This window comes from Pteronotus mesoamericanus, unplaced genomic scaffold, assembly GCF_021234165.1.
Source record: "Pteronotus mesoamericanus isolate MK-2021 breed Mesoamerican mustached bat unplaced genomic scaffold, CSHL_Meso_final contig_50, whole genome shotgun sequence".
NCBI lineage: Eukaryota > Metazoa > Chordata > Mammalia > Chiroptera > Mormoopidae > Pteronotus > Pteronotus mesoamericanus.
The window spans coordinates 43,805,042-43,949,220 of NW_026555186.1; the positions used below are offsets into that span (position 1 = coordinate 43,805,042).

Below are 144,179 nucleotides of genomic sequence, written 5' to 3' on the forward strand. Positions count from 1 at the left end.
GATCTACACCTAGTTTTTTTCTCATACTTAAGAATAAATATCCATTTTGGAAACACCTATAAAGAAATGAAATGCCACAGACAGACCATTTGTTGGGCACTAACTCAGGGAGGGAGGCCAGAATGTCCCCAATTTACAGATGCTCAGAGGCATTAGGTGATTCTCCATTATCACACAGCTGCTGAGAAGAAATGAGGTAAAAACCAGATCTGTCTGACTCAAAAATGTACTGCTGTTAGGCATAGTCCATGCTGCTAATACCTATATATCATCCTTGTATATTTAAATAGAGCAGAGCCTCTACTGAGATGCATTTATCACTTTGCTTCTATTTATTTTTTAAAAATAACAATAAAGCACCATTTGTATTAAATCAGATGACTTTTTTATTCAATTAAATCAAACTATATGTTTAAATATGTTCTATTCTTTTGGAAAAGGAAAATTAAAATTAAATATAAATAGGGAAAATGGCAATTGTAACATATATAACAACAGGCCAAAATCCTCACTTCTTATGAAATTCATAAGTAAATATATAAACATGTCAAAGGGAAAAAGACAGACAAAACAAAGGATTCCTCCATTTATTTAATGGATATTTTCTGAATTCCTTCCATATACCCTGCACTGTGCTACGTGTTAGGGATAGAATGAACAAGAGTTTCTTGATTTTATTCCTTATTTCTAAAGTGATTTATTTAGGATAATTCCATTTTGCAAAAATATTCGTGTGTGTGTGTGTGTCTGTATGTATATAAAATATCTGGAAGTGTATATATCAAGTGATTATCAATCGGTGGTTAGATTTATTTGATGTATAAAATAATGAACATGCATTTCACTTGAAATAAAGTTTTATTTTAAAAGCTTTAAACTTATAGACATAAAATTATTCAATCATTTCACCTACTGTTCAGTGGGGTTTTTTTGTAATAAAAATACACTCTCCTTTCTTATCCAATGGAAGATGGATTCCAGTAGAAATGGATTCAGTCCTTTCTCTTATACCACTATGTTTCCACCTCCTGGATCCTGACCCCAAGACACAACAGATACACAAACACTGACAGACATGCACACACAAACACAAATTCATAGACACAAGATAGTCCCCCACATTGTAGACACACACACACACACACAGAAACTCACACAGAGATGCACAGTCACATTAAACTTATTTTGGTATAATTGAAAGTTTGGCAGAGATATGCTGGTTTTAATCATGGAAATAGCTTTCATTATTCTCTACATTTTCTTTTCTTTTTTTTCATTTGTAACCCGTGAATGCAATGTTTTTCATGCTTGTATATTATAAAATGTATAACTTCTTTTAGTGGAAAGATAGATCTCTGATGGATGCCTTTTTGGGTTTTTGTTTTTATCCGTTTGTTCTATTTGTCCTGGGAACTAGACCACTTGGGAACATGTGACAGATGCATGGCTGTAGCAGCTGCTAGTCTAATGAGATGACAAACAGCTCTGGGGAATAAAATGGACTAATATGGGATATCTGGCAGGAAACAGTAATTTTTTTCACTTTAAAATATGTATTTGTTTAGACTCATATGTACAGAATTATGTTGCTAATTATAAGAAATAGTTTTAAATAAAATATGGGTATCCATTCATTAATTAATCAAAGAATGCAGTAGAGAGATAAAACCAGCCCCCATAATATATTCCATATAAATATGTTACTAGATATTTCATTCATGAAATTCAATAATTCCATGTTAGTAGCATGTCAATGACTATTTTTAAAATATATATTAATGGTTTATTAACAATAAAAAACTATCTGATTCTCAACTTTTTCACTTTTACAATTATGTACAGAGCTAATGATTAACATTTTCTTTAAAAGTAAAATAAAAGTCAGCAGGTAGCCTTGACTAGTGTGGCTAAAGTGGGCTGCGCATCATCTGCAAACTGAAAGGTCACCGATTTGATTCCCAATAGGGGCACATGCCTGAGTTGTGGGCAAGGTCCCTGGCTGGGGGTGTGTGAGAGGCAACCAATTGATGTTTCTTTCCCTCTCCCTCTCCTTCTCTGACCCCTTGCCCTCTTTAAATAAATAAAGGTCAGCAGGTAATACTGTTTATGAAGTATGTTTCCCTAATACAATGTTGTAAAAAGAAAATTGAGTATTTATGGAAAGCCTACTTTAAACCCAACTCTACATTTATTTGAATGATGATAGACTAGGTTGAATTTCACTATAATCTAATATTTATCCAATTTTTACTACTGTATAAAAAGCCTTTTCATTTTAAATATTTTTATAGCTAATAACTGTCAAGAAACACACAAACATTCACTGAAATCTAAAACAACACAAGAGTTAGTCAAAACTTATTTCAAGAGTACTATATTTCCAGTGTTTGTCCATGGTTTCCATTCAAACATAAATAGTCCAAGGTTTCTATTACTCAGAAACCTTCCTAGATTTTTTTTAACATTCCAGAAAGATTCCTCTACCTCCTCATTTTTCTATCTCTGTAAAGAAAATAAAGGAGGCACAGAGGGAGAAAAGGAGGAAAGACAAAGTGTTTCCTTATAATGTTTAGGGGGTCACCAATTCCTGAAGTACTTCCATTTGACCTCCCACCCCTCAAAAAACAATCCATTCTCCAGGCTCTCTTTTATCTTGATTAGTAATAAATTCCTTGATGACCCATTGATTCCTTTAGAATATGAAATCTTCCAGAATCGAGAGGATTCAATTTTTTCCTATAGGAATTGCTCAACTGGTAAATTTCAGATAGGTCTCAGGCAGATCATCTGCTTTACAACAGAACGGTAAATTAAATTCTTCCTTTCCTGCTCATTCCTTTAATCATTTAAATACTTTTTAAAATTCTAATATTTCTTTTAGTAAATAGAAAAGAGGGCAATTTCTCCCTTTCTTAATCTCACCTAAGCAGGAACTCTGAGTACATCAACAAAACTTTCAACAATACTTAGTTTGTTTGATATACGGGGTCTGTTCAGAAAAAGGTCCAACCACTCATTGTTAATATAACAAGAACAGTTTGCGCAACATTGATATAACCTGGCAGTCAAGGAGAGTGGACTGGAATGTGCATATGTGAACACTGACGACTTCACTGTACTTGTCAGTGGGGGTGGTAGATGTCATTGAGTGAGCAGGTGTACTGTGCAGTCCTCACATTCAAAATGACTGAGCAAGTAGAGCAACAAATCTACATCAAATTTTGTGTTAGCTTGAACATTCCTCCATAGACATTGTTCTGAGGATTGAGAAAGCTGCAGCTATGGGCAACTGGTGATTGGCAGCTTCATCATGACAATGAGCCTGCTCATACATCATGCATCATGTCTCATGCAGAGTTTTGAAATTTAACACCAAATCACCCAGGTGACTCAGCCCCCCTGCAGCCCAGATTGGCACTCTGTGACTTCTGGCTTTTCCCAAAACATCACCTGTGAAAGTGAAGAGATTTCAGACCATCAGTGAGATTCAGGAAGATATGACACGGCAGCTCATGGCAACTGGGGAAACTGTGTGAGGCCTCAAGCTGCCTACTTTCAAGGGGACTGAGGTGTCATTGTCCTACGTACAATGTTTCTTGTATCTTCTTCAATAAATGTGTCTATTTTTCATAGTAAGTGGCTGGATACTCTCTGGATAGACCTCATGTATCATATAAAATACATAATTTAATAATTTGTATGTAAAGTATATACTTTATACTCAACAATAATAAAGTATACTATTCATTTTTGTTTACTATTTCTGCTTTACAGTTAAAGAGACAATAACTCCTTACTAGCAGGAACATGTCTTATCAAGTTGCTTATGCAATATAATGGGGAAATGGAGGATTTGATCTTGCCATTTGCCTCCACTGTTTTTGAACCTGAGGGCATTTTGACACAAAAGCATTTTCAGTAAAAATATTTAACATCAAAAACAAACATTAATTAATCTTAGAATTCTACAGTTAGAACTATCATTCTAGAATAAAAGTAAAATAAAGGGTTTTTTTAAGACAAAAATCAGAAAAATTTACTATAGCTACAGCCTATTCACTTTGATTCTTGAATGACAATTTAGCTGAAGGAAAGATGGGTACATGATAAGTGAATTTAATAAAAGAGATTTATTAACGCATGCACAAATCTAACCAAACATGGACTCTTAAAATAATAATAAGGACTAAGTCTAAGAGCATAAAATACAATTTTTTCCCAAAACATTTACATGTAAGGGCAACAATTACATGTTAAGGTTGGAGTGCAGACATTCCATACATTAAACTTACACATTAACTGATAAAAGAATTGACATTCACATTGTATTAAATTGTTCTAAGAACATGTATGCCAAAATACATTTTCCAAGGATGCTGCAACAGTATCTCCCATCCCACACGCTCTTCTGCAGTGTGACCTTGGCACTCCTCTCATCAAGAAATAGGTCTATGTCCTCTTCCCTCTAATCTAAGCAGCCTTGTCATTCACTTGTAACAGAGAATGCAGTTGGAGTGATGTTGTGTGCATTCTAAGATTACGTTATAAAAGGTGATATAGCTTCCTCTTTGATCAGTGGGACAGTCACTTCTGTATCCCTAAACCATAATGCAAGAACTCCAACTACCCTGAGACTTCTATGTTGTGAAGAAGGCACAAGGAGAGGACATATGTAGGTGATCAAGTTGTCCCCAGCCGAAATCCCAGCCAAATGCAAGCATTATCTGTCATACATTTAAGTGAAGATGCTTCCAGATGATTCCAGCCCCAAGGCATTGGGACACTTAAAGCTGTTGCTTCACCACAAGTGATTAGAATCTACTCTCTCATATTTATTTATACATTCATCAGGGTTAGCCAGAGAAGCACTGTGGTTCCATTTCTCTGGCTAACCCTGATGAATATGGTTGGTGACAAAACCAGCCCAGCTAGCCCTTGGAGAGATTTAGTAGGGGAGACACCAGGAGATGGAAATATTTTGTCTCATTTTGCTCCCTCTTATCTCCCCACTAAATGCAACTAGAAGCTAGAAAGGAGAAGGAACCTATTGATAGAGTTCATACAGCCTAGCTCCCCATTATACAGAGCAGGGTAGAGGAGAGAAAAGAGTGGGCCTGGATTGGCAAAGAAAGAGTTAAACTCATAAAGAAAAGCTGGGAAATTACTACCATAAAATTGAGAATCATGCTCACCTCTAGAAGGGTGAGAAGGTAATGATCCCGAAGGGACACGTGGGTGGAGGGTCATTTTCTTAAATAGAGTGGTGGTTCATTAAATGAATGTTTGTCACACAATTATTCATTAAATTATACATTTATGTTTTGTACTTTTTGTATATTTCATAAGTTTAAAGAAAACACTGCTGACCAATAAGAACTTATGTATTAGAATTCTCAAAGTCACAATAAATTTTCAGATGAGCACATTTATAGCCCTTAAAACAAGTGTGTTTAAAACTCAAGAAAATTTTATAGACAAGCATACAAGTCCTGACAAGCAAAAGAATTAAATAACTCATAACTCAAAGATCTTTTCTTTTAAAAAAAAAAAGTTGCTTTGAGCCAGATGGGGAAGAATAGTAGCTAGAGTCTTGGACATGTTTGGATGCTGATAGTAAAGAACAATAGAGAGATCAATGTTGAAGACACAGGAGAAGAAAGGGGAACTAGACGGAGTGCAGTTCCTCCAATGTCAACAGGGATGCACACAGCACTGCCAGAGGGATACAAGGAATATTTATTGTAGTATGGCTGCAGGAAAAGAAAAGCATGCATGTGCCTGCATATAAATTTGTTGGCTTAGTAGAGGGAAACTGAGGGGAGTTCCCTATTTGATGCTTCCGTTTTCTCTGAGACAGAAAACGTGAGGGAAGAGATGTCAAAGCCAGAGATGGAGGACAGTGAGAAGGCTTGAAGCACTCAGACATCATGGAGGACCACGGACTTACTGGGGTGGAGAGAAAAACAGTGAACAGAGTTCCCTGTGAGGCGGGTGTATGTGAGGGGGGCAGACTGGGAGGTTGCTAAGTGACAGCAACCAGACAGAGAAGGGAGTGTAGCCACTCTTGGATCTCAGAAGTTCTTCAGGAGGATGGAGGAGTGATGGTCTGGCTCTCACTCTTCACTCCAGTCGGAATGCCAGAAGGTAAAGTAGAAAGTTTTGATAGGAAGCAAAGCATAGGCAAACCTAAATGACTAGGGTACGTTATAGCTGAGCCTGTAGTAAGAATATCAGGAAACAGGACATGTTATGTTAAACTGGCTATAAGGTTTTAAAGAAGAATTTGTCCTAGAAATGTCCTGATGTTGGTAAGTGGGTGGTACTGTGGCCTAGATGCTCAGGCTGACTCTGGAAAACTCCAAGTTTTTAGGTTACTCCCTGACATGGAAATCTAGCGGTAAAAACCACATGCTCATTATACACAAGGATTTGCATACCTGTTCAGCAGGTTATCATATTCCTTTGAAGTTCTGGGTTAAGAACCATATTTAGAAAGTAGCTTTGTATTGAATGTGGCTATTGGGTGATCTTCACGGCTAATTCCATCACGTAGATAGATATTATTCTCTCCTAAAAGGCTGAACCTGCCAATCAGAAGAGAATGCCTTAGAAAATTGGTAAAAGCATAACTTGGCTTCATGTAGTTTGTTTTGGAAAATAATCTCTCTATGACAATTTGGTGTTCCCATAATTCTAATTAAAGTGTTTATATATCCAAAACATCCTTGGGATCAAAATAACCTGTACCTTCCGTGACTGGTGTGGCTCAGTTGGTTGGACGTTGTCCCGCAAAGTGAAAGGTCACTGGTTCTATCCTGGTCAGGACACATGCCTGGATTGCAGGTTCGGTCCCTGATCAGGGCATGTACAAGAGGCAACTGATAGATATTTCTCTCTTAATCAGTGTTTCTCTCCCTCTCCTTCTCCCTTCCTTCCCCTCTGTCTAAATAAATAAATAAAATCTTTTTAAAAAGTGACTTGTACCTTGGGTGCTTAATAAAAATTTGTTGACCTGAAAAGACAGTAACAGTCTTCTCATGCAGCTTTCCTACAGAGAAACGAAGGTGTTGGCCACATATCATATGTTTTTAGGCCTTTTGATAGCTCCTTTTCTCATTATAAATGAGCAAATTAGTATTCTAGTTTATGCACTGGCCTCTTGTGCATTGGGCTAGCACAAGCCTTGTCCCTTGAGTATGATCGACTTTGGGCACGCTGACAAAATAAAGTTTCTGGACTTGAAACACCAAGAAATGAGCCCTGGAAAATGTGACTTGAATGAGGCAATGTCATCCTGAGGCCAGCCTAAGCAGCCCAGCTGGCCTCTCCCTAAGACATTTCTAGCTTGGTTTAGAACAGTGACTCTATTTAAATCAATCTGACCTCCTGCAAAAATCCTTGAGACCATGATGGAGTTGTTACCAAAACATTGTTGTAATCACAGTTAATGGAAGAAGACTGAGTAATTTATTAGAAATCATAGTGAGTTAATAAAATACACTGGCTGAAAATGCCTCCTAATTCCAGAGTCTAGAAAGGGGGGTTACTAACAGTGTACAATTTGTGACTGTTCATGGGTAGCGACCTAGAAACAGACTGTTCCATTTTAAGGCTACAGCTATGCTTGTAGCAAAACAAAACAAAGCAATGTAAACTCTGCCTTTTTGTCTCTTTTGTTTGTTATTATATTATACTTTATTGCTTCTTGTTACACCAGAGTTGCACATTTCCGAGTGTCTCATTCTTTTTGTTCATAGAAATCAGACTCTTTTCACAATTCTGAAGAGGTAGACATAATGACCAGTAAAAACAACTTTTTTTCCCAATATGACAAACATTCCAATAACAATTACTAAGTATTCTTTATTTTTGTTCTCCTACAAAAAGACAGTTTATAAGTAACCAGTTCTACAAAGTGTCATTTCTTGCCATATTTCACTGTCAGAGTTTTCTCACCGTCAGAATTTCATAAATTCCCTTTAAGATTTACTGATTTCCATAGTCATAAACCAAGGTATAGGAAAGAAAAATTGCAGTATAAACAAGACCTATCCTTTAATTTTACCTATTGTCAAATAATTTAATTCTTATTTTTATACTAAATCCACAAGGATATACTATGGCTTAAAGGCAAAACTTTGGAAGACTTTAAAAAAAAAGCTGGGCTTGTAGTGGGCAACTTACGCTGCCACCTAGATGGGGCGTTAAGGGATGGGAATGTTGGGGGGTTTGTTTGGGGGGATATTTCAGAGGAAAGTTTGAGAAGCTCTGCTTGCCGTTGGCATTAGTCCAGAAGCTTCTTTGCTTTGCTTTCCCTTATTACTTCACTGAGAAAATGATGAATGCCTTTTAGTGTGGATTGAACTGCCCTGTCCTACCCTGTCCTAACACTGGAAGGAATTTGTAACAGGAGAACATCTGGGGAAGCACATGGTACAAGCCGCTTCACTAGTAGAAACTGTATCAGCCCTGGATGAGAGGGGCAGTATTGGCTGAGAAAGAAAAGGGTTTGGATTTTGCTAGAGTGCAAAAAGAAACTGGTAGTGTAGCTGAAGAGAAGGTAATAATTACACAAGCCCAGGTGTTTTAATTTGAGGGTGAGATGAGAGAATATCAATCAAATATGATACTCAAGTCCCAGATTAAGATTTTAAAAATAGAATGTATTCTAAAGAGGAACCTGGAGATCAGTGTTGGTAGTTATGTGCCCAAGGGGATCTCTAGATAAAGTGAGAAATAGGAAAAAAAGGAAGAGGAAAAAAATGTCTTCAGATAAGCCAAAAAATGTAAATGCCTCAGCTAGATGATTTGTTAGAATGCCAAGAGGACTATTCACCAAGAATATAAGCTGCCAACTTCATATTGAATGGTAGCAGTTGGACTTTGCTCAGAGAAAAAAAATCTGTAAGAAAATTTCAATTCCTGCTCACTGTAAAATAGAGCTTTAAACTGCAGACAGGGTTATAGACTTGGAAGTGTAAAGTAAAAAGCAAGCAGAGAAAAATCAAGATCAGAAGCACTGCATGAGGGCAGAAGTCAGATTAAGTGGCTTGTGATAGCTGTTGAATGAAAGAGCAGAACATTTCAAAGCATGCTTCTGAAATGCCCCAGTTGGGATAATATTCAGCTGATGACATAGCAGAGATGCATGTACAAACACAGTAAGTGAAAGGGTACAAAGGATCATGAGGAAGACTTCAGAGAAATTTACCATTGTAAATGGCATAACGTTTAGTAAAGTTAAAACTAGAGCCAGATTATAATAATGTTAAAAGAAATCTATTGTTAATGCATTGGAGTTCTTCAAAAAGAAGATCTATCCGCAAAGTATTACAGCATTCAAATCTAATATCCTATATTTCTATACGGCTACAAATGGAAAATTTCACAAAATATTCTACATGAATAAACGACAATCAATAGTGCTTGATTAGATACTTGTATATATTTTTTTTCCCACGGGCTAAATAACACAGCAGGTGGGTAAAAGGCCAAACAACCAGATTTCTTTGAAGTTCAATCCTTTGGAAAATGCTGGTAGAAACAGTCCTAGTTCAAAGAAACATACATGTACTTGGTATTTTAAAGTGACATTTTAACTGAAAAAACAGAAGAGTTGTTTTAAAAACACAAGTGAACACAATGATAGAGGTGGGGAGGTAACATAAATTCAAACAAATAAATGAACATTTTAGACCTTTTCTGAAAGACCATAGTTGTTGCGTATAAATAATACTCTGAATTTCCACTTTAGCTTCTCTGAAGAGAACTGAGGATAATGCAGCCTTGCAATTTAGAAGAAATCCACAATTTACAAGAAAACTGTTGGCTACTTCTCTGAGAAAAATTACCCAGGTAGTAAACCGAGTAAAGTCAACTTTTCTTATGATTAACTATGGTTACCAACCCTGGTATGTGACTTTGCTTAGGTTACCTTATAAGAAAGTACGTGCAAGCTCTTATAAAAAGAAAGAAGTCTAATCTTGAATTTTATGATTTCTGTGTAAATTTGTAAACTTTATCGCTCATTTGATTAGTTAATACAATACAAATACATTTTTCACCTGGCTGATTTCTAGGCAAGTAGGCCTGCAAGTTATCTGTGTTGCCTTCTCCTATCTCCTCCTACTTCCTTTCTCACAGCCTCCCTCACCCCCAGCAGCCAGGCCACAGTCTCTGTTCTACTTCCTGGTGGCCCAGGACTCCCCCACAGTGTCCTTCTAGGCTTGCCCTCTGGAACACAGTCCTAGGCACCAGACTGCTAGGAACCAGACTGGAAACCTTATTTAAAATTTTTTAATTTTCGATTACAGCTGACATTCAATATTACACTAGTTTCAGGTATACAGCATAGCGATTAGACATTTATATAACTTATGAAGTGATGCGCAAACTTTTTTTGACTGAACACTCTGCCAGAAAGAATTTTGAGTATACCCTCAGTATCTTTATAAATGACATGCATATATTAATGTCAATATATTATAACAAAACATACTGAAATAGAAAATTTTCAATAAGATAAATAAATCATAGTTTAAACCATTTAAAAATGTATTAACAATAATACAAAACACATTTTTCTCTAAAATGTTATTTTTAACAAAGCTTTTGGGGGAAACAATAATTGAATATGCCTCATTATTTTTAAAATTTTGGTTTAACATTTTGTGAGACAGCAATACAGATGTATGCTTTTATGCTCAGTTTATTTAAAGGCTCTCTGAGAAGAGCTCAGAAAGATAAGTGGATTTAAATGGAAGAACTGCTTCATTGGCTAAGTTACTAAATCATGATACTTATTTTTCAGTCCCATCACTTATTGTGAAAAGATTTTGATTGAAATCTGATGAATACTTTTCCATCCTGCCCACTGTTACTCATTTGTTCCAGCTACCTAATTAGAAGGTGGTGTACATTTTTATATTTTTGACAAGTGGCTTCAAAATCCACAGGATTTTATGTGGAAAATGTTTAGGTTGGTTAAAAAATCCTTAAGATATGAGTTTTTACAAACTAAATACATTATTTTCAATCACAAAACAATTATATAGAAAATATTATTAAAATCAACATAGCATAGTGGGTAAGGGCACAGACCCTGAATCCAGTTGCCTAAGTTGGAATCCCAGCGCCTCTACTTGCTACTTATGTAGCTGTGGGCAAATTACTGAGCATCCTCATGCCTCAATTTTCTCTCCTGTAAATTAGAATAGCAATAGAGCATCTTCAATAGGGTCATTATGAGAATTAAATAAGTCAGTATTTGCAAAGTACTTACCATATTTTGCCACATACAATGCGCTCCCATGTGTAATGCGCACCCACATTTTTGGCCCAAACTTTCAGGAAAAAAATCTTTCACTTTAATTTTTTAATTCAATTATTTATTTATTTATTTATTTATTTTTAGAAACAAAACTGATTATCGTATTCCAGGGCATTGTTTTGCATATGGATAGCATTATTCATTCCTAGAGTTACACTTTTAATGCATAAGCATAAATAAAAGAATTAAAAACATTTATATATATGGAATTAGTACTACCCATGCATAACATGCATCCTTATATTTTCCTCAAAAATTTGGGCAAAAAAGTGCCCATTATACATAGCAAAATATGGTAATATCAATATAATACCTAGCATATATTAAGTATATTTAAGTATGTAAAAGACTATGGGTAGATTTCTTGTGCCCAACTATTAGAAGTATAATCATTAAAACCACTTTGAAATCAGTTGGGTATTATTTACCAAAGTAGGACATACACACACCCTATGATAGCATGCTCATCAAGAAACTGTATTTTAAAACAAGAATAGTCCTATCAGCTTTGTAATATGCACAAACTAGAAATAACCCACACGTGCATCTACAAAGAAATGGATAAATGAATGGTCATATCAAATGCTATTCAGCCACAAAAAAGAAATGGAAGGAACAAATCACAGCTACATCAACATGGATAAATCTTACAAATGATGATTAGCGTAAGAGCCAAGATGCAAAAGAGTATACATTGTTATGCCTTTTATATAAAATTCAAAGAGAAGAACAACCAAAATATTAGTTTAGGAATGCACATATAGGTAGTAAAACTATAAAAAATAAATAATCATCAAAAAAAGTCAGGCTCATGATTATCTCTGAGAAAAGAAGAGGACTGTGACTGAGGAAGGGCAATGGGGTGGGGGGTGCACATCCTTGCATGGGTGCTGATAACGCTCTATTTTTCTGACCTCAGAGTTTAGAAATGTTTATTTTATAATTACATTAACTTACATACATAGGTATTAAGCACTTTTCTTTATGTGTGTGATATTTCACAAAAAAAGAAATTTATTTTTAAAAAGCCCTGCCTTAGAAATCTCATTTTCACAAAATTAGTTACACTGATAACATCCTATATTGTGTGTGTCCTGGCTTCAGCTCCTTTGCTGGAATAACTGCCTATGAAATATACTGTGAATTTAATGTCGTTGCTCTCACTGTAACCTTAGCTTAGACTTCTTCCTTTATGCAAAAAAAAAAAAAAATTTTTTTTTTAGTCTAAACAACTAATCCATCAGTGGTTACACCTACATAAATTTTGCATACATCAGTTTTTATTTTTTAGAAGTCAATTATTATTTAAAATGTCATTAAAAGATGTAATAGAGAAAGAATACTATAGCTTTCCTTTAATGGCTCACCAAAAGTGCCATTTTAAAATATATTTTACTACAATATATTGAAACACAATCTAGTAGAAACCACACTGAAACAGAATCTATTAAATACAATAGCATGAGACATATTGAAAACATCTGTGCTTTCAGTTTAACTTTATCATAAACTTCCTACACTGTGTATCTTATTCCAATACTTGTGTCTTTGGATCTTGAGCAATATTTTATATCCATATTCTAAAAGGTATTCACTGGCAAAAGAATGCTGTTGTTTTTTCCTATTTGTGTTCCATGTATATTTCAGCCATTTTTATCTTGGCAAGCAGAAAACAATATTTTCAATTGTATGTTGCTTTTTGACTTTCATTTTTAAAAGAAAGTTTAGAGGAAGTTTTTTTCTTTTTTTAAATAATTGGAGAGTTTTCTTTAAAGTATCAGCTTGAATAGTACTTTAATTTAATATCCTGGAAATATTGTTGAGTTTTATCTTCATGTTTGGATGTCTAGTTTTTAAATAGCTAGCTAATTGTGATCAGTTTAGAATACTGTTATCTATTAACTTCACTTAGAGTGAAGTTGATGTTAGCAAAAGTAGATGTAAATTCATACTTAAACCAGTGTTCTTTATCATTTTAATTATTATGGCCAACTTACTGTCAGAACTGATTAGTCATTAGTTTTTCACCTTCCAATGTGGCTCCCAAAGGGTGTCGGAAATATCAGCTTAGCCAACTGTGTTTGCCTATCATTGCATTATTAACACTATCTCCACTGTTCCATGCTATAACAGTTAGTTTACTTAAATAGCATCCATAAATCCACTTAGACGCAGAAACTGCAACATGTGGCAATATCTTCAAAGTGAACAAAGGAGAGAGCCCTCTCCTCCCCAACCCTGCACTGTGCTCCCACACACTCCCAAGGACACCAGGCGCTTGCCTTCCTACTGACCAAGCAGGGGTGCCAGTGCCAGTCCTCATAATAAACATTAGTAAAGCTTACTTTCTTCCCTTCTTTTTGGTTAAAAAAAAAAACACATATGCTTTTAAATAGAAGTTCAAATACCTAATTCTGGAATTTCAGGGGTCATTTCCTGCACCCCAGTTTGGAGATGCTTGCTCTAGATGAGTAGTCTTAAAATAATGTAAGAAAGTCCCCTTTTAATGAAAGTGAACATGAAATTCTAATGTTTAAAAAAATAATAAATGACAATAGACTGCTCTGATTGACTTTGAGATGGGAGGAGTAGGGGCTCAGACCTCGCTAGGTATTTTTCTCCACCATCTCTTCAGATGGACTTCAAGATTCTCTGTGGAAACCTAGTTTCCTTGAAACACAGTTGAAAAAAATCTTATGCCAGGCCCAGCTCCCCTTACTAACACTTGCTTCCTCTTTAGTTATTAAGGAATCAACATATTTTATAAAGGCTGCCATATTAATATTCACAAAAGGGGGACCAATAATAGCTCACTGAGTTACTGCCCATGTACCTTACACTTGCAAGTGGCTACATTTTATCTGAGGATACGAACATTCAAAATGAATATAAAATAATGGCCTTTGAGCCAAGAAAATAGGAAAACATGTTGTTTGGACTGGAGACCCTTCCTGGTGTGTTCCCCAGTGACACTATGGTTGGAGAACATATGATAATCCAATTTGTTACAGCCTGGTTAAAATAAAATGCTGCTAATGAAGGAAACTACAAATGTATAAAGCAAATAGAAATTGTAAATAAAAAGGAAATAATTATAAAAATGTCTTCAGGTAATTATGAAAAAATCATTAAGATATCAGGAAATGGACTGCCTGTGATATTGTATTAACAAGATAAGTACCACTAACCGCTGTAATAACTGATCCCAAAATGTCTCTCTTAACTCAGTAAAGGTCTGTTTTCTCATTCACCTCACAGTACAATGCATGCTATGAGGAAACTATGCTGTTCCTACTCATTTAGAGGCCCAAGCTTCTTCCACAGTGTGGACCAACAAATTCAAGCATGTGGTGTCAGGGTTGATCTGGTTTCATCTAGTTGGTAGATGGAAAGATAAAAGAGAGCAGAGAAGGCATGCCTTCTCTGAACTGCGGGCATTCTATTCCTCTGATAAGGACTAATCATATGGCCCTACCTACATGCAAAAACTTTGGTACATATGGTTTAGCTATGGGTCCTGGAAGAGAAATGAGTTTTGGTCAGCATCTAGGCAGGCTTTGTCACATATACAGAGCTTGGTCTAGGGATTTCCAATGTATAACATGAATATAACCAGGTCTGCCTTTGAAAACTTCTTGAGAAGTCCCTACTGCTCTCTTTTCAACCTGCTGTAATAAAGGACTCCGCTTGCCTGCACTAATTTCAGCTCTTGTTCCCAGAACAAGCCATGATCTCCCATGTCTGTATACCTTTGCATGTGATTTGCCTATGGTGTCCGTCCATTCTTTCCAGTACTACTTGCCTTCCGACCACCTCTTCATCTAATAATACCTAAGATGATGCTTAATTTCTCTATGAACTTCTCTCTAATGAGACAGAAGGCACAAATCTCTACTTAATGTTCACTGGACTTTATTGAGTAGTTTGTACCTACCTCTATTACTAGATCATTAGCCTGTATTATAATTATTTAAGGAACTAGTATGTTTTCAAAAGGATCAGATGCATTAATGTTTACAATATAGTGACCATTGGTGTAGACTTAGTCTCAGTGGTTAGGACTGCGTCTTATGTATCTTAGTATCTCCCACGTCTACTCAGCACAGGTCTGTCTTACATACTCAACAACTGAAGGGAAAATGCATCCTGCCTCCCTTTCTGCCCCTCCACAGTCTCTCCCCACCCCACCGCCACCCGTCCCTACCCCCCCACCCCGGTGTTGTGATAGAACACATAACACAAAATTTACCACCTTCACCACTTTTAACTGTACAGTAATGTTAACTACATGCCCCTTGTTTGTAACAGATCTCTAGAATTTGTTTCATCTTGCAAAACTGAAACAATACTCATTGAACAACCCCATTTCCCCCTCTCTCCAGCCCTTGGTAACCATCATTCTACTTTCTGTTTCTAAGAGTTTGACTAGCTTAGCTACCTCATATAAGCGGTAAAATGCAGTATTTGGGTTTTTGTGACTGGCTAATTTCACTTAGTAAAACGATTTATATATCCATTCATGTTGTAACACATGATAGGATTTCCTTCTCTCTTTTCTTTTTTTTGAGGCTGAATAATATTTCATTGTATGTATACATCACATTTTATCTATCCATTCATCCATTATGTGTCTCTGATGTTGACCTGTGGTCACTGGAGAGGACAATGAGAAGATATTTTTTCTACTGACTCAAGAGAAAAGGTAATCCTGTACTCAAATATTTCAGGATGGCTTAGGTTCTGGAGACTAAAAGACAAATTATATTGAGTGCAAAGGGAAAGTATATTTAAAAAAAAAAAATCAGTGACTACAAAAAGAATGCCTCCTATCATACTCTTTTGGAACATAAAAAACTATTACACAATTTTCATCTGAGCAAAAAGGACCCGTAATAAAAAGCTGTTCGCATTCCAAAGGCCTCTCCTACCCAATCTTTCACTGCCCTACTCAGTACCTCCTGTTTCATACCCTCAAAATAGCTCTGTTGAGAAAAGCAGCAGCAAAATTTTAAAGTTGGGGAAAATAAATGAATAAAGGGATAAACAAGAAGTCTTTTCACCAGGAACCTGTATGAATTCTCCTGTTTATGGAGAAGCTGAGCCCAGAGTAACCTCTGGCCCTTTTCGATATTAATGGATTCCAGTGTTCATTTGCACTGAGGTAGTTTGAGGCCCTTTAGAGACATTCATAACCTTTACTTCAGTGCATCATCATGATGGAATCTCAAGTACCTTTGCATTAGCACGTACATTATTTCTGCAGTTGGTCGGAGGGGCTATTTTGAAATACGTAGCGATAATGTGTATTTTTTTTTAATCTCAAAGTAAACTAGCATTCAGCTTGTAAACGCGTTGAACACCTCACGCATCGCAGTAAGAACCCCAGCACTTAAAATCCCGCAGATTTTAGTAAAATATGCCAAATATAGCTTGAAATTGTAAATAATTCCCCTGGAGCTGTACTAGCAAATTGGTGTGTGAACAAAGAGCCCTTTTTGCACCAGCATGAATGTTGCTTTTTTTTTTTTTCTCGCCCCCCTCACAAGAGTGATTTTAGAAAACAGCTGTAGTGCATGTTGACAAATGACAAAGCGGCGACGTGGTAAAACACTTTCAGTCAATGCCAAACAGGGGCTGCTGGAGAAGCCAACGAGCTTCAATCCCTAGCTTCACTAACCTCTTTTTTCCAGTCTTTAGGGCGCGGGGGCCTCACCGCCCCACCCCCCTTTCCCTGGCTCTGGTTACAGCCTTTCGAGTTGAACAAACTTGCTGCAGGCGGATTGGCGATCAGGAGCTTTTCGGCTTGGGCGTTGTATTTATTCATTTATATTCCGCGGCGTCCCGCCTGGGCCGCTCCTTTGTATCCGCCGCCTCCCGGGCTCCTGGGCCTCCATCCGCAGCGCTTTCCCCGCGTCCGCCCGACCCCCGAGGCCGGCACGTGCTGTGCCCGCCCGGCCCGCCGAAGGGGCGGAGGCCCAGCATTTCTCCTAACCCCTGTTTGGCCAGAGGGAGGAGCAGCAGCAGAAGGCGACAACTCACCGGCCGCGGGAGTGCGGCGGAAAGGGGCTGCACAGTCCGGGCGCCCAGCGACTCGCGGCGGCGGCGGCGGCGGCGGCGGCGGCAGGGAGGCGGGGAGCGGGCGGCCGCCCGGGATGTTCCCGGGCACTTCCTGACTGGCTGGCCCCGCGCTCTCCACCGGACGCGCACGCCCCGGGCCCCTTGCTCGCTGCCTGGCGGGGGCCCGCTCTGCGTCCGCCGCGCCGCGGTGGAGGCACTCGAGGGGGTCGCGGCGGGGGATGATTTGATTGCGGGTAAATACGCCGCGGACCGGCCGGAGAGGCCGTGGGAAGCCGCGTTTCTCGGAGTCGCCGCCTTGCCCTTGGATTCGAGATCATGTACGTACGCGTCGCGGTCCTGCTATTGTCTCTACCTCAGCGCTTTTGCTGCGCCCCAGGGCGAGGGGCTCGAGCCCACCCTCGCCGCGCGCTGCCCCCAACACTTCCTGTTCTGCCTGAAGGGCTGCTCGCGCTGACCACGCGCTTCTCCCCCCCCCCCCCGCCCCGCTTCCCCTCTGGGTCCTGTAGGTCCATTCACATCGTGGCGTTGGGGAACGAGGGGGACTCCTTTCACCAGGACAGCCGGCCGTCGGGGCTCATCCGCACGTACCTGGGGAGAAGCCCGCTGGTCTCTGGGGACGAAAGCACCTTGTTGCTGAACGCGACCAGCACCGTCGCGCGTCCTGTGTTCACCGAGTATCAGGCCAGCGCGTTTGGAAATGTCAAGCTGGTGGTCCACGACTGCCCCGTCTGGGTAAGGCGCGGCAGCTGCTCTGGGATGAGACTGACGCAGCTTTTCTTTCATTTTTTTCTCCCCTCCTCCCCCTTTGCCCTCTCTCGTGAAAGTGAAGTGTCCGGGTCCCCCAGGTGGAGTTTTCCAACACTTTTGGGAAAATATTTGGTCCTTTGTTTCGTCGGGCAGGGAGCAGCCTTAGGAGCACGCTTAGAAGGCAAAAAACCCCAGTGGGAGAGTAGAGCAGTCACACTTTATGTCTGTGTCTTGTCCCTTAGTAGACGCTGACAGTTGAATGTGCCATCCACAGGGGTCGGGGTTACTAAATTTCACCAGCAGAGAGCAATGTTTTTTTATGCCTACCATGTCAGTGATAGCGTAATACCTAGTGTTCTAAAAATAAAGCCCTCTGAAAACTCAACACAGGCAAAAATACATTTCACTGGGGCAGTTTAGAAATAGGACCCTGGAAGGGAGAAGGAAAGAGAGGCACTGAGAATTTATTTTAAAACACTCATTTACATAACTATCTACCTTTGAAATTTTTAATTAGTGTTTTTAATTGTAGATCCTCTTGATATATTAGGCATTCGTTTTTAGTGATTCATAAATCAAATGATATTACTAATACCACTTGGAATTTTAAAAAGCTTTAAATTTTGCAATAATTGACAGGAATTGTAATGAAGTTGATAAATTCTAATATAATTCTTGAGTGTTTGATAAAAGGAGAAGGAAATCTACTCCCTAACAGATATAAATGTTTTCACTACACAATAACATCATATTCTTTAATGTTTTCATTTCATCTTATTTGAAAGTGTCTGATTCTTTACTGGTATTTGAGTTATATTGCTACTAAATACTACATTTTGTAACAGAAGACAGTTTAGTGTGGGAAAAAGAAAATACAAATTATCATTATGAGATTTTTACATTTAAACAGCAATTTTAAAAAATTGAATTAGGGACTGTAGGGAACTAATATACTTTTCTAAAGAAATATATAGAATTTACCTATAAAATTTTCTTATGCAAGTTTCCATATTATGGAAGGAAAGGATCACTTGCCCAAGTAAATTTATGGTTAAAGGGAAATTTATATTAATAGGCTAAAATAAATGAAAAAAAAAACAGGCTTTTTCAATGACAGTGATGCTAGTAAACTCCTGGTTATGACAGCAATGATACTGATCATAAGAAGCATTGATAGGGAATTTATTGACTGGAGTCCATGCGAGCAACCGAAACACTTCTTTTAACTTGGTCATTTCACTGTGAAAGAAAGACCTTACAGTCTACAAACTTATTGGTTCTACACAAAGTTGAGCAAATGTTGACTGAATGGAGGAAATAAATGTAGGGAACATAAAGTTTTTTCTTTGAGATGTTAAGTCTTTCTGTTTATGTTGTTAATTTAACAAACAGCAAAACTTGTAATCCCAGGAATTGTGGTAAATGAAATCTTCCAAATGGATTAAAATAAGACCCAGTAGTCTGGATTTTTGCCATTTACTGATTGTTACGTTTTATCATGCTAATCACCTTTGTTTGGTTAGACTTTGGCCCTACTTAAGGCATTGAGTTTGTAAGCAGGTATAAGTTTCTAGGCTATTATGGTTTACGGACTTAGTAGAATACATTTGTAGAATTACTCTTTATAGGGTGATTTTCTTCTCTTGGTATTTAATAAAAGCATATCAGAGATATTAAAGTTGATTGTACTCATTGTACTCATCAGCTGATATTTGACATGTACTGAATCAGAAAATTAAATATAGCAGAGCAGATAGAGCACAGGTTTTGATATCAAAAGGACCTGATTTCAGATCCTCACATTGCTACTTAGTGGCTGTGTTCCTTGCTAAGTCACTTGTCCTCTCTCTGCCTTACTTTTCCTATGTATAAAGTAAATATAATAATCCCTACCTCCTAAAACTATGCCAAAGAGTAAATGAGAGAGTACATGTAAAGATTTTAGTATAGAAGCTGGCATGTAGTAGATACTCAATAAGTGGTAGCTACTACAATAATAGAGTATTTATTACAACTGGTACAGCCATGTATCACTAATGCTAAGCCAAAGTACAGTAGTTTTATCACACATCATTTAAGATTTAAACAAATATAGTACATTAAAGCAGAAATGTTAGTACTTAGTAAGTATTGTATTTGCAGCCCCACAATAAAGTGGAATAAAATTCTTGTTTTGCTGTAAAAATTCAGATTAGTTTTAAAAAGATGAGTTTTATTCTCCAAATGTGGCTCCAAGCCTTGTGTTGCATAACCCCATAAAGGAAGTCCTGGAACCGATTTATAAGGGGTGAGAAAATTTTATTTCCTTCATATTTCTAGAAACCAGTGGAGCATTTTTTTCTTTGACGTAGTTTGAGGAGAAATGTGTTGTTTCCTTGAACCTGGAATGAGATAGCTGTGTTTCTTTTTTCTAGTTTTCTTCTGTAGCTCTGTAGCCTTACTCTGGATCCTTGCCACATATACTTGGCATTTTAAAAATAAATGTGCTTCAAATTTATTTTATGTAGTTCATTTTTTAGTATGTCTCTCTCAAACCCACCCACCCCTTTTGTTGCAGTTATCATTTTATTTCTACATTTTTTTCCTTTTACCAAAAATAATTCCACAAGAAGCAATGAGATAATGCATGGCTTTCTTATGCAAGGTTTGAAACATTGATTTATATTTAAAATAAAAGACAAAGAAAATTATTTATATGTCTTTATAGTCTCAGTACCATAGTGTTAATGATGCCAAAACCCATTTTTATGACATTTTCTCTTAAATGTTTCTCCCCCCACTCGTCGCCCCCATACACCTCTCCAATAACTAGAATTTTGAACTATTTGGAATGCAGAGAGCAAGTTACTTTTGATTTGTTCTCTCAGAGTTAAATGGCCACTTAATATTGATCTGCTTCTGTTTAGTTTTTGTATACTGTTCTTATGATGTCCTTCTTCCTTGTCACCCTTGCACACTTTGAGCTCGCATACTATAACAGATACAGTTGGAACTGAATGGGTTTTGTGGTTTGGGATTTGGAAATTAGCACAGAGCTCTGCTGGGAAGCTTTCACATTTTCTCAATCTGTGTCCCACTTCACTTCTCCCCACTCTTATACCCTTTACTAAGTGCAAGACTTACACTGTATTTTCCTATAGTTTACTTTTGGGGTTTTTTTTTGTTTTTGTTTTTAATCTTCCTTTAAAAATGCTGTATCCATCCTACTTTCACTAGGGTATGCATAGCTAAAAATGGTGTAATCCTTGTTATTCTGAGTGTACTTGTAGGAAATGGATGGGTTGGGAAGGTGAAGGGAATTGACACAGGCTTTGCCAGGGCTGGGGAGGTATTGGTGAGAAGCAGCTTCCTGCCAAAGGGCATTGCTGTGTTAACACTTCTCCAGAATTTTCCATCATAGGATAAAAGCTCTGACACAGACATAGATCTTGACTGATTTATTCAAACCCTATTAATTCTGTTTTTGACTCATATTTCAAAGTGAAAACTTTCATAGTCCAACAGTTTTTGGACCACTTAGCCTCATCAAGCTATCTGTTTTCTTTCTTTGTGTGTTCCAATAAATCTTTATTCACCCACACACACAAATCCAGACATTGGACCAGACTTGCCTGCATAGCTGTCTGTTTTCCTAATCTAGCTTTATTACGTTCTAGAAATATATACTAAAGGCCACATGAAAGGACAAATAATAATTAATAGTTAACTAGAATACGAGGAGAAAACAACTTAGGCATATTTAGTAGTGGTATTAAGACGTAAAGATATTTTCTTTATACCTCTATTTACACAAAAAGTTTGAAAAATTATTTTTAAAATAGTAAAGAACTAAATTTTAAGGACTCGAGTCCACAATGAATTACGTTTGGCCCAAGTTCTAAATATAACTGTAGTCCGAAAGTAAAGATTTCAAAACTAGAAGGATTTATCCTAAATTTTTAATTTATATGAGCAAAATACATCTAAGTATATTCCTTACCATGTTAGCACCTTATAATACAGTTTCTTTTTATGGAGGTGTCCCCTGCCACCATGCACATGCGTGTACATACTTTATGTATGCAGTGCTGTCCAAAGGATGCATGAAGTTTAAAAATATAAATGAATTTTTAAAATATGGATAAAATATATGGAACTCCAAAGAATTTACACTGTATTACAATTCAAAACCCTGAACATCCTTCAGTGTCTAACTGGGTCACAGAAAATCCTTAGAAGCTTCCTTACTCATACAATGCTTTTGTATCTAATGTATAGCGTTATGTTTTTTAAATTATCAGTTGATAAAAATAAGGCATAATTTTTCAACAGTGCTTATTTTTAAATACAATTACTGAAAGAAGTTTCTTATTTCATTAGACTCTCAGGAATTCTCTAGATCATCTACCCCTACCTAGATGTCTAGGCTAAAAGAATAAATAAAACTTTTTTTTTTTAAAGAGGAATTGGTAGACTTCAAACATTTTTAAAAGTATGTAGTTATTTTGTAAAATAAAATTTTTTTATGAATTCCAAAAGTTAAAATATAGCAAGAAAATTAAACTACTATGTTACAGTTTATTTCATGATTGATTTGAAAATAAAGATAACTCTTTGCATTTTGGTTTAGGACATTTTTGACAGTGATTGGTACACCTCTCGAAATCTAATTGGAGGCGCGGACATCATTGTGATCAAATACAACGTAAATGACAAGTTTTCATTCCACGAAGTGAAGGATAATTATATTCCAGTGATTAAAAGAGCATTAAATTCAGTTCCAGTAATCATTGCTGCTGTTGGTACCAGACAAAATGGTAAGTATTTAATATTCCTTTTTTATAATGAAAGTGCAGGTACTGTATTAATTATTAATAGAGCTAAGTTTATTAATGATTAATGCAGTTTTTAATAAAAAACCCAAAGTGACTGTGGGTTCAAGTGCCAGCTGTTGTCTCATCTTTGGACATGATAATGAGATATCAAAGGAAAGGACGGAAAATCTCTGCTGTGTTTATGATGGGTCAGTTATTTCAGGGCCAGCTCAGAATTCACACTGATTTGGTGATATTTTATTGTTCTTTCCCTAGTGGTATTTTCTCAATAAAGCTGCTGACTTTAAATTTTTAGCTTTATTCTTTTATTTTTATTGTGGTATAGCAAAGTAAAGGACATAAAGTTCACTAATCTTTGGATGCAGCTTGATCCATTTTTATTTATGCAACCGTCTCGCTGATTGAGGTATAGAAACATCTGTGGTACTTAGCCTCTCTCCTGCCTCTTCCCAGTTAATAACCCCCCTCCCAGAGGGGACCGGTATTCTGACTTCTAAAAACAGAGATTAGTTTTACCTATTCTTGAACTTGATACAAATAGAATTATACAATATGTGATGTATAGTGTCTGACTAATTTCAGTTAGCATAATACTTTTGAGATTCGTCTATGTTGTGCTTATCTATCATTTTTCTTTTTATTGCTGCATATCATTCCATTGTATAAACATGCTGTAATTTATTTATCCATGCTCCTTTGGTTGATGCTTAGGATTTTATCTAGGAGTAGGGTCACTGGGTCATAGGGCAGACACATGTTTAACGTTAGGGAATACAAATAAAGTAGGTTTGACCCTTCCTTGACCCCATATCTCCTCTATTTCCCTACCTTTATTTTCATTGCTGGCCATGAATCTTGGAAGCATCATCCATACTTCCTGAGTTCACTTCCTGACTTCCCAATCATTCTTCAGTCAACTACAGTCTGATTTTGACTTTTATGATTACTCTGTGTTTGTCCTCGTCAGGATTGCCAGGTTATATGCTTATTGCCAAATTTAATACATTTCAGTAATTCTCTCTTTGACATTATTCTATCACACCTTTTCCTCCTGTTAATGTAGCTATTTGTTCTTTCCTAATTGTTCTGATTCTGCCTTCTTTACTTGTTCCCCAACCACCTCCCCATACATACACACCAGCACATCCTGTAGTTGTTGCCCGGAGTTCCATCCTTTGACTTCATCTCTTCTTGCTGTTTGACCGTGAACCTGCTCATGTCTTGCCTTATCCTTGTATAGACACTGATGATTACCCAATCTGTTTGTCTGGCTCCAGTCTCTGTTATCACCCAAAGCTCCACAGACATCTTCTTCTCTCTACTGAATTCCCTGCCTTCGTGAATAATGAACCTATCCATTCACCCAAACTAAAATCATCCAACCCAGATTTTTCTCATTCCCAATATCCAGTTGACTAAGAAACTCTTTAGATTTTACATTTTAAATAAATCTCCAACTCATTTTTTTTTTCTTAATCCTCATTGGAATTCAGATTGTAGTCATTTAGTTATCTGTCATTGTGGCCTTCTTTTTGATCTCCTAAAGGGCAATTCCAGAATTTTGTAAGACCTGAAACTTACAGTTTTAGAGGTTATTTGTTAGGGAAAAAAACCCCTACAAAATCACAGATATGTATGTGTATAAAAGTGAATATTTATATTGAAAGAAAAGAAACTGCAACATTACAAATCTAAACAAGCTGTCAAATACCACAAGTTGTTAAAAAATATTTCTGTTACTTAACACCTTGACACTTCTTTAACTTTTTTTATATTTTGGGGGCTGCATAGTCTTTGATCACCTCTTCATATGATGACCACTTTGTAATATATTTTTATAGAAAGAAGAAAATGATGTCAGGTTTTTTTCCCAGCGTATTTCTTCACTTTCTACACTGGTTCTGGCACTGTAATTTGTGTTGTGCTCATCTTTCAGTTTGGCAGCTCTGTATCATGACACCAAATAAGTCAGCCCAGGAAGGTGGCAAAAGCCTTCCTGAAGGCCATTCATATACTGGGACACGCAGCTGTGCAAGGAAGTGACTACAAACTACAAATAATATATCGCTAAACCTAAATTTAAATTCCTCTAGCATGATCTCCCAGATGCCTCTGGTTACTCTAGAGCTGCCTGATGCAAGGTGAAATGGGCTGGATTGGAAAGAGACAGCAGTCTTAACTAAATGTGGTTAAAATATCTTATTTTGAAAACTTTCAAAAGTATATGACCATGTGAAAGAATCTAATGCTCATGTTCCTCCCAGGACTTTCAGGAAGGACCCACAAGAAAAGAGCCTGAAGCTTGAGCTTTTTAAGCTGCCTGATAAGTTGATCTCTAGTCTCCAATTCCTACCCTGCCTCTTCCTGAAATACATCCTCATAGAATAATCATCCTAGAATACAAGTCGATCGTGACATCCAGTGCTTCAAATTATTCAGAAACTCCTTTCTTTTTCCCTAGCTTTTATTTGCAAAATTTTAAACCTAAGAAAATTGATAAAAATGAACCCCAGAAATTACACACACACACACACACACACACACTTTTCTCCTCTGAACTACTTGAGAGTAATTGTAAACATTATGGGATTTCTTCAATTCTAATTATTTAGGCCTGTATCATCTGAGAATAAAGCTACCTTCTACTAACTGGAATGCAACCATCACCCCTATTATACTGTTGCTTAAAATAGTCACATTTTCCCAATTGTTCCAAAGCTGTTTTGTTTTTAAATCCAGGATGAAATAAAGGACTACCCATTGGATTTAGCTGTCATGTGTCACTAGACTCTTTAAATCCAGAATAGTTCCCCAACCTTTAGTGGAGGGGGTGGGGAGAGAAGGTGGTATCTTTCATGGCATTGATATTTTTAAAGAATCCAAGCCCATTATTTTGCACAATTCCTTCAGGTCTGATAACTCTGGTTGCAAAATAGTGATGTTTTGTTTTGTTTTTTTGCAAAATAGTGATTTTTTTTTGCAAAAGCAATTTTTTAAATCATTCCTTCTATACTTTCTAGTTGGTATTCTTATTTAAATAGAGCTTTCCCTTCCTTCTTCTCCATTGTTCTTTTAGAATTATTATGACTCATGGGTTTGCTCTTTATATTCAGTATCTTATAATCTGTTCTTCTCATTATTCTTTCTGATGCCAAATTACCCCAAATTTTCCTAGAGGGAGTCTCTTCAAGCTAGCTCCAATTAATTTTTGAGTTCTTCCTTATTTTCTGACACAAGATATCACAGGCTCACCTTAGGCTTTGCCTGCCTCAGCCCCAGAATCAGTCCTTTCTTCAAGGAGCCCCGATTCCCTATAATGAGTAAAGTAGCGCGCGTGCATGTATACATGGCCCAGCACAAATAGCACCCATTTTTAATGACAAAATCTTTTATTACAAAATCATAAACGTGATTCTGTAACATAACAACATCACACTCAAGCACACCATATGACATTTTAGGTAAAATGTTCAAATTAAAACTATAATTTATTACACCCATGTTATTACCCTACTAACCACACTCGGGCAGGACTTACTTCTGCCTGAACCTGTGTGTGTGTGTGTGTGTGTGTGTGTGTGTGTGTGTGTGTGTGTGTACATATATAAAATCATGGGTTCTCATTGATACCCTTATTCCAATCCAATATTTTTATCTCATTTCAGTAATTTTCTATTGTAAAGTATTACCTAAAATACAAAATAGGTGTATATCCTCTATGCCACATGCCCATCATACTGAACTACTGGAAGAACTTAATGTCTCTCTTTAGATCTGGGAAAGTCTCAACTTTCTGACATCTTCAGATACCATCTTCCCTTCATTTTCTCTAGTCTCTTTTTTTTGAGACTCTTACTAATGTTGAAATTTCTGGATCTTTCCTCCATTTCTTTCTCTCTCTCTCTCTGTCTCTCTCTTTTTCTCTCTTTCCTAATCCTTTATTTCCCCTGTTGCATTATGGGAGAATTTCTTGGTGTTTTTTTCCCCCCAGCTCACAAATTAGTTCTTGGTCTATTCTGCTACTTTGCTTTATTAAATTTTATTTTTATTTCAACAGCTTTTCATATCCAAGATTTCTAATTGGTTCTCTTTCATTTTCTTATTTCTGTTTTTAGGATGTAAATACTTATTTTAAAAAACTGCTCTCAACTAATTATACTTACTTTAAGATTCTGTTTTAATTGCTGTATTAAGCGTGGTTTTGAGGAGCTGTGTTTTACAAGTCTTTCCATTTGATGAGATTTTATTTCATGGTATGGATGTTTCTCAAACATTTGATAATTCTTAATTTGCCTAGTTTTGCAGTTTGGATTCCCTGTTGGGTTGGCACCTTCCTCCTCCTCTGCACATCTGCTCTCTGGGACGGGGGTGGACTGGGAGCACTCACGGGACTCTCAGGCCGGGCTGCTTTCCCTGGGATACTCCAGCCAATCTCCACTGGGTCACCCTTGGGCCTCCTCCCCCGCCCTCATTCCCCCCAACCGCCCAATCTTTGAGCAGTGAGCATTCTTTTCTTTCTTTACTGTTATTATTACAGATGTCCCCTTTCCCCCGCTTTGCCCACCTCCCCATAGCTCCCTCCTTGATGTTGCCACAGTACAGAGCTTGATGTCCCACCTGTACAGTGAGCTTCAGCCTGCCCCTCTGGTCTTGTGCTGTCTGCTTTCAGCCTCTCAGGCACTGCTAGTTTCTGGGCTGATGAGAGTCTCCTCTGATTTTTGTGTTGCTATATATGCACATTGCCCTCCTTCCCTCTCTTCCTCTCTCTCTCATCCCTCCCTTTCTTTATTTCATCATTTTATGATTCAGCAGGAGAAGAGGGAGAAGAGATTACAATGTGGGCTTTGCCTGCCATCTTGAAACTGGAAGTGAATGCGTTCTCATTTTTCACTTACATCCAGGCCTCTGTATATGCCCTGTCTTCCAACTGGAGTGCCCCTCTGTATACCCCCACCATGCCTGCATAGCAAATTCATATTTATCTTTTAGATCATTACTTCTTCTGTGCACCTTCCATAGTCCCCCAGGCAGAGTTAATTTTCTTCCATTCCCATGGTGATTTTATATACCTTTATTTAGTATTTACATTGTAATTGTGGGCAGTCAGGTCTATCTTGGCTCCACTGACTATGAATTTCTTTTATTTGTGTGTCCTTGTAGCCCTAGTATTTGATGTGATAGGTGCTTAATAAATATTTGTTCAATGAATGGTTTAATAGTTTTATGAATGATATACCTAAGTGAAAAAAATAAATTTCACTGACAAGATGAAATTAATTTACCATATAAGATTTGATCACAAAGTAATTACAAAGCTAAACCTGTCTATTCAACTCAAGGACATTTATTGTCTCCCCTCCCCCCGCCAATCCCTTGTAATACATGAAACTCCTGGTAATTCCTCTCTTGATCTCTTTTTAGAATTAGTTCAGCAAACACAGTCAGTCTCATCTCTTTCCTTTGATATACATGTTTTGACAAGCTAGACTGCGTATATCTTCTTCATCATTCTTAGCTCTGAATAAATTTATGGCTTTTACTAAATATTGAATTTATCTTTAAAGTAGAAGAAAATTTTCCAACCATGCCCAGGGTGTATTCATAGCCTTCAGCTCCTAAAAATTGGCATACTGTCTTCTTTTCTTTTTGAAGCTCTAATAGAGCCTAGTGCATTGCTAGGCTAGTATTCTTACAAGGATTTCCAAAAGTTTCAGCATTGGCAGCATTCTAAGAATCACTGTACAGGTTCTCAAAGCCACTGCTTTGAAAGAGATGCCATTCATTTGAATATCAAAGGTACATCTTATTTACTTTAAAATAATACACATTTAGTGATAACTACAAAGACAACATATAAGAAAAAACCCTACAGTGTTAACTAGAAGCACAGCACTGTGACTCGCAGAGTCCCTCTTACCCTTTGAGGGTAGGTTCACAGGAGAGAGCTCCTGAAGAAAGTACCACAGTTGAAAATTTTTTGCGTCCTCTGTTCCTGGTGACATGTTCAGTGAAGGTTTATTTAATCCATAAATGGTTTGTTGATTGTCCTACCCTACACATAATGACTAAGCAGTTTTCCTTTTGTGTGTGTGAACAAAAAGAAATGCCTTTTGTGACATAGAGGCTGTATAAGGATTAGCTATAAGGAGGAGCTTCCTAGGCATGGGTGTCAGTGAGATCCATATGGCTACTCACAAAGGAAAACCCCCTTAGCTGGATTAAACCTGAAATTATTTAGTTTCCTTCAAATCAAGATTATTGGTTCAAAATTATATTAAATTATGTTCACTTAATATTTCACTTGAAACAGTACTGACTGTGCTTTATTTTTGTATAGAAATACAGTTTAATGCCTGCCCACCCCATTCCATCAACATAAGGAGAGCTTTGTAGACATAAGAAACCCTCTGTCTCCAGAAAATCAAAGACACTGCTTATGAAACCTTTGTAAAGAATGTGAAATACCAATTTCAAAATAGCCTGAATTCTGTATGAAAACTTTGTTTGCTCCAAACCTAAAATGACCTTAGAAAAAGTAAATGCAGAAACTCAGAGTAGAATTTATGGCATAATTTAGAAAACCCAAGCTTAACTTGTTAAATCACCATATGTTTGGAATCTGTAGTTCTTTACTCAGGCTAAATTTTTAGCTTATTTTTGGTGTCCCTTTATCAGGTGGAGCAAGTATCTGTTTTTTTATTGTTTCTCCATCTCTGACACAAGAAATCACTTCTCTGAGCCTCAGGTTCCTCCTCTATAAAATGAGGATGTGAGTATGTACATAGTTTCTGAGCTCTGAAATGCTTTCAGTGAAGCAAGAATTATCTAAACCATATGTGCACGCATGCATAACTACACACACAGTAGGAGCATGCACTAAATATCCGTGGCTTACACCCTATATATTCATATATGTGCTCCATCTCTTTGCATGTCACTGATAGAAAATCTGCTGTGTATACTGCAGGGAGTTTCCCGAGTGCCCTTTCAAGGCCACTGCTGATGCTACACCCTCTGTGATGGGGCTTGTTGGCTGCTGGTGCCATATAGATGTGTCCCTTTTCAGACCTTACCTTCTGCTGATAGAAGTTGCTTGCCTAAGGCTCTGCCCCCTCCACACAGTGGTCCTCCTCTAATCACTGGTGGATTTAGGAATACAAAGGTCCAGCTGCTTTCCCCCAAATGGGGAACCATTCTAAGGGCCGTCTAAGCTCCAGAATCCCCTGTAGGATCAGCTGGGGCTCTTGCAACTATATTGCAGTTCGAATTTTCCCTCTGCCCAGTCCCACTTCCTTCACTCCTGAGAAGAGTTGTTTTCCAAGGTCACCCCCCAATTAACCTCCTGTGCAACAGAGTCTGCTTCCCAGGGAAGCCAACCTACAAGCAGCATGCATTTCCAGAAACAGATTTATCCCCTTTTGACTTGGCTGTCTTTGAAGGGTGACAGATCTGTTTTGGCATGAAATGAAATGAAGCTGGCCGACAAACAGAGTTGAACATATATTTTGAGCCTTATTATGGAGTGCACTTACACATAGGTTGATCTAGCGCTTTCCCAGTCAGTTCTGTACGTGGCATAGCTATGAATCTTGGAACAATACACATTTTGATTAAATACTTTTTATTCCTTCAGTTTTTTATAGTTCAGTCCTGAAGAAAAAGATAAAGAGTGATTGAATTTGGTCTCTGCAGTTGAATGCTTTAGAGTATAATAATTGAAATGTGTGGTTTAATAAGAATGTATTTTTACATGAAATTTACAATGAGAGTAGCAGTTTCACAGCCTTGAAGATTCAGGTCAAATTGAGGATTCTATTAAAATAAAAGTATAAGGTCTATTCAAACTTGGTGAATGTAGTTCAAATTTAACAACCCACTGTTTTTCCATGGTTCCTGTGGGCAACCGAGTTGTTAAATTTGTATTGATACTGAGGATTCAAGATTGTGTAAAAGGAAGCAGGCCAGCCATTACTAGCTCATAGTACAGTCACTGTAGCAGCCTTGGTAATATTCAATCATCTATTTTTAAGTTCCTCTATTTTCTAAAATACTGTTTATCCTTCTTACAGTTAAGGTTTTGGGTTTTTTTTTTAATATTAGGAACTTTTCTATTGTCATCGACACTTTTTATTCAGAACCTTAGTGGATCATGGATATACTAAATGCCCTTGAACTGTGGTTCTGATGTGAGCTCTTGTTTAACGTTCAGATTGTCTACGTACATGGCTTTTTTATGTTTAAATTCAAAGCTCTTTGTTGTTCCCATTCATTTTCTCAGAAGAATTACCTTGCACATGCCCACTATGCACCTCAGACAGAGGGAGCTGTGTCAGTACGACTGAAGGGATCCAACTTGCTAAAGAACTAGGAGCTACCTATCTGGAGCTACACAGCCTTGATGACTTCTACATAGGGAAATATTTTGGAGGAGTGGTGAGTGGAAATTCCTATTACATACATTAAAGTCATTTGTCAGGTGGCTCTTTAGCTGTGTTTCAGAATCTCAGAACTTTAGTTTTAAAAGCATAATTAGTTTTAACTTTGAGAAATAATATGACTACGTAGAAAGAAAGGTTTTGCTAGAATAAAATTATAATTTTATTTTTCTCTTGAAATGAAACATTTTCTGTTGTCTGATATGATGTTTTAGAATTTTCCATCTGGTGCTACTTTATTAAAGTATGTTTACTTACACAGACCCGTAACGTCAGCTTTCCTAGTAAACTTTAAATAGCTCAACCAGCTTGGCAGCCTGAACCAGTGGGTCTTGAAAGTTCTCCTTCATTTCTACTAATTGAAAAAAATAATTATTCTTATCTGTGTGTCTCATCAAAATTCCATGTGCTTCTGCTCTTGATGTAGCTCAGAACTATCCAGAGGAACAATGTGTGAAATAGCTTCTTGCTGGCTATGTGAGGAGGGGTTTGTTGCTCCGCTGCAGAGGCGTTGCCTGGCCCTGCAGGAGTTTCTGAGGCCCGCCTTGGCACACAGCATCTGCCCTACAGCATGAGGACGGCCTGATCCTTGAAGAATACTGTAGAGCTGTTTCATTTAAGTATTAACTAACTTTGGAACTGTCTTCCCAACCCTCCAAGTAGTGACTTCTTTTAATAGACATATTTAGTAAACATTGGTAAGAGGTTTAAACCGAGTAAAGCCTACAGTCAGCAGGAGCACTTTGGACTTCCCCATCAGTTCCCTAGCTCCCAATCAGGTACCCTTTCCAATATGCCTGAATATTCACTGTGTAGGTTTATGTTGAAATGTTAAGATTCCCATAGATAGCTGTAGAAAACTCAGTTGTTCTGGAGTTACTAAACTCCAAATAAGAACCAAAGATAAAATAAGGACCAAACGTAAATGATTTTGATTTCTATCGTATATAACTGGCTATTATTCACCCAGTATTATAAAGAAACAATAATAAGTCATTAAGGGAGATATACTCATAATATTGATAGTGTCAATGATTGAGAAGCTTTTGTCTTATTTACCTATATTGATAAGCAGTGGGTAGAAAGAGAGGGGTGAAATCTAATTTTCCTGTCAAGCAGATTATATTATAGTGGCTTTTAAAAAATACTAATTTGGTTTAATACTCTTACATTTTCCTGAAATACCTAAGAAATTGGGGGCGAGGATCATAGGTTAGTTTTATTTGCTGGAGAAGAGGGGGCTGGTTCTCTTGGCAGGGGTCGAGGGCAGGGGAGTGCATAGTCCTCCTGTTTCCCATTCGGGTTCCTGAACCTGAAGTTCTCAGGATCACTGTTCCCACCTCCCAATTCCCGCTTTCTCTTCTCTCTTTCTCTCCTTTCCCCTCTTTGTTTCTCTTTGCTCCTAATACCTAGTGTTCCAGTTAGAGTTGGAGGCATGATGGCAAATGAAGATGTGGTCAGTGTTGGAAGAAAAACTTGGTACTTTACTTTCTCCTAAACTCAAGACTTAATGAGAATATGGAAATAAAATCAGAATAATCTCTTTTTAGACTCTTGAAAAGTAAAATACAACTGAGATCTTGAGTGTAAGAAATAATGATGTTTGTAAGAATATGCATAGAGGTAGTAATGTCAGAATGAAAGCAACATTTAAAATCTTGTGTTTAAAAGTCAGTGATGAAGAGCTGTGCAGTATTACCTTCAGATCTGGGCAAGAGAGGCATGTGCCCTCGAGCTTTAGAGAGTCCCATCGAGCTCTCTTCCAGTTGTACCCTCCCCACAGGGCACGGGACGCTGGAGCCAAGGGGATGTGCCCACTAGAGCTGGTAGCCCCTCTAGACCTGCAGCATCTAATGTGGTAGTCAACAGCCAGATGTGGCTACTTATATTTAAATTAATAAAAAAATTTCAGCTCCTCGAGTACATTAGTTGCCTTTCAGGTATACATTTTAAGCCACATGTGGCTACCAACTACTGCATCAAAGAGCACAAATACTACAGAGCATTTCCATCAACACAGAATAGAGAGTTGTACTGACCATGCTCCAAAACCCAGGACCCCAGGATTCCCTGGGTAGCTGGCCCAGAGTCTGTCCCCCAGGCCTGTGCAGGCTTCTCTCCTGGTCCCATCCTCCTGCAGGTGGACCACATGCTGGTGTGTGCCCTCCCAGCCCTGAGAGGTGGCCAGGGGATATTGTGTATGCAGACTGGGGGAAGGGACAGTGGATGGAGCTTGGTCATGCAGCCATGACGTCTGCATGTGTGCGCACACACCTCCTCAAGGCAGAGGATGGAGCAGGGGCTTGGGAGGGAAGAGGATCTGGGGCCCCGGAGTTAGAGACCAACTCCTCCTGTGCTGCCTGAGACTCAGAGGAGCCTGAGAATTTAAATCTGAACCTGGCCGTCCAGGCTTTTATGCTGATATGTTTGTCAAAGAAGGACAATAGAATATCTTTTACATAACAGTTTGTTTTCTTGATTTATATCATTTAAATATTTGGTTGTGTGATATGGGAACCTGCATTTGTACTTTTGCCCCAAGCCTCACAGCAAAGCACAGGCCTTTGAGGAGCTATGTGAATACATGTGGTTAAGATTTTAAATTTATAAAATAAAGGATGTATTTCAAAGTACTTTATTCAGGGAAAAAAATAGAGCACATGATAACTTTCCTAGCTGATACGAGCATATGCAACATAGCCAAATCTTTTCCTGCCTTGACTTTCTCTAATATTAACTGCCATGGTTACCGGAGAGACGGTTGTTGACGGTCACAGAGTTTTATTGCTTGGCTTTCTTGATTATTCAAGAGAATAAACAGTTCCTTCTTGATCAGATAGTTGATTTATGTTTAGACAAGGTACAATCTGATCTACCTGATACATTTTTTTTTTTAAATGAAGAAAATGTTTGAAAGTGTTTGCTAAAGCTTACGTGTAGATTGTACTGGCATTAAACACATTTGGCAAATGTGATATGGGTGCAGATAATCATGTCAGATATATAACTTGTTGGAGCTTTAATTAAAATTTGATTCATGTTTTAGTTGGAGTATTTTATGATTCAAGCCTTAAACCAGAAGACAAGTGAAAAAATGAAGAAGAGGAAAATGAGCAACTCATTTCATGGAATTAGACCACCTCAGCTTGAACAACCAGGTGCGTTTATTAGCCAATATCTAGATAGCCAATTTATATTTATTATAGATCATTTTACAAGTCTTAGAGCAATTGTTCTCAAATTTAATGTATTTAGGACTCGCCTGGCATTCTGATTCAGTAAATCTGGGATGGAGCCTATAATCTGCCTTTTAAATAAGATTCTGAGGCGATTTGGAAGCACGCAGTACCTGGACTACATTTTGAGGACCACTGTCTTAAAAACTTGAACGTACATAGATTCTTAAACATAGTGTGTGTTGTGGAGAGCTATTCTAGATTGTAGTCTAATGAGAAATGACAACCCAATGCAAGGCATGAACCTTGATTGGCTACTGGCTCAATAAAAACATCTGAAAGACATTCTTGGGGCGGTTGGATAAAACTTTAATGTGGACTAGAAATTATATGATATTATGGAATTATTGTTAATTTTCTTATGTATGATAATGCTGTTGTGATTAATAGAATGTTGTTATTCTTTTTTATTTATTTTTCATTGTTCAATTACAGTTGTCCCACATTTTTCCCCGTTGCTCTCCCCATCACTCCCCCACACACACCTCCTCCTCCCACAGCTCCATCCAGTTGTCTGTGGCCATGGGTCCTCTATACATGTTCCCTGACTTGCCCCTTCTGAGGAGATGAATTTGAAAGTATTTAAAGACAAAACATTTTGATGATTTTGCAGCTTACTTTTAAATGGGTCAGCAGTGTGAGAGTGTGAGTGTGTGAAAGAGAGAGAATCTAGAGATAAGGCAAAAAATTGCAGAATTTAAGGTAAAGATATATATGTGCTCATTGTATTAGTCTTTCAACTTTTAGAATGTTTGAAAATGTTCATAATACAAAGTTGAAAGAAAATGAAGTTAAAAATTAATAAAATCATATCAACTGTTATAATTTTTTGCATAATTTTGTGATAGAAGTAGTAGAATAGTACCCTATCCAGATTAATTTCTTATGGATATTGCTTTTTAAAAAATAGGTACTTGATATGTATTTGTTGAGTGAATGAATGAATGTAAATTAAAAATCAAGAAAATATAAATTAGTATGGAAAATCAATTCCAGGTTTAAAAAACAAATGCAGATATGGATACCATACGGCAGTGATTTTCAACTTTTTGTCATCTCATGGCACACATTAATTTATAAAATTCTGCGGCACACCAAAAAATATATTTTTTGCCAATCCGACAAAATTAATAGGTATAATTCTGATACATTCACACCAGATGGCTATTGTTGGGTTGGCTGTTGTCATTTTTTAATTTGACAATTTAAGGGAAAAGAGACAGTGCTCCTGGCTGAGTAGTCAGGTATTGAATGTTTTAAAGGTCCTTGGGGCATACCAGCTGAAAATCATTGCCATAAATGATACACACCTGGCTTTGAACTGCGTGCTGTACGGAGTGAAAGGACAGACATGTCTATTATGTAGGAAACACTGGGGCCATAAACACTTTCTGGATGGGAAGATGGGTAGGGAATAGCCAAATAAATAAGGCAGATAGATACCTTCTCAGTTCTCACTAATCAAGAAGAGAAAACACACCAATTCCTCAGAGAAAGCAAAGCATTTCATGTTATTTACCACTAAACGAAGTTTCTCCTGTGGGTCTTTGTCTAGGGACACTAGATAATATAGTGCACAGGGCTTTCAAAAGTGTCCCATCAGCAAATGCAGGCTCAACTTTCCCAAGGCTGTTTCTCTTCTGTTAGGAGAGCTGCGGATATCACACTGAACAAAATCCAGGAGTCCAGGACAATACAGATCTGGGTACACATCTGTTCTGGTTCTGAGTTGTTCCAAGGACAGATCCTGGATTCTGGGGCACGTGACTTGCAGGCTGTGCTCAGCCTTTAAGGGTCCATGAAAGTGCGTCAGGCAGTACAAAGGGGGAAGGGTGGGGGATCAGTGCAGAAAGCCTGGCCCCCAAGTTACCTTGTTATTGTTCATTTTATAGACTGGAGTTTTGCATTAAAATAAAGCATTTTCATTGCCAAAGAAGTATGAACTTCGCTGATTCAGGTGATTGCAAACCCTCCAAGAAACTCTTCACAGATAACACTTTCCTCAGCTCAGCTTTGGATGAAAGTTAGACAGCAGACAGTTTATAATCAGGGTCTACGATGAGAGCATATGGTGTGGTCTTCTCTGTGGATATTCTGAATTGATTACAGGCTAACCTGTTTTTGTTAGTAATCAAACTAGGAAACAGAAGGTTGCATCCTCTTTCAGAAATGAGGAAGCCTAGCTAACACTGCCTGAGATATGCTGAGGGGAAAAAGCTGATTCTGGGAAAGCATATTGTTTTACTAGAAAGAAAAAATACTAATTTTAGGATCAACATAAAATGGTCAAGGTGGTTTTAAACAGTGAAGTCCAAGACAATGAGCCCTGGCTTTGAGAAGCTGCAGTTTTAATAATTCATCTCCCCACTTTCAGTCCCAGGAGGAAAATGACTTCCAGTGTGAGATTGTATTCTATAATGTATTCAGGATGTATTCTATAATTTGTTTGAATTTTTGTCAGGTGTCAGTAAAAAATGATGACTACCAACATACTAAAATTCAGTATTTGGAGGGATGGTTTATTTTGGGCAACATACAAATAATGAGAGATGTTATTTTACTGCTCCTTATGGCATTAATAGGTTTTTTTTTGTTTGCACTATGAAAAGTAAATACAGCATTTCTGTGTGTCTGTGTTATTAAATCCTATAGTCCTTGGATAATTATTTTTATATGTTTTTAAGTAGGTTAAACTATATAAAATTGCTGTTTTTGTAGGTCAAAATGGCCAAATGTTGGCAATTTCATATGGTTCAATCTAATAGTATTTTTAAAATTTGTTTTCTTGTATTTAAGGTAAACTTGAAATGATTAGGTCTGTAGACCCAAAGAGTAATTTACTGTTTTCATTTTCTTTTTTGAAACAGAAAAAATGCCCGTTTTAAAGGCTGAAGCATCACATTATAACGCTGACTTAAATAACTTGCTGTTCTGCTGCCAGTGTGTGGATGTGGTATTTTACAACCCAGATTTGAAGGAGGTTGCAGAGGCCCACAAGATCGTGCTCTGTGCTGTAAGCCATGTTTTCATGCTGCTTTTCAACGTGAAGAGTCCCGCTGACATTCAGGATTCCAGTATCATCCGAACTACCCAGGATCTCTTTGCTATCAACAGAGATACTGGGTTTCCAGGTGCTAGCCAGGATTCTCCAGGCAACGCGCCACTGCGAGTCATTGTTAAAGACGCCCACTTCTGTTTGTGTTTATCGGACATTCTGCGCTTCATTTATTCAGGTATCTTGTCAAATGGTTCTGGTACATTCTCTTAAGCTTTTGAAATGGAGTGTACCTGTGGTCCTTGGGAGTGTTGGTTAGTTTTGCATTTATCTTCTTCCTATCATCTGAAGAAGATTATATATTAAATAGTATTTGTTTTATGCACAGGAATTGTTCCAAATTTTTCATGTTCCTTACAAGTTTACTTGCCCTGGTTTTAAAACTACTTGTAAAAACAGTAATCTCGTCTCATACTAAGCAAGAAATACCCCAAATGTGAAAGTATAAGAATTTATTGTCCAGTTTAACTTTAAGGACATAAAATTTTCCAGTTATATACCAAAATAAGTGTCGGTATCTTAAAACCCAACTATATATTCACCTTCCTTTTTGACACTTAGATTTTGGAAGGGAATGAGGAGAGAAATTAGCAGGGTCATTGCATTCGGTTTAGAAACTGGAAACAGGATCTGAAGGGCATTTAGGCTGAGACCTGGCCAACTTTGGCTAGGACTATTTTAGACTTAACTTTTCTTACTGTACTCTAACCTTTTTAGGATTCAGCTTATCCATTATTTTTCTCTTTGTTCTCTCAATAGCAATTTTATTTTAAGGAATAGAAGCTTTATCTGAGTCATTTTAGCAAATGAATTGAAGGTCTCACATCTAAGTGTCCCATATAGGAGTGGAAAAGAATAGGATATAAAATGACCTCTAAAGTGAGCATCTAAATATATTTTTTTTGAGAACTTCTTTCTTTTTTAATTTTCTTCTTTCACTTGGAATTATGCTGATAAAATATGAGGTTAAGGTCATTCCTTCTCTTGAATGTGTCTGGGAAAACATTTATAATCTGTTTTTAGACATCAGAATTGGGGACAGATATGACGTTAATAAAGGTTTGCAAATAAACAAGTAGCATTTCCTATAGGTAAAAAAGTTTTGAGTAGCCTTCAGTTGAAATGATTGATGCTAAAAATAAGATATTACTTTTTTCATTTGGGTTGTGGTTATATAATTCTATAAGTTGAAAATTAATGGTTGTGAAAAGTACAGTTGCAGCACAGATATAAGTAGGTTAAAAATATGTATATACATTGGAGTGGAATGTGGTGGTAGGTGTTAAATCCATTGTTCAGTGAACTCGAGGTTAGAAAGGCATAAATAATCACTCCTACAAGGCCCACTAGCACAGTGCCTTCTGCACAGCAGGTTCTCTGTTGGTGTCGGTTAAATTAATGAGTAGACTCGAGCAGCAGGGAATCCTCATATGAGTAAACCACATTAAAGACTTCTTTTAGCACTACAGATTTTTGTGTTTAAACCTAGAATCTCACAGTTCATAATTTAAGACTAATTTTTCAAAAACGAAATGTTTACATGTTAAAAGAAAAAAATGACTTTAATGATATGTTTAGAAAACTATGAAGGAAGTGTTTGGCTTTCCCTTTCAATGACTTTACTGTTACAATTATGAATTATTCACAAGTTACCCACAATATCCACTGAATACTTTCAAAGGCACGTGAACACTTTGAGGTCAGTTATAGCCTCTTTGATGTTGTAGCAGTAAAATTGCTAGATGTCTCTCCAGTGACCGAACCTACCTGTCTTTCTACTAGGGAGTGATTTTTTTTTTTTAAGTTGCAAAATTAATACAGGCAGATGGAAAGAAGGGGGGAAAGAAAAGTTCTCATCCTCTAGTTCCCTTCCCCAGAGTCAGTTACCTATAATCAGTTTTTCATATGTTCGCTGTGATGTTATTTGAAGGAAATTAACTCCTGGGAAATTTGCATTAATGAAAATGGAATCTCCAGTAACTGCTGTTTTCTGGGAACCGTGGGTAGTTCCCAGTGGCCGGAGGACAGAGTGGGAGGTGGCAACGGGAAAGAATGAGGCTGACAGAGTCGATGGGACCTGTTCCTGCTGTTCTCAGAAGCTGTTCTAGAATTTTAAGCATGATCAGACTGGGCTTTAGAAAACTCATCTCTGCTGATGGTGGGAAGGATGAATAGAGCAGTCAAGACAGGAGTCCAGTTAGGAGGCCCCCGCCACTCTGGCCATCACCCTCAGGAAGGCAGACATTCTGATGAAGGTGGTTGGTGTTGAGGTTTGTCCGTCATCTGGGCCAGTGCTTTTCAAACCTTAAAGTGCATACAAGTCACCTGTGGGTCTTGTTAATGTGCAGGCTGTGATTCAGTAGCCTCAGGGTGGGGCATGAGATTCTGCATTTCCAACAGTCTCCCAGGTGATGCTGTTGCTCTGGACCACAGCAGCTGCAATACCTGCTCCTGGAAGAACTGGCGAGCAGCCACAGTCGGGGGGTAAGGTCTAGAATTCACGCCAGAGGCCCAGGAGGGGAACCCAGTTCTCAATTTGAGGGCACAAAATCAAAATGGGGTCAGCTGCAAGGTTGGCTGATCCAGGGCTGTTTGGAGCCTGGGCTGTCAGTGCCCTATGGTCATCTCTTCCTAAAGCTGGGGAAAGTGAATGCTTAGTGGCAGGGTGGAAACTGAGTCGGGGAACGGCAATTAGAGGGCTGAGGGCTGTGAAGGCAAGGAGAGCCTGCTGATCCACAAGCCCCTGACCGGTTCAGAGCCCTGGCTTCTTAACCTCACACTGAGCTGTTGCATTTCTGCTCTGACCTCTCCTATGTCAGGGCGCAGCGAGGTGGGGTCAGGTGCGACCAGGGCCACAGGCCACTGACCTGGGACTGTAGGGAGTCCCTGCTGCTGGCTGAGGAGAAGGCAAAATAAATGCTTCAGCAGGCACCTGTGCATTATTCTTTAATTATTTACAGAGCATAACCTCAGACTCAAGCAAAAGTTACAATATCTAAGTTATGTTTAAGAAGATATTAAAGCCACATTGCACAGTAAAGACAATTTTTAAAAATATGAAAAATTTACTGAGAAAAAAATCAGCCAGATCTGCCCTCTCAAACACCTAAACATTTATTGACGTTTTGTTTTACTCTCTAGTCTGTGTTTGTGAATGGGTTACTGTTTTATTATTTTCCTCGGAGACTTCAATACAGAGGCCAGGGTTGTGAGATTTTTGTTGGCTTGTTTGTTTTTTTGTTTTTTTTTCTGTTGTTCTTAAACACTTAAAAACTTTTGAACAGAGCACAGGTTTTAAGACTCTGTTATGTAATGGTTTCCTCACAGAGGCCTACCCACGGGTTATGTTAGGGGCCTGCTATGTTAGAGGACAGGAGCTGTTTGCGCTCACGTCAGCTGCGTTGGCAAAGCAGAGGTAGAACTCCAGGACATGACACACTCTGGAATATTTACCCTGAGCAAACGTGGGCTGAAAAAATCATATAAAACCTAGCTCCTGCCTTTTAAAAAAAAATGAACCAAACTACAAAGAATATCTTAATTTTTTAATAACATACTTTTTTAATCTTTAGGAATTTGAAAATTTTGTATATAGAACAGTTGGGTCCTGTATTTAGGAAGGGCCTGTTTAATAGTCTGGCTAACACATTACACCTATAAGCTTTCAGTTTATATTTCTATCCAAATTTCTGGGTAGTCACCATAAAAGTATGTATATGTTAATATTCCATTGCATAGTAGCTAACACTGCATGATGTCTAGGTACTTAATGACTAATACTAAAGAAGGAACAATCTGAAAAGTGAGCGCAGTGGTTTCCTGGTCTTAGTGGAGTAATCCTTAAATGGTATACAGTCGTAACATTCTTAACACCCCTTGATGTGTCTTTATGCTTACACATTCCTGAGTCACATGATCTCAGATGGTTAGAGACAGAAATATTTGTAAGAGCCTCAGGAATTTAGGTTTGAGCTCTTCCTGCTATAGATGGCCCTTAGAATTTCACATCACTTATTGAAATGCCATCCCGGTAAGTGAATATGTGGAAGCACACTTGCACCCTCAGTTTGCATAATATTCTTCAGCTGTTAGAATCATTCTGTGGCATGCCCTTTTCTGCACTGCATAAAAGTGTAGCTTAGGACACACGTGTATTCCGTGCTCTATAAGAGTCTAAGTAAATAAATGCCAAATGCCCTGAGAAGTAAAGAAAATACCAGCCACTTGTGCAAGACAAATAACTTCTAGAGATCTGTACATGCAATATCATGCATATTGTTAACAGCATTGTATTGAACACTTAAACTTCTGGTGAGAGGATAGATTGCATGTTAAATGGTTTTATCACAGTGAAAAAAAGAAAAGAAAAAAAATCCCAGGCTAAGGATCATTGTTTTATTAGGACCTAAAAGTGTCAAAGATGATTAGTTAGCATTCCTAATTGTGAAAACAGCCCAATGATTGGACTGTTGAACTAGTCTTATGAACCTTTTGAACTAGTCTTACTTTCAGTTTTAGTTATTGGATCTTTCTGTGTCTATTCTTAAACAGATCCGTGGCCTGTAGGAATTCACCTGCTACTAATCTCATATATTTAGATTTGATGCTTGCTTTCTTTCACATAATCTTCTGAATGGAGGTATTGTATAGGTGTTTTTTAATTAATGCAATTTTACTTTGAAGAGACAGTGTCTGTGCTCCCCTTTAACATGCACAAGTGTAGACAAATCAAAAATCCCTACACATACTGTTTGCTGCATGCCACTGACCTAGGGTTTGATAATGGATGAAATATATAAGGGTAAAGCAGTGGTCATCAGTAGCCAGTGCACTTTAGATTAACCTGGGAGGCTTTTAAAATCAATGTCTGGGCCCCACACCAAAAATTTTAATTCAGTTGGTCTGAGGATGAGACCTTCTCCAGTGGTATTTTATAGAAGATATTTAAGTAAATGTAATGCATAGCTAGAGTTGAGAATCACAGGCGTAGAGTAAATTTTCTTGATCTTGCATCCCTTGACTTCTGAAGGGTTTTTCTATGCCTGACATTTTAATATAGATTTTGTTGTCTATATGTGCATGTGAAATTTTCTGGAATGACAATGCAAAGAATTTATCAGAATCATGAAAAGAATATCTTATCTTAAAGTTAAAAATCATTCGTGCAGAAAGAGAAAAACAAAAACTATAGTCTTGCTCTAGACTGCACACCTTTGGGAATTTGAGGTGGAAGGGGAGCGAACAGGGAAGTCAGAAAAAGTGATCAAAGGTAGGAAGAAGCATAGCGTGCTGGAACCAGCTGGCACCAGCTTGTGAGGACCAACTGTGTTTATTGCCAATTCCGTGTACTGCTCTGTCATGGTGGTAGCTGGAATATGGCCCTGGGGGGAGTATTTACATCAAAGAAAGAGCAAAGGCCTCAAATCAGGGCTCCTCCCATCCCTGCAGGATACACTGTAGTCATCACGAAGGTCAGCGGAGGAGTTTAAAGATCCAGGAAAAGTGCCGAGTGCAGCCGGGCTCCACTGTCAGGAGGCCTGAGAGCTGCTGGGCTGTCAGTCTGACTCCTCAGACCGACTTTGATCTCCTGGGTACAGGCTGGCTGCAACTGCCTGCTCTCCTTGGTTCAATGCCTGTTTATCATGTACCCTCTCTACTCCCCAGCATCCATGAAGGCATCTGGCAAAGTTCTGGGTACATACAGGGAAACATCAGAAGAGATAGATTGAGAGAAGATAGAAAAGGGCACCAAGGTACCCAGAGAGGGGAAGTGACTTGCTTAAAGTCACACCAGTAATTAATGGCAGAGATAGAGCTAGAAACTGGGTCCCCCAGCTATGCCCACTGATTCCACATCTTTTTGAATTATATTTTAGACATTAGGACTTTCTATAAGCCATGGGATGGATGAGGGTAATCTCTCAGAATATCATGATCGGAGTTGTACTTTTGGAAACATCAGCATAGGTCAGATGAGGAAAAGGCCACTAGGGAGCAGGGAGGCGGCTTTAGGCCATGTGAGGAGAGTGCTTGAGGAAAAGGTGAACTTTTGCTGACCATACGCAGTAGGAATTTCTTAAGATAGCAAGGAAAGGAGCTGAAAGAGTGTGAGGCACAAGTAAAGCGAGCCTAGGAAGGGACACCTTGGAAGTAGGTTGGGATAAAGACAGGGGAGGGAGGGACCAAGTGGGGCGATTCTGCTCCAGTGCCACGGTCATGTAGCTCATCGGAAAGTTACCTGCTCCCACTCTTCTGGTTGGCTTTCAGCGAGGCTGTGGAACGGGCCCTGCTGTGACCCTGCCCGTGCGTGAGACCTTCAGAGAGGTTTCTATTCCTGCTGCCTGCTCCTCTAGCTGGTGAGAGGCGCTGCTCTCCATGATTAGAACAATTTAATTCAACCTTAGAAAAGACCACAGGGCAAGTAAATAATTTGGCTGTTGGACCCCATGTTGGTTGTAACTCAGATTGTGACCATTGCTTGTATCACTAGCTGACCACCTTCTACAGAGAGGTGGCAGCTATCCAGGGAGGAAGACTGGCTTTTGAATAATTTAGGGGAAGACAAACTGATTTTTTTTTAAATGTGTAACTGTTTTCGGGTAATTACAAGGATATGTATTTGGTAAAGAAAAATTAGCCTATGAAAAAAGAGGGAACATTGGTATCTCATAAGGTATTTATTTTTCTTCCTGCATTAACAGAAAAAGTCAATATATATTCATTTGTTTACAGGTGCTTTCCAGTGGGAAGAATTGGAAGAAGATATCAGGAAGAAGCTGAAAGATTCGGGAGATGTTTCAAATGTAATCGAGAAAGTTAAATGCATTTTAAAAACACCAGGAAAAGTAAGTTACTTTACCTTGACTTTCTCTGAATTATAAGTGATATACTATAATGAATATAACATAGTCTAAAGACACAAAATGCAAATTATATTATTTTATATAATTATAATACATATACTAAAATATACTTGAGTCATAAAAAGACACAATAATATGCAAATTATATTTTAATATAATTTATATTATATTTATATATAATACATATACTAAAATATACTTAAGTATACAAAAGTATTTGCCATTTAAATATTTTCAGTGTGAACACACTATTTCTCACTAGCTCACATTTTAATTTATGTAAGAGAATTAAAGTATGTGTGAATCATGTCTTTAAAATGTTGACTTGTGGACTCCATCCTCTGAAACATTCCCCCAGTGCCCGGGGACGTTCAGGAGCAAGGCAGTTTCTGTGTGTGTCTTCTCGAGAATTCTGAGAAATCTCTTCGAGCAAGTGAATGGTTAAAGGTTTGTTTTTCATCTAATATAGGTTCAAAAGTATAAGTTAGACTCAAAGGTTATAAAAATACAGACTTTCTGTATGGTCATATACTTGTGCACATTAAAACTTTAGTCATTTAGATTGTATACTGTCTGTAAGGGTTTTAAAAATAAATTTGTTACATTTTAAAACAAGATTGCATAGTTTAGCCAGTGTAGTCTTATTTCAGATTCTGTGATAAACAAATTGGCTACAGTAGATGAAAAAGTAAGTTATTTGCAATGCAGATTGTAGGTTTATAATAAATGTAATAAAAATTATTTCTTTAATTTTTTATACAGATGACCGTCAATTCTACAACCTAAATTATTGACATTTTAAGTTAATATTTTAAAAATTTAAAACTGTACTAGTGTTTAATGAAGAGTCCTGACTATTCTTTGAGAGAATGGACACTTTTTTTAAACAAAGTTACATGGAATTAAGGGCAAGACCTTACTTTTCTTGTTCCAAATAACACATTGAAGCAGGTATGCAGAGGCTGCCCGGTTTCACAAGTGTGTGTCATGGTAGCTGTTCTCTTGCAGTCGAAATCAACTGAATAATGCTTTTGTTTAAATATGCACATAACCTGCATTCATTCTTCAAAAGCTCTCTAGATTAACTAGTTCATAGATCAGTGAAAATGTACATAATGTACATCTGTGTGCTCTCCAAACTTTTGCCCTTTCATTTAAGGCATAGGTGGTAAGAATACACACACACGCACACACACATGCACACACATATATCCATATACATACATGCATAATATACACCTACACAGTATTCATAATATACAGACTCATAACCTTTATATATGAATGGTTGGCAGAAGTGTTGCCTTTTGTTCTAAGCCAAGCTTTCCTTGGGTTGGATTCTGAACACGGTCATTCCTTTGAGTACTAAGAATAAAATGAATTCTCATTGGGGAAGGGAGCCATGAATCCATGATATTGAACCAAATTCCCTCCTCTGCATGGGAGGAAAGAAGAGTTCTTCTATGCCTTCTTCCTGTGATTCCCAGGGATAAGGGTCAGTATGACACAGGACTGTAACACAGAATTAGGAATCAGGAAGTGTACATTTAAATTGTGCTGCCACAAATGATATCTGTGGCTTTGCACTAGTCTTTTCTGGGCTTTCTGTAAAATGAGGGATAGCCCTGGGCAGGCGGCCCGTTTGGTTGGAGTGCTGTCCCGAACACCCAAAGGTAGTGGGTTCAATCCCAGGTCAAGGCACATATTTAGGTTGTGGGGTGAGTCCCCAGTTGGGGCACTAATGAGAGGCAATCAGTCAATGTTTCCATCTCACATCCACGCTTCTCTCTCCCCCCCGTCCGCCTCCCTCTCCTCCCCTCCCCTCTCCCTCGGTCCTCCCTCTCTCTCCCTTTCCCTCTGTCTCTCTCCTCCCTCCCTTCTTCTCTAAAATCAATAAACATATCCTTCGGTGAGGATTTTAAAAAAATGAGGGATAAACTGATTTCTAAGGTTCTTGCTAGCACTCAAATTTTGTGATGCTTTTGACTATTACTGTCTTTTACGTATGGCATTCAACTGAACCCTTTCCATCAATTTCTTCAGTGTGTGTTAATGAGTATAGTGTATAGAATCAGAATGTTCTCTATAGGAACAGAATTTGTATGGTCCTGTTTTGCTTCTTCTGTCTTGTCCACGAAGAGCATTCTGGGGTGTTTTCTTTTTCCTTGTGAGGAAGGGTCATATTTTTTCCCCTCACCAAATATTTTAACTTCCCACAATAGTAGATTAATCCAGAGTGGGAAGTAGGTGACATTTACTCATAATGCAAACGCTATACGTTTGATTTTGGCAGGGGGTGGGGGGGGTGGAATAAATCTGTATTTCCCAGCTAGGCAAGCAGAGGTCAGAGTTCACCACAGGCTGAAGTTGTGAGACTCCTCAGGGGAAATGAGTAGAAGAGGGTGAGGGAAGAAGGGCTGGCCCTTGACTCCTGGGGTGTCAGAAAGTTGACAGAAATGATAAACAAAGCACCAGATCCTGAGGAGCCGAGGAAGGCTGGAGACCACTAGGTCTGACAGAGGCACTGTTACTGAAGGCCCCTAGCTAGAGCGGGTGGGTGCGAGGGGACAGACAGGTATAGTCATGGAGGAGGTTCTCTGGGTTCCAGATCAGACACCCAGGCAAAACCCTTTCATAGATTTCAGCAGTCCCTGCTATGGGTAGGAATGATATTTAGAATTATAAAATTGTAAATTAAGGTGGAGGTGAATCAGTTCATCACTCTTGGGTATTTTAATAGTGATCTGGTAAGCAGTAGGACATGATGTGATGGGGAAAAATTGGTATTTTTTTTTAAATTACAAATTGAACTTTTGTGTATGTACTTTCTTAATTAGTGAAGAAACGAGCAGACTGTATTTGTTAACATATTTTTCCTAGGCATTCATAGGAGGTTGGACAGCTGTCATCTGTTTCCCAGGGAACAGAACCCCGGGGATTCAGGACCCCACAGGGTCTCAGTCATGGCGTCGAGTTTTCACTCAGCCAGTCCATTCACTGCCGTGAATGCTGCACAGTGCAGTGTTGCTCACTGACAGGCAGTAGGTGTAGTTCTTGAAGGTAAATTCCCATGAAAGCTATGATCGGAGATTCCGTACAGTAGGTAATCATTTAAACATTTAGCACCGTTTTCCAAATTCTCTAATCGGCCCGTATATATTATCAAAGATTTTTGTATAACATTTACCCTTGTGTTTTTGTTTTTACTTATAGATTAATTGCCTAAGAAATTGCAAAACCTATCAAGCCAGAAAACCTCTGTGGTTTTATAGTACTTCCCTCAAGTTTTTCCTTAATAAACCAATGCTTGCTGATGTTGTCTTCGAAATACAAGGTACCCTTCATTTTTACAAAGCTTATTATTCACTTTTGTTTCTTGTGTTCTTACCTAACTTTCTACTTCAGCTTTGACTATTTTGGGTGTAAGAATAATGGCATTTCTCTATTGCAGGATATAGGTTAACACTATCTGAATTTTAACAAAACCTTCTAAAGAAATGAAGTATTTTATTAAAATAGGAAAGTAAATTTATATTTCTCTTAGTTTTTCTTACCATATATTTCATTAATTTTTAGGGACCAGTAAGGGATGGGGTGATCTTTAATATAACCTCATTATAAATATTTTTGTTTATGTATTTCTTTAAGATCCTAATTTCTGAATCATCTGAAACCAGTCCCCTTAAAATTATATTACCTCTAGCTTATTCTCTCCCACTCTCTTTTTATTTGAGCAAAAGGAACTATCCATGGGCTGAGGCTCAGGCCTGGCCTACATCAGGCATCCGAGGGTCTTGCTGCGTTTGTTCCCCCCAGCACTCAGAATTATCACCAGGGCAACTGGGCGCTGCTTTTTATCTCCGTGGAAAAGTAATGCTCCCTAATTTTAATTACGATGAGCTAAAATAATGTCCATTATTGATGATTCACTTGGATAACTCTGTCACTTTAGTAGATTAAAAATATAATCCTAAAAATGAAATGTCCGATACCTTCAATTATGCAAGGATAGAAGGAGCTGTTTTTAAATGAAATAAGTAGGACTTCAAGTGGCTTCTTACTAAAAGGAATACGTAATTCTGTTTCATGGTCGAAATGTATGGTAGCTAACAGTCATTTACTTTTTAAAAAACTTTCCCCAGAAAGATCCATTTTATTTTTAATTTTGGCCACTTACCAAGACAAGCAGTGAATTGGAAACTATCCAAACCACCTTCTAATAAGCTACAGTCAGCACTGTCTGCAGTGTGAGCTTGGAACACTGAGAATGGGACAATAAGAGTGACCTTGAAGTACATAAAAATATTGTGGAACAAAGAAAGCCAACAAGAGACCGCGTCTGCTTATTTGCATGAGAGTCATTAACACCTGCTTTTAATTTGCATAGGAGGCATTGGCAACCAAACATCATGTTAGTGTAAACTACTGAAAAGATTTTCAAAGGGAATATGCAGCGCATTAAAATATGTTACACAAAAAGAAAAGGAATAAGCAGTGATGTGGAGGATCCTTTCTCCTCGTAATCTCTTGCTTTTCTTCCTTGGTTCCCCCTGTGGACCCCCACAGGCCCCTGCTCACGCCCCACCTGTGCAGAGGCGGCCTCGGAGGGCTGGGTGTGTGTACGCCTGTGCTGAAGCGAGCTGCAGTGGCGCTCTTTGTCGCCTCTCCAGCTTCAAAGCCAAGGCCTCCCAGGGAGTCAGGAGCAAAGAGACGCAGGATGGGTGGAAGCAAGGTCCAGCGACAGTTTGTCTGGCATCACCTAGAGGAGAGGCAAGCCTGGCTTGTGAAGAGTGTAGAAGGCAGTAGTGCCGTCTCCTCCTGAGAAGGCTGAGCCTTGTTCGGAAGCCCTAGCTCCAGCCTTGGCTTTGCGCTCCTTTGCAGCGTGTGTCTTGGGCAAGTCACTTAACACGTCTGGCCTTAAGTCTTCTCATTTGCAAAGTGAAGAAGGTAAACCATATAGATTCTAAAAAGGTCCTTTTTCTTGTTAAGCTTGATGAGGTGGTGGTGACAGGGACTAACAAGAAAGACCTGGTTTGGATCTTGCTTGGACGCTTGTCTATTACATGATAGGTTTGGCTGTGTTGCTTTACATTTCTGATCCCTTGTTTCCTCACCTGTAAAGTGGGGATACTCACTCCTACCTGGCTGAGTGGTCACAGGGACTGAGATGGCGCGTATAAAGGCGTAGGCAGAGGCCTGCGGTGGCAGCCGGCACAAGTGGGTTGATGCGCTATGTCCTCCTGCACCGAGGGCCTCGGCACCCTTCTTTTCAGTTGTTCCAGGCCATCGTCAACAGCTGGCCGGAGGTGACACAGGATATAAAACCTATTTCCTATCCCTGTAATAGATAGTCATCAAAAAATTACTGCCACCCCCAGTTTGTTGTTTGGGCTTGTATCTTTTTCCATGAAATAATTTCTAAAGAAGCTACTATAGCAGTTCTAAAACTAGTCTTGGTAAACAGTTAAGCCTGATGTAGAAAGACACAAATTTCCATTTGACATTTGAATCTGTGCCTCATGAAAAATACTTTTACATTCTGTCCCTGCTTACTTAAGTAGTACATATTCTAAATCTCTCTTGAACTAGGCAAGTTTTCTATTTTCAGAATAAAACAAAACATTTCTAAAAATTTTACTTTTAAAACTTCGCAGGAAGTGTGAAAAAGTAATGATAAATGTAGCCTTTTATTCTAGTGTATAATAAAAACAAAGATCTTGGATAATCAATGCAATATTACTGAAAAACTTAGGCTTTTAAATTTTGTTTCAGTCTTAAAACTCTTTTCCTTAAGAGAAGTTTCTTAAAGCTATAACAGCAATTTGATGCAACAAAGGAAAGACACTTTTGGCCTTGACATTTTCAAAGAATGTGTTTATCTTTTATCTAGAAAAATTGATGTCTTTTTTCCTCCCTGAGTAATTCTTCAGCTCTATCCTATTGCTGTTTAGTATATAAACCCTGCACTGTTTATTCAGTAAGTTTTATACAATGTTTGTATATTTATACAATTTATGTACAATGTTTAAAAATGTGGCCAAACTGAGGTATTGTATTACAGTTCCACAGTGCAACAGTTTATATAATACCAAAAGAGTAGTTTAAAAAGGTGAGAAACAGAAGTTGATGTTTTCTTAACTGGAGGCATAATGGTTTTTTAAACTAAATTCTAAGCTTGAAATTGACTTGAAAATGCTTTAAGGTATTGAGCCTTTTGTTGCTGATTTTGTAACCACATTATCAATGGAAATTTTCTATTAAAATTCCAAGGTTACTTATCAAATTCCTTTCCCATCTACTATTCACTTGGTATTTTTGACCAATCTCATATTCCTCTGTCTAACCCAAAGGAAAGGTTATCTAATGTATTTAAGCCATGCTTCTAATTTCCTTTTTATTTTCATGGTACCCAATTTAAGTTCTTGAAAACCTTAAAATTGCAAGTGAAATTGCATTACCTGTTTGAATTCTTTGTCAGTCGCTGTATACATATATATAGCATCCTCTGAGTGTGGAAACTGGCCAGTCTGTGGATGGATACTAATACCGAGGGCAGGCAGCCTACAGGCAAAGAGGCAGGGAGGGGGGAGGGGAAGCTATCCGCAAGCAGGTGTGTGCGGACCTGGTAGGATGCTCACTGCGGCCCCTTCGCCCTGCTCCTGTGGGAGGTGCGCCTGAGCAAATCACAGTGCCAAGCAGTGAGCTCAGACTGGCAGTGCTGGGGGCTGACTGGTTCTGGGGAAAGCTGCTGGGCTTAGATGGAACTCTTTTCTGAGCCAAAAGATGTTTTGCTTGGATTTAAAGAGAGTGAAGAAACCAATAATTATAAATATTTTAGAGAGGAGTATGAGATTTTAGGGATGCATAAGTGAAGACTCTTGGTCACGGTAGGGTGGCTTCACCCATAGAGTTACTTTCCGGAAGGTGACATCTTTGTCACTCACACTAGCTATGGTGTCTTCCATCAAGCTGAAAGCCTGGCTTCTCCTAAGCAGGGTAGCTTGTCTTTCTCATCTTCATGTCTTCAATACTTAACATGGTGATTGGCACGTGGTGGGTGCTGGATAATGACCTGCTGAACTGATCTAGACTAAACTGAGGGCTGGCTGTGGATTCGTGGTTTCCTCATATGGCGAGAGTAGTAAGAACTGCTTCTCCACCCTCGTGCCCCCAGGTGACACATGTCCCTTCTAGAGTTTGGTGAGGTGGCACAGTTTCCAGAGAAGTTTTTACTAGAAAGCTGCAGTGAGGGGTGTAGGCTGAGGGGCCTTTAACATTGATGGTAGCTCTGGCTCTCCCAGAAGCAGGCATTGTTCACTTAGGGGAGAGAGGGTCCCGAGAGATTCCCCTGGGAGGCAGCGCCGGGGAGGCAGCAGGAGGACTAGGCTACCCCCTTCCCAATTTTCCTAAGATCTGAAATGCTCCCTTTGGCTCCACAAAAAGACTGCTTGGGCTAAAGATGGTTTATTTCCTGTTTCTGATAAGGACCAGGACTGTCCTATGAGTTGGCCGAAAGGAGAATGTCATTGTTTTCTTGGGAGGCACACGGGCAGAGGTGGTATTTCAGGACAATTGGAAAGGATAAAAGGATAGATGTTTCATTATAAACACATGAAGCAAAAAAATGGTTCAGTGTTTTTATCATCAAGAAATATAAACTAGTAACACATAATTGCATGACTTGCAAATTGTAGGCTTCAAAGTCAACTTTTGAACTCTTTGTTTTATGAAAAACTAAAAATCTCTGAATTAATGCTGGTCAACACCCCAAATTTTGGTTTCCGTATATCAGCTTAGCTGTGCCTAATGCAGTAGCAGTCTAATCACGAAGAAACTTGCTAGAATAATAACTCTGCAAGCTTATCTCACTTGACTTAGTTTCCCTTTGGAACCATGCAGGTACGACGGTGCCAGCCCATAGGGCCATCCTGGTGGCGCGTTGTGAGGTGATGGCAGCGATGTTTAATGGGAATTACATGGAAGCAAAGAGTGTTCTGATTCCAGTTTATGGTGTTTCCAAAGAGACTTTCTTGTCATTCTTAGAGTACTTATACACAGACTCCTGTTGTCCAGGTGAGCAGTATAACTATTAGATAATATCGAACAACTCTTTCTCTCTTTGTCACCTGTTTTAATAAATTGCGTTGTGTGAAATCTGTTTTCACCTAAGGTTTATCAGAGTTGACATGGAATGCTGCTAAGCAGGTGGAGGTAGTGTTGGGACAATAATGAATTTTCAGTCAGTTCAAGTGGAAGAGCAGTGATGGGGCACCTCCTACGGGCACTCAGACTCCGACATAAGTTCACGTGTCCCAGGCGGCACCAGCAGCATGGCGGTCACTGTGGGTACCCTGGATATGGAAGTGTCCTGTGGGACCTAGTGGCTACTCCAGTTCTACAGACTGGGTCAGAAAGCTCCTTGGGGCACTGGCCCTTCCTTGAGATGAAGAGGGTTGGGCAGCTGCTTTTATAGCTCTGCATTTTGACAAAGGCACTTTTGAGGGCCTTCAGTATTCTGAGACCGCCTTGGTCATCTCTCTGGGCCAGAGGGTATGGGCTTTTTAAAAGAAGGCATTCTTTTGACTTCCAACGTCAGACTCTTTGAAAGCTGACTTCTTCAGAAATGTTTTCTAAGATGTTTAGAATGCCTGATGGACTGCAGGCGCTATTTCCCTATTCACTGACTGTCTTTGAATCAAGAATTTACCATCTGCGGCAGCTACAGGTTGGAACAGATCTTAACAGGTTTCCACTAGCTAGAGGCACCTTGGAGAAGCTGCAGAATCCTTTCAGCAGGCCTGCAGGGTTGTCCAGCCTTTTGGCGTCTCTGGGCCACACATTATATACACAAACACTAACGAAAACAGACAAGCGGAAAACAAGTTTTAAGTAAATTTATGATTTTGTGTTGGGCCGCATGCAGATTGGACACCCGTGAAAAGCCTTGGGATGCAGTCGATAGTCTTCCCCTTTTGGCCACCAGATGGCTCCCACCACAAACACAGCTAGAATAACGCCCTGGTGGCTTAGACGAGGCCTGAGACCTTGATTGCAGAATGAGGCCAGGCATCCCAGCAAATATAAAAAGAAAACATACATTTCAGACCATACCTCCCTTCAGGTTTACCCTTTTGATTTTTAGATTTGGAAGATATTCTGTGTTATTGAAAAGTTTAAAACAAGTCATGAGACCTCCAGTCAAAGGTATTAAAGCTCCAAAAAAGAAAACTCCCTTTTAAATTGAATTAATTCTGGTCTTGCCGCTAGCTGCAATATGTTGGAGCCAGTTACAGTTCTTACTGTCAGTGGAAAAGACTGGTGTATCGTTTTTGCATAATAAAAACAAAACTATACACAACAGAAAGAAAGAAGAAATTGCTACTTTTTGCGACAGCATGGAAGGGACTGGAGAGCATTATGCTAAGCAAAATAAGCCAGGCAGTGAAAGACAAATACCATATGATCTCACCTATAAGAGGAATCTAATGAACAAAATAAACTAATGAGCAAAATAGAATCAGAGGCATAGACTCGTGGAAGAGACTGACAGTGATAAGAGAGGAGGAGGAAGGTGAGGACTGATTGAAAGAAGGTGAAGAGATTAGTCAAAGCACGTTCATGAGGAACCCGTGGACATGGACGACAACGTGGGCATTGATTATGGAAGTGAGGGGGGCGGGCTGGGTGAAGAGGGATTAGGGAGAAAAATTTAGGACGACTGTAATACCATAAACAAATCATTATTAAAAACAGAAGTAAAAAAACAAAAGCATTGATTCTCATCAGTGTAAGTGATACTGTTTATTTTATTATTTCAATACTGGCAAATATGTATATTAAATTAAAAATTTGATTAGGTTTGAAATAATAAGAATATTTAGTTTCTCAGTCATACTCTCATTAGACTAACTTAAGCTTTAATTTTTAGGTTTTACCTTGCTAATTAGAAAAAAATGCTCATAAAAGCACTAATAAGTATAGGATGAAGCACTTTAAAAAAGTGTAAAAAGTGTGTGGAGAAAATGAGTGAAAATGAATAATCAAAAAGTTAAGCTGGATACTGCAATATTTGCATGGGGAAAATCACAGAAAGAAAGGTTATCTATTCATTATATTAAATACCATGCACAGCATTCTTGGTTCCTAACTACAAAAGAATGTAAGGAATTTAAGGAGGGATAAGAGAATTACGTCAAAAATCAGACTTATTCCACAGACAGATGATATTTAGACAGCATGGATGGACCTGGAGAACATTGTGCTGAGTGAAATAAGCTGGCCAGAGAAAGACAAATAACACATGATTTCACTCATATGTGAAATCTAATGAACAAACTGAACTAACAAGCGAAATAGAGACAGACTCATGGATAGAGAGCAGGCTGACAGCTGTGGGGCGGTGTGGGGGGCGGGGGGTAGGGGGTGGTTAGGGAATAGAGGGATCAAGCAAAAAGGTAAAAGAACTCACGGATATAGACAACAGTGTGGTGATGGTAGGGGGGAGGGTGGTCTAAGGGGAATCAATTGCAATGGAAAAAAATACAGTAAAAGAAAAACAGACTTACAGGGAATTGTTATAAAAAACAACCACCAAGGTGACCACCAGGGTTGGCAGGAGGGAGATCTGAGAAGTTATTGTTTATAGACACAGTTTTAGTTTGAAATGACGTAAGAGCTCTGGAGATGGATCGTGGTAACGGTTGCACAACAGTATGAACATACGTAATGCCAATGAACTGTGCACTTAAAAATGGTTAATGGTAGGGTGGGGGAGGGGAAATTGGAAGAAGGTGGTCAATAAATAAATACTAGAGATACAATGTACAACAGGACTGCATAGGACAATTGTTAAGATTGTAGATCCTAAGGTTTCTCATCACAAAGATAAATTTTTTTTTATCGTACCCATATGAAATAATAGATGTTAACTAAATCTGTTGTGGTCATCATTTCACAATATATGCCAATCAAACTATCATGCTGTACACCTTAAACTTATACAGTGATATATGTCAATTATTTTTCAATAAAACTGGAAAAAATGGTTAGTGGTAAATTTTATATTTATTTTACCACGATTACAATTTAACAAACAAATCTGGAACTAAAGTCAGAAGTAGAAAAATTACAAGGATTTAGTTGAGCTAGCAGAAGGAATTACCCAAAGCTCTGGGACTGATTATTAAGGGCCATTGTAGAATCTACCCCTCTGGAGAATTAAAAAACAAAAACAACACATAGATTCACTTCTGAGTGTGAAGGCTTAACTTCTTTTTCAAATAGAGTTTAGAATGCTCACTCCTTCAAGGTTTTTTCCTAGGCATTCTTCTCTATATTGCATGACACAATCATCATTTTTTGTGTGTTGTTTTCTTTTAGGTCTTAAAAGAAATTATTTTATTGTCCATTTTCTCTTATTTCCCTTTTTTGCATCAGCTGGCATTTTCCAGGCCATGTGTCTCCTGATCTGTGCTGAGATGTATCAGGTGTCCAGACTGCAGCACATCTGTGAGCTGTTCATCATTACACAGCTGCAGAGCATGCCAAGCAGAGAGCTGGCGTCCATGAACCTTGACATAGTCGACCTGCTCAAAAAAGCCAAGGTAATTGGCCCTATGTATCTGCTTATTTGATTTTTAAAAATCTTATAAAATTTATGCTTTTTTAAAATCTCTGCATATTAAGAGATATATTAGTAGCTGTCTTAGTTTGGTAGTTTGGCTAAATGAGGCTAAAGAGCACTCACAATAATTTCCATGGCTAGGTAAGTTTGAAGATAGGGTTTTGGAGTAATCCCTTTCTAAGGAGTTAGAATTTGCTGATATGGAATTTTTCAACTAAATGGTCACTATTATTAGAGTCATTTGGAGGTGGAGCTATCTGGTGTCATGTCAGTATTATAAGAAATAGAATTTACATTGAATTTCCCCCAAATAATCACACCTTAAAATTCCTGAAATGAAAATGAGAGGATTGGCCCATATATACTTATAGAAATGATTAGGCTGAACTCATTTATTTGTTCATTCATTCATTCACTTCATGAATATGTTTTGAAGTTTCATTTGTTTGTAGGAGGTATTGGTATACCTCATTAATCCTTTCAAACCACGTTTTGTTAATGTGTATCCGGAATATATTTAGTAAAAATGTTTGAGTTGAGAATCACTGCAGTACACCTTGCTTTCTGGCCTCTTCTAAGCTCAGGGCCTTTTGTTTTTAATAATAGTATTGCTGTACATTCTGGGAAACAGAGTTTATACATTCAACTAATTGCGATGTATTTACATTGCCCTTGGGATGAAGAGCTACCCTCTAGATTTAATTTAAAAATGCATTTTTATTCTGTCTAGCATTTTCACAACCTCAGTTCATTTTTGATGTATTATTGTCATACTTTTTAAAAAGGGATGCATACTTCTCTTTCCTTATCTTATAATACCCTTTTAGATAGTTCATGCATAAGAAAATTTCCTGTGTAGTTGCATTGATGTCTTTTAAGTGCTCCCTCCCCAACCAACACACACACACATGCACACACACACACGCACACATGCACACGCGGTTCCTCATTGGCATCATTTAGGACTGCATTGCCAGAAATTTTTCCTGACCTCTTTTCCCTGACTGTGTGGTTTCTGATTATGTGATTATCCTTACTTTTTCTCTTTAATTTAAAAATTCTAAGATAACTCTTTTTAAATTTTACTGTTTGTTTCTGATGACTTTTCTGTTTGCTAACACTAAGCCTACATTTACCGGTTTTCCTTTCTTCTATTGTTGGTGATCCCTAATCTGGAATTATGGCTCCTAGATATCAGAATAATCTGCCCCCAAGTTCTCTTCGAAGTTTCTAGTTTGAGGTTCCACTTCACTAGCCAGTTCATCTTCTGGTCAAAATTTAATTAACCTTTTCCTCCTTGTTTCTCTGACTTACTAGAAGGTAAAGTTGCCTTTTAGCAGGTTTAGACTCCTAGGAGCTCTCTGAGTAGCTGAAATTTCCAATCCTTCTATCATCTCTGTCGGTTTTGTATTTTGTATCAGGAAAACATCATTCATACCTTTGATACAGATGAGCAGTTTTGGTATTCTCTCACTTCTGCTTCCACTTCCCCCTAAATTCTCTCAATTCTTTTCCTTGATTCTACCTTTAGGTCCATATATTTCCATCAAGTTTAACTCTTAACATAAAACGGAGGCTTGTTTCCCTTAATCAGATCCTTCAGATTAAGGTAGAGATTTCCTTATCTCTACTCCCCTTTAAATACTATCTAGCCAAATTTTCTGACTCCTATGAAGTCCTGTTTACTTTCATATTAAAGTTTTAAACTCAACTTCTTTATAATCTGTGCACTAATATTTGGCTGCTTCAGGCTATCAGTTTTGTTTCTGATCTTTTCCTAGTGAGTTCTTGGTACTTTCTGCACCATTATTATTCTTTACAGAGCTGTTAAATGCTATAGCATTTGATTTATAGTTTTTTAATACCTGTTCTTTTTTATCCTGTTGTTTTTTTCAGTCTCAACCTATTTTCTCAGGTCAGCATGCATTGTTTCCCAAAAGTAGTATATAGTGAGATGCATTCCATCACTTACCAAGAGCCCACAATTATGATATCTTAAATTTTGGTCAGAAATAAAGTTCTGCATTTTAACTATGTTTTTGTAGGCAGCTATTCACTTCTATGATCTCCCTTGTCTTTCAAAGTCACAGCCATTAGACAATGCATTCAACATCGCCTCATGTTCTACAGAAGTTGGTAGATTATTTGCTCTGGGATAATCATCAAATAGTATTGGTGGCTTCTGTTAAAATAGCTACATGTTCTTGCTGTAGTCCCTTGAGATCATTAACAGTCATCTGCTAAAAGATAAAGTGAAAAAAGATTGTTAAAATGTGATGTGGAATGAGGTGAACTATAAAGTCTCACACAACTCAAAAATTCTGATTTCATGTAATAAAAATCAGAGGGACCTATGAATTTACATGTTAAAGTATTCCAAGATTGTAACTTTCTAAAAGAGGAATATTTGAGTTTCTTTATTAAGATTTGAGATTACAGCCCTGGCTGGTGTGGTTCAGTGGATTGAGCGCCAGCCTGTGAACTGAAGGGTCACCAGTTCAATTCCCAGTCAAGACACATGCCTGGGTTGCAGGCCAGGTCCCCAGCTGGGTGGTGCGAGAGGCAACCAATCAATATTTCTTTTGCTCACCAATGTTTCTGTCCCTATCTTTCTCCCTCCCTTCCCCTCTCTCTGAAAATAAATAAAATCTTTAAAAAAAAGACTTGAGGTTACAAATCTTTCTCAATTTAGCATTACTTATTTTTATATAATAATTTTGAGCTTCCTTAAAAGAGCTATATTTGGCCTAAAAGTGAAAACAATCTAAATGTTCATCAACAGATAAATGGGTAAACAAAATGTGTTTTACACATACAGTGGAATATTACCCTAAAAAAAAATTTTTAATACGTGTTGCAACATGGAGGAATCATGAGAACATGATGCTAAGTAAAATAAACCAGACATAAAACAAATACTGTATAATTCAACTTATATGAGGTTTCCAGAATAGTGAGACTCATAAAGGTAAAGTAAAATGGTTGTTACCAGGGACTGGGACTAAGGGAAAGGTGATTTTTTATTTAATGGGTAAAGAGTTTCAGTTTGGGATGGTAAAAAAAGTTCTGAAAATAGGTAAAGGTTATGGTTGCACAATAATATAAATGTACATAATGCAGTGAAACATATACTTAAACATTTTATGTGTATGCTAACCACAGTAATAATAAAAAGAATTACACTCATGTACCAGAGTTGCCTGCCAGCAAGTTATTGTAATCTGAACTGGGTGGTTAGATGGATCAGTGAGTATCACCGGATTGGCACCAAGGTGATGCTGTCACGGCCAAGTTGCTTTAAGTTCCTCCTCCATTAGCTATTGAAGCTCAGATTGAGAAATATGCTGGGAATCCTGCTCAGTATAACAGTACTTCTGCGTTAAAAGCAACTATTCAAACATAACATTCTCATAGAGATATTTACACGTTGCTACCCATAACCTTAGGTGGATGACATTTCCTCTTGAAAATAATTTTTGGCTTGCTCCTTCAGTGGATTTATTTAGATATGGCCAAGTGTATGGCTTTGCTAACCATAATCTTACTTCTCTGCTACAGAGATCCAGGTGCAGTTAGTGAGGGCCATGACCTTAGATGGAAAGCTTAAACTGCATCCTCCAGAACTTCAAATAGTCTTTGTGATCCATAGGTGCAATCATACATTTGTTTAATGATATTCAGCCACTGCAGCAACAGGAGCTTGTCATTCATTTGGTTCTGTTTATTCATTGTTGTAATTTTATTATTATGTGTTATTAATGCTCCATTTTCCTTTCTGTTGTCAGAGTAGGCTGAAGGCTGCATCAAATATAGACACATTAAACACGGATCTGGGCTCTCCATGAGTTCTCCCAGACCATTCTCTCTAATCTACTCATCGTGGTGATGGTCATTGTGTACGATGCTGTTTCACTTTCCATTTTTCTTGCAGTTTCACCACTCTGATTGCCTTTCAACTTGGCTACTTCATTTCATTGCCACTAACTACCTCATCTTCAGTCAAAAGCCTGAATTTCAGGATCTTTCAGGTAGATTGCCAATTACTGTGTTGAAAAAAAACTGTATGTTCTTTGTTCTTAGATTTGAGATGTAATTTGTAGGAATAGTAGTTTTTAAAAATTAAAAAGTCAATGCATATAGTCCTCTTAAATATGCAGAGTGGTATTTGAGGACACTTTAGTCACCTGTGCTATGTAAGTAGCTTTATCTGTATTACACAAGAGGTTTTCTAATGATTGTTTTATAGCTCCCATAATTATTAAATAAATTTTTCCCCTGAAGTGTAGAGATAAGGTGTCCTCAGGTGGCATTTGGAATTGATAAAAAATATCTTCGTTTTAACTACCCAAGTCAGAAACAAAATTTAAGCAGTGCAGATTGAAAAACATTTTTATTGTAAAGACATTGTAATTGTTGTGTATTATTTATAATAATAGTTCTGTTGTACTGTTACCTATATTTATTAAGTATATCTATATAGGAATTCACTGTATTACTAGGAATAACAATTTTTTATTGATCAAAGAGAGCTGCAAAATTTACTCGTTCTCACTGGGTGGTTCAGTTGGTTAGAGCGTCGTCCAGATACCCCAAAGTTGCAGGTTCAATCTCTGGTCAGGGCACATATAAGAATCAATCAATGAATGCATAAATAAGTGGAACAACAAATTGATGTTTCTCTCTCTCTCTTCCCCCTCTTTCCTTTCTCTAAAATCAATAAATTAAAAAAAAAAAAAAAACGGAGCAGAGTATGCATAGTGTGATTTTAAAGATAAATTATAAAGATTAAAACCAATCAAAGGTTGAGCTTCTCAGCTGTTGCATAAGAGGAAAGAAAATGAAAATAGACTAGTCATCAGGGTAATCATTTTCGATACAAAGATCCGCTCATGTTATTACCTTGAATAGACTCAAGGAATAATAAAATTAAGAGGAAATTAAAAGATCATCTAGTGAAGTAGTGTCAAACTCTAAACAGAAAACTCTCCTTGGAGATGCCTGAAGGTCTTCTGAGTAGGGGCACAGTGTGGGGAGGGGTGAAGGAAGGGGAGGGAGCGAAGAGAAATGAAAGGAAGAGAAGGCTACCCTTGTGCTTCTTGGAGTCATCCCTCCCACCTTCAACTAGAGTAGTTCCATTTTTATCCTATTGATGTCCTAGCTTTCAACATATATTTTACTTGGAAAAGAAATACGCTCCTTAAAAAAAAAGTGAAAGTCCCTGGTTTCATTCAGCTACTTGTTGTACAGTTAAGGAAACAAGAAATACACAGCTTTTGGCAGGCGTCTTGGCAGACATTCAGCTGGGCAGCAAACACTGAGTGCCTCTTCACATAGAATTCAACTCTTAGTGCCATAGAGGAACATAAGAAATCAAAGCAGAACAATAGATATTTACTGACCACTGACTTTGTGCAAGAAGTGAACAAAAAGTCCACTCATAAAGATAAGTCATGTTTCTACCTGCTTTTAGTTAGTAGGGACATTCTCGTTCAGTTATTTTTTTTTTTCCAAAATCAATTAAAATGACATGAATGAAATTTTTGATTTTAGAACCTCCATTATTATGCCATCTTACATTACCTCCATTTGTAAACAAAGAATATGATTATTTTCCACTCACTATAAAAATGTATGATATACATGGAGAGTGCTATTACAGCCTTGGTAGAGAGATGCTCTGTAAATCCTTTGAGTTATTAATTTTTACTTTATTTTATTGTTTACACAATTATTTATAAACCATGTATGACCACTAGGCATAGCGAGAAGCAGGTCCCCAAAGCGAATTTGCAAAAGCAGGGTAAGAGGATGAGGTTGCGTCAGTGGTTGCCTTGTATTCCTTTGATGGGAGTTAGAAGTTATCACGAGTGCTCTGAGCCAGTGGTACCTGCTCTGTCCAGGACCTGCTGTGATCGTCCTCATGCGCGGAGAAAGAAAAGACCCTGTGGGTACAGGAAAATTTAATAGTCTAAATAGGTGGTCACAAACTGGTAGTCTGCGGGTCAAATGTAGCCTGCCAGGGGGTTTTCTGTAGACCGCATTGTTTTTGTTTTTCAAACTTAGTGTCAGCATTTAAAAATTGGAACATGTTACATTTAAAAAATCCAATATTTTGGCTTCTTTTGTAAAGTTGGAAGCTCAGGCTACTCTGGACCCATCTTCCCACATGACAACTCCCTGGGACCAAGCAGCAGCTGCCCGTGTAATGGAGCATGTCCTTCAGGCTGTGACAGTCACCTCTCCTCGCTATTGCCCTACACTTGGCCTACTTCTCATGGTCGCATGAAGTTCCGAAGGGTTCTTGTCACAATCACTCTATAGCTTTCCTTAAAAACTACCCGTTTTCAGTTTCAAAAATTATCAAATTATTATTGGAATTGTCTCTTAATTGAGAATTTTTTCTTATTTAGAGGTGTTGAGAAATTCAAAGGTGAGACTAGAAATGATCTTTTGTCAATTCTGGCACTGATGCATCAGAACTCAGTTAAATAACTCTTTAAATAGTAGACATTTTCTATACTGGACTCATGAAAACAAACAGCACCACACAGGAATATACGTTACCTTTGCAGTTTATGGAGTCATTATTCTAGTTTAATTTAGCTGGACATTGTATTATGCATTTTATATTATGGAGGGTAATTTTTTTTTGTCTTGTTTTTTTGGTGGTGGTAGTGGTGTTGGCCAGAGCTCATCGGTGATAATTTTTTTCTTTTATTTTATCTTAGGGTGTAGTTTTGTATCACCTTTGCTTCCTAATGAAACAAATTGCTTTCCCTGAGCAGCTAGTTCATTTCCCTCTATTTGGGTCCCACAGCCTGGCTCAAGACCTTGTTAATCCAAATTAAGAGTAAGTGGAGAAGTGGAAACTGACTTAGCACAAGGAAACCTGAGTGCCCACAGAAGGGAATACTGGCGAGAAAAAAGCTGATTCACCCAGTGAAATACCAAAAACCTTAAACGTTCGAGTGTATTTTAGAAGGGTATTTTAGGGAGCAGAATGAGGCTTGTGGCCGAAAGCAGTAGAATGACTTAAATGTCGATTCAGGCACTTTTGCCACACGCCATACCACCCAGGCAGGGCGCTTCTCCATCCTCACTAGCGGTGGGAGGTTCATTCCTGAAGAAATGAAACTAAAAAAGTTATGAAATCATGAATTTTGAATACAGTTGAGATTGGGCAAGGGGCTGGACTGAAAACAGGGGGTTAGGCCAAAGTGTGCACATTTTATAGTAAATATCCAGCCTCCTTCCCCTATCCAGATCCTAGATTCCGGCAGCCATGTATTTCCTACCTCCATAGTCCGGGCATGAAACTGAAGCATCAGAGGGAAAAAAAAAAAAAGTACAGGTGCAATCATTTGGGAATTCTTTCCATGAACCCAACATTAATCTGCCCAGTTGTGCTTTAGTGTATTCATTCCACCAGTCAGCAAGTCCAGCCCATGCCCCAGACATTTCCATACAGCTTTCCAGTATCTCACTCTTCAATATAAAGAGATAACTGAGGATCAGCAGATATATGACGCAACGTCCAACCTGAAAGATAGATACCCTCTACTGTGTCTTTCCTCTGAGTCTTTCTTCTGTGTGTCTTCGTTGCCATTCACACAGAATGCTTCATTTCTGACACTTCTGTTCTCCCCATGTGGGGGGTTTTACCCCACACCAAGCAATTCTCCACACCTCCAGCTGCGTGCCCTACCACTTAATTCTGACACTCCACCTGGAAATTGTGAGTGTCAGATCCCACAGGTCAGAGGCTCCATCCCATAAGACCACCCCTGACCCCGCTTGAGACACCAGGTGCAAGTCCAGTATTTCCGACCCACTGGTTATAGATCAGAGGTTCCAATGATCCCCTCCTTGGGTTCAATTAATTGGCTAGGTTGGCTCACACACTTACTAAAGTTTGCCAGGTTATTAAAGGATGCGGGTGAGCAGCCAGATGAAGAGACCTATGGAGCGAGGTATGGGAGGGTCCCGAGTGCAGATGCTTCTGTCCCAGTGGAGTTGGGGGTGCATTATCCTCCCTGCACATCGTGGATATATTTATCAACCTGGAAGCTCTCTGAACTTTGTACTTTGGAATTTTATGGAGGCTTCACTATGTAGGCATGACTGATCATTAACTCCATTTTCAGTTCTTAAGAGAATGTTGGCGGCAGGGGCGGGGGAGGAGGTGGTGTCTGAAAAGTCCAAGCTTTTAGTCATGGCTTTTAGACAATCAGCCTCATCCAGGAACCTACCCATAGTTGCCTCATTAGAGTAAATGACACTACTGTCATCCAGGAAATTACAGGGGCTTCAGGAGCCTGGAAGCAGGGGTTAAAGACCACCTATTAGAAGGGAAGATGCTGCTAGTGCTCTCATTACTAGGAAATTACAAGGACTTCAGGAGTTCTAGGCCAGAAGCCAGGTGCAGAGACCAATACACATGCATAGTGTCTGTTATCTCACAAGAAGAAACTTAAAGGAATAAAGAGACACAAGGAGTAGAAGAAAACCTCGGGAAAAAATTATTTAAAGTTATCCTCAGAGAATAAGAGCTATACATCCATAAAAAGCAGGGATAGGATATTACTAAAAAGAAATAATAAGTGTAAAGACAGTAGAATGGTGGTTTCCAGGGCCTGGGGGTGGACAGAATTGGGAATTGTTTAATAGGTAGAGTTTTAGTTTTGTGATATGAAAAGAATTCTGGAGCTTGGTTACACAACAACAGGAGTGTGCTGAATGGTACTTATCATACACGGTGCACTTAAAGTAGCTAAGATGGTTTATTTTATTTCCTGCATATTTTACAATTTACAAAAGACAATAAAAGAACAAGAAGCCATTCTTGGAAATTAGAAATATGATAGCAAAACACTCAATGAAATAAAATAGTTGAAAGATAAAGATAATGAAATCTCCCAAAAAGCAGGACAAAAAGATAGACAGGAAAGAAAGTTAAAAAAAAAAAAAAAAGTTGGAGGCTCAATCCAATAGGTGAAGATCCTGAATAATATAAGTTAATCCAGAAAAAAACAGTGGAGAGAAAATTATCAAGAAAAAAATACAAGAGGTTATCCCAGTAGTGAAGGCCTCGAGTCAACAGAGTGAAAGGATCTGCTAAGTGCTCATCTTAAAGAGCAAGGTTCACCACTGAGACCTGTAAAAATGCCAACTATAAATAGAAAAAAATGAAAACATTACAGGATAAAAAAACAAAACATATACTTACCAAGAACTATGACTCTGAATGGTAGTGGAGTTGTTAGCAACACTGGAAACTAGAAAGCAGTGGACTACTGTCTCCTACATTCTGAGGAAAGTTTTTAACCTAGAATTTTATATCAAACCAAATTATGAATTGTGTGTGAGGATAGATGAAAGTCATTTCATCATAAGCAAAAATACTTCTGATGTACCCACCTTTTTCAGGAAGTTAATAAAGGTTCTGCTTCACGGAAACTAGAGAATAAGCAAAGTGAAGGCCTGGAGCCCAGAGTGGAGGGTCCAGCACAAAAGCATGAGGCAGGCCTGCAGAGCGGCAAGGTCCAGGCTCTGAAGAAAAGGTCCCCAGGGCGGCAGCGGCAGCGGCACCACTGCAGCGATACATAGACTATTTTGATAACTCTGGCTTGGTGGCAGATAAAATGGAGAGGACTTTAAAGAGTTTGGAAGGTTGCCCTAGCTGGTGTGGCTTAGTTGGTTGGAGCATCATCCCGTAGACAGAAAGGTTTCAGGTTTGATTTCCTGTTAGGGCACATTCACAGATTGTGGGTCTGATCCTGGTCAGTACGTGTGTAAGAAAGCAACCAATCGATGTCTCTCATGCATCAATGTTTCTGTCTTTCTCCCTGTACCTTCCTCTCTCTCTAAAAGCAAAGAAAAAAAAATGTCCTTGGGTGAGGAAAAAAAATTTTTTTAAAGAGTTTGGAAGGTTGAATTAACTACAAAGGAAAAAAACAAACAAACAAAAAATGAAGCAATGGACAAGATGTGTGTATCCTGGTGACTGATTTAACCAAAATTGTATTCAATGATTTTGGAAGGCTTCAGGAAAGTGTGGAGAGTATGTAACAGAGCTTGGATACCGTCCATTAAATAGGAAACTAATAATTAATGCCTAAACTTGATCCCAAATAAAATATATTCAATTAACTTTTTTTTCCTAAAAATTTTAGTGGAAGAACGCAGCTTTGTTGAAAAGCACAGATGGCCATCGAATTTGTACTTGAAGCAACTTGCAGAATACAGGAAGTATATTCACTCCCGGAAATGTCGTTGCTTAATAATGTAACCTGGCGCTTTTATATACATACACTTTTCAAAAATATTATTATGAAGAATGGGATACCTCTGGGTTCCAGTAACATTCTTGTGACTGAAACATGGGCGTTAAAAATATATACATATATGGGCGTCCCAAAAAAATTACCATACAGCTTAATGTGTTATTAGTTCTCTTTGAAAAAAAACTATTGTGATCTTAAAAGGGAACAAAATACACCATAGGCTAAATCTAAGGCTTTATCCTAGTGTATAAAGCTGTTGTACAGCTACTTATTCCCTTTAAGACAACCTATTGCTTTAGTGATATTAATACTCATCCCAGTTAAGAAATGTGTAACTTTTAAAAAAATATCATGTAGGATTAATACAAAAGTTTTATCATGTCTGATTAATTGCTCTGTTAAAATAAGTGGCATAAAGACCCAAACTGACTATTTCTGTAATGAAAAATCTAGGGGAAGATTGATCAATCTGAGACTTTAGGAATCAAAATTTGCCTGAGATTTGGAATGTAAAATGACACTTAGTTCCAAATCAGTAACAGTGTTTAGACGATCAGGAAAAAAATTCTGGTTTTTGTCTGAACAACCCAACTGAGCCACCTTGTCTCTTCCCAGGGATTCTGATTAGGCAGGAAATCTGAACAGGGATGACTCTGTGGCCAGGCCACCTGTGTAATTGTACGGGGCTATAGGCTTGAAAGGGCCCCTTTCAACACTCTGCTGTCACCATCTTGAAATTCATAATAATGTTTGAAGAAGGGCCCTGAATCTTGACTTCGTATGGGACCCCCAAAATCATGTCTGTCTTGTAGCAGGGTAGGTACTATGTTTTCTTGCTCAAGCATCATTGTCTCTGAAGGCAGAGAAGAGGCGCTGACTGACAGGGAAGAGCAGAAGGCTTTCTGATGGGAAGAGAGCATGTGAGATCCTGGGAGCTCTGGGGAAATCTATTCCACCCAGAGCCTCTGCTGCCACTTCAACTAGAAAGTAAGAAATGCCTTTTATTGTCTTATTTTTAAAACACTCACGGCTCTGGCTCTATCACAGATGAGCATTTCTTGATCATTCTGTAAGACCAGTATACTGGTAAAAGCAACTGACCAGTGTGACTTTAATACATATTTATAAAGATGTTCATGGGAAAAGATGCTTTTTTAGAGAACTCAGTATTGAAGGCTCAAATGTTTTTTATTTTAGTGTATTTCTAAGATTAGGATGTCAGTAGCTAGAAATGCTTCTGAGGACCCAAGGTTATTTGATGAGGAGTAGCATGAATTTTGTCCTTCAAGATTACCCAGTAAGTTAAAAGAAAGGCTGTAAATGAAAGACTTGTTAAAAGTAGAGAAAATGATACTAGGATAGAGGACAGAATTATAGATTCTCTTGTATTACGTGTCAACAGAAATAATTACCTAGAAGCTCACAAGCTGAGAGATGGAAAACCTGATTACTGTGCTATTGTTAGCATCATTTTCATCTGTAATGTAATTTAGTGTTGGATATATTTTTCTTTTAACTTCCAATTATTTTAGAATGCATGTAGTTTTCCAACTGCTTCAAGGTTTGATTAAACAGTTTTACAGTGTAGTATTGGAATCACAAACAGTTAGCCCTTGGATGTATACCAACACTGTCAGAGTGAAACAATGAAAAGTCCCTACATATTTCTTCCAAGAAACTTGATTTTAATTAAATTGTGTTGATGAAGATTGCTATAATGCATTTTATGTTTTTTGTATTTTAATCACTTAAGTTAATCAGCTATTGGAAAATCCCACTTGATATGGACTAGCATTGTAAAGAATAGATACTGTGGTGGATTTCTAGAAATTCATTCACATTTAAGACCTTTTAAAGTCAGTGGTAGCATTTTGGTTCTTCATAGGGGTTCTTACCCCTATGTTAATTATAGCACCTAAAATTCTAAATCAGTAACTTAAATCTAGGAAATTGAAAAATAAAATTTCAAAAGCAAAATATATTTTTGCAAATACTATTTAACATTTAAATAGACCACAGATAGTTTTTAGGTTGTTCGACTGGAGTTGAGTTTGCAAGGGGGGTTCTGTGGGTGTACAGCATGTAGTTTTCACTGTGAAAGGTCTTTACCATGTGTGTGAGTGACTCAGACACACAGATGTGACGGCTCTCCTGAGCTGGTCAGAGCCGTAATCAGATGAGTTTTTAAATCTAGATTAAAACTTCTGAATTAACTGAATTTAAAATAACGAGACATCAAAAAATACGCAAGCTGTCATGGAGAAATGAGTGCTCTTTTGATTTCATTTTTAACTGAAAGACTATTTCTAGATGAATGTATTCTCTGTGCTGAGCTCAGCTTCAATATATTTACTAATCATTTTACTTAGAGAAGATGCTGTATGGTAGAACTAAAGCCTTTTCTTTCTGGGCCAGGTTTCCACCTCATAGAACCCTTGCATCCTTCTGACTATTCTGTGTTCGTATTATAGGAGAATAGGCTTGTCATATAAAAATTTCAGTACCGTAACTGAAATTCATCCAGCCCAAGCCAGCATGGTGGCTTCATATTGGGCAGTAGCAAAAAACTGAAGAATTGGATAAATCTGACTTTTAAGACTGAGAAACTTTTCAACTATAATTTTAAAGACTACACTACATTGATACAGTTAGTTATATGAAAATATCCTCAAGAATATTTTATTTTATTTAAAGCATCTGTTTAATTCAATCTTTAATAATTTTGCAAAGAAGGGTATGTGTGTATTTTAATATAGCCTGATCTGAATTTATATGTTTTTAGCTTTAGTATTTAACATTTTGTAACAAATAAACCTTTTTTTAAAAAAACTTTACCACAGTGTTCTATAGTTTTTTTATCTTGGAGGTTGAAATGCTGGAATGAATTTGGGAACATTGCCTTTTGTTTATCAAGTAAAATTATGTTGCACAGGAAATTTCCATTGTGTGTAAAATTTTTAGAGTATTGCTGATATTGTAGATGATTCATATGCATGTGACGAGAGAAAGAAATTTATATTGTAGCTTATATAAAAAATATTATATTTAACAGGTGGTTCCAAAATTTCTTAACAAAATAATTGCCTTTATTTAGGAAAAAAATACTTTAATAATTATTTCGCATAGAGGTGAGTCCTCTGCAGGCTTGAGTGTTGGCTCTGCATAATAGAATTAAGAATCTGGAACTTTCCAGAGCTGAGGAGCCCATACAGGAGCAGAAGAGAGACCACGTAGCCATAACATGCGGATGGAGTGTGCACTGTGTGATGCAGCCTCTCCCCAGGAGGTGCCCAAATTGTCAGTAAAGGCTACTAAATCCATAAAGGCCTCCACAGTTCCATTGGAATTGTGTTCCTGACACATATCTGACCTGGGAACACACTCTCCTAGAAGACCCCTATTGCCCGTAGGAGAACCTCCGCAGTCCTCACTGCCCTTCGTAACCCATCTCATCCTTTCTGCTTTGGCGTTCAGCACTGTCTATATACTTGCATACTTCATATACTTCCTATGACTGGGTTTGGGTTCCCATTCCCTGTCTATTCTGCAAGCTCCTGCATATTCTGTAAAGCCCAACTTAATATCATCTCTCTTTTGTATGAACCTCCCAAGAAGGATTAGTTGCTTCTGCGTGTGTCTTTCTTAGCTCTTTATTCACTTAGCTCTTTGTGGCCCTTGCTGCACTTCTGGGATTTATGTACTGGTGGTCTCTTCTTGGCTATAACTTGAGGGCAGTGACCATGTCCTGACTGATCTTTGTGACCCCTTCTCCAACCTTCTACTAAGCACAGGGCCTGACACAGACTCTGTGTATAAAATAAGCGGCACTGAAAAGGCCAGACTGCCTCAGCTGGAACGAGGGCCAAAGCCTGCAAATGCACGTGGAAAGCAGGCTCGCCCTCGAAGCTCCGTCTGCCCTGTGTCAGTGGCATGGGCCCTGGGTGAGCAGGGTAGCTGACCGTCTGGGGAGTTAATGAGCATAGGATGGGAGAGTGAGTGGTTAAGTGTTGCACCATTGAGAGGGGTGCAGAACGTGCACAAAATGATCCTTGAGGACACCTCTGCCTGGGCTTCTTTATTGGAGACTGGGCAGCAAGATGCGTTTGGGGCACAGAAGAGGTCCTACTGGACATAATGAGGGGGAAATGGCTCACGGTGTTAAACACAGTGTTGACTTTGTGCAAACAATTCTTTAACTGGCAAACGATCCCCCTGGCATGCAGCTGGTTAGGTTCTCAATATCTTAGTTGTCTTGCCCTACCGTTAGGGATAAACATTGAACAATGAACAAATGATCAACATTAATATGCGAGGGCCAACATTTTCTCTCTTACATGTTCGGAGAGCTCTTTTATTAACTCTCGTTTAAGAAAATTGCATGCAGTTTAGTGAACACAATACAGGGTCTGGCACAAATAACACCCCTTGCTTATTACAAAATACTTTATTACGAAATCATAAGCATGTAATTCTGTATCAAACAATATCACTCTCAAGCACACCATATGACATTTTAGGTAAAATGTTCAGATTAAAACTATTACACCCATATTATTATCCTACTAACCACACTTAAGCACACATTACTTCCGCTGGACCCTGTATATTACTTATTTTTAAAAATTAAGTGGAAAGGAGATGGACTCTCAGTTTCTCATCCTTTGTTGGAAACTTGGGCTGGAAATATCCTTAGGAGAATACTTTAACTCAAAAACAAACTAACCAAAACAATAAATTTTCCTTAAAGCTGAGCTTAGTCCCTCATCTATGACTTAGTGAATATTTAGTGTACAATGACAGGTTTTGCTACTACTTCAGAATATACCTTTTTTGTCTGAAATGTGTCTACCTTTCTATTTTCTGATTTAAAAAAAAAAAATCAGCTTCCCTTAAGAATTGGAAGCAATGTTGAAGCACAATCATAAATAAATATTTTTTAAGTATTTTATTTGCTTTTAGAGAGAGGGGAAGGGAGGGAGAAAGCAGGAGAGAAACATCAATGCAAGAGAAACAGCGATCTGTTGCTTCTTATACATGACCCAACGTGGGATCAAACTGCAACCCGGGCATGTGCCCTGACCAGGAATTGAACCAGTGGCCTGCCCAATCAGCTGAGTCTCTCTGGTCAGGGCAATAAATAATTTTTTAAGCTAAAGGGCCTATGGGACAAAGTCTGGTTAAACCAGTTTTATGCGCCCCAGGAAGTCTTATCACAGACAGCAGGAAGTTACTAAGTAACCTCTTCCCCCTCATGGAGGCTGGCCTCAGACTTCTGAATGCTTCTCCCTTCCTCTTCCTCATTGCAAGTATCTTGTTTTTGCCTTCACTCTGAGTAACACTGAGGCTGTAGAAAAATAACTACAATTTCCTCAGTTCCAGTTTTCATTACATTTATCTGGATGATTTTTATTTTCCTGGAAATCTCATGTTTAATTCTCTCCGCGTAGTCAGAACCCATCATTGTTCTTGGGCCTTATGTCTCCTTGGTTGGAGGAGGAGCAGGGGTGGTTTTCTAAATTTACAGTGACTTCTGAAGAATGACTTGCATCAGAGTGAGTTGACATGAAAACCCCTGAGAGGCCATAAACAGAGCTACTGGTAACGGTTAGGAAGGCAGATTACAGTGTTGCAATGCACCAGGGAGGTTCAAATGCTTTCCCTGACTCAATGGAAAGTAAAAGAACATTTCCTTGGCAAGAATTAAAATGTAAATATGATTTAAATAAAGTAAATAGATAACTGTCAAGAATTGCGTGCACATTTTCCTAAGCTACACACCACCACTACCGCCACCACCACCACCAACAGCAAACTTCCTGTGTTATAACTCTCACGACCTTTATGGTAAGAAAGGGTGATCTGGGACGGGACCATAGGGTTGGTAGACGTCAGGGGTTGCTAAGCCGCTCTGGGGCACCAGTCTGGACATACTGATTGCTTACCTTCTTTTTTTGTATATCCTCTGGCACAAAACATAATAGCGGGTTAAGAGTTGTCTGTAGTCCCTGGCCCATGTGGCTCAGTTGATTGGACTGTTGTCCCGTAAACTGAAGTGTTGCGGGTTCAGTCCCTAGTCAGAGTGCTTGCAAGAGGCAACTGATCGATGTTTCTCTCTCACGTTGGTGTTTCTCTCCCTCTCTCTCTCCCTGCCTTCTCCTCTAACATCAATAAGCATGTCCTCTGGTGAGGATTTAAAAAAAAAAAAAAGAAAGATGTCTGCTGAATGTAACGGGACATGGGTGATGGACAGCCCAGCAGAGTTACTAGTCTCCAAGATGACACGTTGACTACTATGGCCCAGGTGCACCATTCCTGCTTAGGGACCAGGGAAGTGAGCCCTAGAAAGGGACACAGAGGACACTCACAACAGAGGTGGCTGAGGCCCCACCTTGAAGGGACTTCAATGGCAGGGCCTTAAGGGAGGGCACAGGTAGGAGAACAGGAGAGCCACGCGAGTCACCCCAGAAGTAACTTGGAGAAACTTAGAGACACATGTCATGTAGGCAGAGGTGTAATCGAGTGCACTTGCTGTTATTACTGTTTGGTGAACTCCATGGGCTGGTGAAGGCCTGGGGAAATTGAAGTAATATTTATTGTTTCAACATTACCATTTACTGCACTTTTACTAAGTTCCAGGCATTTTTAATGTATTATTTCTTTTAGAAGAGATAGTATAGCACAGGAAAGTAGGCTGGTAGGGTGATTAAATACAAGAGTAATGAAACCAGACGGCCCGGTTTGATTCAGGTCACAGCTCCGTGTCTCACTGTGTGACTTTGGACAGATGAAGCGGCCTCTCTCCGGACTTTCCTAATTTATAAAGTGGAGCTAATGCATATAGCAACCTCGTAGTTTCATTGGGAGGAACAGAACAGGTGATACATATAAAATGCTGAAACCAGTGTCTCGCAGAGAGTACACCGTAAGAACATGAGCATCATCATCATCATCACATTATTCCAGCAATCCCATGGGGCACGTGCTATCAGTATCTCCATTCTAACATGAGTACCGTGAGTAAAAGCCTAAGGCCACGTAGCTAATAAATGACAGAGCTGCAACCTGATTCCAAAGCCCACATGCTCTACCATCCAGCAAACAGCCTCCAAAAACCTTCTAAGAAAAATGTAAAGTAGCCCAGCTAAGGCCGGATTGAAACTCCCTTTGAAGGTGCTGCAGTACTGCTGGCTTTGCGAGAAGGGCAAACTGGACATGACCCTGGGAGCTTCCGTGCGAGGATAACTCCAAGGTCAAGGAGTCATCAAGGTCATCACTCCCACCCTACCTGCCTCCCCTTCCCTTGAATCTCCTCTTAGAAAACTATTCCAAGGTCTAATCCGATCATGATTCTTCAAATGTTATGACTGGTTAACACCAACTCTTGTTAATATTTGAAGTGAATAACCCAAGGCTGACGACTGGAAAACAAACAGCATATCCTGGTATAAAGTAGTCAGAGAGGAAGGTAACTGGTTGCAGAACCCATTCAACCCCAACAGCCAGGGGGTGAGAGTTCTCTGTTAATCCTATTCCATTTAAATTAATTTTAATTTAGTTAATTTCATTAATACCAATTCTCACAGTAAGAACTCAAACTGGATAAATTTCCATAGCCACGGGCACACACCTAGGAAATAGCCTAACCAGGATTTGAATTCAGTCCATGTTGCTTTTAAACCATAGAAATCTACTCTTGGAGCAGTGATTTCATGTTCTTGGGCCAGTTTCTGTAGCAACTGTGTAGCTTAAGTGAACATTCTCTCATGAATTGTACAACCGAAATGAGTGAATTATGTGAGCTATGGACTATGCCTAAATAAAGTTATTTAAAAAAAAAAAAAGTGAAAAGAAAAGAGGAAAAAGATCAAAGAAGGAAGGGCAGGAGAGAGGGAGGGAGGGAGGGAGAAAGGGAGGGAGAGAAGAAGGAAGGAAAACATGAGTAGCCAGAAAAATGTTTTCTTACTGGTTCAATCACTATAAGCCAGTAACATGAGTTCAGTGAAGGCCAGTAGAACTGGATAAAAACCAAAACACTTGGTTTCTAGGTAAATGCCTGGCATGCCCCCTTGCGACTTTCTTATTCAACCCTCCCATCCCCACGTCGCGCCCACAATACAGCCTTGTGGCCAAGGGGTTCCACACTCCATTAAGTACAATCACTCTTGGGTGTGTGTTTGCTTTGGGAATGGCATGCTTGGACTTTCTGAAAGAATTCAGCCTTAAGGATGTCATTTTAGGCAGTTACCAATGCTTAGGACTGTGTTGATAAATCAGTTCTAACAACTTTTGGCACAGACTTTAGATTACTCTAATGCTTGATCTGAACCAGCAGACAAAGACTTTGCTGGATTTTGTGTCATTTTGGGGAACCTCAGGACTTACGCCAGCTGTCAACTGAAAGTATAATAAATAAATTAGAAGACGGTGACATGGACAAAATGCCAAATGCTGACAGGAGGCGCCTGCTGAGCACCTCTTGCAGGCAGCGACGCTAGCCACGGAGAGCAAGGGAGGGTTGGCAAACTGAGGGGAGGGACATGAAAGGGCAATAAATCAGTGTTTTCTGTGCTTGCTGCTCTTAAAAGGAATTCTGAGACGTGCTTTTTGAAGAAACGACAGCTAGTTAAAAGCTTTGAGGAATAATGGGTACTTCATTACTACGTTGGAAATTAACATACTAGCATGTTAAGGGCTCTGAAAGCTCCCAGGTAAAGCTGGCCGCCTGAGGAACCCCAGCAGAGCCTCCACAAGCCTGTGTGCGTGTCTCTGGGCAAATTTGATGCACTCAGAGCCTGTCGGCTGCTGCTGCCACTGCTCTGCTGCTAACTCCCAGGACAAATCATTCACTTCTAACACATCGCAGATGCTGATTCAGTGCATCTGGAAGGTCCCATTACTTACTTAACAAGTAAGACTGGGTTCAGGGCCTGATGGAGCTTACCTGCTTAGGGACCTAGGTAACTCAGCCCAACATCATCGCTTCAAACTGGAGATGCCCCTTTGTGAAACTGTCTCCCCATCGTCCATCCTCTGTTGTCCCCCTCCTATGTCTCAGCAAGGGGAGAGAGGTGCAAGTTTGTATACATGTGGGGTTTGTTGAGGCCAAGAGCATAAGTTTTGTTTTGTTTAACAGACTTTATTTTTTGTAGAGCAACTTCGAGCTGAGTCCTCTAATTTGACATTCCCGGGAGTAATTGGTCCTCCATTCCCAGAGGGGATCCTCTGGTCCCCATTTGACACCTCTAGTTAGAACCCCAGGCAGGTTGTGTTAAAGAGCCTCCATACCCATTCCTCAGGGTGCCTTGGAAGATTAATAGGGACAGTGCAAAATCCCTACCTTAAAAACAACTTGCAATTTTATGTATGAAGTGTTGCAAGTTTCACAAGCACACAAAAGTGAGAAGGCAGTTGCTCTGCTGTCCCCTGAGAAAGCTCAGCTGTAGGTGCTGCCCAGAGGCTCCAGCCCTGCTGACTTGGAGGGAGAGCCCACTGGGAACAGAACCCCGGGTATACTAGGTGCACCCCAGAGAGGTTACGCAAGCTCTGCGCTTTCATTGGCTCTCCTAATACCCTTTATTCTGTCTTCAGCTCTGCACAGCTTGCCAGGAAAGTCACTTGGGGACAGGGATATAGAAATCTCTTTGTACATATAGACCCATGTTTAAATATCACTTGTGCTTAAAGGGACTATGTCAGAATTCTTTTTCACTAATTAGTAAGATTAAATTCTGCCCCTTCAAATGTTCAATGTGTTTAATAAGCAAATATCGCTTAAGAAAGGAATTACATTTAAAATGTTTCAGGAGTCCAGTTCTTTAACATAGTTCCAGGACCACTAATAATTGTTATGGTGCAGTGAATTAGGGAGCATGGCTTTCTCTTACGTCCAAATGTCAAGATAATGGCCTAAAAATCCTCACTGGGGATATGAATAGTGTCGTCTCAACCACACAGGCCCATTCATCACCCACGGCTGTTGTTTCCCCTTCAGGGCCATCTTTGGGCAGCCTTGAATTGGGCAGAATGACTGCCAGTTGTCCCATTCAGGGAGCCGCAGACCAAAGGCAGTTACTCAAATGAGACATGCATGGGGGACTGAATCACTAGCTTTTTAAAGTGAACAGAAGGAGTGAAGTTTTGGCTCTGCATTTTTTGCCTGGTTATTCTTGTTGCTTTTCCCTGTCAATGTCTCGTGCCAACCTCTCAGTGCTCTTTGGATTATGGTCTTGTCTATCCCTGCATTTCACACAGAATTACTCTGCAAGAAGCCAGCAGAAAGCAGGAGATGACGGGAGAGTCTGCACGCTGGCTGGAGGCTGCCAAGTCCCTTTCCCCCGCTTGGCAGCCAAAATCGGAGGTGAGACCCAGCCTCCACCCGAAGCCAAGGAACGGAAAAAACTGAACGGCTCAGAAGAAAAACTTCCAGGAAGTAACACTTGGGGCATCTGCACCTGATCATTCATTCATATTATCCATTCATTCAAATACCTAGCAGATAATTATCAAGCACCTACTACGTGCAGATAGTCTTCTCAATGCTGCAGACACAGCAGTAAAAAGACACAAATTCCTGGCCTCAAGGGGTTTACATTTGAGTGGTGAAGACACACAGTAAACAAAATAAGTAAAGTACCCAATGTATTAGGCAATAAATAAACTAGAAAAAAAATAAAGGAAGAAGCATGGGGAATTCCAGTGATATTTCTATTTATTTATTTATTTTTAAGGTATGTATTCCACAGTTTATTTTTTTTTAATTCTTATTTATTTATTTTTAGAGAGAAGGGAAGAGAGGTAGAAGGAGAGGGAAAGAAACAGCAATATGTGGTTGCCTCTCACACACCTACTGGGGACCTGGCCTGCAACCCAGGCATGTGCCCTGACGGGGAATCAAACCAGTGACTCTTTGGTTCACAGGCCAGCACTCAATCCACTGAGCCATGCCAGCCTGAGCCAGTGAGATTTTTAAATAGGGTGATGTGGAAGGCCTTGCTTAGAGGTAACATTACCACAAAACCTCTGTGGTAAAGCCCAATCTACACACATAGATCTCCCAACTAGTTTTTGGTGTGTCATTCTTAACTATTTACAGACAACCAAATCTCAAATGCTCAGTGCAGAACACTGGGAGGCCATTAAACATAAAAAGCAGAAACAGAAAATAGGGACTCGAAGAGGAAAGAGAGAACACAGGCATCCAAAGACAGCCTCAACTGCAATTAATATCTTTTGAGAGAGAAAAGAAGTGATTGCACCCACAAAAAAAGAACAAGAAAAAAGGAAACAATTGAGAACAAGAGAACCCTTGAAAATAAGAAAAAAAAATTATAATTGGAAGGAAAAAGATCAAAATAACATCAGAGAGATAAGAAACTGCACTTATGAAACAAACAATTGTATAAAAAAGGAACATTCAGATAATATTGAAGAGCTATTGGATATTACAAGCATGATACCAGAAATTAAAAAATCAATAGAAAAATAAGAAGGTAAAGAGTAAATCGCTCAATGGGAAAAAAAAATGTGATAGAAAATAGGAAAGTATATAACAAAAGTTAAAGGAGAAATCCAGGAAAGCCAGTATCTAATTACTAGGAGTTCCAGAAAGAGCACACACAGAAAGTGGAGGGGAGGAAAGTGTCCATAAAATAAATCAATAAAGTTTCCAATAGGCCCTCCAGCCCTCCAAGTAGCCCCATAATATATGAAAACAGACCCAGACGGAGGCCCATCACTGAGATATTTCAGAGCACAGGGCTCAAAGGGAAGATTTTGTAAGCTTCCAGAGTATAAAACAAAATAAACAAGATAACCAAATAGGTCATCCACAAAGGATCAAGAATCAGAATGGCTTCAGACTTCTTAACAGCAACGCCAAAAGCAAAAAGCAGTGAGCAGTGTCTTCAGACTTCTGGAGGAAAATAGTTTCCAACTAGGAGCTATATCCAGTCGTCAAATATGAGGACAAAATAACAATATTGTCAGACAAGCAAGGTTTCAAAAACGTTTACTTCCCATTCTCTTTCTTAAAACCTGTGGTGGATATATGGTCCTCTGAAATGAAAAAGACTGAGAACGAGAAAGACACGATCTGCTAGTTTTCCCCCAATCTCTCGGTGTAGACCTGCCTGTGTGTAACCCTGTTAGCCAGACAGGGGCTCCCAGCAGGGACCCTGCAGCCCCGCCTCCCCTGCAGCCCCGCGATGGCCCAGGCCGGGCAGCGGGCGGGGGCGAGGCAGGGGGGGGCCCCGGAGAGCAAGCGGTGCACACAGCCCCTGGGTTGATGGCGACGTCGTGGATCAAAGCCACCTGCCTGCCCCTGGACAGCTATGAGAAATAAGCTTCTAGCATAATTTTATGTTTTAGCTGTAATAAATATATATGGGGTATGGGAAACAGAAGATTGGACTCGGGAGAGAGGGAAACGGAGTCCCTAGGAAGACCGTGAAGGGAGTTAAGTCCCAGGAAGAGAGGGGCCCGCACAGAGAGCACCCAGGACAGACTGGAGCAGGGTCATCCTCCACGCCGGGGGCTCTCCTCTCACGTTTCCTTTTTTAAAACTGGAGGACAGAATGGCCAAATGAGCCTGAAGCAGACCCTTACCTGCCCTTTGCTTGTCTTGTGCTGACGGCGTTTCCGTGCTCCACACCACAAGCGCTAGCCAGCCGAGGGGGCGTGGAGCGCCCCCCGCCCCCCCCGGCAGAAGTGGTGTGTGCTGTGACCTGCTCCGGAAAGCTGCCGGGGGTGGGCCAACGAAGCGAAAATGCAGAGCAGCCCACTTTCGTCGACCTTATTTCTGGGGGCTGCCCATGAGCAGTCCGCACAATAGCCTCCCCAACTATGGGGGGCCGGTGTTTCCAGGGCTCACTGAGGACCACCCCTCTGTTCAAATCCCCGGGAAGCTGAGCCTCCGCTCCGCTCATCTCCTGGGGCCGTTCCTCTGATGGTCATAGTGTTGCCCTTTTCTTACACAGCTGGGTTGGTGTTTGGCATTGCTTTTCCGATATGTATTGCTTATGTATTGCTTTAGGGGTATTGTAGGGAGTAAAACTATGAAGAGAAGTATCAGAATGATTACAACAGATATGAGCTAGATTAATTTGTGGGAGGGAGGAAAGGATTCAATGGGGAAGGGTGCATGGGCCTCTGAGGTCGTTGATCAGTGCTTTAGAAACAGTTACATAGTTGCTTTATTTATTAACCTAGAAGGTATATATCCAGGTATTAATTTAAATAGAACTCTTACCTTATATGTGTTTACCTTATCTTATATGTACCTGCTTACCTTATATGTGCTTAACACATTTTACAATACTTTTAAATAGGCTTAAATATCCATGAAACTGATAAATAAGTAGTAAGGACTGGGGTTTGGGAGGGGTGGAAGAGGAAAGACATTTGGTATAGTTTGACATGTTAACCTGCATGCAGGTATTGCTTTGAAAAAAATCGAAGTTCCGTGCTAGGAACTGGGCATACAAAGATGTTAAAATCCAGGCACTTGCCTTTGAGAGTGGTGTTTTGGAATCTGGCAAGAGACCGGTACAGATGATTAACTACAGCTGGAAAGTGTTCAAATGCAGAATGCTTTAGGATGGCAGAAGAGGGAGCAATGGCTTTTTTAGTCAATAAGAAGTGAGAAGAGAAGATAGGTACAGCGTAAATAGTCTGTAAATCAGGCTGTGAAGGAGGAATTTGAAAGCAGAGCAAAGCAGAAGACAGACAATGAGCAACGACAGAGAAGCGTGGAAGAAAGTGCAGGTGAGAGGTCTGGAGTGGATCAGGGACCGAGCGGGTTGCACACGGCACAGCAGCGACAGGGGGCATTCACAGTGTTGCCCAGTGTATAACCTGAAAAGTATGCCCAGTCCACCAGCCTGGTTGCAGGGAGTGGCCTGGGCCCACAAGAGAAGAGAGAGAAGCCAAAAGTCCAAGGGTATGAGGTGAGAACTGGAAAAATGGAATGCAACCATGAAAAAAAAACACTTATTAAACTTTAAACATTATTCAGTAGCGTAGTGTTGACATATTACATTCAAATTATTTGTCATTTCAATATGAAATTTTAAAAAAATCACATCAACCATTTGTACTCAATGAAGGACAATAGTGTATGCCTTTATTTATAATGGCAGGGGACAAACATGAATAAAACTTCAAACTGATGTATCTCACATCAATATCATCCCTTAAGGTCTTGAGAACATAGTAAAGAATTGGACAAAAAAGAAAATCACTGTCATTTATGACTATTTTATTACACAGAAATTAACCTTTCATAGTAGAGACTGCAAAAGGAAATTAATCTTGTGATTCTAGAACACACATCTCAATGAGGGATTCTTAAGTTTTCATAGAGTGGGGAATGAAAAAGAGAGAAAATCATTTAGGACAGTATTTCCCAAATTCTGCTACCTTCACAGACATGTTCTTTGGGAACAGGTTTGCAAGTTTTATATGATAATGTTTTGAATATATGTTTTACTTTTGTTCGTAATGTATAAACAATTTAATACACACTTGTTCAGGAGTACCGGGACAATCATCTTACATAACAGTGTTGCCACATAATCACAGCATCTGCACATGTAGCTCTGATCCCTGTAGCACCAAGTGAAGACCCACTGTGCTTAACTCTTCATGTGTCATTTCTCAGATTGGATCCTCAGCCCTTCACAGAATTGCTGAGCATTTCCTGAGAGCTGTGTGTGTTGTCAAGGTTCAGAACACTAGTTCAGAGCAGTATTCTCAAGGCAGGATGGGCGGTGACAGGGAAGAACATATAGTTTTAAAAAACACATTAAAAATACCTATTTGATTTCATAGTACAAACTCTATCAAGTTAAACTCAAAATAATTTTGGGAGTGGTAGCATACAATTACCTTGTAGATTCACTCTAGTGGCCTGGGATAAACTTGGTTGAGAAACCCTGGCTTAGAGGTAGAGTCCTGACAGGTGAAGAATAGTTAGGAAGAGCCACTTGCAAAAAAGAAAGAACTTTTGGGGGGTCAGTGAGGGAATCCTAAGCTATAACTGCTCATGGTCCTTTGGAACCCAGGGGCCAATCTAGAAGAAATCGAAGATGTCTTTTAACCTTCCCAGACCAATGGTTTGTGGTAAGTGGATCCCCTTTTAATACTAAATCAATAGAAGCAAAGCCTGTTTTTGCGAAGAACCGCCCCCTGCCACTTTTTTTTGGTTTAGACATTTCAGAATTTTAAGTAAACAGCTGCTGTAGCTTTGTGAAGGGAGCCCCAGATCCCAGTCGGGAGGAAGCGTTGCCATCATTCATGAGGCCGTCAGCTCTCGAGGGACATGTCAGCCCGGGTTCCGCCCTGCCAAGAAAAGTATAAAAAGCTGCATTTCCTTGGAAAGCTGAATTCTTCTCACTTTCTTTTCATCACCAGAACACTTATTCTTGTTATTTAGATATAATCTGTTACAGATGGCCTTGAGAAGAAGTTGTCAGCAAAATACTGAGAGCCTATAATGCTGAAGGACAATGCAAATAAAGAGGCCTTGTGAATATGGGGACTCTAATAACTGGGGAAATGATATTGCCCGTATTCCCAGGAAAGTCATTAGTTTTCTTCCATTTTTAATTGAAGCCTAAGCTGGGTTTTGTTTTTTTTTTTAAAGTGTTCTAGAACAGAAAACATTTGGCACCATAATTGAGTTTTGAGTGATTACTCATGTGGTACTAGAAAGCTAACACAAACGTAGTGTTCACCTGCTGTGATGATGTTATAGAATTGTGATTAGAAGGTTTTTAATATTTTTATTTCAAAGGATTCAGTTGTATTTTTTCAGGGTTTTTTTTTTTTTTTTTTTTTTTTTTTTTTACTTCTGTTGCTATCCTAAGTAACCACTGCAAATTAGATACACTCATTGCTCAAGGGTAAGTTATTAATTAGTGGGCAACAAATACCCCTCAAGAACATTTGGGTTTAAGAACCAAAAATGTCTATTTTGACTAAAAAACAACCACGGACTCTCTCTGTGCATGAATCTGAGAAATTGGCCTCGTTAGAAGCAAGATAGCACAAGAAGAGCTGGGGGTGAGGGGAACTTATCAGACCCCAAAAGTATCCTGGTTCCTTTCTAAAGAGTTCATCACCCTCTGGTTTCCCGTTCAGTCAAGGATATCCATTGGGTTACAATTTTAGAAAACTCTGTTTTGAAGTTTGAGAACTCCATTAGATGATTGAAATTGAGTTGCAGTATGAACACAGGTGAAGCAGACTCACCTTGATCCCACACTGCACTTCTTATCTGAATTGCCGACCACGGCTCGTGAGCTCTGGCCCCGTCCACATTTGTCCCTCCTCCTCCCTCTCACTGCACTTCACTCAGACTGCATTCCCTTGTGTCTGATTCTTGAATTTTCTGTACTAGTTACCTCAAGGCCTTTGCACTTGCTATTTCCTCTGTCTGAAAAGCTCTTCTGCTTCATCTTTACTTGACTGTCACAAGATCTTTAGCTCAACTAGCCCCTCTGAGAAAGACCTCCCCTCACACCTTAGTGGACTCTGCTCCCCACCCCCTGCTGTGTTCTACCGCGTTAGTCTGTTCGTTTGTTTCAGGAATTATTTGCTTACTTTTCATCTGTCCACCTCTCTAGAATATAAATTTCATGTTATCTTTTTTTTTTTTTTTTCCCCATCACTATAGTCCCAGTGCCTCATACAGTGTCTGGCATATAGTGAATGCTCAATAAACATTTGTGAAATGAAGGTGAAGTGAAAGGCTCTCTCCCATTGACATGATTAATCCCTCTATAAAAAGGGGAGTTCATAAATGACATTACAGTTCCTCAGATCCACCAAACCGTTCTTGTCCTAGTCAGAGGGCCTTCCTAGGTTATGACAGAACATGGCTATAGCAGCCACAGTCTCCCGGCCCTCCCCGGGCGCCTGGCCCAGCGCCCCACCTGTCACTCACCTGCAATTACTGTAGAGCTCCAATCTGCTTTAGCTGCGTCACCAGTTCCCCACGTTGATACATACTTGTTAGATCAGTGCATCCACCTATACACTCTTTACCGATAAAGACTCGAGGTACCTAAAAAAAGCAAACAAGCCAGGACATCTAAGGAACTAAATTATTAACTTAGAATGACATTTTATCCTTCCTCTAAATACTTCCCATGATCCAAGCTTTTCCAGTCACTTTACAATCTCCTCATGTATATATATTCTTACAGGTCAAAACTTTGTCTTAGCATAAAAGTGTGCCGCTGGAGAGGAAAAGAGCCTCAGGACTGTGTTGCAGACAGAAAGCCCAATAACGTCTTCTCGAGTCACAGAAGGAGCTGCCTGCCCCGCGGGCACCACAGGCCTGTGGGGACCTTCGCAAAGGGCCCAGGGCTTTCGTGAGGCTGAAAGAATAGCCTGAGAAAGCTGGGGTCAGAAACCTAAGTTTTCCCCTCGGTCCTGGCCATTACTTTAGAGAACACAAAGCTTCCCCCACAGACTGTTGGGGTCTTTTGTCTTCTGTCTCCCCAGGAATGCTTTGCTAATGGAGTTCTGATGTAATTATATTGCAGAATGCCTATGGAAGGCAGTGCCTAATGAAATCAAAATCACCTGACTTTTACATCATACTATTTTTATGTTGTATAAGGAAGAAATGTAATCATTCTAGAATCTCTACGTTATCGAAAAGAATTGAGCAATTGTCATCACTCCTACAGCTTGCCTCTTGCCACAGCACCACCTTCAACGAGGGCGTTGGCCAAGAGGGTGCTCCTTAGTCACCAGGACAGAATGCCCTGAGAAACCAGGAGTCCTCTTTTTAGACTGTGGAACCTGCACCAGGACCGCCAAAGGGCTTGTTAAAACACAGATTTCCTCCTTGCCCCCACTCCCCACAAATTTCTGACATAGGAGGTCTAGGTTGGGGCCCAAGAATTTGCATTTTTGAGAAGTTCCCAGGTGATGCGTGATGCTGCTGTTGCAGGGGTCATGTTTGTAAATGCCTGGGTGACATTGAGCAGCCATTCACTCCTCCCAGGGTGACTGAGGCTTTAACTTTAACAACCACAGCCTACAGTAGCCCCCAGGTGCCTGAAACAGGCTCTGAAAGACAATCGGGCTCTCTCCAGGGCAGAATCTTGTGTCCACCATCTGGCAGGAAGCAGTTTGCAGGGAGCTGAAAGGCCTCTCTGAGCTTACACCCGCCCTCGAGTCCCTGCAGCCCCAAACCACCTCAAAGCTGCCAGTTACAGGCAGCTCCAAAAGGAGCTGAATTACAGGTTGCACCAGACACTGGGCGAGGACGGGGGGGGGGGGGGCGGGGGTGGCGGGGGGGCGCAGCGGCGCGGTGGTTGTGGTAGCAAACAGAAAACTTGATTCAGTTGAGGAAGAGGACTTGCACCTTCAGTGTCCGCCCCTCCTGGCCCCATCCCCCTTTGCTGATGAACTTCAGAGGTTGCTACTGACAAGGAGCTGAAAGAGAACTCCCACCACAAACAAGCTCGGTACTACGGGTGCCCTCACTCTGCTGGAGTGAGTTTCCCCAGTCCCCAGCCTCAGATAGGTGCATCATGTGTGCTCTAAGGTTGCTCGGATGCAGCAGCTACTCAAAGCTGCTTCCCAACGCTCCTCACCCCCGCCGTGGCCTGGAACAAGCCACCATCATTCCTCATCTGAAGCTGTGGTCTCCAGATGTCTCTCAGTTTCAGTCTTCAACCTGGCCCTCCTCCAGTCTCCTCCCCACAGCCTCCAGAGTGATGCTTTTTAAACTAAGGCAGACCAGCTCCCTGCTCTGCGTGTGGCACATCGCCAGCCACAGTCCTTATGGTAACTTGAGGGGCCTCCCAGCCTATGCCCTAAGATCTCCCAGACCTCAGCTCGGCCTGCTGTCTTACTGGCTTCCAATGCTCCAGGCACACAGGGCTCCATTTCTGGCCTAGCTAAGACCTTTGCACTTGCTATTCCTTGTGTCTGAAACACCCTTACGCCTATGTTTCTGCAAGCCTGGCTCCCTCACCTCCTTGAGAGACTAGTCAAATCAATGAGGCCCCAATGGCTCCATTTAAAACTGTACCTTGCTGCTTGCTGCCTACCTCCCTTTCCTACTTAGTTTTCTCCATAGCACATATTACTCATCACCTTCCGACATACTGTTTAGTGGATTTACTAGAATGCAAGTTCTACAAAGGCAGTTTTTGTTTGTTCTGTTCATGGAGGTAGTTTCAATGGCTGGAAAAGTGCCTACTATGTATTAGGTGCTTTAAAAATATTTGTTGTATCCAGTAAAATTATCCTTCAAAAGTGAAGAAATACTCTCTCTCTCTCTCTCTCTCACACACACACACACACAAAATTGAGGGAATTCGTTGCCATTAGACCTGCCTTGCAAGAAATGTTTGAAGAAGTTATTCAGAGAGAAGAAAAATAATAGAGGTCAGAAACTCGAATCTACCTGAAAAAAAGTGTTTTAGAGAAGGAATAAATGAAGGGCCTGATCCAGGAGAGGTGGCCACAGCAAAACCAAAACACGTTTCTCCAGGTATAGGGCCTGATTGAAGGCATAGGTATCTATAATCAATCAAACCCTGCTGGGCGGTTACTATACACACAGCACCATGTGTTATTACAGGATAAGGCGGCAAGTGCTTCCAAGTGTTCGATCTCTTCCAATATAAATGTATCACTGTTGGGGACCATAAAGCATACAGCTCTAAAGGATTTGTTCTTCCCCTTGGAGCAAGCTGTGAAAAAAATATTTTTTTTTAATTTAAAAACAAACTTAAAAGACCACTAGAAGAAAAATCACTGCATTACAAATAAATGAAAAAAAAAAAGATTATTGAACAAATGCACAAAGGGGTTTGTTTTTCCTGCTAGAGAATAGACAGTGCCCAGCTGAAGGCTGTAGCTCCCAAAACTTGTTGCAAATTGGAATTACCTGGGGAACTTTTTCTGGATAGAAAATAAACTCTTTTTCCCCAGCTTTACTGAAGTATAATTGACAAATAAACTTGTATATATTAAGGCATAAAATGTTAAGGTTTGGTATAAATTGTCAACTGATCACCACAATTGACTTAACACATGCATCCCTCGCGTGGTTATCATTCCTAGTGTGTGCAGTGAGAACACCCTCTCTTTGCAAATTCCAAGCATACAATACAGTGTTGTTAACTATAGTCTCCATGCTGTACACTAGATCCCTAGGCCTTACTCATGACTGAAAGTTTGCACCCTTTGACCTTGGAGGGATCTTTGAAATTACTGGGGCCTGGTTCCCTCCTCCGACACGGTGATTACATTGGGATGGGGGATGGCTCGGGCATCAGCACTTTTCTTTCTTCGAAGCTCCTCAAGTGATTTTAATGCACAGCATCATTTGGGAACCACTGGCCAAGAGGGACCCATCACAGTGGGGGCCGTGGGAATAGTTGCATGGCCCTTTCTCTCCCAGGGCTTAGCTGGTCGTCCAACTAAGAGGCAGGCGTGTCTTTCTTTGTCTTTCACCTTGAGTACTCTGCTCCAGGACCTCCCAAAGACAAGAGTCAGTCCTCTGCGCACAGCTGAAGTCCTGGAAGCAACAGGGTCACGTGGGTAGCCTCCCTCTGCACCAGAGTGTTGATCTCTCACTGGAGATGTGAGGAGAAAGCCTCCTGTGCTTTCAAACCAAGAACCCAGAGAGTACCCTGTAAGCCAAACTAATACTGAACTAGGATATGTGCGTCTTAAAAGAGAACTTGGGTGAGCTGGTAGGACACCAGTTACCCCAGCCAGCACCAAAACTGATACAGGCAATGTGGGTGGCTGGGCATCCCACAGGAAGCCATGGGTGCTGAAGAAGTCTTTTCAAAAAGAGGACAGCAGTCCTTCGACTGTCCCACGGTCTCTTCGTAGCAAAGGAAACTCTGGTCCAGTCTTGCAGCCAAGGAGGTCCTTTGGGATCACAGAGGAGGTGACTTGCCCAGGATCACACAGCAAACCACGGTGACAGCCAGGCCAGAACCCTGGCCTCGGGACTTCCTACTATGACAGGCCTAGAAACGCCCCATAATTTAGAACAAGGGGCAAATAATAAGCTGTTTTTTAAATTATATGAATAATAATTAATAATTTTCAATTTTCAGTATATTTTTTCTAGAATCCAGATACAGTTAACTGTACCTATAATAAGATTTTTCCAATTGGAGGAGTTAGGCAAGATTCGGAAGAATGAGCACAGTAGGTTAGGGTTAAAGAGAGACTACAGGAATGACTGAAGGACGGCAAGTCCCACGTGGCCAGGGGAAAACAGGGGAGTGCGCGCAGTTCCCCTGCTGGTAACAGAAACGCGCACATCACACCGGCCCCCTTCACCCACCCTCCAGCCCCGGCTCTGCAGGCTGAAAACTGTCACTTCCAGCTTGCTTAAAACAAAGACTCCAGCTGACTCCTCCCACTCCTGACAGCTGCTAGACCCACGGACCCTGACGCCTAGCACAATCAGCTGTGTCCCCTCCTCGGTTCTGAGAAGACCCTCGGCTGCAGTCCAGCTGCCCATTCAAGGGAGGAGTGTCTTCTCTCAGATGACCTCCCCCACCCCACATGCCCTCTCGGAGCCTTAAGTGACAGAGCCCTACCAGTGTCCCAGGGAAAAGCGCAGGCGATGCTTTCACAGCTCTAACAAGGAAAAGGAGTCGGGTAGCCTTTCCCTGGGCCGTTTAGAAGCAAACCCCAGACTCACCGTTCTGGCTCCAGTGAGCTGTTGCAAATAATCTTGAATCTCATCTGTGTCACAGGTGGCTGTGATATCGACAAATTCCAAAGCTCCTTGTTTGAAGGTGAATTGGCTGAGGAGCTCTTGGGTCCGTCTGCAGTAGGGGCAGGTGGGCTTGATGAACACCACCACCTTCCCAGGATGGATTTTGCTGTTCACAAACTCCTGAGCCATGCTGACAGGCTGCTGCCTCCTAGGTAGGAATCCTCCACTGCAAGTATCACTCCAGAGTAAAACAACGGAGGCCCAGCCAGCTGGCTCTCATTTAAAGGGACCTCCCTGGAGGAGGAGCTTGCCTGATAACATGCTCAATTTTTAAAGGGACAGCCCCAAAGTCACTCCACTCCAAGGTGACTCACCAGCTAGTGATTCCAAGAAATGCATATTTGCATTTAATCACCAACAGCTGTGCTCAGGGTGTCACTGTTTTCTTCAGATCTTTCAGGAGGACTTGCCCTTTGGCAGAAAACAGGGTCAGAACACGCTATAGGAAATCACAAAACACACATACCAGCCCCAGACTGGGCACTGAGCAGGAAGTGACCTCCTAGAGTAAAATCTTTGTTTGCCCTCTGGGAGACAGGGTTATAAAAAACATACATGCAAACAGAATCAGGTAAGAAATAGAGCACATTGAAACCCCTTCAGAGGAGGTGAAACTAAACTTGCGTCTTGTCTTGAGGTTGCTCTGAGCGCCTTTTACTTAACCTGCATAGGGGTTTTGTTACTGGAATTATTTTACAACACTTAAAAATCTGGAGATTTCACTGAAGAGTCTGCTCATGAACTTCTCTGCAAAGGCAAGGCTGCTGAAGCAGCCTGTATTCCTTCGTGGCAGCAGCTGGGGCCGAGTCGCTGTTGTCCACTTTGGACAAGACAGGGCGTGGCTCCGGTTTGCCAGAAAATCTGGTGCTCCTCTCGTAGGCGGACCGAAGTCTGTTCTAGGTCAGTTCTGATTCCCTCTGTGTTCAGGAAGTTAAATAAACAAATGAGGGAGAAGCCATCGGTTTTAAAAGTAAAGCACCCTTTTCCTCAGGGAGTTTTACACTGAAGCTAGAGGATCATCAGAGAGCTGTGGCTTGGGTCAGAGTTGGGTCCAAGCAGTGTGATTTCTCTAGAGAAGGGAAGTGACTTCCGGAAGCTGCTCTAAGTATTACTAAAGTTCAATGGTAAAATGAAAAACAGATTCCAAGTCATGGAGTGAGAGCTGCTAAGTGAGACCTCTGCCAACAAAAAGAATGCGTGGGGCCAGGAGGCCTGAGGTGCTTGTGCTGGTCAGGTCTTGTGACTGCTCAACCTCTAGCTTCTTTTCCCTCCTGAATAAGCTCAAGAGAGAGTCTTTGTCATCTCGCTTCTTTTTTTTTCTTCCTTTTGCTTGGACTCCTGTGGCCAATCCCTCCCCGAGGCCCACGATCTCCTCTGGGTCCTCGAAGCTGTGCCTCCTGCTCACCTGGCCCAAGGTTCATCAGCACGCCTGTATCTGGCTGTTCCCTCAGAGCCTTTCCCTCCTCAGGGCCTGGGGTTCACTTCTCCTCCTCTGTTGGGTCTTTTTCCTCAGCCTGTGACTGTTCAAGTCTCTCCCTGGTTAAAAACCACCACCACCACCGTCTATCTCATTTGGCCCTGCTTTCCTGTCTCTGCCGTTTTCTTATCAGACAAGTTTCAGGAAACTGGCTGTTATGTACTTGCCTCACCTCCCATTCTCTCCTCATCTCGATGACATGTGACCTCCTTTTCAACTTCTCTGCTGAAATTCCGTTGGTCAACATCAGTCATGACCTCTCTCTTGCTAAATCACTTTGTAGTCAAGTGTTCTGACCCAGACTAACTCATAAGTGTGGATGTGTTTTTGGTAAACTGGTGGAATGAACCTTCCAAAGAATGTTTGCATAGGGCCCCTGAGGGTTTGGGTTCCTGGAGCAGAGGCTGGGGTGTAGGGGGACTCAGTTGTCTACACTACAGCTCAGCTCCAGAAAATAGTGTCTAAAGCTTTTGGATCAATGGCCACAGGACACAAAGAAGGCATTTTCATGAGGGACTATGTGAGACATGGAACACAGACAGATGACAGAGGGGGAGCGTCTGCTCCATGTCTTAGAAAATGCTGTGACCTCCACTCAGTGAAGAATTCAGAGCATTGGCCACTCTGCTTCATTGGCATCGTGAGGGTTTATAGCTTTGGCTTATCAGGAGATGTGCTGGTCCATTGGGGTCCAGATCATGTGTTGACTCCTCTAGGAAGTGCCCCTGAATACACACCTGTGTTCCTCACTGGATTGGGTGACCCTCAGCTGAGCTCACACAGCATGCTGTGCCCGACTCATCCCATTTTAATGTACTTTTGTATTCATTTTCTATAATCTAGAGAGCTCCTGGAGGGCAGAGCAAGGGCTTTCATCCCTGTATTACCAGAGCCCAGATACACACTGGTCCTTATCTGCCCACCCACACACTTATTAATCAACTCCTCTGGGCCAGACACAAAGATCAATCATACACTGTCCAGTCATGAGGGGTGTATAGTCTAATAGGGGGTGCAGACGTGGACAATGGACACAGCAGAGTGAAGTATTCTAGGTGGTATAACAGAAGATGTATACCATTTGGGCACTGGGGTAACCAAAACAGAGTGGTTGTTTCTGTCTGGAAAGTGGCTAGGGAAAGGCTGACAAAGGTGAGCTAGACCGAATTTTGAGAGGTGATGTGTTTGAGTCTACAAGGCAGGGGAGGACACTGCAGGCTGAGGGGCAGAAAAAAAAAATGGCACTGCTACCAGACAGGGGCCTGGCCCTGAGTGGGTCTGCCGAGGGCCAGCTGTAGGGCGTGGGTTCTTGGCTTCCTGGAGGAAAGGTCTCACAACAACAGGTGCGGATGACTATGAGAGTATATTTATTAAAGGTGGGGACAGTAAAACAAGGATGGGCTTAGCATAGAAGCAACAGAACCTAGGCTGGGCTGCCTTAGCTCACTAGGAAGTCACAGAAAAGGGGGCTTTAGGGACAGGTTCAGGGGATTAGCCTGGTACAAGCTGCCAGCTGCCCGTAGCCTTAGAGTTTAGGAGACATGTGCTTGTAGAAAAAGGAAAGGAAGTGGCTGGCAAGGGCTGCTCCCCAGAGGGAGAGCATGAGCCAGGTCCTCTGTCTTGAGGCTTTCTCTCTTTTGCATCTGGGAGTCTTAGAGGAGGTCCCAGGGGAGAGTTTCAGTAGAATATGCCTCAGTTCTCCAGGTGGGCCCTTGCAGGGCCGTGGTCTCTACTCACTGGTCAGTCACAGGACAGGGGAGTCTTTAGTCACTGCAATTGGTCCTGGCGTGGGCCACCTGGTTTTGCTGCTCTTCTGGGCCTGAAGCTGAAATACAACTGAGGTCTAGGTGTTCTCTCCAGTGAGGAAAGGCCAGGGGAGGAGGGGTTTCCCTGGGGGTGAGGTCCTTGTTTTCCCAGTGTTGCCTTCTGCCTTGGCAGCCATCTGCACCTGGTTGTAAACTGCTCAGCCATTGTGTTCAGCTACCAGTCTCAGTTTCCCTATTCCACATGCCAAGGAATTTTCCTAGCTTCTTGCTATCCGGCCTCAATACGAACGGCTCTTCACGGCGACCGTAGCTGTGTGCAGCTGGAGCACTGGCGTTGGAGGTGGGGAGAGGGGCGAGAGACAGCTGGAGAGCAGGGGGCCCTTTGCCAGGCAGAAGGGTGAGGACTTCACACATAGGAGTGAGGAGCCATAACAGGTATATTGAAAGCATGAGCAGATTTACAGTTAAGTGTTTGATGAATTCAGGACTTTCTAGACTGATCACGGCCACATGGGCCCTTCGGATGGCCTGCTGTCGGTAAATGAGCTGTGTTGCCAGCAACCTTCAGGTGTATGTAGATGCTGGCTTGTGGCTGTGCCTGATTTCAGTCTGATCCTGTTTGGTGCTTTTCTCCAGACCTCTCCAGATGTGAGGACAGAGCAATCCAGCCCTAATGTAGATTCTAACTCCATATTTGACCAGAGGACTTCTGACCGTGACTCTAAGTGTATAGTCCCTTTGGCCAGGCTGTTTCCCCCTCTTGTACCTTTAAGTGGGAGAGCTCGATGCTGAACCCAATGGCGCTGACAGCTGCTATTCACTATGGACCTACTGTGCAAAGCTCAGTGCTAGGAGCTGTTTATACATTGTTTCTTATCCTTACAGCAACTTTGGGAGATAGATACTTTAGATCCCAAACTGACTAGAGGAATAAGGAGAGGATCCCTGACTTGGAAGGCCTGAAGGTCCAAGGTCAAAAGTGGAGGCTGCTTTCCAATGAGCTCCATTGTTATTTGGAATGTCTCTCTTGTTGCCACCTTTTCTAAGACCCAGGCTCAGTTTAGATATGGCATGTCATCTGCTAATCCTGGTAGCCTGAAAGTCCCTGTGTCCCACTGAGGTTTCTTGCTATCATTTAAGTTCAAGACTGTATCCATGAGCTTTCTAGGTGTTTCACCACACGTAGATCTTACTCTTGCTATTGGCTTCATGGGAGGGAATAAGCCCTATTCCTTTTCTCTCCTTAACCTAATCATGTCAGGAAAACCAAACTAAGCCCTTTATTTAGTTTGAATTTATTAGAAATCTCTTTATGAGGCGTCCTCTGAGGGGGTCCTAGAGTGTTTTGAGTGAAAGCACGTAGATTTACACTTCGGAGCATCATGTGAACAAGTGTAATATAATACCCCGGGTTCTGCGGCCCCAGCCCTCTAACCATTTTTATCCATTCCAATATTTTAGGTAGAAAGTAACAGGTTTCGATTAGACGGGCTTGTTTTTTCTTGGCTGTTGGGAAGTCAGAGGCAGGCAGCTGGCCCTGCAGCTCAGTGGTGCAGGGCTCTGGGCAGGTGCCCCTGAGGTTCTCCGGGTCCTTCCCTCATGGCCATAGGTCGGCCGCAACCAGTCAGAGCATCCGACCTCATGTGGCTCTGTTGTGAGGCAGCAGGCTGAGGCTGGCACCGGCAGGGCATTGCTCCGCCCATGCCTCCTCCCTGGCGACTTCCCTTCTATGTCCTGTGCTGGAAGTGGTTGGTCTGCTCACCCCCAAGGTCAGGGGCTCTCTTCCCTAAGCACATTGATCTGTGCTTGATACCTGAATTCTCTGGGCCAGCAAGAGGAGAGAGCACACTCATTATAATTGGTGAACCTTCACTGACACATTGCCACCCAACATCCATAGTTTACTTTAGGATTCTCTCTTGATGGTGTATCTTCTATGGGTTTGAAAAAGTGTGTGATGCCAGGAACCGCTTTACACAGTAGCTGCCCGAAGAATCCTCTGTGTTCTACTTATTCATGTCTCCCTCCCAGGAGGAGCTTTTAGTTTTCCATGTTATACCTTTTTCAGTGAATTTTTACCATACGCATGTGTTAGTTTTACATTTTCTTTCTTTCTTTCTTTCTTTCTTTCTTTCTTTCTTTCTCTCTCTCTCTTTCTCTCTCTCTTTCTCTCTCCCTTCCTTCCTTCCTTCCTTCCTTCCTTCCTTCCTTCCTTCCTTCCTTCCTTCCTTCCTTCCTTCCTTCCTTCCTTCCTTCCTTCCTTCCTTCCTTCCTTCCTTCCTTCCTTCCTTCCTTCCTTTCTTTTTACTTATTTAAAGCAGTGGTTGGGTGGTAAGAAGGTAGAGAAAACCCGTGCAAAGTAGCCTGTAAAGAATGTTGGCAGGAGAAGGGGACGTGACAGGGCAATCACTTAGGGAAAGAGCAGAGTTGAGAAAAAGTATCTGTGGTATGAGAGAGCTTGAGTACATGTTTTGTTTTGTTTTTGCAAAGGCAGCAACCAGGTGGAGGAAAATACAAGCGAGACAGAGGATGCTTGATGGAGCAAGGTCACAGAGAGCTGAGGATAGGGGACAGAGGGCCAGGCAATGGGGTTGACCTTGGTGAGAAGGAGGAGAACATCTTCAGAAGGAGTGCTGGGGTGGCAGGGATACATAGGGAGGGGCTTCTGGGGCTGAGGATGACAAGCCCAGTGGCTACAATGAGAGCCCAAGAAACAAGGGACGCCAGACTCTGACACATGGCTCAGACAGCCAGTTATGGGCTCCAGGCTGGGGAGGAGGCAGGGGAAGCCAGGGGAAGATGACGAAAGAGCAGGAGGGGGAGAGAGTTATGTCAAAATAAAGATGAAAAACTGGTTCACTGCCAGGGATTAAAAAAAATAATTTAAAAAAAATTATGCTCAGTGACAGGAAATTCAGGCTCATAAGCAAGTCCTTGGTGGCTGCTTGGCTGCATGACTAAATATGAGCAGCAATGTCAGAAATGCTGGGACAAAACACTAAGGTTTTTTTTTAGGACTTTCAAGATGACAGTGTAGACAGGCATGGCTTGCCTCCTCCCACAACTACATCAAAATTACAACTAAAATATAGAACAGCCATCACTCAGAATCATCAGAAATCAAGATGAATGGAAGTGCGACAACTACTGAATTAAAGAAACCACATCCATCTAGACTGGTAGGGGGGGCCCAGACATGGAACAAGCTGGCCCCTCACCCACATGTGGTGGATTCAACTGGGAAGGGATATTTCAGGAATGAGGAGTCCCAGCCCACACCAGGCCCCTCATCCCAGGGTTCCAGTGCCAGGAAGTTAAGTCCCCCACAACTCCTGGCTACAAAAACCAGTGGGGAATGAGTTAGTGGAAGAAACTTCTGGAGTCCCAAGCAGTTCTTCCTAAAGAATTCACACATGGTCTTACTTAGATTCACTCCCTCTGAGCTCCAGCACTGGGGCAGCGGCCTGAAAGGGCACCAGTGGCATGATGGGAGGAACCGAAGTGTTGGCATCAAGGAAAGCAGAGGCCATTGTCCCTTTGTGAACCCTCCCCTCACAGAGCCAGCAAGCCGGTGCCATATCTGAGACCATCAACCTGGCTAACATCCTTTGCCCCTCCCTGGAGATCCCGTGAGGCTCCACCCCCCCACCTTAAGGGCCTACTCAAGCTGCTTTTCCATATGAATGGCTGGTCTTAGCTCACGCTTTACAACTTCCTAACTCTTCTCTAACAAGCAACAGCCAGCCTCAGTGAGCCCTAAGCCAGGCACTAGCAGCAGCCAGCCTAGATTCATAGCTTGGCTTCACCTGGGAATCTTCAAGCCCAGGACAAGAAACAGCCATCTCAGATTGCTTTATAGCTCAGGCAGGGTGGCCCCGGGCTGACCTTGGTCTGCACCATCTGGGAAAATTCAGAGCCTGCACGCCCAGTGGGCAGGTACAGACCACATCAGAACACCTCTACCCTGACCCTGCACAGCTGATCCTCCACGGAAGGCAGAGGGTGATGGTCAGTAGTCACAGCCAGTCCTTGTAGCTGACCGACCTGGGTAAATCCCTCCCATTGACATACCAACAGCAACCAAGGGTCAACTATAAGAGAAGAGTGTACTCAGACCACATGAAAGGTGCACCATGAGTACCCAGCTTGGGCGATTGGGGAGGCTGTGCCACTGGACCCTATGAGACACCTAGTACATTAAGCAACACTACCAAGAGGCAGAGTCAAAAGCAACTCTACCTAATGCATAGAAACTAACACAGGGAGGCTGCCAAAACCAAGAGACAAAGAAACATGGCCTAAATGAAAGGACAGGTCAAAACTCCAGAAAAAGAACTAAACGAAATAGAGATAAGCAATCTATCAGATGTAGAGTTCAAAACACTGTTTATAAGGATGCTCGAGGAACTTAGTTAGGACCTCAACAGCATAAAAAAGATCCAGTCAGAAAAACGAAGTATATGAACAGTTTTTAAAATGACAAAATCATGTCCACATGTGAAATATCTCAGTGTCACCTATAAACATCATTTATGCAGCAGAAAGAAAAAAGAACTACTAAACTTTGCAACAGCATGGATGGAACTAGAGAGAATTATGCTAAGCAAAATAAGCCAGGGGGCAAAAGACAAATACCATATGATCTCACCTATAAGCGGAACCTAACCAACAATACAAAGATGCAAGGAAAATAAGACCAGCAACACTGAAAGGAAAGGAAACTAACAGAGACAAGAGGGAAGGGGGCGGGGCGGGGGTGGGCAGGGGAAAAGGAAGGGAAGGGGAAAGTCAAGGAACATATAGCAAGGACTCAGGGACAAAACCAAAGGCGAAAGATTGAGGGGACGGGGAGGGGTCAAGGGAAAGTGGTCGGGGGAAGGCAAAGACAAATGTATTTGGAAAAACAAATATAAATAAATAAATAAAAGAAAAAAGAAAAACGAAGTTTACACTAATTGAAATAAAGAACAATTTACAGGGAAACAACAGTACAGTGGATGAAACCAAGAATCAAATCAATGATTGGGAACATAAGGAAGCAAAAAACAACCTATCAGTACAACAAGAAAAAAAAATGAGGATAGTATAAGCAGCCTCTGCAACAACTTCAAGAGGTTGAACATGAGGCCCACCCCAAGATAAATCATAATTAAAATGCCAAAGTTTAAAGATAAAGAGAGAATCTTAAAAGCAGCAGGGAAAGAAGTTAGTTACCTACAGGGGAGTTCCCATTAGACGTCAGCTGATTTCTCAAAAGAAACTTTGCAGGCTAGAAGGGACTGGCAAGAAATATTCAAAATCATGAAAAGCAGGGGCCTACAGCCAAGGTCGCTCTACTCAGGAAAGCTATCATTTAGAATCAAAGGACAGATAAAGAGCTTTCCAGGCAAAAAACAAACAAACAAACAAACAAACAATTAAAAGGAGTTCATCATCACCAAGCCATTATTATACGAAGTGTTAAAGGAACTTATTTAAGAAAAAGATCAAAACTATGAACAATAAAATGGCAATAAATAATATCTATGAACATTTGAGCCTAAAAATCAAACTAAGCAAACAAGAACAGAGACAGAATCATGGATACAAAGAGCATTTTGGCAGTTGCAGGTGGGAAGGAAATGGGTAAAGAGGTGAGGGGATTAAGAATTACCAAGAGGTAGCCACAGAATAGCCATGGGGATGTAAAGTACAACATAAGAAACGGAGTAGCCAAAGAACTTACACGCATGACCCGTGGCCATGAACAATGGTGGGGCACTGCCTGAGGGAGTGGGGGTGCTGGGTGGAGGGGGGCAAAGGGGGAAAAATCAGGACCATTGTAATAGCATAATCAATAAACATAATTAAAATAAAAAAATTTTAAATAATAAAAAATAAAAGTAAAAAAAAAGCAGTTTCAAGCCTTTCTTGGGAAACAGTTTTACTTTGGCTAAAGTGACCCTACAACTAAACAAGGTCTGTGTAACCCAGGAGGCAGTACTAGAGAAAAGTGAATCACCTAGGCCGATTAGTTACCAATGCATCAAAACGTTAAACTGATGCTTTTGGATTATCAGGTGTACAGCACCTGCCTTATACAGAAGTGGATGCTACATTTATGCACAACTGGTTGTGAAAAACAATTCCTTACATATGAGCTGAGACGCTCAGAGGAAATGATTCACTTAGGGACGAAACATCTTTGATGGGAAAGGACAGCTTGTCCCACCTAGGGACAATCACTAGGCACATGTGTATGTAGCTGTCATTTGGAATGACTTGTTCTAAGTGCTTGAGGTAAAGCTGAAAGAAGCACAAACTGGGAAATAAAGATCCGAGCTGGCAGCTGTTACTCAACACCACCACAGCAGGCTTAAGCGATGAATTAACAGGAAACACCAGGCTCTTAGCCCTTCCTCACATGGGAATCTTCCCTCCGTTTCTTTCTGTCCAGCATTCTTTCCCTACATAACAACTCTCAGGTTTCATGATTCCTCCACAGAATATGAGGGTCAGCTATAGATGCCAAGTACATGTGTAACAAAAATGTTCTTCAGTGGGCTTTTGGTTAATTAATTTTGGATATCCAAATGATGAAAGAGGATGTAGTTGTTAACAATAACAAGGGGGATAAGAATGGGCTGATTTTTCCAGGGCCTAAAAAAAAAATCAAAGTGTAAAATCATGTATATAAAACAGTATTTTCCATGTGACTATAAAAAAGTAGGGTATGAGAATATTATATTGAGAATGTATATGTACCTTCTAATCTACTTTTATGACATATTTCTCTATAGCTCTCTATAAGAAATAGAGATAGTAGTAGAGATAGAAATGGAGTCCAAAGGGAAAGCCCTAAAATTCCATATTCTGCTGGAAATTGTGGAGATATTACTATCCAGCAACCTCAATAAGGCAGTAGTTGTTTTTTTTCTCCCATTGCCATGGAGCTGCTGAGGGGTTACTTCTTGAAATGAACTTTGCAGCTCAGTCTCTTCACAGTTCTCCGGGAGTCCCCAGATCTGCAGAAGTGAGGGCCTGGGGTCTGGCTTGGCCACCAATCTCCCCGTTCTTTCTCTTTTATGTCCCTCTCTCTTTCACATGGCTCAGCTCCCAGCATGGTTGTGATGAATAAACCTGGGATGGGGAGATATTTCTCTCTCTCTCTCTATATATATATGTTTATATATGAGATACATATAGAGGTATATGTATCTCATATAGATATCCCCAACATTAAAGATTTCCAAGTGAAAAATGTATCAATGTTTAAAAGTTGCAAAATAACTTTTTTTTTTACAGTCCCTGGTTTCAGGGACTGTAGCCTCGCCAATAGGCAAGTGTTGCCAAATAAATGGACCGGGGTGGGGGTGCCCAGATGCTATTACTGAAACAACACCACCCTTCCCCGGGGTCCCTCGGTTGTAGGTCCTTTGCCCGCCGCCCTTGGAATTATGGCTCTGAATGGCAGTTTGGTGAAAAGGAAAGGAACTATTTATTCAAAAGTTATACAGGTTTGATTAATGGCTAAATGTCACCCTTAAACCTCAAAATCCCTTTAAAACAACCACCAGCACACACACCGTCCTGCCTTCCCTGCTTTGCCCAGTCAGGCCAGTCAGGGTACCGACCTTCTGAAGAAAGAAAAGTCCGGGGCTCGGCTAGGCAGGCCTCTCGCGGGTCTCAGCACCATCCGCTGCGTCGTCACGATCTCCAGCTCTTGATCCATAACCATGTGGCACCTCCTCATGGCCCACTAGCAACAGTCCTTTCTCCCCTCTTTCTTCCTGCATGGTCTTCACACTGTTCCCCGGAGTCTGTGTCCCTTTGTCTCTCCCACATGCCCCAGTCCCTCCTTCTTCCTCCCCAGGTTACATTCTGTATTAAGTCTTTTAAACCTTCCTGATTAGCTTTCGTGATATGCAAAATAACCCTTTTTGCATGAGGAATGAAGCTGTCCTGTTATTGACATGCAAAATGACTTTCAAGGCTCCCATCCCCAGGGCAGCCTGCCCTGGGGTTGGGAGAATATATTTTTCTGGGACACCCCAATCTCTGGACACCGTCAAAAATACCCTTTGGAGACCCTGGCTGTGCCCCGTTACAAGAGGGCCCCAAGGCTAGAAATAATCAAGGAGGCCTTGGGAAAATAGGCCACTGAGGAGACCAAACCTGTCCCCCTGGCAGGGGCACAGCCCCTGCCTCCCTCACATCACCCTGCTTGGCCCTGTGATGGTTGGTTAGTCAAAGACAAGTAAGAGTCCTCAAGAGGAGGAACAACCTAAGCCAGACATGGCCGGTATGGGCGGCAGACAAGGACTTGGGGGACACGGAGAAAGGGCAGGAAGGCCCACACCCCTCTGGACAGGGCCAGAGTCCTCATTCCATCTGAAAGAAGTCTGCTTATCTCTTGGTGGCCCTGCCCCGCCCACCTGGCTCAGGCTTGAAACAATACTAAAGGCAGGTACAGCCCTAAACTGGATCTGGGTATTCCAGGGACAATCAGGCACAGAATTAAGTTCCTCTAAGCGTGCTTGTTCTTCCCTTAAAAGTGATGATAACTGGCTCAGACTGGGAAGGAGATTTACATTGTTTCATAGACCCTGACCTGAGGCAGATCTCTTGTGATCCTTCAATTGTCTGTCTATTTTCTGTAAACATAGCCTTTTGACATTGATAGATGAGCTTTGCTGTGTACCCCTGTGCATAAGGTTCTCAATAAAAGCCTTTGGACGTGGGGGTTTGGGGCTTCCTTCCCCACTAGAGGGGAAAAGCCATGCCCCCTCTCCTGGCAAACAGAGAAGTGTTTGTGACGACCTGTGTTTATTCTTTGCATCTGTGACAACCCCAGGACAGGCTCTGCGGGATTCAGAGCCCCGCTCCCTCCTCAGCTGGCCCTGGACAGTAACCTTCAGATCCAGGAGCGCCCGCACCCTGCGCTCCCTGCAACACGTCACCCCCTTGACAGATGGCACCCCAACAGGGACTCTCAGATACCTGGATCAGCCAGTGGCCATGAGCCACCGTCACGGACCACACACCCACTGGACTGGAGTCTCGGCGCACCATTCATCCCCGGTAAGAGACTCGGCAGCACCATCAGTTGGTGGTCAGGCTGCGGGTGTTTGAAGTTTCAAGGGGATGGGTATGTCTTGCAGGGCCATCTCTCTTGCCCATTCATTAGGGCCATCAGGTCCATTTCAATTTTCTGTCCTGTTTTTTCCCTCTTTCAGATAACATCTGACAGTTCAATTTGATTCCCAGAACTCCTTACAGTCTTGCTTTCTCTCCCTTGACAGTCTTGCCGCATCGCGGGCAGGTCAACCACGTAAACACCAATAGGGCGCTCGCAGCTAAAAGTCGCCCAGGAAAGGAAAAGCTGGACGTGGATTGGGGCAGAACACTAGGTGTCCCAACAGCTGGAAGCTAAAGTCCACGCAATGAGAGGAACACTGTAGAAGCATTCACAGTCCCATCCCTGTGGCACATTCCCACCTAGGTTTAGTTCTTGAGATGAGAAAGCAAGAATCTAGCTTGGAGCAAAAAAAGCAGTTTTTCCAGACCTTTTCTCACCAATCCCTCTGCTTTTTAAATGTAAGTAGGACTTCTCCAGCAATTAAGTAGTCAAGTAGTCAGGAAAGTGAATGAGAGCTCCGGTCTAGGCCGACCTGAGCTCCAGCAGGGCGCTCCGCGCTCCGGCGCTGTCACGGGAGTGTCTGGGGTTATTTCCTAAGACGTGGAGGAGCCTCTCAGGGAATTCCACTCACGGTAAAGTAAAATTGGTGGTAACCGAGGAGTGACACCCTTGGAAGCCTTTTCGCACAAGCCGTTCATTTTCTCAATCGTTAGCAATTAGTCGGAACGGGTTTATAGAATAAAACAGAGTGGAGACGAGAGAAAGCTGGAGCTGGGAAACGAGAACAAAAGACTTCCCAGCTGTGAAAACGGGTTTGGTTCTCTCTAAGGAGCAGCAGGTCTACCTCAAACTTCTCCAACAGCTTTTTAAAACTGTGGGTTGTTTGCAGACAGTAAAAAAAATAGTGTCCGTGGTTCCCTGACAAGGAATCACTAAATATTGAGGAATGGAATAAAGGTAAAAGAGAACTTAAATTGGTTTCAGGAAAATGGGATTAATTTTAACCATCCGAACCTTCTTAATTGGAGCTTGATAAGAACTGCATTCCCTCCTTTGCATATTAAAGCAACCTCAGTAGGGGACTTGCCAGAAAGCAACTGCTTCTAGCCCTGAATGAAAAGTGTTGGTTTTTTCAGGATTTTTTTCTCCTGACTATCCCTTTTCTTCACTCAAATTTGCTTCATTTATAAGTTTCCCCCTCTTCATTTCATAATATAATTCTTAGGTAAGATGATTGGCAACCTTGATCAGGCTTAAGTTTTAAGAGGTTTATACTTACTTTAGAATGTTGGCATGTATATTGCATGAGGTACACGTAAGTCGTAAATGGTCTGTGCAAATTAAAGGATTGTGTAGGGGGAAGGAAGGAAAAGGAAAGGAAGTAGAAAGAAGTAATTAAGAAGGTGAAGAATTATGAAGAAGGGTAAGAAGGAATAAAGGAGATATATGCCATACCCCTGTGTGGCAGGGGAAGGACATTAGAAGTAGAAAATGAATAAATGAAAAATAAGTGTGTAAGTCTTTGAAACATAAAACTTTAGACCTGGAAGTTACTAAATCCTGAGAACAATAGGGTAATTAACGTGCTAATCCTAACAGCAAGATACTTTTAAACTCAGGAGGTTCCTCAGATGTGCCTGAGGCCTGGGCCTGCTTCCAGCACTGATACTGGCCCAGGCTGCACAGCATGGTCTACGCAAGAATTTTAACACAGATAGGAATTCAACAGAAATTCAACCCATAGGAATTCCTATAATCCTATCGGTCAAATCATTGTGGAACGAGCTTATTATACCTTTAAGACTAACAAAAAAAGGGCGAGTCAGGAGTCCTCCCCTATAAAAATTCCCTAAAGGTTGCAAAAATTACATAATATATACCTATTATGTAAGCCATGTATACTTATAATTTTTTTTAATTGTGATAATTCATTTAATACTCCAATGGAAAAACATTTCCACCAGAGTGAGCCCAATGAAGGGCCTCATGCTTTGATGTTATATAGGGACCCTCTAGGAACTCGAACCTGGAAGGGACCGGTAGAATTACTAACCTGGGGGAAGAGGGTATGTTTGTGTTTAAGTCCCAACAGGAAGATTGTGTGCAACCCATCTGAAGAAATCAGATGGAAACACCACATCTAATCAGCTGTGACATGGCTGGGAGAACGCCAGGATGCCATTGTCACCTGCCAGCAGCTCACCTGTGATCCTGGCTTCTACAAGCTGTGCGTCACCCCACTGCAATGGAATTCCAGTCAACATTCTTGGGCAGAAGTGCAACACCGCCTTAGAGGGATCTTTTCATCCAATGTGAAAGGCCAGATCGACCAGCTCCAGCTGGAGCTGCGTCAACAACTCCACGACATTAAGAGACTTACTGAGCAGGAAGTTTTCCAAACTCTTCATAATAATTAGCAATGGCTCAATCCTAAGACTTGGTTTGAGGGTCTAAACCTCTGTGTATGGGTCATGGGTACTGCAGGATGTTTATTGATCATTATTGTCTTCTGTGCTTTGTGATGCATTTGTAAGCTATTCCATAGAGAAGAAGTGAGGGAAAAACAAGTAGTTGGTTTTGTTGGAATCACCCTAATGTCCGCTCTAACAAACAAAAAAGGGGGAGAGGTTGGGAAATGCCCCACCTGGTTTCAGGGACTGTAGCCTTGCCGACAGGTGAGAGGGCCCCAAGACTAGAAATAATCAAGGAGGCCTTGGGAAAATAGGCCACTGAGGAGACGAAACCTGTCCCCCTGGCAGGGGTGCAGTCCCGGCCTCCCTCATACCACCCTGCTTGGCCCTGGGATGGTTGGTTAGTCAAAGACAAGTAAGAGTCCTCAAGAGGAGGAACAACCTAAGCCAGACATGGCCGGTATGGGAGGCAGACAAGGACTTGGGGGACACGGAGAAAGGGCAGGAAGGCCCACACCCCTCTGGACAGGGCCAGAGTCCTCATTCCATCTGAAAGAAGTCTGCTTATCTCTTGGTGGCCCTGCCCCGCCCACCTGGCTCAGGCTTGAAACAATACTAAAGGCAGGTACAGCCCTAAACTGGATCTGGGTATTCCAGGGACGATCAGGTACAGAATTAAGTTCCTCTAAGCGTGCTTGTTCTTCCCTTGAAAGTGATGATAACTGGCTCAGACTGGGAAGGAAATTTACATTGTTCATAGACCCTGACCTGAGGCAGATCTCTTGTGATCCTTCAATTGTCTGTCTATTTTCTGTAAACATAGCCTTTTGACATTGATAGATGAGCTTTGCTGTGTACCCCTGTGCATAAGGTTCTCAATAAAAGCCTTTGGACGTGGGGGTTTGGGCCTTCCTTCCCCACTAGAGGGAAAAGCCATGCCCCCTCTCCTGGCAAACAGAGAAGTGTTTGCAATGACCCGTGTTTATTCCCCCATCCGTGACAACCCTGGGATGGGCTCTGCGGGATTCAGAGCCCCGCTCCCTCCTCAGCTGGCTCCGGGCAGTGACCCTCGGATCCAGGAGCGCCCCACGCTCCCCACAACGCGTCACTCCCCACGACAGTATATTTTTTTAAATGATAAATAAAGATCTATGTGCAGGGATCCATGTATTGTTCATGACTGAAATGCCAGCAAGTCAGCTGGAAGGTTACACAGCAAACTGGGCAAGTGTAGCCTCTGTGGGGAGAGCGTCCGTGGGATGGAGGACAGAGCTCCAGCTTCGCTCTGTTGACTTCAGTATTGTTTGAAACTTGTACAATAAGGACATACTCTTGTATTACATAAGAAAAACAACAGAGACCAACAATGAAAACTATGTGGTCAGTTCTTGACACCTTCCTGAGAATTTAGGGAACCAGAAAGGGGAATATAGACATGAGCTGACACACCCCAGGTTTATCAATCACAACCCTGCTGGGAGCTGAGACACGTGAAACAGAGAGACATAAAAGAGGAAACGGGGAGTTTGGTGGCCAAGCCAGGCCCCAGGCCCTTCTGCAGATCTGGGGACTCCCAGAGAACCGTGAAGAGACTGAGCTGCAAAGTTCGTTTCAAGAAGTTGTAACCCCTCAGCAGCTCCATGGCAATGGGAGAAAAAAACAACTACTGCCTTATTGAGGTTGCTGGATAGTAATATCTCCACAATTTCTAGCAGAATATGGAATTTTAGGCTCTCCCTTTGGACTCCAAATTACTAAAAAATTGAAGTCTTTCCGGAGAAGGCTCATTGCCCTGCTGCGGCCAGGGATGCTTGAGTGCCAGAGTGTGAGCTTGCCAGGCGCTTGGCAACGCAGGCTGCCTGGCGGGGACAGGCGGAAGCTGGGGCCCCTCTGCGTGTGATGGAAACACTAGGTGGTCAGAAACTGTCATCCCAGGCGGAAGGAACCTCTGAATCTTGGCTCACATTAAAATTCTGCAAGAATGGCTGGTCTGGGGGTGAACAACAGCCACGGATGGAAGGTCTTAGAGACCCAGCCTTCAGGGCCCAGGTGAGTGTTGCCCGACTCCCGCCGAATTCCTGAGGCCGCTCAGGCACAGGGCAGCTGAGGACTGGGGAGGGCTAAGTCAGTCTCCTAAACCCCCTACAAAATTTAAGGAAGAGATGTCTTTCTAAACACAAAGGTTAGAAATAATGGCACAGAGCATGCTCATTAGGGAAGGTTACTGCTCCAGGGGGAACCAGTCATATTGTCTCCATGGCAGGAAAGCAGGTGTTGAACTGGAGCTAGTGAGTCCAGGGAAGGAAGGGGAGAGAGATGAAGGGTTTGTCTCTCTCTACGGCTGATCGGGGTGCAGCACGGAAGTGGGGTCCAGGCCCTGCCAGCTAGGAGAGGAGTGTACCACGCAGCCATAGAAACCATGGATCACCAATGTGCTTTTCTGAAGCCTGATGTGCCTCTTCATCACCATGCTGCTCTCCTATGTCCCATCTGGCTGCCAAGGCCAAAGGGCCTCAGCCTTCCCTTCCCTGTGAGGCCTAAGGAGAGGGCCCTGAGGAGGGGGGCTCTCCTCCCAATCCCCCGCCCACCGCAGGGGACCCAGGAGGAGGAACAGCCCTGACCGGGGTGAGGCACATCAGCATTGAACCCTGTGCGCCGTGGACACTGTGTGGAGCGTGAAAACTCTGAGAACCCATAGAGGGTGTTTTTCTGAAGACACACGATGGGTGAGATGGGAGAGGAAGAAGCTAGGACAATTCCTGGGCAAGTGGAATGGGGAAGTGGAGGCAAGAGAATGAAACAAGGCCAAACAGTTGGAGCAATTTAATTTAGAGCCAGTTGGTGTGTTTCAAGACCGTATCTCTTCTAAGCAAGGACAGGAGAGCAAATGGTTCATACCTCTCCTCCCTAACCAGAGAACACATAGCCTCCCTGGCCATACACCACGGGTGTCCGAGGAAGAGAGGAATTCTACTGCAAACGGAGAGGTAACACCCAACACCGGGACTAACTGCATGGAACGAAGCTGCATGACCCCCCCATCAGCGCCCCCTCCCAAGAGAAAGAACATGTTTGCAGGTCTGCGCTCCCCCTAGGAATTTCCCCCTCCCAAACCTGCCTCCCCCTTTTTCCCCCATATAAACTTACTTCTGAAAGCTCAAGGTAAGGTGGATATTAGGGTTTTAACCTACCACCTTCTCAGACTGCTGGCCTCTGATATTAATCAAAGCACCATTATAATCCAACCCCTGTCTCTGCACTTTGGCTGAGCGGTGACAGGCAGCATGAGCCCCAGACCCGGCTGCCTTTCGGTTTCGATTCTGGCAACTCGGCCGGGACAGAAATCAGGACTCTTTGGTGAGACTGAGTATTCGACAGGGAGTCTGCCTGGCCGCCTGGCCTGGCAGGCTCCCTGGCAGCTGCCAAGTGACTTCCCTTGGGGAGTCTCCGCCAACTCTAGGCACCCACCCTCCCCACTGCCGCTGCCACGTTTCAGTAGGAGGCTGGATTTGCACTCAGAAGGCCCATCTGGTGTATGGCCTTTGGCTATCTGCTGGTCTACGAACCAAATCTGGGCTTTTCTGTAATTTGGTAAACCCGGGGGCGTCGACAGACTTCAAACAAACTGGGTAAGTCCCTGGCGTGCAGGACTGAGAGCCTCTGCCCCACCACTCTCGGTGGCAGGTGTGGCTCAGTAAGTGCCCCATTTCCCAGTGTGGCTTCGGGTTGGAGGGCTCGTCTGGCGGCGTATATGGATTTCATGTGTTATTTGTTCACCTTGCTGTGTACTGCTTTTCATTCATTGTCTACTGGGTTTCTCTGTTCCTCCATGGGAGGAAGTTGGTGTTGTTTGGGAGTTCTCCTGTTTCTCTTGTCTGTCTGAAATGAAACGTGTTGTGAGAGAAGATTCTAAGGCTACTCCCAGTTTGAACTTTGTCTTTTGTTTTAGATTTTGTTTTTGTGTCTGTTTTGAAACAGAGCGGCTTGGTCTCAATCTTATCAAGAGTCCATTAGGCCGCAAGTTTGCTGACTCATCGACTTACAGCTGTAAGTCGGTTACTAATTAGTTTTGCTAAAGGTCTAGTCATTAGAATAAGATTGTGTGTGCGCAAGCTTTATGTTGTTACATCATACGGATTCTACTCAGAAAGGATTTAAATTGATGGTTTAAAGAGGGAGGAGATGCTACTTCCCTCCCAGGCTGTAAAACCCAGAAAAGGAAAAATGAGGACATAAGTCTTTTAAACATTCTAAATACTCCTCTTGGAGGGCTGGGAACTGTTGAAGTCCAGAGAACAATAAGGGAATTAATACCACTTCCCAAGCTTTGTGTGGAAGCGACAGAGGCACTGCCTCCCTCGTGTGCAGAAAATAATTGACACTTCTAACGTGAAGTGCTTTTCCACCTGAGCCTGACTCTCTGCCGCCTCTCTGCGAGCCTCCTTAAAGTTGTCAAGGACAAAAGTAAGTATGTTATTAAATATTTCCCCTCACCCTGCCCCCCCCCCCATCATGGGGTCTGGAAAATATTTAATGTTAAAGCTGGTTTAAGTTTAAGATCTCTTAAATTAATAACAAAAAATATGTTTGTGTTTTGTCTGGGTGTATAGGAATGAGTCCATTTATCCCTACCACAAAATTTTCCAGTGAAATGGCTTGAATGATCATTGTTGCCCTTCAGTTTCATGCGGAGATGGAGCTTGGGGGATGGGAAACCAACCTGTCGCACGGGTGCAATTTAAACCCTTAGGCCTACGTGTGATCAGCTTTCAATACCGCCTGCATCTGAGATGTCCCTGGGAAGCTTTGAAAATACCTGCCTGGGCCCCACCCCAGCCCCACTGAATTAGAACTGCTTGGGTTCATTTTTCCTGCCAAGACCGTAGGAAGATCCATCCAAAGATCCTTTCCCTGTTCTTTCAGGGAGGCAGGACATTCCCTTTGTGCTCAGACCCACCTGCCAAACCTAGGGAAGCTTACCAACGCTGTGAGCTGCCCTCTTGAGGCGGGGGATAAGAAGAAGGAAACTCGGGAGGCGCCCCAGGCTAAGACAAAGGACATCGATACAGAACAGAGACCCAGTTCTAAGGCTGGTTGTTTCCACTTCCTGGAAAAGTGCTGAATCATGGTGAATCATGAACGCACCTGTGCAGAAGATGCTACATGACCCCTGCTTCATTATAATGGCATTGTTAACACTGTGAGATCCCCTTCCCCGGTGGCCAATCAAGGAAAATCATGGGAGACCTCATGTGCAGCAGCTTTAAAGTAATATAAATACTTCTACATGTACAATGAAAGCCTGCCAAAACTAGCCAGGAAATAACCATCCTAGAAGAATAGAATCCCTCCAGCCCCTGAGGTCAGTCTCTGCTTGGAGTTAGCTTGCTCCCATGTTCTATGGAGTGGACTATCACTTAATAAATCTTTTTCTTTCTGCTATAACCTCTCTGTGTGTTCGGTTCAATTCTTTGTCCGTGATCACCAAGAACCTGGCTACCTGTGCCCACCTGTGACACTTTTACAGTGAAAGTTACTCTCCTGTGACATTAAGTCCACAAAACTGGGTCTCAGATACCCTGCGTAAGCAGGGCCCTTGCCTCCCTTTGAAAGTCTTTCTATTCATTTATGGAACGTATTTCCCCCTTAAAAAGCACAAAGATTTATTGAGAGGAGGGTGTCACAGAATAATGGGTTAATTCCTGTGTGGAGTTTTTTTGAGTTTGTGTGGTGGGGGGCAGGGGGTTTCAGGAAACTTCCCCTGGACAGGAAAGAAGCACAGACCTTTGTGTTCTGAGTTCTGGATCCCCTTGCCGGGGGTTGGGGAAGGGGCCAGTGTTATGCTGTTCTGCACTTTAGAATGGAAACATTAATTTTGAAATATGGGGAGGAGCTGGAGAGAGGAGGGGATGGAATGTGGGTTTTGAGGGGAAGAAGGGAATGGCCTGGCTCCAGTGACAGAGAGAGGGTGACAGGTCCCAGGTACTGGGGACCTGTGTGCCTCTCATTACCAGCACCCCAAGCTGTGGTGCCCCTGGGGGGAGGTCAGTGTGGGGACCTGGGGGCCGGCGCTGAGTTTCAGGACCTGGGAGGTGGGTGAGAGCCCTGGGCCCGGCGGCCGGGCAGAGGGTTGCAGAGGAGGAGCAGGCGGGCGGAGCCAGGCCCGGGCCCTGAGCAGGGAGCTGGGAGGACGACTGTGAGGCAGCCGAGGCCCTGGCCCAGCGTGCCTGGGTCCGGGAAACTTCAGAACCATAGAATTCTCTGGTGACCCCCAAGGAGGGACTGGGGCAGGGTGGCTGGGGACCGAGCCAGATTGCATTTTCCGTGGAGATACTCAGAAGTGGGGCAGTTCTTCTGCTCTCGGGTGTGATTCCCACCACTCACCGAGGTTTGTTCACAGGTCATTGAGGAAGGGTTTCCATTCAGCGGCTTTAACAGAGCGGGTAGAGTGGTGTGGAGGAGAGCACACGGGCAGAGACCACAGAGCGGGCAGCATGAGCCGGGGAAGCCAGCAGGGGAGCTCCTACCAGCAGGTGTTAAAAAGGGATTTGGGGACCAGGAATCTGCGGCTTTCTGCAGGGGTGGATGTAAAGCCCTCCTCTGCCTCCTTTGGGAGGTCCTCAGTGAAGCTGAAACTCCTTCCCCAAAGCTTTTGTGTGGATGGCTCCTCCTCTCCCTGCTTCCTCATTAGAAGTGTTTTCAAAGTAACTCTGGTTTATTGTTACAAAAGATGACACATGAAACAGATGTACATCCTCTTGCTCCTGAGCCCAAGCTCCTCTCTCCACATGCAACTGTGGTTACCCAGTTCTTATTTACGGAGATGGCGGTGTATGTACAATGCTTTTCTCTAACAGTAGCATCCCCGCCCACTGTCCTGCTCTCGCTTTGCTCAGGTAACAGCTGACCTAGAGTGCATGTAGCTCCCACTCATCTTTATCAGTGCTGCTAAGCCTTCCATTTTATGAATGCCCCGGAGCACGTGGAAGCAGTCTCCCATTGCTGGGTTTGGGTTTCTTCTCCCCAGCAGGACTGCTGCCACACGTGTCCTTGTGGTGTGATCGCGTTCTCCCCCGGGAGCCATGCCGTGGCAGAGCTAGCTGCAGGGACTCGGGAGCCTGAAGTCAGAGACCCAGAGATAGTAACTCCCAGGGAACTGTTCATATTGGGGCCCTGTGGGGCTCCCCAGCCCAGGAAGTGGAGATTCGAGGTGATCTTAGATCTCTCAAGGGCTGACGGTTCAGCTTCTCCCTCAGAATCGCAGAAACACCTGACGAACCTCCCGCGAGGTGCTCCTAGCAGGGCTTCCTGGAGGGGCACTCGCGGTTGCGTTCCCTGCAGCACTTTCTCAGAACATTTGATTGAATTGACTGTATCTTTTTTATGTGTGTGAACAAAAATGTGGCATCTGTTTCACTGTTTCTTTGTTATTTTTCTTCCTTTCTGAATCATCCCGTGGAGAACAGCAGGTCTTGCAAAGACCTCCTGGCTATTTCTGGGAATCAGCAGAGGGTGCTCTGCACGAACTTAATAGTCCTGCCAGAGGCTGCAGGACCACGTCCCTGACGCTTTTCACCTTCCTCCTGAGTCTGGCTCCCTCTCTCCTGGGCCCTGCTGCAGGTCGGCTGGGCTGAACGCGCACCTCACCCTCCGTGTCGCCCGGAGGCTCTGGCTGTGCGTGCTGGTCCACAGGGCGGGCCCAGGCCTCGGTCCCCTGCCCTGTGCTCATGCTCCTCTTCTCACCCAGGCAAGGCACGGATGTGCGAGTCTGGGTGTCGCCTTCTTCCAGCACCGCATTGATGTTCAGGGATGGTGAAACCAAGAGCTTCACTTCCTCATGACCTGAAAAGCAACTGGAAATTCTCTTGGGAGTAGAGTGGGTGGCTGCCCTGTAGATACCTGCCGAGTTTCTTCATAGTTGAATGTTCAGGTGAACAGCAGGGCGATGCCAGCTGACATCGTTAATGGACCAGAGGGCCTCATTCTGACACACAGTAACACAGCCGGCTGTGGCCATTCACCTTCGGCAATTCCGTCCCTTGTACGAGAACTTGGTTGGGAAGGAAGGCTTAGGTAAAAGAAAGGAGAAAGAGATTACATGGTTTCCACTTTTGTTTCTCCCTCACCTAGCGGAGTTCCGTACAACAGCGGGAACACTAGGACCAGCTTCATTCACTGCCAGCTGTGGCGGGGGCTCCTGGCCGGGCACGTGCCGGACTGACGGACAGGTGCGGGCGTTCCCCCAGCGTGTGTGAGGACCGGCCGCATTCTGCTGGGTCGGGGTCCGCGCCATCCAAGGTGCTGCATGTTTTAAAAATGTTTGGGTGTATTCTGAAAATCATATTCAATATTATTCAGTCATTTGCTATATGGAAAATAAAAAGGAATTTCTTTTGTAATTCAAACTATGGGGAGCGAGGTTCAGCCGAATCCATCGACTGGTGAGATGGGGAAGTGCAAACGGCAGGACGGGACAGGAGAAACCATGGGGACCAAACCAGAGTTTCGGGTGGCGGTAGTGAGAACTTGGCACTTACGCTGAGGGTACATGGATGAAATGAAGTTGAGAAACACTCGACTGCATCAAATAGGGCTGACCCTGCTTAGGCACCACCGGGGGCAACACCTGAAGAAAACCTCCATCATTGCCTCTTCTGTGTGTGTTGGTTGGAGGTGTGAGTTGGGAGGCATTTTGAAATCACTCAGCCCTGTGGTCAAGAGGCAACGGCGGCCTTCCTGTGACTCGGGGGGCTCCTGAGTGGTCGGCTGGTGCCCTCTTGTTTGCTCTTGTCGTTCTCTGCCCTCAGGCTTCTGTGCTGGCAGCAGAGGCCCACAGAGGACAGTGTGTAGTAGAAAAGCATGGACTCAATGTCAGGTGGACCCGGTGCCAGTCCCTCAAATGCCAGGGACTGGCCAGGAAGTCAGGCAAGGGACTTCATCTCTCCAGCCCCCAGTTTCCTCTTTGGTGTATGGTATTAGCCTGCATGACATCGGAACCTCCCTCTGAGGACAGGTGAGGGTTCCATGAGTCAATACACTGAGGTGGTTTCCAAAGTGCCGGGCCCAGGGTGGGTGCTCAGTAAGTGGCAACTGCTATTGCTGATTCACAAGGGTGGGAGAGAGATACTGGGAATTTCATTTCATGTGCAAGAGAAGGCAGAAATGTCGTCAAGGTCCAGATACTCCGTGCCCCCATCCCTGCCCCCACCTTGGTTAAGAATCCGAAAAGGGTAATGATCAGGAATAGTGACTGTAAGAGACCTGTAAGATTTCTAAATTTTGAAATTGTCCCAGTCTTCTGTATATCTCCAGTTCTAATGAAAAAGAAAATTTTGCTCCTTATTTTCAAGAGTATCAACTGTACCTAAAAAGATAATGCCCTAGGCCTAGCCAGAGTCCGGAAAAGAGAAGCTCCCTGGAAACAGAATAGACAGAGAAACATAAAAGGCTGGTACCCTGGGGCCTGCAAGAACAGAGCTGGCAACCAGCCAAGGCTCAAAATATGGCCGCGGGGACTTAGCCAGCCCGAAGCCTGTGGTGCTCCCCGACACCGTGGTTCTTCGTACACACTAACACTCCCCACAGTGCTCAGTCCAAGCTTGTGGCTTACTGCAAATAAACGTCTGTTTAATGAATACATCCTTGAATGGGCAGGCTGACTTGGCTAATAGTTTCTGTTACATAGCTGCTCTCCAGCCCACCAAAGGCGTCAGGTGTGCATCACTTGATCAGCACAGAGACCGCCATTGCGGAGCAGATGAAGGGAGTTCACAGCTGCGTTTTTTACTGCCTCCACATCCCTTCTTCCACCAGCGGAATCTATCTTTTCTGTTTGGGGAACCACTCCTCCTCTACTCTTAGCTCTTGGTTGGGGTTTCATCTTTTAAAGGCTTGGTTCTAGCAAGATGTGGCCTCTGGTCAATTCTCAACTCCCAGAGCCAGGGAGCCTGGCATGTGACACAGGCTGACCAATCGGAATCAAATCAATATGTTGAAGGCAAGGCATATGCTGCATTCCAGTCGATGAGATGCTACTCCCAATACCGGGATCTATTAGGACACAGTTGCTCTCTTCCTGAAGGGCTTTGAGTTTAATGCCGCAACTGTTGGAGTTTTGCTTTTCTTTCAGCAGAGCCTCAGTGTGGATGAAGTCAATCCGAATAAAGTGGAGGCAAGAGAGGGAGAGAGGAGCCTGATGACACCATATGGGCACCTGCCTCTGCCTCAGCTGATGCGGCCCGGCCCTTTTCCATGGCCTGGGCTGCTGCATTCTCTTCTGGGCTCAGGTTGGTTTGAGGTGAGCTTCTTTCACCTAAATACAGCAAGAAACGGAGGGGACACCTTCGGTTTTCATTTCATCAGCAGAGTAGAAAAGCAACAGGGTCCTTTTCCTTGTGACTGGATTTATAAATGTCCTACCACTTTTTTTCATTGTATTTTTTCCATTACCATTTAGTCCCCTTACACTCCCTTCCCCCACAGTCCCCACCCTGTTGTCCATGGCCACCAGGCCTTTTTCCTTTTTGCTCAGTCCCTCCACTCCCTCACTTCCCCCATCACCGGGCCGTCAGCCTGCCCTCCATTTATGAGTCTGTCTCTGTGTTGCTCGTTAGTTCGGTTTGTTCATTCGATTCCACATATGAGTGAAATGATATGGTATTTGTTCTTCTCTGTCTTCTTTCACTTAGCATAATATTCCCCAGGTCCATTCATACTGTGGCAAAGCTAAAATTTTCTTCCTTTTTTACAGCCAAGTAGTGTTCCAATGTGTAAATGTCCCACAGGTGTTTTATCCACTCATACACGGATGGACACTTGGACAGCTCCCATCTTGGTGACTGTAAATAATGCTGCAATGAACACGGGGGTGCTGACGTTCTTTCAGATTAGTGTTTGGGATTCCTATGGTTATATTCCCAGAAGTGGAATCGCCTGGTCAAAAGACAGATCCATTTTTAATCTTTTGAGGTATCACCACATTGTTCCTAGGGAGGAGTGGGGGCTTTTTCTTAATTGTGTTTCAGGCATTCTGACAAAGAGTGGTAAAGAGTTTTAACATAGTAAGTGAAAAGATGGAAGAGAAAAGCAGTTCACCTGGACAAAGGAAGTAAGTACTCTCTTCCCATTCTATGGGTCTAATGTGGGATTTAGTAAGTATTAAACATGTGTTGCATCTGAGCCTCCATGTCTTTGTCTTTGGTAAGAGAAAATGTCTCTCTTAAGTTGAACCTGGGAGGCGAATACAAACAGCCTTTCGTTTCACACGGTTTGACAAACATGCTGTGCTAACTGGTGGGTTAGATGTGGTTCTTTCTTGCTCCCATGTGTACATACTGCTCTCCCTTCTTCAGCATATCCAAAATACTCCATGCTGTGTGTGAGTTTGGGAAAGTCCCTAGCATACTTTGGGGTTCCCATCTGTAAAATGAGCAGTTTGGACTAGATCAGTGTTACACCACCACCACCACCACCAACAAAGAGCTTGTGCAGAAACCCAACTGGAGCTCTTTGGGCTGAAGTGCGGGTGGTGGGCTGGGACTCCTCCCTGCCCCACCTCCGGGGTGGCTCCTGAGGCAACTCCCCGAACCTCTAGGACTCTGAGGGGCCACTGGAAACACTCTGCCCAGATGTTCCCCGAAGCCCTTTCCAGCTCCAGACTTTACAGTCCTGTTATTCTAATTGCCTCCTCGTTCACGAAACCTTTCTAGTACCCTGGCCCATATGGATAGCTTCTTTTTCTGTTCAAATCTGTAGCATCTGTGAGCATATCGCACACCCTCACCATACTTGTGAACCCACTTAGATACGGACATTTGCCTTCCTTGGAAGCTGGGGCATCCATGTGTTTCTTTTGGGAAGTAGCTCAAAACTTCCTTGGGAAACTGAATGTAACTACAAGAGCTCTAGGAAATGAGGAGAGAAGCTTTGTTCACAGACTGGGGGAACCTGGATCTGTGCGTCTTGTAGGGAGTCGCCTGTGCTGACAGAAGCTGCGCTGCTAGCCCAGAGCACAGAGCAGGCAGAGCAGGCAGAGCAGGGCCGCGCAGACCTATGTCCCGCACTGGCCCTTCCCCCAGGCCTTATCCTAAGGCACTGTCAGCCAGGCCATGGTAACGAGGCGGTCATGGAAGATGTCTGCGTGAACTGGGTCATGGCCTCACCTTGCAGCCTTACAGGGCCAGCCCCTGAATTTGGAGATAAAGTTACTCTCGGAAGCATCACCAGGAAGAAAAGAGTGGGTCTGCTGTCGCTAGCACCGCACCTGTGTTAGTCATTTTCTTACCCCTGTGGGTAGAATTCTACTTTCCCGACTAGAGTACTTTACCATTGACATCCTCACTCCGGGGTTCTGTGTACACTTTAGTGATTTTAGAGACATACTTCATACAGTTCGATTTTATTCAAGACTGGCCTTGGTTCAGTGGGACGCAACCTAAGACGGTGTGCAACGGGCAGGTTCCTAAGGCTCAGGTAGAAACATTATGGTTGGGGCGCCACCTAGTGGCATCAAAGAACAGTGCGTGTGATGAGCGAGCTGGATAAATAGCACTTGGGAAATCTTGGATTTCCAAAACAATTCCATTGAAAATGTGCTTTAAAGCAAAATTACACTGAACATAATTTTAGTTGTTTCTTAATGGTTCCAAAGACATGTCAGTGTCATCATAATGAACACTAGCTATTATTATAGAGTGCTATTAATGTAAGAGATTGGAAAAAATCTGTAAGAAATTTTCCATCCCATTTAAGTTTCTATTTTAAAAAATGTGATACATACAGAAATAATATATCATATAACCTTTAAAAAGAGAGAGGCTTATGTAAAGAACTGGCTGAAATAAATAATATGTAGGTTACTACAATTTATGTGAGAAACACAGAAGGTATCTGTCTATGATTTACAACATGTAACTACATGCTTGTTTTGTTACCTTGGATGGGTACCTAATAAATTAACAATTGTGGCCTTTGGGGACAACCAAGGGCCTAGGGAAAGGAATGGAAAGGAAGCTGCCATGTGCATACATACATGCATATGTACACACATTTGTAATTGGTTGCTTTCATGTTGCTTTTATACCCTATGGAGTCTGGCAAGTAATGTGTTATCTATTCAATCAAATAAAAATTATAAATATAGAGAAAATCCTTAACGGTACTTATCAATGAGTGGCATCTATTATTATTATTATTATTAATAGTAGCAGTAGTCACAATAGCGATAATCTTGTCATTTTTATTTTCTTTCTAGAAAAGCTGAGTGCAGAAAATACTACCCCCCAAACTAGCACTTTAAAAACCCTGACTTTTCTTGTCAGGGGACTTCTACTTAGTGAACTTATTCACTAGCTGATGTTTATTTCTCTGGCAAATTAATAGCTTTTTATTTTTATCTATCTATCCATCCATCCACCCACCCAAATATCCATTTATCCATCGTTCATCCATCTCTTCACTTATTATTTATTTATTAGCTCTGATGGTCTTTATTTGTTGACAGGCATAAATAAGTGAGTATATGCAAAGCATTGATATGTGATAGCTACTATTATCTTATTCACTCACTGGTATCATGTGTGTATTATACAAACAACATGTCACTGAAATTTTTCAATCCTATCTCTACCAAAGCATACATGGCTGATAATACGTGGACTTCAGATGATAGACTGTTTCTAACCCGAGGTCAGCAGTGGCGCTGTGGTGCTCAGGAACGCTGGCATCTGGAGGAATGGCTGCAGAGATTTTGAGCTTCTCCAGGGGGAAACTGGCTGATGTATTCAAGTCTAAGTTTAGGGTCAGACACTTTGAAGTTTGAAAGCCTATTCATCCTGATTCTCATTTATGGAGTTTTGAAAATTATAACTCTTTAAGGAAACAGGGTTAAAAAGTAGTTTGTTGTATATGAGTGTGTGCAAGGCCTGTTTCAAAGCTCAGCGTGTGCACACATGTGCACCCAGGCACACACCACCTCGGTCTTGCACTGCAAACTCCCAGCACAGCACACCAGAGTGGGCCCTTCTTACCAAGGATATTGAGGACACTTCTCAGTAAGCGACAGAACAAGGTCCTTTTGTTTCCTAGACCTGCTGTTGTCTGTAACCTGAAGCTCTAGGTCCTAGCCCTGCTCACCTCGTCAATCGCAGCCACAGTGGCAGCGGCTGATCCAGGCTTTCCTGGGTGACTTCAGCCCATTCACTCCACCTTCCTACTTCCCCCAGAAACCATGGTACATGTTTCAACTGACCAATTAAGAAAGTTCTTAGGCAATTTCAAATTAGCTGCCAAGTGCTGCGAAAACTTTAAACACAGAAATGGGCGGGGTCAGTGAGCTCAGGACTCTGGATGCCATTGCCTTGTGGCCAGAGCACCTGCTTCGGCAGGTCAGGTAAGGGGGCCCTGGGGTCTGCATGACAAAGGTGATGGTAGGGTCGCTCAGGTGGAGCCAACAGTGCAGGCCCTCACTGGCTGGGAACCAGTGCTGCTTCACATGTGAGTTATTCCTTTTCTAAATGTGCTTTTAGTCGCGATTAATTATTTACTTGGAATCTCTACTTTTTGCTAATCGTCCTGCTGACAAGCTGCATCTCCTTTCCCTAAACCAACACCAAAGAAACTATGGAATTGAGAAGGAAACATGGATTCTAAAAATTAACAACAAACCACCCACTCCAATTGTCCTTGTCCTTAAGGTTGATGGCTTGAACATTCATGTTACTGTCAAGAGAATGTCTGAGTGTTCTTTCCTCTCTCAGAGTTTCTCCCTCCTGTGATGGTCCAAGGCCCCCCAAAGGTCCCTTGGTTCAGTTAATTTCCGGTGCCGTCATCTGTGCTGCTCTGGGGCTTTGCGGTTGTGCCAGGAGTTGAAGGCAGGCCTGCTCCCTGCTGCGGTGGTTGAGGCACAGACGTTCACTGAGCCCTGAAGCCACCCTGATGGGCAGTGCAAGAGAAGGCCCTTCTCCCAGCCTCTCTTGGTGCTACAGCTTTTTGTTAATCTCTCTCTCTTTCTCTCCCTCCACCCCCCCATGAACACAAGTACACACACACAGTCATTGCCCCCAAGAATTGCCCATAGTTCAGGGCGACTAGTTCTAGTCCTGACACATACTGGGAAAGCCCTCCCCAGGCAGGATGGCCCTGTCCTAGGGCTTAAGCCTGGTCACCAGTCCACATGCCCTTGCCAGCCTGCTGGCCTCATATGAGGCTACTGCTACCCACTGAGATATTCTAATAACACCCTTCTTCTTATCTATTGTTTCATAACAAACCACCCCAAAGCTTAGTGGCTGAAACAACCATGTTATTATATCTCATGATTTTGTGACTTGAGAATTTAGGAAGGGCTTAGCTGAGTGATTCTTCTCCCCCACCGCCCCTCGCCCTGTCTCTTTCTCTCAGGGTCTCAGGGGAAAGGCTGGGGTCCACTGGGGTCCCTTGGGACATTTAGATGGTGGCTGATCTGACCTGGAGAGTTCTCTTTGTCTGTGTTGGTGGGGATGGCTGGAATGCTGGGCCCAACTGGGCTCAGCTCTTTCTTCATGCAGTCTCAGGCCTCCCCATATGGACTATCAGCAGGGCACCTGGACTTCTTACATGAAAACCCAGGGCTCCACGATCCTTAAGGCTGAACTTGGAGCTGGCATAAGGTGACTTCCATCGTACTGTGTTGACCAAAGCAGTCACAGGCCAGCCCAGCTTCAAAAGCGGGAGAAATAGACTCCATCTCTTGGTGGGAATTGTCAAAGAATTTGCAGCCATCTTTAATCCACCATAAGAACCAACTATGGGCCAGGCATACACAGAAGCAGGGCATACAAAAATAAATAAGACATAGCCCTATCTCCAAGATGCTCAGAGTCACCTAAGGTTAAATGACCAGCAAGCAAATGAAGGCAGTACATGAGATCAATGCAAAGATGCATTGTACGAGGCAAAAACAACTCTAATGGGAAGGATTAGCTCTACAACTAAGATGAAGAAACTCCTCTAATGCTCTCAAATATCAGAATTTATTTATTGACTGGTTTGCCAATAATCAGGAACACGGCTAAAAGTTTTCCTGGCACAATCGTCCCCGGTTCTCAAACCAACTCTACTGCTGCAATTTTGACACAGTAGACTTAATTCTTCTTGTTCAATTACACATCTGAGATCTTGTTTTATGTCAGCACCCATCACCCCCTGCTTCTCTATGCTATTTAATGGATGCTTGTCAAAAGCCCACATAGGCCTCTATTTAGGAAGAGATTTTTCAATTTACAATGTCCTACCCAGCTATTGCTTGAAGGCTGTGATTCCTTCCTCTCACAATTATTACTTTAACCTGTTGCCCTCACCTGAGCCATGAGGCAACACATTTTCAGGCTACAAGGCAACAGAGTTGAAGACATATTTAAAGGTGCTATGTTTTCTTAGCAAAATTTATTAAGTTCATACTGTGTATAGAGAACTAGACAGTGGACCACTTTGAGCATATAGTTTTTGCCTCAGAGAATAGTCACCCAGGCAAGAATTTAAAACTGTACATGTGTTTGATATGATTGCTCAAGTGACACATAAGTGTAAACAAAATTAAAATGTAGAAAATTCAAAGAGCAAAAACAAAAAAAAATTAGTCATAATTTCATCATCCAAAGACAGTATTATTAACATTTTGATTTATCTCCTCCTGTTTATTTATTTTTAGTTAACAAAAGTAATAGACTTCATATTTTAGGACAGTTTTAGGTTTATAGAAAAATTGTGCAGACAGTACAAATATTAGTCATATATTCTCATTTCCTGCACACAGCTTCCCCTATTATTAAGATCCTGCATTAGCTGGTACTGTTGTTGCAATTGATGAACCAATACCGGAACACTATTATTAACTAAAGATCATCATTTACATTAAGGTTCAGTTTTTGTGTTGTACGGTTCTGTAGGTTTGGGCAAATGCATAAATAAGATCATGCATCCACTATTAACGGTATTATACTGATTAGGGTTACCATTTATCTTTTATATTGTCAGATCCTAACTCAATACTCCTCAACGCAGTTTTTCTTTTCTCTTTTTCATGTCAGAGCCTAACACAAGCCTTCCTTTACGTTATTGCACTTTTCCTCCACAGGCTGATAAGCTCATACACATCAGAAAACGCGCCAGCCTACACCTAATCATTGCCCTAAAGATGGACATTCGTACTACTGACAACTTTTCATTTATCATATAGGATATTTTAAAAGCAGTAGAGAGAAATAGCTTTCCAGGATTTAGATAACATTCAGAAAAAATATCAAGTCGTGAAGAAGCACTGTGTGGCGTCCCCCAGCACGTCGCAGACAAAAGGCTTTTGTCTAAAGGCTTGAGGCCTGTGCCACTAGCACCGCCCGTTTCCCTGTGGCTGCCCCGCGGGCGGCATGGCGGGGTGGGCTTTTCCTGGATGGGGGGGGGGGGTCGGGGGGGTCGGGGAGATACGGGCAGGTCTTAGCTTCTCAAATTCAGGGGAGGCTCCCCTCTCACTCGCATGCACCCAGGGCCCCTCAGAGCCTCTAGCCGTCAGCCCGGCCCTGCAGAAGTCCCCCTTAACTGCGGTTTCACTTCCTGAGGTTTCAGTTATCCTTCGTCCACTGTGGTCTGCAAATATTAAATGGAAACATTCCAGAAACACTCAATTTGTAAGTTTTAAAGTGCGTGCCAGTCTGAATAGTGTGATGAAATCTTGGCGTCATCTGCCCCATCCGTCCTGGGTCGTGAATCATCCCTCTATTCAGGGAACCCAGGCCGCACGTGCTCCTGCCGTTAGCCACGCAGTCACCGTCTTGGTTATCAGATAGACAGTCTAGGCATTGCAGTGCTGGGTTCAAGTAGCCCACAGAGTCGCCGTGCGCTGCCTCACAACGTCTCCATCCTTCACCTTGTGGCATCTCATCACGCGGGCCCTGTGTCTCCTCACGCCACAGGAACGAGGATGAGCAGAGTAAAGTAAGATGCTTTGTGATAGAGGCCATATTCACAGAATTTTTATTATGACATATTGTTATAATTGTTTTATTATTGTTGTTAATCTCTTACTGTGCCTAATTTGTAAATTAAAATTCATCATAGATATGTATGTTTAGGAAAAACTTAGTATTTACAGGTTGGGGCAAAAGTAGGTTTGCAGTTGTTCATATGGAAAATAATACAATAATTAATAAATCATAATACAAGAATAAACTCTGATTTGCCTACTCACGACTGCAAACCTACTTTTGCCCCACCCTGTATAAGGCTCAATATTATCTCTGGTTTCGGGTATCCAGTGGGGGGCTTGGAACGTATCTGCTGTCGATCGGGGAGCACTACCGTGGTTCCTTTCGCCCCGAGGACTGGTTGGCTTAATGGAACAAATGGCACAGGTCTTGGTGAAAGGGAATCTGGTCTGTGCAGGACAGCTTTGGTGAACATGCCACTCTGATTACCCAGTCAGGTCCACCTGCCCGTCATGGAAACTTCCAACTATGTAATTCTGTACAGAAAGTTTTCACCAGAGGGTACCACTGCCAGGATAATATCCCCTTGCCCTGTCTCATGTAAGCACACCCCAGAATTAATGAGAATCACAGTGCTTCTTCCCCCTGTGGACCTGATTACCACACAGCTCAGTATCCACAGAGCCCTAGAGCATCACGGCGCTTTCTTGTATGTTAGCCCACGCTACCCCAGAACACCTCAGTGCAGAAGGTGTCATTTTTGCCACTGTACAGTGAGAAGCCCCAGAATCTCTGAGGTCCTCCCACATGATGCCGCCGCAAGCTGCTCTTCCGTCTGTCCCACAGTCCACGGCTGGCATGTGGCAGAACTGGAAGCTGCGGCCAGCACAGTGCTTTCCTCATCCTCCCTGGCCGCCCAAGCACGTGCCAGGCCACCCTTCTGACCTCACCCATCCCGCTCAGAGACAGAGGCACGAGCCTCCACCTGTGGTCCCTGCATGGTACTGGGAGCTGCTGTGACAGGCCTTGTTTGTCTTTGCCATCATTGTCCAGTCTGTCCCTTGACCTCTGACCCAGAACTGTTTGTTCCAACCATTCCTCATTCTGTTGTCCTGGCTCAAAACGAAGTGAATGAAAGCTCTTTCCTTAAGCGCTGTTTTCATACTCAGGGGTCAGTGAAAATGGGTGGCATCCTGTGGTTGATGAGTCACTTGGGCCCTGAAATAAACAGTAAAATATACCATAGTTAAGGGCCTCGCAGGGTACAAACTGCTGGGAAGCAGTGAACATTAGGAGCATAGTCTTTGGGCCAAAGAGACCTGCGCTTGCGTATCCTCAGGCGGGCCAGTTAACCCCTCTGGGCTTCAGTTTCCTCATCTGTAAAGAAGGCTGATCACACTGCATACTTTATAGAGCAGTTGTGAGGATTACATGAAAAAAGGAAAAGGTAAAGCACCTAGTCAACTGCCTGGCAAAGTAAGCCTTCAGGATATTGTAGTTTTTAGTACTCAGTCAATCAGGAAATTCCAGGAGAATCAACCTGTTTGTTGCTGGGGTTCCTAGAACTGCCAACAAACACTTCCACGTGGCCAAAGCAGCAGAGCCTTTCATTGAACACCGTTGCTTTGTCGTTTGGGCCTCCTGCTTCAGCACATGTCCCTGGTTTTAGGTTAGTACCTCGTAGGTGGGGAAAGTCACCACATGATTGTGACATATGTGAGCTCATTTCTAAAGAGGCAAAGGAGTTCTGGCAAGTACCTACACATGCCCACTTGTGTGTTTTCTGACATACCCACTACCAGCTGCTTGGAAGCCACCGACTGAGGTTTGATTTCAGACTTCACCTTCCCTCGACTAGCTGGAGTTTACCTCATCTCAGACTCAGCCTCAGTCTCCTCCACACGGACAGCCCGTCCTGCCTGGCTGGGAGGTTGTGACAGTCTTTGTTTCCACGTGGGTGAAGTCTTTTGAAAAGGGGAAAAGTTCATTAGTTAGCTGTCATCCTTAAACATGGTTAGGTTATGAGTAATTCTTCTAGGAGAGCCATGGTGTGAGCAGTTCATTTGGTTGAGACTGTTTTATCTACTTGTACAGAGTAGTGGGGGGTTCAATTAAATGGCAAAACTTACGTAAAAGTCTGTCAACTGTAGAATTCCCTACAAATCCTGCAAGGAGGTTGATGATGATATTATTTTTTCTACCTCTGTACGTAGAGGTTACATAGAGACGCACCCAAATGCATGACCACCTCCACACACACCACGTGCACACACACCACACTGCATTCCATAATGAGGAAAGGATTGCATGCGGCCCTGAGGATTGGTTTGGATAAAGGGTGTATATTTCTGCTAGTGTTTTGCTCTCCTTCCAGCCAGGCCTGGGTGTTGCCTCAAAGCAAACAGGACTTCTCGGTCTGGCAGTAAACTCCAATGGGCTGCTTGATCACTGCGTGGCCAGCAGGTGGCGCTGCGTCCCATGTAGATCTGGCCCCGTTTCCTTTGTTCCGGAGGAGGCCAGAGTTACTGGGAAGTCGGGAAGTGGGTCTGCACCCATTCCCGCAGAGCTGGGGCCCTGGCAAACGCAAATGATGACACACCAGCTTGATGAGGGTCTTTGTCAGAAGCAATGGGGATCTGGCGTCATCGCATCATGGAAAACAAAGTGCTTCTGCCTGTCTGGAGAGTTCACATTTGCTCACCATTGATTCTGGGGTATTTGCAGGCAGAATGAGTTCATGTGAAATGTCAGGACTTGGCCATGACTCAGATTCACTTTCTGTAAACCAGAGTCAACATTACACTTCCCCTCACTATGGGCCTTACTCGAAATTTTAGGTCACCAAATATATTTGTGCTAACTGGAGAGATTTGAGTATTTCACAAGCACTTTTTTAAAAGTGCAAACAGCTTGGGACAGATTTCCGGTTTGAGATATTTTTCACTCTTGGCTCCAAAAATTGGTTGACCTTATTTACATGTTTAAACTTATGCCATGTAGAAATATATATATATTTTTTTTTGCAAAATTCTTGTCTGGCAGGAAGCCCCAGAGGGGATTGACTGGACCAGGCGAGGGAGCAAGAAATGCAGGTGAAGAGGAAGGGAACTGAGCAGACCAGCCCAGCGTGGTTGGGTTTGTTGTTGTTGCTGTTGTTTTGAACCTAGAAAAATGTAGGTGGCTAGACTGGAACCATTCTGAAAATTATGCCAAAATTTTGATATTGAGGGACAGGGATGCGATGGGGTTAGAACTGGAGAGAAAAAACCGACCTAGGAGGGTTTAAAAGGGTGTAAGCGAGTGAGCAAGAAGGAGCCTGAATAAACCTGGCCTGGGTTAATATCAGGTGAAACATCTGAAGAGAATTAACTTGGAAGCGGGAAGAAGGGGCTTGGGAAGCTTTTCATCTGCAGAGAGAAAGAACAGTTGCTGGCCTGAGCCTGAAGGCGTATCAGGGAGCTGCCCGAAGCCATGAAAAGGTGATTCTTTTACCTGTCTTTCTCCATGGTGGGGTCCTGACTCCTCTCTACCACATTTAGAAGGAAGTGTGTCCTGGAGAAGTTCTCTGCCTCATCATTCCTAGTTTCAGCTAATTATTTCCACAGGATTTTATCCTATTGATAGCCAATACCCTTTCTCATCTAGTAAAACCTCATATCTCACTGTCCCCTAAAAGTTCTCCCACCGCAATCTCTATACATGGTTGACTTTTTGTTCTTTTATATACATTTCTTTCTCTCTTTTTCTTTATTTGTTTTTGTTTGGTTCTGAAGAAGAAAAATTAAGAAACCTCCTGTGGCCTCCTGAGCTGCCTTTTCCTGCCAGGCCTGGGGTGTGGAGGGGAGTTGGGGGGAATTGGCAGCCGCCCTGCTGGTCTCTTTCTTTAGTGGAACTGGATGGGGCCAGCAGGAGGGGCGTGAGTACTTGCACTGAGCACCTTCAGACACAAGGATATGGACGTTTCAGGTGACCAAGCAACCAAGCAACCAACCAACCAGATGAACAAACCCTCAAACACTTTAAAAACGAAGTCTAGCAGAGTTTAGCTTTGTCCAACTTAACTCACCACCATCCCCATCCCTACATCTCGGGTCACACAGGAAGAATGATATTCACACATGCAATATATTCTCATGGACATATGAAATGTTGTGTGTAATTCTTGGTTTGGGATATAAATTCTGTCCTCTTCCTTACTCAAAGAAATATTGAGACTCAAGAGAATAAAATTTCTGATTCTTCATGAGTGTGTGTGTGTTTATGCGTTTAGGTTTTAAGTGAGAGAGTAAACAAATGCAAACTGAAACTTTGCCAAGTAATAGGCTACAACTGAATTCAATGCAACAGAGTAGTAGAGAACAGTAAGGCAAAACCCCCAGAAAGAGCGACAACACGCCCCCCCCCCCCGCCAAAAACTGTTATCCATACATACCACACTCATGCATAAGGAACCTTGCTTTGGTGTGGCATTTTTTAATATCTCATTTTGTAGAGTAAATAAGGCAGATTTACATCATTTTGGTGATGAGGAAATGGAGACTCAAAGAGGACTTAAATGAATTTCCTGAGACTATGTTATGTCAGGTGTGCAACTAAGATTTTTAAGTTCCAATTCATGTCTTTAAACCCCTGCCTCTTATTCTTGACAAGGTAACTGGGGAAGACCAGGGGCAGGTGCGATAAACACCTCATTCCATTTTCAGAGATGCCGAGGTCAAGTGCCATCTACCTACTGTTTGAGAAGCCTTGCCAAGACCGCGAGTGCGTTCCCCAGTGCTCAGGTGAGTGCTCCTCCCGGGTGACAGTGCCCGATGAATCCAGCCACTGTGAACACGCAGGAGGAGAGACTGTCTAGAATATTCCTCAACTTTCTCTGTCAACAGCATTGGTTTTACGCAACTTGAGAGGAGTGCGGCATGTCAGCCGGCCTTTTATCACACCCCCCTCTTCCTTTCCTGAGGATTGTTTGCGCTGTGGAGATTTCCTGTCTATATTTTTAGTTTCTAATTCTCCACGGTTGCTCAAGTACTTGCGCCCATGTTTTCCTGATCCACGCAGATGCCCTGATGCCCCGGATAGAACTGAGAACTGCTGAATGGGAAGCGGTCACTGGGGAAAGCCCAGGAGTTGTCCCAGAAATTGCCTTATTGGTTGTAGCTAATTTTTCACAAGTTTTGTAGATAGCTTATCTTCCAGAAGTATTTTTCTATTTTTTCACCCTTTCTAATAGAAGTATTCTTCTATTTTTTCACTAGTTACCCTTCTTCATGCTGAATTGGAAAAAGGATATATTCTGGGGTAAAGCCAAAAGGAACGAGTGCAGCAAATATCCATTCACTGTTTCCCCTCCCTGCCGCCTTTTCCATGCCAGCTGGAGCTCCCGGAGCCCTGCGTCTGTGGGGAAGCTACTGGTGAAACAGCTGAGTCACAGTTTTGTGTCTTCTCTGTAATTACAAAGTTTATCACCTCATCTGACATAGAAATAAAATGCACATTAGAAAAGCTCTTTAGAAACGGGGGGGGGGGGCGGGGGGAGGAAAACCAGCAAAAAACAAAAAACAGCTTTGATAACATGAAGGGTTTTGTTTTTTTGTTTTTTGTTTTTTCCCAGAAGTCTGGAGCTAAGGTTACAAAGAGAACCGAGGAGTCATCTCTGCTTCCCTCTCATACAATCGTAAAAATTAAAACAGCAAAATAAATAACACTGTAAGTTTCTCATTCTATCAACATGTATCTTCTAGTTATTTTGTTTCATGTCCTTTATGCTGTTATTACTGTGTCTCAAGACCTTACTCAAAATTACCTCCCGTGTGAAATCTTCTTGTCACCCTAGTACATATTTCTTCATGGTATATGATTTTGCTTCTGAAACTTACACACAAATTTTCTCAGGTGATTGTCTGTGTACATTACGTGCCCACCAGACTGGAATTTCCTCCAGAGCAGAGGCAGCACCTCCTCAGCCTCTTTGCTCTTCCTCCCACAGGGTGGTCTTCAGTATGAGAAGCACCCAATCTCAGATCGGTCTCATTTCCAACTCAGACTGACTACAGGCCCTTCCTGCGGGGGGCGAGGACCAAAGTCCCCTTTCCAAATGCACAAGTGGCCAAACGGACCCCCAAATAGCCAGGACATACAAGCAAAGTAACTTTCCTATTCCCCCTGTACCCACATATGACCTTACTGATACCATCTCCAATTAGATGACAGACCTGGATGTTTCTATTGCGTAGTTGCTGTTTGCCACATGCTTCCTGGACAGGTTTCCAGGTAACCTTAATGGTTATGCTTCTGGGGAAGGCGGAGTAGGAAATAACTCACCTTTTCAGTAAGTAGTTTTAAAAATATAACAGCATTTAAAAGCTTTTAAAGAGCAGCTCTCTCCTTCCAGCTGCTCAGGCCCTATTTGCTGATAGGAACCCCAGTAATGCTTCACGCTTGGCAACCTCCGATTAGGACAGAAGGCAGATTCCAAGGCCAGAAGATTGATTTTTCTGTGGAGGGCTTTTCATGAGGGGCGTGGGAGAGAAATCACTTGGGGAAGCGAGGCTCACAGTGGTCAGTGAGGTTGACTTCCCCATATGCTCTTCATTCCAGTGGGAGGCTGAACAAACTCTTTGTCTCCATAAATGAATTTGAAACCACAGAGGGGAGCGGCTTATCCTGGAGGTCCTAAGGTGATGGGGGACCTGGTGGGTAAGAGGTTGGGGCCATCACAGCCTTTCCTCCCACTCCCATTTCCATCCAAAATTTGCAGGAGAAATGTCCCCAAACTGCCTGTGTGTTTTGCTTTGATGTGGCCACAGGGAGGCCACCCGGGCTTACTCCGGTGCAGCTGGACCCCGCGGCTCAAACTAGGCCTGACTGTCCAGTTTTGGAAACTGGGAGGAGTTTTCTTCTCTGCCAGGGCTTGGGGTTTACCTTCCCAAGAGCAGTGAACAAGAACCTCATGTATACAAAATTCCAGGCCCCCTGGTCCTGCTTGGGCAGGAGGAGAAGTAGGCACATAACGTCGGGTAGATCTTGCAACTCCGTCCCTTCATTCCTGAGCAGCACAAAGTTAACAGGGAAAGAATACAGAGAGGCGGGGTTCAGAGCCGGGCGGGGGGCGGGGGGAGGCGGGGGGGGGGGCATGTTCTGGCTCTTTGAGCTCTGAAGACATAATTTAAAAATTCTCACTGCAAACCAAATCATTAGATCTCCTGCATATAGTTGTATTTTTCCAAAACCATTCCTAAAAGCTGTATGTAAATTAAAATGTTAAACCTAAACTATATTTTAAATGCTCTAGGCAATGTAGTGGTATTGTTTTTTTCTTTAAAGAAGTGCTGTGGATCCTCTAAAAGATACACACTCTCCACCCAGTTTATTTTTTGTGCAAATTTATATTATTTTAATATGTCAAATGTATAGAAAATCAAGCACTCATACAGTAGTGGATGATATCTACTAGCAGCTAAATCACCCCCAAACCTCCCCAAAGGTTTTTCTCTCTTTGATGCCTTGAGCAGAAAACTGCTGACGCACAGCTGCCCATCCAAGCTGATGCCCCTGGATGTATTGATGGGGCGCTTTTCCACCTCGGCCTGCAAGCTGCTCTTCATGGTTTAGGGAGAGCTTGGCTATATAGCACCTCCTAGGTCTTAAAATAAAAAAGATCAATGTCCTTTTTATATAGTGGGTCTTGTGGGACCTAATTAAAATATGCACATAAGTCTTTCAGAAGACAGGAGAGGTTGGAGGCCTGTGATATTTTGCATGTGTGAAAAGACCACCATCTGCATTTTCATGTTCATTAACTCCATGAAAAGAAAGATCCCAAACCACCACCAAATTATCATTTGGTTTTATCATTTGGCTTTAAAGACTGAAAGTATTGGCTTTTAAACAATTTCCTTAGGTAATTGGGGCCTGCAAGGGTTGAATGCTAGGAGCTAAACAGTTCATATTAATGCAAATTGAGGCTCAGCAGTGTCCCAGATTCCAGCAGGATTGGCCTCTCTGAGTCATGCCACCTTTCAGTGGAAGTTTCGCTGGGCAGCAGAGGATGGCAGAAACCAGTCTGTGGGACACTACAAATGATGATGACATTTAGAGCCCCCATGAGTCAAAAATATTAAGAGTCATTCTCCCCCACATCACCATATATAATTCAAAATAAAGACTACTCAAAGCCACAACATAAATGTAAAAAATTCTCCATGGTAACTACCTGGTTGATTAAATTATTAAAAATTTGCGCTTTCCCTCCGAATTGCCGCCGCCCTAAGCACAGGCTCAGTCTGCCTGTTGGCTACCTTAGCAAACCTAGGAAGGGGGAAAGGGCAGCTACGGAGGTGGTCATTTGAGAGAATGTAGGCTCAAGGCCACAGATAGAGCAGCTAGACAGCAGCACACCTGTCCAGCCATGGGGCAAACGGAGCTAAGTGACAGGCACAGCAAGAGTTCTTGAGTGGGTGGATTTCAAAATGTATAAAACAGCTCCTTGTACGGCCCGAGTGCTGGGTACTTAGTTTATGATTTGCACACATTCATTTTCTGGCTGGTAGGCTGGAAGCAAACAGACAGCTCATTAGGAAAATAACCAAAGAGCTAAATATACTGGAGGAAGTAGGCAGCAGACTCTAGACAGATGAGCATGGCTCACAGTCCTTCATGGGAGATCAGAGGCCACGCCAAACCAATGCGTCTGCCCCTCAAGATCAGTCATTTAAGGCTTTGTCAGCCCAGGACAGGAAAGGAGTTTCAAAGGGCCATTTGTGGAACACGCAGAGCTCTGGCCCCTGAGATTCAATTTCAGGATCTGGAAACTTGTGTAGCAACTGCTTGCATGTACAATGCTTAGAGACCAGCCAGGGCCCTCTCTCTTTTTCTTTTTTCTTTTCTTTTCTTTTTTCCCCTCTCTTTCTTTCTTTCTCTTTTTTTATGAGCACTAACATTTCTCTGTCATTAGGAAAGAGATCATTAAACAAATTCTGGTTACTTATTTTCCAATAAAATCAAAGAATGTTACATAATATTTCTTGTTGAACATTACTCAGAAAGCTGTATAGGAAATATATTTAAAAGCTATTCAAGACATTATTATTTGTATCATAGGCCATACTGCCTAGTGGATAATATAATATATATAAAACAAATCTATGGGTAGACCAGTAATAACCTTGTTAAAAATTGGAAATAAAATTTAAAGCAGATTCTCAATTGTTTTTGGCCTCCAGTTTCATTTGCTGGATCCTATCTTCTGTGTATAATTTCTTTCTTTTACTTAAAATGGCCAGTAAGGCTTCTTTAACCCTTTCTATCTGCATGAGTATTAATAAACATTAGGAGTCATCTCTCCCAGAAAACCTGGGAATTGTGTCTATGTTTACTATTTTGCTATTTAGTTTTTGATCAGCACATGGTTCTTGTTTGTGTGTTTGTCTTCTTTATTAGTTTTCCTCGAGCTCTTCAGATTTTGTTGTGAGAAGAAGCCCATCTCCAGAGAGCAGGGAGTAGCCCCCTGGTCTGGCTGGTGCCCTGCTTCCTAGTCTTGGGCCTAGGACTTGTCCTTCCGGCCTCTGAGATAAGCTTTTGTAACTATTTACAGAGTTGTTATGGGTATCATATGAAACAATGATGCTGAGAGCATTACTCAAACTTAAATTGTGCTATTATTAGTAAAATTTCTATTTTTTTCCAAGACAAAGGAACACTGGTACTTATTAATTTAGTATTTCTTTTATTCCTATCATTCATTTTACATTTCCCCCTTCTATTTCTGTTCCTGTTTCTCTTCAAATTTTGTAAGTTTGTTATAATGTCATCACTGAGTCATGGCTCTGAGTCAGCCATTGAGAATATGAATCAGCTGAAATTAAGGGAGGAATCATCTCAAGTCCAGTAGGACCGGACTCTATGAAGTCAACTTCTGTTGAAGGCAAAGAATCTTCTTTCATTGTAAAGTTGTAAATGAAACTCTTCAATCAAAGTAAAAAGCTAGAACTTCTAGGGCAAAGAACCAGGCAAGTCAATAGGCACTGAATAGAGTCAGAAGAATTTACAAATAGCTGCAGAGGGCAATTTTAAACCTGCAGGCCCAGTAACTAATAATCATCCTTGAAGACAAGAATATCATAATCTCAGCAAGCTGAATAAAGGAGGCCAACCAGGGAATCAAGCCTATAGTTACGCAATGGCTTGCCTTGCAGTTCTGAGAGCTGGCTGACAATAGTTTCTCTTTCTCTCCACCCTTTCATTGAAGTTTCTTGACCCAGCAGGGTTGAACACCTGTTAGAAACAGATGCCTAAATCATATTCCTTAAGCATTTGTCATTATCATCTGCCATGTTTCTGTTGTGATTGATGTATTTACACGCAATCCAACTCATCTGTGAAACCCTAGTGCAGAGAGTTTCAATCTTTGATTTTACTCCAGAGTCCCCTTTGGAAGTCTGATAGAGCCTATGAACTATCTCTCAGCATGATGTTTTTAAAAGTATAAGACCAAATATGCAGGATACTAAGAAAATAAGTTATATTGAAGAACAGTTATCAAACACATGAAAAAACATGTAGTATAGTAACATAATAATACATTAAATAAGACCTACTGGTGGGCTTTTTAAGTCTTATACATCAAAGTGGTGATGAATGTTAAGGGTATTTTAGAGTATTGGCAACAAGTATTAGCAACAGAGTTACAGGTAACTGTTGAGCTTTGGTACCTATTTTCAGAATTGAAAGAAATGCTAAATAGCAGTTCTAAGCTAGTAAAAATAAAGGAGAGAGTCTTTTCCACATCCAAATGTGGAATCCTATCCAAGAACTGCCTGGGTGTCTGCGGAACCCAGGGGAGGCACCCTGCCAGCGTGGCCTCTCTGCTCCTGGCCCCAAGGACGGCCACGTGGACTGAGGACAGCGTTGCCTGGAGCTCCCCAGTGCATTTCCTTAGAAAAGCCAGCTTTCACAGCTAATCTCCAAATGGCATATTTTTGCTTACTGGCAAGAAATGAAGGTAAAATTTATTTGGGAACGAGAGTCAATGTATATTTGTTTTGTGTTTTTGCTAAGGTGACCAGATACCCTTACAACAGGTAGTGAAAGTTTTAGAGTACTTGTCTACATAAATTTTTAAAGTCATCTTGACTTTAATTGAGGGCTTCCAGGCTGGGAAGAGTTCCCGTACAGCTTCACCCCCGGCCCCACTCCTGGGACGGCCACAGAATGTGGGCCAAACAAGGTGGTTTTGGCTTTTTCTTTGTTTGTCTACCAATTTCACAGTGAACACATTTGCAATCCCTTCCCCACCATGAACTAAGATACCAAATGAGTAGAAATAAGCACAAAACCTACCATTGTTTGGTTTGGGGGAAGTGGAGTTACTTTAGGAGCTAAAAGGAGGCAAAGAATGTACTGATATACATAATTAAGCAACAATTGTATAGAATGTATGCTCAAGAAAGCAAAAGAATTGAACATATCTTTAGAAATACTATGTTTTGGTTCCATCCGATATGTCCCCTAGGGCAAGGGATATAAAGGAAAGAATAAACAAATGGGACTACATCAAATTATAAAGCTTCTGCATGGCTAAAAAACATCAACAAAATAAAAAGGGAACCAACTGTATGGGAAAACATATTTGCCAATGATACTTCAGGCAAGGGTTTGATCTCCAAAATATATACAGAACTCACACAACTCCACACTAGGAAGACAAATAATCCAATTAAAAAATGGGCCAAGAACCTGAATAGACACTTCTCCAAGAAGGACGTGTCTATTCAGAGACATATGAAAAGATGCTCAGTATTGCTAACCATCAGAGAGGTGTTAATTTAAACAACAATGAGATACCACTTCACACTAGTCAGAATGACCATCATAAACAAATCAACAAACAACAAGTGCTGGTGAGGATGTAGAGAAAAGGGAACCCTAGTACACTGTTTTTGGGAATGCAGACTGGTGCAGCCACTGTGGAAAACAGTATGGAATTTCCTCAAAAAACTAAAAATGGAACTGCCTTTTGATCCAGCAATTCCACTGCTGGGATAATACCCTAAGAATCCTGAAACACCAGTTCAAAATAACTTGTGCACCCCAATGTTCATAGCAGTACAATTTATAATAGCCAAGTGCTGGAAAGAGGCTAAGTGCTCAACAATAAATGAGTGGATCAAAAAACTGTGGTACATTTATGCATTGGAATACTAGGAAGCAGAAGGAAAGAAAGAGCTGCTACCCTTTGCAACAGTATGTATGGAACTGGAAAGTATTATGCTAAGTGAAATAAGCCCGGGGGTGAAAGAAAAATACCATATGATCTCACCTACAAGTGGAACCTAATCAACAAAACAAATAAATGAACAAAACAGAACCAGAGACGTGGAAATAAAGAACAAACTGACAGTGAGCAGAGGGGAGGGGGGGAGAAATAATGGGGGAAAGAATGGGAAGAATCAAATTAGGCAACGTGACCCATGGACCAGGACAGTGGGGTAGTGGGGTGGGGATTGTCTTTGGGAGCAGGGGTTGGATGGAGCAGGAATAGCAATGGGGGGGGATGGGGACCACTGTAAGTGAACAATAATAACAAAAATTTTTTTCAAAAAGACATAAAGAAGAATACTATGTTTTAAGTTTTCAGTGACATAGTTTTTAATTTTGGAATTTTTAAAGGAGACGTTGCCATAATGTTTTTCTTTTAATGTGTACAACTTTTGCAGTACATTATGTTGGAATCAGCTAAATTTTATATACCTGAATATTTATAAAATATGCATTATATATGTATGTATACATATGTACCCATATGTATGGTTTTGTTTTTGTATGTGTTATTAGCTAATACTTCAGTAAAGCACCGCTTTTAGAAAATAAAGGCTGGCTGGTAAGCCAAAGGAATGACGCAGGTGTGCTCATGTTACACCTGGACTGACGGAGTGACACGTGCTCTGATAAAGGTTGAGTCGAAACTGGATGAGGAAACGGCTATGAATAGAAAAAAGGGATTTCAAAGTCTGTGGTAGTTTTAGGAGATGTAGAAATGAGATCATACACAGAAAACAAGTTTACTTTTGAAAATAAGCTCTTCTGAAATGATAAACAGTATGTCGTCCAGCTGGCGGACAATACTCAGGGAGATGGGGGAGCCGCCGGCGTCTCTGGGCGGTGGACTTGGTCGGCCGGAGGCTGGGATCTGGGAGTGGCTGTTGCTCCTCACCCCCATGGAGACGCGAAGGAGGACAAAGAGCCGGCTTTCCAGTTAGTCTTGTGGGTATCTGTGGACTTTGTTCAATGTTGTTTCTTTCATTGTAGTCTGAGTGCCCCGTGGCATTCTCAGTTTCTTTCGCTATCTTTAGATTCTGATGTTTCTGAGAAGCCGCATATTCTCACTTTGGTCCCATCTTGGTGGCCACTGGGCTTAGCAGGAACTCTCCAGCCGCGCTGACACCGTGCCCTGCGCCCGAGTGTGCTGACACTGTCCGTGGGCGCCTCTCAGTTTCCCATTCCCCTTCAGAGGAGACTGATGTTTCAAGTCCCAGCCATGGTTCTCTGCAGGGATACAGTTTCAAAATTTAGCTATAGGAAAAATACCACCATGAAGTTTCCCTAGAATTCATCCTTGCAGTGTTATACATAGAATTGTGAAATATTTGGAGTCCCTTGCTCCCAAGAAAAATTTGTTCCCTGCCTTTTTTTTTTTTGGAGGCCATTTCCTTCCTGGAACCTGTAAAACAGCGCGTTCTGGGACCTGGAGGAGGATTAAGAATGACCTTTAGCCAAGGAACCAGCAGCACAACTACAGGAGAATCTGACCTATTTTCTTATGTGTATAATATTGCTCCTCTCTGGAAAACCCTGGCAAAGTCACAAGCCAGCCGCAAGCAGACTCTGAAGATTCTCAGATAAATGGCCTCCAGTCAGTAGAGAAATTGTCTAAATATATGCCAGTGTAACACCCAGTTAAGATCTCGTAAAGGTGTCTTCCGTTCACAGAGGGGCTGAGATTTCTTTTTAAAAAACAGAACATAAGGTAAGGCATGAGTTATGATAACACTATTTCCTTACACCACTGATTAGTCCACGGTTTGAGAAGCACAATTATCTCCTTTGATTTTTAGCAATAATGTTAATACAGTGATCTTATAGTTGAGTTATACAATTATGTAACAGATATAATTAACAAGGAGGTAAGAACACTCATCTTTTTAAAAAACTTCCTATGTGTTAAATAGTTAATACAACAGATAAAGCTAGTAAGGGATAAAGCATGATAAACAAGTAGAGTTAATTTATAAAGAAAATAAGTATTTATGAAACACCTAGTATGAGCCAGGCACTGTGCAAAGATCTCGATGTGCATTATTATACTTAACCTTACAACAGGTTGGTAGTACTAGGTGTTTTACCAAAGACAAAACTGGTGGTCAGAGAGGGGTGGGTTCATTGAAGGCTCATGGTAATTGTATGATGTCTTGCCATCAAACCACCCTCCTTCTAGTTACTTTGGGTGACTTGCCCATCATTTCCTCTTCTTCTCTTTGACTTTTGTCATCCCTTCAGTTGGAGGTGATCATGTTCTCCATAGATTTTTTCATCATCATTATCACCATTGTGGTGATAATGTGTAGACCGCATTTAATAAAAGGCGGTCTCTAGTCTTAACTCACTTTTATATCTTAAGCAACATCTTATATACTGTTCTGCATCTAATGTCTACTCAGTAAATCTTTTGAATTAAACTAAATGAAGCAAAATGCTTATAACCCAGGGAGCATACTAACTAGAGAGTTTGGAAAAAAAAAATGCAGTTCTAGCTAAAAGATGGTGGTGTAAAGTCACGTTTTCTTCACCCACTTCCATGAAAATGAGAAAATGGATACTATTAAAATGGATGAAATTTTGATAGAAAAATTCCATCTGCAGTGAAACTAGGAAACAGCTAAAATCTCCAATCACATTATCTGCCAAATATGGTGAATCTGGACTGACTCAAAGCAGGCTCTACAGAGCTGAAAGACAGTCTCTGGGTTCCAATTAGGACTCAGACTTCTCTCCGAAAGTAAGTGCTGTAAGGGACCGAGGGGCTGATCCTTCCCTTCGAGCAAGGACTAAAGGTGTGGATGGGACAGGAGGGAATGCAGGGCATGCCTCTGCGGGTGTGTTCTGCATTGCAGAGAAGAGGGGATGGCCAGGCAGAAGGGAGGAAGTTATTGGGCAAGACATGTTTATTTTCCCTCAAAATAAAATTCCTACTTAGGAGGTGAGGCAGGAAGGATGAAAAAGCAGTAATGGCAACCAGCTTTGCAGTTGATCAGATTCAAATAAGCTGCTAAAAATAACTACACATCACAAAACAATAGATTTGAGAGCTGGGAGTCTCCACCATGATCCTCACTGACATCTTGCTTGGGCGATCCACTTGCTCAAGAGGTCAGAGAATACGGCAAATATGGCTAAAAGCTATTGTGATCCATCAGACCCAAGTTGAGGCCTGCAGCTGCCACGGCTCACCCCCAACTCCTCTCTGAAATTCCTCTCCTCTTCACACCAGGAGAGAACCACACTCCTTCAGAACAGAGTCTATATTTTCATGCGCACTTAGGCATACTGATAACACCAAAGCAAATAAAATCAAAAACAAAAACACAGGAGGAAAAAAATTCAACAATCAAAAGGCAGATGAAGAATAACATTCTTAAGAAGAATGATTCCTGCAAACCAAAGAATTTCAGACACATATTTATCTCTACTCCAAAAGAAATTTAAAGAATACATGTCTTTGTGAAATAATTTATAAATAAAATATAATAGATCCAACCAGAATAGGCAAAAGAAGATAAAGTAAGCTAAGAATGATGAAAGAAAGATAAAACCATTCTAGAAATGAAAATCACATTAGAACTGTTACTATTGAAAACACATGTTTGATTCAGAAGTCAGACTAAAGGTAATAAGATAACATTTACGGGGGGAAAAAACAAACAAACAAAAATTGAGTAGAAAGATGACAGCTATTAAAGGTGACCAACAGCCAGTCAGCCTATGGAATAGGCGGCATCCCTGAAGTAGAGGACAGAACAAGTGGGGAAGGAAATAAAATTGTCAAAAATAAAATTAAAGAAAACTTACCTGAAATAAAGTGGATATGTGGATCGAAAGAGATTTCAGGGGAAAGAAACCTGATAACAGAATGATCAACACGAAGATGCATAGTAAGTCAAGTTACTGAACTTTAAGGGCAACAGAAGAACCTCATGGGTGTGTGGGCAGAAAAAACGTATTCCCTATAGGAGGGGAAAGAGCAGGCTGACCTCAGATTTCTCAACAGAGAAATTCAATTAGAGAAAAACATAGGCAACTGAATCTAGTTAATCTACGAGATGAATCAAAATAAAGTCTCAAGAAAGGGAAAGGCTTAGTGTCACAGGACTGAAGTAGAGCTTTGAACCCATTTAATTATAGAAGTAAATCAAGTGCATGCCAAATTATGGCTGAAGAACAGAAAATATTGTACATCCTAAACATAAAATATAATATAAATATATAATATAATAGTCCGAAATTGTCAGTAAGGAAATTAGCTTTTTCCCCTACCCCGTCTCCTCATTTATAGCATGGAGCCATAGCTGTGATCAAAGGTTTCTGAATTCAAGAAACAAAATGTACTTGATAACCTTTGGAAATGGATGTACAATATTTTACATGTTTGCATTTGTAAATGACTTCTGAACATCCTCTAAACAGTGTTTATATTTTATGGTTTTCTCATGCTTTAAGAAGACCTGGTAAATAAGGCAAGGTAAGGTAGAGATTGTCAGCAGAGGTAGTGATAAAAATGTTAAACCATTTGGTTCAGAGAATTTACCTGGCCGTCGTTGGTTATGATTTCAGTTTTTCAGTGTTAGGAGTACTCCAAATCTCAATCAGGAGCCATTAAAGTAGGAAATTACAATATAAACAATGGAATACCATGCAGCTGGTAAAAAGAATGAAATAAGTCAACAGGGACTAATATGGGATGGCATTCTAGCAGTGTTGTTAAGTAAAAAATTCAGCTGCAGATCTACAGTTTGATATCTTTTTGAATCAAAGAGAAAACTGTACGTGGATATGTACTCTTAGTGTTTACCTTAGGAGCCTGAGCTATGTGAGTGAGAACAGGGAGCTTCTGCTTTGTATTTAGTATTTGACATTTTTGCAAAGAGCAGAAATGATTTTCTTTTTTTTTACAACAGATTAAGAAAAATGCAAAGGGCAAAGTTTGATTTTTCATTGGATGACCTAACAGTCATGATCGGTGAGTCAGAAAGATAATCTGGTAAGACTGGTTTGCTTAGCAGGGTCCTTTAAGACTCAGTTCCCGCTGCCAGGGGGAAACAGTGTGGCCAAGGCACGTACTCCACCTTCAGGCAGGGTGCAGGAGGAGAGATGGTTACAATAGTGGATGGGAGCATGGGAAGGCTGTCAGTCATTTGTGGAATGGCCTGACTCAGAGTGGTGTTAGCAGAAAAGGAGGCATTTTCATAGCAGACGGGGGTGTTTACCTGGTTGCAGAAGCCAGGTAGTAAGGAATACATAGCCCAGAGCATGGGTAGGGTGAATGGAAATTTTACCTCCTGTAAAGAGGAGTTTACTGTACCACTCTTGGAGGGAAATGAAACTTCACAGAGGCACAATGTGAGTGGGTTGCAAGGAGACCTTGCTGGGTCTCCTCAGTCACCAGGTAAATCTTGGGGATCAGCATCAAGTCCAAAAGGGTGAGTTCCTGAGGCACAATGGCAGGAAGTAGAGCGCAGTAAAGTGACAAGATTTGTGTTCTTGATCCTGTGCAGAGTGGTACCATGGGACCACTCTGGGCCTGTTTCTTCTTTGTAGCCTGTCTTACCTCATGCTGAAAAGGGATTAAAGCGATGATGGATTGAGAACATCCGAGAACATGCTTGGAAAAGGCATAAAGCATCATATGTTGTAAAGTGGCCTATAAAAAAACATCCACCTCACTTCCTTTCTTTTGCTCGTTTTCATTCCCAGAAGCGCTTGCTCTCAGCTTGTTTAATCTTCTGGCATCTTTCTCTCACCACTCTTTTTTTTTTTTTTTTAAGATTTTATTTACTTATTTTTAGAGAGAGGGAAAGGGAGGGAGAAAGAAAGGATGAGAAACATAGATTGGTTGCCTCTCATGCACCCCATGCTGGGGACCTGGCCCGCAATCCAGGCATGTGTCCTGACTGAGAATCAAACCAGCGACCTTCCAGTTTGCAAGGTGATCCCCAGCCCACTGAGCTACACCAGTCAGGGTTTTCTCTCACCACTCTTTTCTGGGTTTGTTGCTTGCCCACCAGTTACCTTGTTAGTGTCTCACCACACAGATGGTTTGCTGGCTGCTGACAACAGAGAAACTTGTTGGCAATTTTAATAGGATAGATATTATTTTTTGTCTCAGAAACTGTCTCTGGCTGATAGGGCTCTATCAGTGTGGCCAAGATGTCTTCAGATACTCCTGGATACCTCCACCAATGGAGGGCATCTACAATCTTGGCTCTCTGCGCTCTCACTCTACACCAGCCTTCGACGGCCAGGCGGGGGACTCACCAATTACTGGCAACATGAGAAGGCCACCAGGTGAGAGCCCTAAGTACCAAGATGTCTCTGATAAGCAATAACCTGAAGTGGCTGGATCTCAGGGGGAAATCATGTCTGGGCTTCTCGTCTCCTGAAATTCATAGTAAGGGCAAAGCGGCCAGAGAGGGAACAAGTTCAACAACAAAAAAGCAAGACTCTGAATGGCTTTGGTTAATGAGAAGTGATTTGGGTAAACTTGTATTCAGAGAGTGCTAAAGGCCTTCTTCTCAAGGCCTTTCCGACATGTTCTCTCTTGCTGGACACTCTCCTCTCATCCAACTCCTAGTCATCCCTCTAGTATTGGTCTCCACGCCGTTTCCCCAGAGAAGCCTCGCTCTGTTCCCTCGCTGGCGGGTATCCCGTTGACATTCATTCTCACGGTTACCCTTTTATTTTGCAGCATCTACCACAACTGGAATCAAATTATATGTGTAATTCACATTTGCCTTGTTCAGGGATGTATTCCCACCGCTTAGCACAATGCCTTGGTACTCATACATATTTTTTTTTGATGAATGTAAATGCTATGACTGAAAATTCACACACATAAATAACAGAGTTTCACACAGGACTCTGGCAGCTTTGGGTGAAATCACAAGACATTAGATGCTACCTGCCTCTATGTCAATGTAAAACAAGGTGTGGGACCACAAAATGTAAGGGGTGAATTAGAGGTTGTCAAAAAAATCGGTTTTGCTCTCCTTAGCTTCTGGCTCTTCACTGGTATAAGAAACTGAAGTTGAGAAGTCACTGATGTGGGAAATCAAAGGGTTTCTACAGGGAATTGAGAATGCGCTTCCCCTTGCCACAGGCTAATGAGAGCAACTTTATGAAAACCAGTTCAATGTTGGTGAGGATGTGGGTAAAAGGGAATCCTCATTTACTGCTGGTGGCAAGGTAAATTGGTGCAGCCGCTATGGAAAACAAGATAGAGATTCATCAAAAAATTAAAAATAGGACTACCATATGATCCGTCAATTCTACTTCTGAATATTTCCCCAAAGGAATGGAAATTAAGACCTCAAAGAGATATTTGTGCTCCCATTTTTTTTTTCAACACTCTTCACAATTGTCAAAATCTGGGAACAACCTATATGTCCACAGGTGGATGAATAGATAAAGAACATGTGATCCCCCCCCCCACACACACACAGTGGACTATTATTCAGCGTGAAGAAAAGAAATGCTACCATTTGCAGCAACATGAATGAAAGTGGAGGATGATATGCTGAATCAAATAAGCCAGGGAAAGACAAATACTGTATTTTCTCACTTAGGTGTGAAATATAAAATCATCGAATCCATGGAATGGCAATCAGCAGGGGCTGGAGGGGTGGGGGAAACGCGGAGGTGAGGGTCAAAGTGTCCGAGTTTCAGTTATGCAAGATAAGTTCTGGAGATCCACTCTACGGCAGAGTGCCTGTAGCTAATAATACTGGAATGTGTGCTTGCATACTTTAAATCTGTTAAGAGAGTAGATCTTAAGTATTCTGATCACACATACATGCGCACGCTATTAGTAGTAAAAGGGGTGCAAGGAAACTTTGGGCGGTGACGGATACATTTATGGCCCTGATGGTGGTGATGGGTTCACAGGTACACGCTTAGTCTCAAATTCGTTGCATTGTAAACAGTAAATTTGTGCAGCTTTTGACATGTCAATCATACCTCAATGAAGTGGTTTAAAGAGAAACTTATTGCGTGACTCTTCAAGCTTGGAGGGCAGCAGGGGGCTGGTATCTGATTCACACTTGAAGAAAACAACTCCGCAGCGAGGTCAAGGGGGCGTTCGGAAGTCCGCGTGCTCACACGGGTAGCGTTCTGAAAGTGCTGAATTTAATTTATGGCAGGCATGGGAGGGTGGATGAGAGACCAGAGAGAGCAGCTCTACTTGGCACGTTAGCCATGCTCCTTTAGAGAGGAGCCCTAAGCGACTGGCTTCCGGCCTGAAGAAGTGGCAGGGGGTGGGAAGGGGTGAGAGGTAGTATCAGAGGCCCGGCCAGAGGACAGGCCCTGCAACACCCCGGAAGGCTGCAGAAGCTCAGCAGGGCGCCCTCCCAAGTTCCCGGGACAGGCCCCGGCAGTGCCCAGAAGAAGCCACCGCCAGATTTCTGAGGTGCTGTCAAATACGACCCCTTCCGTGCCTTCTCTCTCCTCCCTGTCTCTGCTCCTTCAACGCTGGGGACACTGAGTGGTGGGAGTAGGGCAAGGGGCACTCTTGACTTTCAGCCAGAGCAGGCCTTAAGCTGAAAGAGTGGAACAGCTTTTATTTTAAATGCATTTCAGAGCTTTGGCTATTATATAAGACTAGTCTTGTTAGTTACTGAAATGAGACCTATGCTAAAACTGACCACAGAATGATTTCAGAGTTGTCCCAGAGGAATTATAAGACCTGGCCTAGATTTTACTGCTGAGGGTAGGGAAACAGCCACCAAAGGTTTATAGGGACACGTGAGAATAAACAGGGTTGCTTTATGAGCGCCCCACCCAGTCCCTCTGGTTGAATGCAACAATCTCTAATCTTCACTTAAGCATGACATGTACAACAGGTATTATTCTAGTTGAGAAGAGATGATGGAAGGGGTTCGGACAAATGGCCTTGGGTCACAGGTTGGTCAGTCTCAGAACCAGGACCCAGACCCGGGACGCGGGACTGCACATGCCATTCTTTGCCCTCTCGATCGCAAAGCATTTTCAACTATACTTCCCAAACTTTTCTTAAAAAAATTATTATTATTATTATTTTTTAGAGAGAGGGGAAGGGAGAGAGAAAGAGAGGGAGGGAAACATCGATGGGTTATCTCTTGTACGTGCCCCAACCGGGGGACCGGGGACCAAACCTGCAACCTAGGCATGTGCCCTGATCAGGAATCAAACGGGCGACTCTGCGGGACAAGGCCCAACCAACAGAGCCACACCTGTCACGGCACTTCCCAGCTTTTTCGTGTCTTGCTTGTCGGTCCCTGGTTCTGAACAGGCCGTCTCACTATCTATAAGCCAAGTCGTCTTTAACCAAAGACAGAGGAAAAATGATAAGATGTGCACATTAACAGGAAAAACCACATTAGTTCATTCAGGTGAGACTAAAAGGGAGGAGCAGGTGGGGATAATTGGCTTCCACAGCAACGAAAATGTGTCAACTGGGGCAGAGAGGGAGGCAGGGAGGATAAGGGTAGATAGGAGGCAGCTTCGCCAGCGGTCCCCAGTGTCCCTTTATAGCCGTCCTCAGCTGCAGCGTTCTGTAGCTCAGGTGGCCACGAGACCCCTGGAGATCCTCCTGGCACTCCTTTGGCAAAGCTTACTTAAACGAACTCTTTCCTTGAGAGGAGAAAGAAAAGCTTACAAAGACAGAGTCATTTTCACAGCAGACTTGTCCCCGAAGCATCTTCCCTGAAGAGAACCGCGTCAACCCCCTCTAGGAACTAAGGGGCAAAGAGCACTTAAGCTGACAGAAAATGAGGCACTTTTAAAAACTCTCCCCTATGAAGATAAGTGGGGGAAAGAATTAATAGAGAATATGCTCAAGTTTGGAACAAATGCATCAACCCTTTAACCCTTACTGGTAGCCATGCTATTTAGGGCCACTAATGTGGAATTTGAAAAGATTCACAGAAAAACATTAGTTCACAGAGCAATTGGGAGCAGAGACTTTTACACGTTTTGGGATGGGTTTATCTAACATATGGGCTTGATCACTGTTATGAAAAATCTAAATTAACCCAATGGAGTTTTCAGTTCTGGGTGGCTGCTTGTATGTTGCTTAAAACTGTCTAAATTGAAATAAAGATGGGAAAAAAATAATTAGAAAATAAGTCATAAAAATATGTATAGAAAACATACTGGATGTCATGTACCACTCTACATATGTTATCACAGCAACCTTGTGGGTACCATCCCTTGCACGGTGGGAAACGGAGGCAGGAGAGCTCTGTAAACCGTGCTCTGAACTGCTGTGCATGTCACGTCTTGTCTGGCACTTTACCCATCCCTCTCTGTACCCCTTTCAGGCGCCCTCTAGGAAGGGCATGTAGGCTCCTGGGGCCACATCTAGCCCTACTGTGGGCTGTCACTCAAACTTCTTCGTCTCATTGTCTGTGAAATGAAAGCAGTTGTTCCGGACACTGTTTGTGGGCTCTGTTAGCTCTATTGTTACAGGAATCCCAAAGGCCACTGATTATCCTCAATATGTATACTGCTGAGGAGGTTACAGAAGTGCTAGGCATAAAATAAATGTCAATAAAAGCACCAGTCAAATTTAAAGAAACGTCAGGCTAGGGGTGATTTAAAGAAGATGGGAAATAGCTATACAGCACTTTCTTTAGACCGCTGTCCTCCGTCACATCACTGAAAGTGAGAGACAAGATATTGAAAAAAATAATTAGGAAATGAAATTAGAATCTGTCGGTTAGAATGAAAGTAGCTTTTTAAACCTTTTCATTTTTATATTCCAAACCATTACAGACTAAAATAGATTCTCATATTCCAGAGGTGACTCGAGCGGTGAATGCCAGTGTTGGAAAGAGGTGTCCCCTTTGAAGGTGTCCAGTCAGTTCATCATGGCAAAGTTATTTCCAAAGTCAAGTCAGTATGCCATTCCTAA

General features: G+C 41.8%; 2 protein-coding genes and 1 long non-coding RNA gene across 4 annotated transcripts; 1 reads left to right on the forward strand and 2 right to left on the reverse strand.

Annotated features, from left to right (window-relative positions):
- Positions 1 to 2,838: 2,838 nt before the first annotated feature.
- Positions 2,839 to 17,391, reverse strand: LOC129074687 (uncharacterized). Its single transcript, XR_008529555.1, has 3 exons — positions 17,007 to 17,391; positions 6,438 to 6,584; positions 2,839 to 3,450 (listed from the first exon to the last, which is right to left on the reverse strand). It is a non-coding gene; the product is annotated as an uncharacterized LOC129074687 (long non-coding RNA).
- A 23-nt stretch (positions 17,392 to 17,414) lies between these two features.
- RHOBTB3 (Rho related BTB domain containing 3) lies at positions 17,415 to 77,237 on the forward strand. Of its 2 annotated transcripts, XM_054578615.1 has the most exons (12): positions 17,417 to 17,724; positions 17,914 to 18,139; positions 22,764 to 22,950; positions 31,247 to 31,401; positions 34,450 to 34,561; positions 37,507 to 37,872; positions 44,427 to 44,539; positions 47,771 to 47,891; positions 52,457 to 52,630; positions 55,994 to 56,160; positions 60,112 to 60,208; positions 66,353 to 69,292. In XM_054578615.1, coding segments are annotated over exons 1-12 (1,836 nt in total). In that variant the 5' UTR covers positions 17,417 to 17,722; the 3' UTR covers positions 66,469 to 69,292. The 2 variants fall into 2 exon arrangements, with proteins under 2 accessions (XP_054434591.1, XP_054434590.1); XM_054578616.1 differs by lacking the exons at positions 60,112 to 60,208; positions 66,353 to 69,292 and adding an exon at positions 76,715 to 77,237 and having other exon boundaries at positions 17,415 to 17,724.
- Positions 77,238 to 80,549: 3,312 nt separating this feature from the next.
- On the reverse strand, positions 80,550 to 88,447 carry GLRX (glutaredoxin). Its single transcript, XM_054578617.1, has 3 exons — positions 88,158 to 88,447; positions 83,406 to 83,525; positions 80,550 to 81,799 (listed from the first exon to the last, which is right to left on the reverse strand). Exons 1-2 carry the CDS (start codon positions 88,362 to 88,364, stop codon positions 83,412 to 83,414), a joined length of 321 nt encoding a protein of 106 aa, XP_054434592.1. The 5' UTR covers positions 88,365 to 88,447; the 3' UTR covers positions 80,550 to 81,799; positions 83,406 to 83,411.
- Positions 88,448 to 144,179: the final 55,732 nt, after the last annotated feature.

Coding starts and splice junctions, on each gene's coding strand:
- RHOBTB3 (XM_054578615.1), top strand. Junction 34,562..37,506: donor ACCTCAGCTTGAACAACCAG/GTGCGTTTATTA, acceptor TTTTTGAAACAG/AAAAAATGCCCGTTTTAAAG. Junction 44,540..47,770: donor TTTTAAAAACACCAGGAAAA/GTAAGTTACTTT, acceptor TTTTACTTATAG/ATTAATTGCCTAAGAAATTG.
- GLRX (XM_054578617.1), bottom strand. CDS start 88,364: ATGGCTCAGGAGTTTGTGAACAGCAAAATCCATCCTGGGAAGGTGGTG. Junction 83,526..88,157: donor AGCTCACTGGAGCCAGAACG/GTGAGTCTGGGG, acceptor TGCTTTTTTTAG/GTACCTCGAGTCTTTATCGG.